The sequence below is a fragment of the Athene noctua genome, chromosome 2, assembly GCF_965140245.1.
Source record: "Athene noctua chromosome 2, bAthNoc1.hap1.1, whole genome shotgun sequence".
Taxonomy (NCBI): domain Eukaryota; kingdom Metazoa; phylum Chordata; class Aves; order Strigiformes; family Strigidae; genus Athene; species Athene noctua.
Window position 1 is genome coordinate 151323074 of NC_134038.1, and position 139680 is coordinate 151462753.

The following is a 139680-nucleotide window of genomic DNA, read 5'->3' on the forward strand; positions in this document are numbered from 1 at the left end:
ATCACTTGAAGCCTGGCAAAGGGAGGCGAGAGCCACAGAAAGTCACAAATCCCCTGCGTCGTGCGGAGGGACAGATCCATGAATATTATGGTTAAGGAAATATTAACCTTTGCCGTAAAGCGGAAAGCAAGTACCTGAATGATGCACAAAGAAGGTGCCCTTGAGAGCAAACTGGAAAGTTTTAAGAATGTGACTTTTCTCCCTTTTTTTGGGAAATAAATCTTGTCACAGTAGTTTTCAGTTTGGCATCCAAAAAAGTCCCTAGTTTATAATTATGTTTGTAATTATTTTTATAATTATCTTGTTATTTTTAGAATTATATTTATCTATTTTTATAACTGTATTATAATAATTGTATTTATGGTATTATTTTAAACCTAATTTTATCACTATTTCAATGGCTATTTTAGGACTATTTTGGCTCTTGATTTTCTGGGTTTCTTTATATTCTTTTGGGGTTTTTTATATTTTATTCCTCAGTTTTGCTCTCGTGTTTATCAATTCTTTGTTTCAGTCTGTAAGCACGGACTATGATCAATGCCACGTTTGACTTAGGATGACAAAGTGGCAGCAGGAAAGCAGGCTCTGAGGTAGTCCCTGTTTCCTGAAGAGGGAGCACCTGAAGGAGGAGGAGCAGGACCGATGCCACCCTTTTAAAAGAGGAGGAGCGAGCAGCAGGTGCGTGGTAATTTCCAAAGTATCTCACTTGCCAAGGCTGGTGAACTCTTTACACGTGAATTTTCATCTTGGCATCCAAAAAAACCCGAAACGTCCCTGCACCTGTTTTTGTAATTATTTCTGTAATTATGTTTATCATGTTATTTTAGAATGATATTTTTCTATTTTTATACTTATAATTTTAAAATTGTATATTTGGAATTATTTTATACCTATTTTTATAACTCGTTAAACGGCTCTTTTTAATATTTTTGCTTTTGATCTGATATTCTCTTTTTATATTCTTTTTCTCAATTTTTCTCTCTTGTTTCTCAATTTTTTGTTTCAGTCTGTAAGAAGGGACTATGATCAATGCCACGTTTGGCTTAGGATGACAAAGTGGCAGCAGGAAAGCAGGCCAGGTAGTCCCTGTTTCCTGAAGAGGGAGCACCTGGGGGAGGAGGAGCAGGACCGATGCCACCCTTTTAAAAGAGGAGGAGAGAGCAGCAGGTGCGTGGTAATTTCCAAAGTATCTCACTTGCCAAGGCTGGTGAACTCTTTGCACGTGAATTTTCAACTTGGCATCCAAAAAAACCCCAAACGTCCCTGTATCTTTTTTGTAATTATTTTTGTAATTATTTTTATAATTATTTTTATCATGTTCTTTTTAGAATTATATTTTTTGGTTTTTATCATTACAGTATTATAATTGTATTTTTTGAATTATTTTATACCTATTTTTATAACTATTTAAATGGCTATTTTTATGATTATTTTAGCTCTTGATTTGTTATTTTTTTTAAATTGGGTTTCTAATATTCAGCATAAGTTTTGCTCTCTTGTTTCTCAGTTCTTTGTTTCAGTCTGTAAGGATGGACTATGGTCAGTGCCACGTTTGGCTTAGGATGACAAAGTGGCAGCAGGAAAGCAGGCCAGGTAGTCCCTGTTTCCTGAAGAGGGAGCACCTGGGGGAGGAGGAGCAGGACCGATGCCACCCTTTTAAAAGAGGAGGAGCGAGCAGCAGGTGCGTGGTAATTTCCAAAGTATCTCACTTGCCAAGGCTGGTGAACTCTTTACACGTGAATTTTCATCTTGGCATCCAAAAAAACCCGAAACGTCCCTGCACCTGTTTTTGTAATTATTTCTGTAATTATGTTTATCATGTTATTTTAGAATGATATTTTTCTATTTTTATACTTATAATTTTAAAATTGTATATTTGGAATTATTTTATACCTATTTTTATAACTCGTTAAACGGCTCTTTTTAATATTTTTGCTTTTGATCTGATATTCTCTTTTTATATTCTTTTTCTCATTAATTTTTCTCTCTTGTTTCTCAATTTTTTGTTTCAGTCTGTAAGAAGGGACTATGATCAATGCCACGTTTGGCTTAGGATGACAAAGTGGCAGCAGGAAAGCAGGCCAGGTAGTCCCTGTTTCCTGAAGAGGGAGCACCTGGGGGAGGAGGAGCAGGACCGATGCCACCCTTTTAAAAGAGGAGGAGAGAGCAGCAGGTGCGTGGTAATTTCCAAAGTATCTCACTTGCCAAGGCTGGTGAACTCTTTGCACGTGAATTTTCAACTTGGCATCCAAAAAAACCCCAAACGTCCCTGTATCTTTTTTGTAATTATTTTTGTAATTATTTTTATAATTATTTTTATCATGTTCTTTTTAGAATTATATTTTTTGGTTTTTATCATTACAGTATTATAATTGTATTTTTTGAATTATTTTATACCTATTTTTATAACTATTTAAATGGCTATTTTTATGATTATTTTAGCTCTTGATTTGTTATTTTTTTTAATTGGGTTTCTAATATTCAGCATAAGTTTTGCTCTCTTGTTTCTCAGTTCTTTGTTTCAGTCTGTAAGGATGGACTATGGTCAGTGCCACGTTTGGCTTAGGATGACAAAGTGGCAGCAGGAAAGCAGGCCAGGTAGTCCCTGTTTCCTGAAGAGGGAGCACCTGGGGGAGGAGGAGCAGGACCGATGCCACCCTTTTAAAAGAGGAGGAGAGAGCAGCAGGTGCGTGGTAATTTCCAAAGTATCTCACTTGCCAAGGCTGGTGAACTCTTTACATGTGAATTTTCAACTTGGCATCCAAAAAAACCCCAAACGTCCCTGTATCTTTTTTGTAATTATTTTTGTAATTATTTTTATAATTATTTTTATCATGTTCTTCTTAGAATTATATTTTTTGTTTTTTATCATTACAGTATTATAATTGTATTTTTTGAATTATTTTATACCTATATTTATAACTATTTAAATGGCTATTTTTATGATTATTTTTGCTCTTGATTTGTTATTTTTTTTAATTGGGTTTCTTATATTCAGCATAAGTTTTGCTCTCTTGTTTCTCAGTTCTTTGTTTCAGTCTGTAAGGATGGACTATGGTCAGTGCCACGTTTGGCTTAGGATGACAAAGTGGCAGCAGGAAAGCAGGCCAGGTAGTCCCTGTTTCCTGAAGAGGGAGCACCTGGAGGAGGAGGAGCAGGACCGATGCCACCCTTTTAAAAGAGGAGGAGCGAGCAGGAGGTGCCTGGTATTTTCCAAGGTAATACACTTGCCAAGGCTGGTGAACACTTTTCACATGAATTTTCATCTTGGCATCCAAAAAAACCCCCAAATGTCCCTGTACCATTTTTGTAATTATTTTTGTAAATATTTTTGTAATTATTTTTATCATGTTATTTTTACTATTATATTTTTTGGTTTTTATCATTACAGTTTTATAATTGTATTTTTGGAATTATTTTATACCTATTTTTATAACTCTCTGAATATCTATTTTTATGATTATTTTTGCTCTTGTTTTTGTTTTTTTTTTTCTTGGGATTTTTATATTCAGCAGAAGTTTTTTCTCTCTTGTTTCTCAGTTCTTTGTTTCCGTCTGTAAGGATGGACTATGGTCAGTGCCACGTTTGACTTATGATGACAAAGTGGCAGCAGGAAAGCAGGCCAGGTAGTCCCTGTTTCCTGAAGAGGGAGCACCTGGAGGAGGAGGAGCAGGACCGATGCCACCCTTTTAAAAGAGGAGGAGCGAGCAGGAGGTGCCTGGTATTTTCCAAGGTAATACACTTGCCAAGGCTGGTGAACACTTTTCACATGAATTTTCATCTTGGCATCCAAAAAAACCCCCAAATGTCCCTGTACCATTTTTGTAATTATTTTTGTAAATATTTTTGTAATTATTTTTATCATGTTATTTTTACTATTATATTTTTTGGTTTTTATCATTACAGTTTTATAATTGTATTTTTGGAATTATTTTATACCTATTTTTATAACTCTCTGAATATCTATTTTTATGATTATTTTTGCTCTTGTTTTTGTTTTTTTTTTTCTTGGGATTTTTATATTCAGCAGAAGTTTTTTCTCTCTTGTTTCTCAGTTCTTTGTTTCCGTCTGTAAGGATGGACTATGGTCAGTGCCACGTTTGACTTATGATGACAAAGTGGCAGCAGGAAAGCAGGCCAGGTAGTCCCTGTTTCCTGAAGAGGGAGCACCTGGAGGAGGAGCAGGACCGATGCCACCCTTTTAAAAGAGGAGGAGCGAGCAGGAGGTGCGTGGTATTTTCCAAAGTATCTCACTTGCCAAGGCTTGTGAACTCTTTACACGTGAACTTTCATTCTGGCATCCAAAAAACCCCCAAACGTTACTGCACCTGTTTTTTTAATTATTTATCTAATTATTTTTACTATTTTCGTTGTATTTTAGAATTGTATTTTTCTATTTTTATACTTATAGTTTTAAAATTGTATATTTGGAATTATTTTATACCTATTTATATAATTCTTGAAATGGCTATTTTTAATATTTTTGCTTTTGATTTGATATTCTTGTGTTTTTATATTCTTTTTCCATTAGTTTTTCTCTCTTGTTTCTCAATTCTTTGTTTCAGTCTGTAAGAAGGGACTATGATCAATGCCACGTTTGATTTAGGATGACAAAGTGGCAGCAGGAAAGCAGGCCAGGTAGTCCCTGTTTCTTGAAGAGGGAGCACCTGGAGGAGGAGGAGGAGGACCGATGCCACCCTTTAAAAAGAGGAGGAGCGAGCAGCAGGTGCGTGGTATTTTCCAAAGTATCTCACTTGCCACGGATTGTGAACTCTTTTCACGTGAATTTTCTTCTTGTCATCCAAAAAACCCTCACATGTCCCTGCACCTAGTTTCAGAGGAGCCCTGACATGGGGCTGTGCTCAGTGCTACAGAGGAGAAGCAGCAACCCCCGGGGGGCACCCTAGGGCCCACCCTGGGAGTCCAGAAAGTTTCCTCCCCCCGGATGCGGGGCACGAGGGCCATCTTGGTGGAGCAGGAGCAGCAGGCACCTGGCCAGCATGGCCCAAAGGAGCCCTGGCCAGGGGCCGTGCTCAGCGCTGCAGAGGAAGGCAAAAAACCCCCGGGGACGCAGGCTAGCCCACCGTGGGGGAAAAAAAGCCTTCCTCCCCCCAGCTGCAGGGCACGAGAGGCCGCCTTCGTGGTGCACGAGCAGCAGGCAGTGACCCGGCCAAAAGGGACCGGAGGAGCCCTGACAAGTGGTCATGCTCAGTGCTGCAGAGGAAGGCAAAAAACCCCCGGGGGCCAGCGCCAATGTGCCCCGGGGGAAAATTCCTTCCTGACCCCAGCAATGGCGATCGGCTACTCCCTGAGCAGGTGAGCAAGACCTGCCTCCGCGTCCCACAGGCTGGTCACGCCTCCCAGGAGATGCCCAAGCCCTGTTCTCCCTCAGCCTGGAGCCATCTCAGGGGCTTCCAGGAGTGGCCAAATGCCCGCGGCCTGATCGACCCTGAGGGCAAGAATCTTTCCTCTGCCTGTCTAGCGGGTGCTCCAAAGCACTGGGAGCCCTGGCAACGTCCCTGCATCCATCCCATTTCTTACGGCTGCTGCCCCTGGCTCCGCAGGGGATGAGGCCGGCGCGCTCTGCAGTGCTCCTCACGGCGGCACTCCCTGGGGCTGGCCACGGCTCTCCAGCGGAAACGGCCTGAGAGCCTGGGGCACCTCCAGCGGCTGGTGGTTCTTCTCCTCTCCTGAGGGACTTGCGTCTGCTCCCGGAAGGCTTGAAGGTGGATTTCCATCCGTCCGATGAATTTGAATGTGGCCCTGCCAGCAGCTGGCCTTGCAGCAGAGAACCTCCACAGCCTCGACCAGGCTCCAGTCTTCCTCCCTCAGCCCCCTGCCAGTAATCCCCCGCTCTCCTCAAGGGCTTCCTCTCAGATGTCTTCGGGCTGCCCCCGGTCAGCTCTGGCAGCTGGACCCTGGCGGGTGCCCCCTTTTATACTGCCCCGGCGCACGGCAACGGCTGCGTTGCCATGGATGGCATTGTGACGTAGGGGTCGCATTGTGACGTAGGGGTGGCAGTGTGACCTGGGCGTGGCAGTGTGACCTGGGGGTGACTGACAGGGCCCCCCGTGCGCATCCCCGCCCAGCCCCCTTCAGAGGAAGCCCTTGGGGTGCCCGCCCCGAGGCAGTCGCTGTGCCCAGGAGGCCCAGGGGCTGTCCCTGCCCTTGGTGGCCATGCGCTGGGCACAGCTGTAACCACCTGCAACGGTGGGGGGGTGAAGATACTGATGAGGTTTTTCAGCTGCAAAGGAGCTACATTTTTGCTTTTCTTTAAAATTAAAAGTCACGATGGAAAACAATCGTCTGGTCATGAATCGTTCTGCAAAAGTAGTGAAATGAGGGCAGAAAGCTGCCAGGCCATGCCGACTCCATGAAAGAATCCCAACGTTTTGATGCCAGCCAGGTGTGAAGAGACAGGCCCTCGCCCCTGTGCAGACGTGGCTCTGCTGGAGCAGCAGGCAGAGGGAGGCTAGAGACGAGTTCCCTTGCCAGGAGTGCCCCCTCTCCAGAGGCTGTTAGGAAGAAGACAGCCTGTCAGGAGCCAGGACTTGCAACCCTGTCTACTCGGTCAGCTAAAACCTGCATCGTGAGTCACGCTTGGAAACGAAGCACTCCAAGGCAGTGCATCTTCAGAGCATGCCTTCCTCTTTGCGTGGCCCTGCAAGGCCAAGAGGTGCTGAAATAGCACACCCTGACAGAATGTAACTCTCTTGGTACTACTTGTATCCCCATACAGTGCTGGATCGATGGATCCCGGCACTGCCTGCCACATCAAAAATGACAGGTCATATCGTTTAGAACTGACTGGTATCGACTGTTTCGTGCGGAAGGGTCCTACAGCAAACATCCCGTCCATCTGCTTGATCAATTCAGGGCTGACCAAAAGTTAAAGCCTGTTCTTAAGGGCGTTGTCCAGATGTCTCTTCAACACTGACAGGCTTGGGGCATCAACTACCTCTGCAGGAATTTTGTTCCAGTGTGTGACCACCCTCTTGGCAAACAGATGCTTCCTAATCACGGGGCATCTTGGCTCAAGCGTTCCTCTCCGTCGAGGAGGCTGGTCCTAGCAGGGACGAAGGCCCCAGGTGGAGCTCGGTGCCTGCCAAACGCTCTTTCTGCTGGTGAGAAGCCCAGAGGTTGGCGAGGCGTACTTTGAATATGCCAAAGCGCTCTCCCTCAAATTTCAGATTCAAATTCAAGTTCAGATGAAACTTCAGACCTACCTGACTCCATGTTTTAAGCCATTTAAAAAAAAATATTTTTAGCACTTGTCTGTCATTCCTTCTTTCCATCTGTCCTGAGGACTGCGGATGATGCGGAGGGTGTAGCTGTCGCTGTATTCTTCCGCTTGGAGAACTCTTGCTTAGCACTGCTGCTGCAGAATGAGAATTCTGGCGGGCTGCTCTGGGTCCCGGCGTTGCGTGTGTGGGAATGATTTCTGGCAAGAGCGTTTTGAGCACGGGCGCAGCAGCAGCTTTCCTGGGGGGAAAGGTTTCTCGTGCCCATGCTGAGAGGCGAGCCGCGATTACCAGCGGGGGCTTGCGTCGGTTGGCGGGAGGCGTGTCGGTATCACTGAGTTGTCAGTCTTTGGAATGGAGAGGATGCCCATTCGATTGACGGCGATCGCACCACGCCCCCCCGGTAGGATTGACGCTGATCAAGCCACGCGACCAGAAGCCACCTGCGATGACACAGGCCTGACTCCCTGCCCGCTGTCACACAAGGTGGTCTCGGCAGACACAAGGTCAGATTCTGCTGCGGGGAGCCAGGCTGCCTTGGTCGCAAAGCCCCCTCTCTCTTTCTCTCTCTGACTTGGTATTTAGAGAAAGACATATCTGACCTTTTTAATTGTGCTGAAAACTGTGAATTACTAAACTCTTAGTTTTGAAGCATTAGGCATTCTTTTGGGGCTAGAATGGGGTTTTCTAGATGTGATGCTTTCTCATTTTCTCAAATTCTTGAAGAAGCATTTAGCCACGAGTTTTTCCAAATGAATTTTGCAGTTGTTGCAGGCCTTCCTTCACTCGAAAGAATGTATTTGTGCGTCACCTTTTAAAACTGCATCAGACCACCCTTAGTTAAACGTATGTTTTAATAACTTTATGTAGTGAAATGTTTTACAGGGTCCAGCCTAATTTCTCGTAAGGAGAATGAATGGGTTTCCTTCAGTGAGTGATGTCAGCAAGCACATCTTTATCAGTGTTTTTGAAGAAGGCACTGGTGCCGTGGTAATGTTAAATCACGCTTGTGGCAGCAGAAGCTGTGATTTCACAGGGGTGATGCCAGCATCATCCAGCAACTCGAGTCCCCTGAAAGGATCACATACAAGTCGTTTGGCAAATGTTCTCTAATTTAAGTGTATGGGTTAAAAATATGTTTTACTTTGAAATCCTTAGCGATCACGTTAAAACCCCCCTTGTATATGATCGGCTTCACTGTGTTGAACTGAACTCAGGAGGGCTGGGAAGAAAGCATATCACAAATAGACTAATGTGGATTCTTATCTGAGAATGTTTTTTGTATTTCCCTCTTAGATGTTTTTGACACTTCAGAAAGTTTCTAAGTTTTGACATTTCACCCACCTAGTGGTGAGGGGAAGGCAGTGAATGTAGTTTTTCTGGACTGTCGTAAAGGTTTTTGATGCTGTCCCTCACAGCATCCTTCTGGACAAGTTGTCCAACTGTGGGATGAGCAGGTGCACTGGGTGAAGAAGTGTCTGAAGGGCAGAGCTCAAAGCCTTGTAGTGAATGAGGCTCCATGTGGTTGGAGACAAGCCACCATCGGGGTTCCTCAGGACTCAGTCCTACGGCCAGCTCTGTGCAGTATTTTATGCACGATCTGGATGGAGGAGTTGAACGTCCCATTAGTAAGTTTGACAGTGGTAGCAAACTGGGAGGTGCCGGCGACTCTCCTGAAGGACAGGAGGCCTTGCAGAAGGATCTCGATAGGCTGGAGCATGGGGCAGTCATGAATGGGATGAAATTTCGCCAATAAAAATGCGGGATTCTGCACCTGTCACGGCGCTATGGCAGGCACAAGCATACCTGGGAGAGGAGTGGCTGGAGAGCATCCCTGCAGAAAGGGATGCAGGGGCGCTGGCTGACAGCAGGCTCAGCGCGAGCCAGCAGCGTGCGCCCTGGCAGCCAAGAGGGCAAACGGCACCCGGGGCTGCATCAAAGACGGCAGAAGCGGCCGGGCAAAAGAGGGGATTATCCCGCTGTATTCAGCGTTGGTGCGGCCTCACCTTGAGCGCTGTTGTCAGTTCTGGGCCCCACAATCTGAGAAGGATGTGAAGGTCCTTGAACGTGTCCAGAGGAGGGGCAACCAAGCTGGTGAAAGGGCTGGAAGGAATGTCCTGTGGGGAGAAGCTGGGGACTTGGCCTTTGTCTAGTCTGGTGAGGAGGAGGCTGAGGGGGGACCTCATTGCTCTCTACAGCTTCCTGAGGAGGGCAAGGGCAGGGGGAGGTGCTGAGCTCTTCTCCCTGGTGTCCAGGGAGAGGCTGTGTGGGAATGCTTCCAAGCTGCACCAGGGGAGCTTTAGGGTGGACATTAGGATGCATCTGTTTGCCAAGAGGGAGGTCAAACACTGGAACAAGATTCCTGCAGAGGTGGTTGATGCCCCAAGCCTGTCAGTGTTGAAGAGGCATCTGGACAACGCCCTTAAGAGCAGGCTTTAACTTTTGGTCAGCCCTGAAGTGGTCACACAGCGGGACTAGACAATCATTGTAGGTTTCTTCCAGCTGAACTCCACCTTCCCTTCCCCATTTCCCTTCCCCTTCCCCTTCCTCTCCCCATTTCCCTTCCCCTTCCCCTTCCCTCCCAGTGAGACGAGTGACACTGAGACGGTTACTTGCCTGAAATATCAGGGCTTTTTCAGCTCCAAAGCTGCGTTCAAGGACACCCATCACAAAGGTTCCAAGTGCTAACAGGATTTTATTGTATTTTTCTCAGTCTGTTTCAGAGCAGATGCTCACAAGCATTAACGTGGTGCACATGTGCAGCCAGGAGCAGGCTGATGCAGTCCTTGGTTTAGCTTGAAGAAACATCACTTGAAGCCTGGCAAAGGGAGGCGAGAGCCACAGAAAGTCACAAATCCCCTGCGTCGTGCGGAGGGACAGATCCATGAATATTATGGTTAAGGAAATATTAACCTTTGCCGTAAAGCGGAAAGCAAGTACCTGAATGATGCACAAAGAAGGTGCCCTTGAGAGCAAACTGGAAAGTTTTAAGAATGTGACTTTTCTCCCTTTTTTTGGGAAATAAATCTTGTCACAGTAGTTTTCAGTTTGGCATCCAAAAAAGTCCCTAGTTTATAATTACGTTTGGCTTAGGATGACAAAGTGGCAGCAGGAAAGCAGGCCAGGTAGTCCCTGTTTCCTGAAGAGGGAGCACCTGGAGGAGGAGGAGCAGGACCGATGCCACCCTTTTAAAAGAGGAGGAGCGAGCAGGAGGTGCGTGGTATTTTCCAAAGTATCTCACTTGCCAAGGCTTGTGAACTCTTTACACGTGAACTTTCATTCTGGCATCCAAAAAACCCCCAAACGTTACTGCACCTGTTTTTTTAATTATTTATCTAATTATTTTTACTATTTTCGTTGTATTTTAGAATTGTATTTTTCTATTTTTATACTTATAGTTTTAAAATTGTATATTTGGAATTATTTTATACCTATTTATATAATTCTTGAAATGGCTATTTTTAATATTTTTGCTTTTGATTTGATATTCTTGTGTTTTTATATTCTTTTTCCATTAGTTTTTCTCTCTTGTTTCTCAATTCTTTGTTTCAGTCTGTAAGAAGGGACTATGATCAATGCCACGTTTGATTTAGGATGACAAAGTGGCAGCAGGAAAGCAGGCCAGGTAGTCCCTGTTTCTTGAAGAGGGAGCACCTGGAGGAGGAGGAGGAGGACCGATGCCACCCTTTAAAAAGAGGAGGAGCGAGCAGCAGGTGCGTGGTATTTTCCAAAGTATCTCACTTGCCACGGATTGTGAACTCTTTTCACGTGAATTTTCTTCTTGTCATCCAAAAAACCCTCACATGTCCCTGCACCTAGTTTCAGAGGAGCCCTGACATGGGGCTGTGCTCAGTGCTACAGAGGAGAAGCAGCAACCCCCGGGGGGCACCCTAGGGCCCACCCTGGGAGTCCAGAAAGTTTCCTCCCCCCGGATGCGGGGCACGAGGGCCATCTTGGTGGAGCAGGAGCAGCAGGCACCTGGCCAGCATGGCCCAAAGGAGCCCTGGCCAGGGGCCGTGCTCAGCGCTGCAGAGGAAGGCAAAAAACCCCCGGGGACGCAGGCTAGCCCACCGTGGGGGAAAAAAAGCCTTCCTCCCCCCAGCTGCAGGGCACGAGAGGCCGCCTTCGTGGTGCACGAGCAGCAGGCAGTGACCCGGCCAAAAGGGACCGGAGGAGCCCTGACAAGTGGTCATGCTCAGTGCTGCAGAGGAAGGCAAAAAACCCCCGGGGGCCAGCGCCAATGTGCCCCGGGGGAAAATTCCTTCCTGACCCCAGCAATGGCGATCGGCTACTCCCTGAGCAGGTGAGCAAGACCTGCCTCCGCGTCCCACAGGCTGGTCACGCCTCCCAGGAGATGCCCAAGCCCTGTTCTCCCTCAGCCTGGAGCCATCTCAGGGGCTTCCAGGAGTGGCCAAATGCCCGCGGCCTGATCGACCCTGAGGGCAAGAATCTTTCCTCTGCCTGTCTAGCGGGTGCTCCAAAGCACTGGGAGCCCTGGCAACGTCCCTGCATCCATCCCATTTCTTACGGCTGCTGCCCCTGGCTCCGCAGGGGATGAGGCCGGCGCGCTCTGCAGTGCTCCTCACGGCGGCACTCCCTGGGGCTGGCCACGGCTCTCCAGCGGAAACGGCCTGAGAGCCTGGGGCACCTCCAGCGGCTGGTGGTTCTTCTCCTCTCCTGAGGGACTTGCGTCTGCTCCCGGAAGGCTTGAAGGTGGATTTCCATCCGTCCGATGAGATTTGAATGTGGTCCTGCCAGCAGCTGGCCTTGCAGCAGAGAACCTCCACAGCCTCGACCAGGCTCCAGTCTTCCTCCCTCAGCCCCCTGCCAGTAATCCCCCGCTCTCCTCAAGGGCTTCCTCTCAGATGTCTTCGGGCTGCCCCCGGTCAGCTCTGGCAGCTGGACCCTGGCGGGTGCCCCCTTTTATACTGCCCCGGCGCACGGCAACGGCTGCGTTGCCATGGATGGCATTGTGACGTAGGGGTCGCATTGTGACGTAGGGGTGGCAGTGTGACCTGGGCGTGGCAGTGTGACCTGGGGGTGACTGACAGGGCCCCCCGTGCGCATCCCCGCCCAGCCCCCTTCAGAGGAAGCCCTTGGGGTGCCCGCCCCGAGGCAGTCGCTGTGCCCAGGAGGCCCAGGGGCTGTCCCTGCCCTTGGTGGCCATGCGCTGGGCACAGCTGTAACCACCTGCAACGGTGGGGGGGTGAAGATACTGATGAGGTTTTTCAGCTGCAAAGGAGCTACATTTTTGCTTTTCTTTAAAATTAAAAGTCACGATGGAAAACAATCGTCTGGTCATGAATCGTTCTGCAAAAGTAGTGAAATGAGGGCAGAAAGCTGCCAGGCCATGCCGACTCCATGAAAGAATCCCAACGTTTTGATGCCAGCCAGGTGTGAAGAGACAGGCCCTCGCCCCTGTGCAGACGTGGCTCTGCTGGAGCAGCAGGCAGAGGGAGGCTAGAGACGAGTTCCCTTGCCAGGAGTGCCCCCTCTCCAGAGGCTGTTAGGAAGAAGACAGCCTGTCAGGAGCCAGGACTTGCAACCCTGTCTACTCGGTCAGCTAAAACCTGCATCGTGAGTCACGCTTGGAAACGAAGCACTCCAAGGCAGTGCATCTTCAGAGCATGCCTTCCTCTTTGCGTGGCCCTGCAAGGCCAAGAGGTGCTGAAATAGCACACCCTGACAGAATGTAACTCTCTTGGTACTACTTGTATCCCCATACAGTGCTGGATCGATGGATCCCGGCACTGCCTGCCACATCAAAAATGACAGGTCATATCGTTTAGAACTGACTGGTATCGACTGTTTCGTGCGGAAGGGTCCTACAGCAAACATCCCGTCCATCTGCTTGATCAATTCAGGGCTGACCAAAAGTTAAAGCCTGTTCTTAAGGGCGTTGTCCAGATGTCTCTTCAACACTGACAGGCTTGGGGCATCAACTACCTCTGCAGGAATTTTGTTCCAGTGTGTGACCACCCTCTTGGCAAACAGATGCTTCCTAATCACGGGGCATCTTGGCTCAAGCGTTCCTCTCCGTCGAGGAGGCTGGTCCTAGCAGGGACGAAGGCCCCAGGTGGAGCTCGGTGCCTGCCAAACGCTCTTTCTGCTGGTGAGAAGCCCAGAGGTTGGCGAGGCGTACTTTGAATATGCCAAAGCGCTCTCCCTCAAATTTCAGATTCAAATTCAAGTTCAGATGAAACTTCAGACCTACCTGACTCCATGTTTTAAGCCATTTAAAAAAAAATATTTTTAGCACTTGTCTGTCATTCCTTCTTTCCATCTGTCCTGAGGACTGCGGATGATGCGGAGGGTGTAGCTGTCGCTGTATTCTTCCGCTTGGAGAACTCTTGCTTAGCACTGCTGCTGCAGAATGAGAATTCTGGCGGGCTGCTCTGGGTCCCGGCGTTGCGTGTGTGGGAATGATTTCTGGCAAGAGCGTTTTGAGCACGGGCGCAGCAGCAGCTTTCCTGGGGGGAAAGGTTTCTCGTGCCCATGCTGAGAGGCGAGCCGCGATTACCAGCGGGGGCTTGCGTCGGTTGGCGGGAGGCGTGTCGGTATCACTGAGTTGTCAGTCTTTGGAATGGAGAGGATGCCCATTCGATTGACGGCGATCGCACCACGCCCCCCCGGTAGGATTGACGCTGATCAAGCCACGCGACCAGAAGCCACCTGCGATGACACAGGCCTGACTCCCTGCCCGCTGTCACACAAGGTGGTCTCGGCAGACACAAGGTCAGATTCTGCTGCGGGGAGCCAGGCTGCCTTGGTCGCAAAGCCCCCTCTCTCTTTCTCTCTCTGACTTGGTATTTAGAGAAAGACATATCTGACCTTTTTAATTGTGCTGAAAACTGTGAATTACTAAACTCTTAGTTTTGAAGCATTAGGCATTCTTTTGGGGCTAGAATGGGGTTTTCTAGATGTGATGCTTTCTCATTTTCTCAAATTCTTGAAGAAGCATTTAGCCACGAGTTTTTCCAAATGAATTTTGCAGTTGTTGCAGGCCTTCCTTCACTCGAAAGAATGTATTTGTGCGTCACCTTTTAAAACTGCATCAGACCACCCTTAGTTAAACGTATGTTTTAATAACTTTATGTAGTGAAATGTTTTACAGGGTCCAGCCTAATTTCTCGTAAGGAGAATGAATGGGTTTCCTTCAGTGAGTGATGTCAGCAAGCACATCTTTATCAGTGTTTTTGAAGAAGGCACTGGTGCCGTGGTAATGTTAAATCACGCTTGTGGCAGCAGAAGCTGTGATTTCACAGGGGTGATGCCAGCATCATCCAGCAACTCGAGTCCCCTGAAAGGATCACATACAAGTCGTTTGGCAAATGTTCTCTAATTTAAGTGTATGGGTTAAAAATATGTTTTACTTTGAAATCCTTAGCGATCACGTTAAAACCCCCCTTGTATATGATCGGCTTCACTGTGTTGAACTGAACTCAGGAGGGCTGGGAAGAAAGCATATCACAAATAGACTAATGTGGATTCTTATCTGAGAATGTTTTTTGTATTTCCCTCTTAGATGTTTTTGACACTTCAGAAAGTTTCTAAGTTTTGACATTTCACCCACCTAGTGGTGAGGGGAAGGCAGTGAATGTAGTTTTTCTGGACTGTCGTAAAGGTTTTTGATGCTGTCCCTCACAGCATCCTTCTGGACAAGTTGTCCAACTGTGGGATGAGCAGGTGCACTGGGTGAAGAAGTGTCTGAAGGGCAGAGCTCAAAGCCTTGTAGTGAATGAGGCTCCATGTGGTTGGAGACAAGCCACCATCGGGGTTCCTCAGGACTCAGTCCTACGGCCAGCTCTGTGCAGTATTTTATGCACGATCTGGATGGAGGAGTTGAACGTCCCATTAGTAAGTTTGACAGTGGTAGCAAACTGGGAGGTGCCGGCGACTCTCCTGAAGGACAGGAGGCCTTGCAGAAGGATCTCGATAGGCTGGAGCATGGGGCAGTCATGAATGGGATGAAATTTCGCCAATAAAAATGCGGGATTCTGCACCTGTCACGGCGCTATGGCAGGCACAAGCATACCTGGGAGAGGAGTGGCTGGAGAGCATCCCTGCAGAAAGGGATGCAGGGGCGCTGGCTGACAGCAGGCTCAGCGCGAGCCAGCAGCGTGCGCCCTGGCAGCCAAGAGGGCAAACGGCACCCGGGGCTGCATCAAAGACGGCAGAAGCGGCCGGGCAAAAGAGGGGATTATCCCGCTGTATTCAGCGTTGGTGCGGCCTCACCTTGAGCGCTGTTGTCAGTTCTGGGCCCCACAATCTGAGAAGGATGTGAAGGTCCTTGAACGTGTCCAGAGGAGGGGCAACCAAGCTGGTGAAAGGGCTGGAAGGAATGTCCTGTGGGGAGAAGCTGGGGACTTGGCCTTTGTCTAGTCTGGTGAGGAGGAGGCTGAGGGGGGACCTCATTGCTCTCTACAGCTTCCTGAGGAGGGCAAGGGCAGGGGGAGGTGCTGAGCTCTTCTCCCTGGTGTCCAGGGAGAGGCTGTGTGGGAATGCTTCCAAGCTGCACCAGGGGAGCTTTAGGGTGGACATTAGGATGCATCTGTTTGCCAAGAGGGAGGTCAAACACTGGAACAAGATTCCTGCAGAGGTGGTTGATGCCCCAAGCCTGTCAGTGTTGAAGAGGCATCTGGACAACGCCCTTAAGAGCAGGCTTTAACTTTTGGTCAGCCCTGAAGTGGTCACACAGCGGGACTAGACAATCATTGTAGGTTTCTTCCAGCTGAACTCCACCTTCCCTTCCCCATTTCCCTTCCCCTTCCCCTTCCTCTCCCCATTTCCCTTCCCCTTCCCCTTCCCTCCCAGTGAGACGAGTGACACTGAGACGGTTACTTGCCTGAAATATCAGGGCTTTTTCAGCTCCAAAGCTGCGTTCAAGGACACCCATCACAAAGGTTCCAAGTGCTAACAGGATTTTATTGTATTTTTCTCAGTCTGTTTCAGAGCAGATGCTCACAAGCATTAACGTGGTGCACATGTGCAGCCAGGAGCAGGCTGATGCAGTCCTTGGTTTAGCTTGAAGAAACATCACTTGAAGCCTGGCAAAGGGAGGCGAGAGCCACAGAAAGTCACAAATCCCCTGCGTCGTGCGGAGGGACAGATCCATGAATATTATGGTTAAGGAAATATTAACCTTTGCCGTAAAGCGGAAAGCAAGTACCTGAATGATGCACAAAGAAGGTGCCCTTGAGAGCAAACTGGAAAGTTTTAAGAATGTGACTTTTCTCCCTTTTTTTGGGAAATAAATCTTGTCACAGTAGTTTTCAGTTTGGCATCCAAAAAAGTCCCTAGTTTATAATTATGTTTGTAATTATTTTTATAATTATCTTGTTATTTTTAGAATTATATTTATCTATTTTTATAACTGTATTATAATAATTGTATTTATGGTATTATTTTAAACCTAATTTTATCACTATTTCAATGGCTATTTTAGGACTATTTTGGCTCTTGATTTTCTGGGTTTCTTTATATTCTTTTGGGGTTTTTTATATTTTATTCCTCAGTTTTGCTCTCGTGTTTATCAATTCTTTGTTTCAGTCTGTAAGCACGGACTATGATCAATGCCACGTTTGACTTAGGATGACAAAGTGGCAGCAGGAAAGCAGGCTCTGAGGTAGTCCCTGTTTCCTGAAGAGGGAGCACCTGAAGGAGGAGGAGCAGGACCGATGCCACCCTTTTAAAAGAGGAGGAGCGAGCAGCAGGTGCGTGGTAATTTCCAAAGTATCTCACTTGCCAAGGCTGGTGAACTCTTTACACGTGAATTTTCATCTTGGCATCCAAAAAAACCCGAAACGTCCCTGCACCTGTTTTTGTAATTATTTCTGTAATTATGTTTATCATGTTATTTTAGAATGATATTTTTCTATTTTTATACTTATAATTTTAAAATTGTATATTTGGAATTATTTTATACCTATTTTTATAACTCGTTAAACGGCTCTTTTTAATATTTTTGCTTTTGATCTGATATTCTCTTTTTATATTCTTTTTCTCATTAATTTTTCTCTCTTGTTTCTCAATTTTTTGTTTCAGTCTGTAAGAAGGGACTATGATCAATGCCACGTTTGGCTTAGGATGACAAAGTGGCAGCAGGAAAGCAGGCCAGGTAGTCCCTGTTTCCTGAAGAGGGAGCACCTGGGGGAGGAGGAGCAGGACCGATGCCACCCTTTTAAAAGAGGAGGAGAGAGCAGCAGGTGCGTGGTAATTTCCAAAGTATCTCACTTGCCAAGGCTGGTGAACTCTTTGCACGTGAATTTTCAACTTGGCATCCAAAAAAACCCCAAACGTCCCTGTATCTTTTTTGTAATTATTTTTGTAATTATTTTTATAATTATTTTTATCATGTTCTTTTTAGAATTATATTTTTTGGTTTTTATCATTACAGTATTATAATTGTATTTTTTGAATTATTTTATACCTATTTTTATAACTATTTAAATGGCTATTTTTATGATTATTTTAGCTCTTGATTTGTTATTTTTTTTAAATTGGGTTTCTAATATTCAGCATAAGTTTTGCTCTCTTGTTTCTCAGTTCTTTGTTTCAGTCTGTAAGGATGGACTATGGTCAGTGCCACGTTTGGCTTAGGATGACAAAGTGGCAGCAGGAAAGCAGGCCAGGTAGTCCCTGTTTCCTGAAGAGGGAGCACCTGGGGGAGGAGGAGCAGGACCGATGCCACCCTTTTAAAAGAGGAGGAGAGAGCAGCAGGTGCGTGGTAATTTCCAAAGTATCTCACTTGCCAAGGCTGGTGAACTCTTTACACGTGAATTTTCATCTTGGCATCCAAAAAAACCCGAAACGTCCCTGCACCTGTTTTTGTAATTATTTCTGTAATTATGTTTATCATGTTATTTTAGAATGATATTTTTCTATTTTTATACTTATAGTTTTAAAATTGTATATTTGGAATTATTTTATACCTATTTTTATAACTCGTTAAACGGCTCTTTTTAATATTTTTGCTTTTGATCTGATATTCTCTTTTTATATTCTTTTTCTCATTAATTTTTCTCTCTTGTTTCTCAATTTTTTGTTTCAGTCTGTAAGAAGGGACTATGGTCAGTGCCACGTTTGGCTTAGGATGACAAAGTGGCAGCAGGAAAGCAGGCCAGGTAGTCCCTGTTTCCTGAAGAGGGAGCACCTGGGGGAGGAGGAGCAGGACCGATGCCACCCTTTTAAAAGAGGAGGAGAGAGCAGCAGGTGCGTGGTAATTTCCAAAGTATCTCACTTGCCAAGGCTGGTGAACTCTTTGCACGTGAATTTTCAACTTGGCATCCAAAAAAACCCCAAACGTCCCTGTATCTTTTTTGTAATTATTTTTGTAATTATTTTTATAATTATTTTTATCATGTTCTTTTTAGAATTATATTTTTTGGTTTTTATCATTACAGTATTATAATTGTATTTTTTGAATTATTTTATACCTATTTTTATAACTATTTAAATGGCTATTTTTATGATTATTTTAGCTCTTGATTTGTTATTTTTTTTAATTGGGTTTCTAATATTCAGCATAAGTTTTGCTCTCTTGTTTCTCAGTTCTTTGTTTCAGTCTGTAAGGATGGACTATGGTCAGTGCCACGTTTGGCTTAGGATGACAAAGTGGCAGCAGGAAAGCAGGCCAGGTAGTCCCTGTTTCCTGAAGAGGGAGCACCTGGGGGAGGAGGAGCAGGACCGATGCCACCCTTTTAAAAGAGGAGGAGAGAGCAGCAGGTGCGTGGTAATTTCCAAAGTATCTCACTTGCCAAGGCTGGTGAACTCTTTACATGTGAATTTTCAACTTGGCATCCAAAAAAACCCCAAACGTCCCTGTATCTTTTTTGTAATTATTTTTGTAATTATTTTTATAATTATTTTTATCATGTTCTTCTTAGAATTATATTTTTTGGTTTTTATCATTACAGTATTATAATTGTATTTTTTGAATTATTTTATACCTATATTTATAACTATTTAAATGGCTATTTTTATGATTATTTTTGCTCTTGATTTGTTATTTTTTTTAATTGGGTTTCTTATATTCAGCATAAGTTTTGCTCTCTTGTTTCTCAGTTCTTTGTTTCAGTCTGTAAGGATGGACTATGGTCAGTGCCACGTTTGGCTTAGGATGACAAAGTGGCAGCAGGAAAGCAGGCCAGGTAGTCCCTGTTTCCTGAAGAGGGAGCACCTGGAGGAGGAGGAGCAGGACCGATGCCACCCTTTTAAAAGAGGAGGAGCGAGCAGGAGGTGCCTGGTATTTTCCAAGGTAATACACTTGCCAAGGCTGGTGAACACTTTTCACATGAATTTTCATCTTGGCATCCAAAAAAACCCCCAAATGTCCCTGTACCATTTTTGTAATTATTTTTGTAAATATTTTTGTAATTATTTTTATCATGTTATTTTTACTATTATATTTTTTGGTTTTTATCATTACAGTTTTATAATTGTATTTTTGGAATTATTTTATACCTATTTTTATAACTCTCTGAATATCTATTTTTATGATTATTTTTGCTCTTGTTTTTGTTTTTTTTTTTCTTGGGATTTTTATATTCAGCAGAAGTTTTTTCTCTCTTGTTTCTCAGTTCTTTGTTTCCGTCTGTAAGGATGGACTATGGTCAGTGCCACGTTTGACTTATGATGACAAAGTGGCAGCAGGAAAGCAGGCCAGGTAGTCCCTGTTTCCTGAAGAGGGAGCACCTGGAGGAGGAGGAGCAGGACCGATGCCACCCTTTAAAAAGAGGAGGAGCGAGCAGGAGGTGCGTGGTATTTTCCAAAGTATCTCACTTGCCAAGGCTTGTGAACTCTTTACACGTGAACTTTCATTCTGGCATCCAAAAAACCCCCAAACGTTACTGCACCTGTTTTTTTAATTATTTATCTAATTATTTTTACTATTTTCGTTGTATTTTAGAATTGTATTTTTCTATTTTTATACTTATAGTTTTAAAATTGTATATTTGGAATTATTTTATACCTATTTATATAATTCTTGAAATGGCTATTTTTAATATTTTTGCTTTTGATTTGATATTCTTGTGTTTTTATATTCTTTTTCCATTAGTTTTTCTCTCTTGTTTCTCAATTCTTTGTTTCAGTCTGTAAGAAGGGACTATGATCAATGCCACGTTTGATTTAGGATGACAAAGTGGCAGCAGGAAAGCAGGCCAGGTAGTCCCTGTTTCTTGAAGAGGGAGCACCTGGAGGAGGAGGAGGAGGACCGATGCCACCCTTTAAAAAGAGGAGGAGCGAGCAGCAGGTGCGTGGTATTTTCCAAAGTATCTCACTTGCCACGGATTGTGAACTCTTTTCACGTGAATTTTCTTCTTGTCATCCAAAAAACCCTCACATGTCCCTGCACCTAGTTTCAGAGGAGCCCTGACATGGGGCTGTGCTCAGTGCTACAGAGGAGAAGCAGCAACCCCCGGGGGGCACCCTAGGGCCCACCCTGGGAGTCCAGAAAGTTTCCTCCCCCCGGATGCGGGGCACGAGGGCCATCTTGGTGGAGCAGGAGCAGCAGGCACCTGGCCAGCATGGCCCAAAGGAGCCCTGGCCAGGGGCCGTGCTCAGCGCTGCAGAGGAAGGCAAAAAACCCCCGGGGACGCAGGCTAGCCCACCGTGGGGGAAAAAAAGCCTTCCTCCCCCCAGCTGCAGGGCACGAGAGGCCGCCTTCGTGGTGCACGAGCAGCAGGCAGTGACCCGGCCAAAAGGGACCGGAGGAGCCCTGACAAGTGGTCATGCTCAGTGCTGCAGAGGAAGGCAAAAAACCCCCGGGGGCCAGCGCCAATGTGCCCCGGGGGAAAATTCCTTCCTGACCCCAGCAATGGCGATCGGCTACTCCCTGAGCAGGTGAGCAAGACCTGCCTCCGCGTCCCACAGGCTGGTCACGCCTCCCAGGAGATGCCCAAGCCCTGTTCTCCCTCAGCCTGGAGCCATCTCAGGGGCTTCCAGGAGTGGCCAAATGCCCGCGGCCTGATCGACCCTGAGGGCAAGAATCTTTCCTCTGCCTGTCTAGCGGGTGCTCCAAAGCACTGGGAGCCCTGGCAACGTCCCTGCATCCATCCCATTTCTTACGGCTGCTGCCCCTGGCTCCGCAGGGGATGAGGCCGGCGCGCTCTGCAGTGCTCCTCACGGCGGCACTCCCTGGGGCTGGCCACGGCTCTCCAGCGGAAACGGCCTGAGAGCCTGGGGCACCTCCAGCGGCTGGTGGTTCTTCTCCTCTCCTGAGGGACTTGCGTCTGCTCCCGGAAGGCTTGAAGGTGGATTTCCATCCGTCCGATGAATTTGAATGTGGCCCTGCCAGCAGCTGGCCTTGCAGCAGAGAACCTCCACAGCCTCGACCAGGCTCCAGTCTTCCTCCCTCAGCCCCCTGCCAGTAATCCCCCGCTCTCCTCAAGGGCTTCCTCTCAGATGTCTTCGGGCTGCCCCCGGTCAGCTCTGGCAGCTGGACCCTGGCGGGTGCCCCCTTTTATACTGCCCCGGCGCACGGCAACGGCTGCGTTGCCATGGATGGCATTGTGACGTAGGGGTCGCATTGTGACGTAGGGGTGGCAGTGTGACCTGGGCGTGGCAGTGTGACCTGGGGGTGACTGACAGGGCCCCCCGTGCGCATCCCCGCCCAGCCCCCTTCAGAGGAAGCCCTTGGGGTGCCCGCCCCGAGGCAGTCGCTGTGCCCAGGAGGCCCAGGGGCTGTCCCTGCCCTTGGTGGCCATGCGCTGGGCACAGCTGTAACCACCTGCAACGGTGGGGGGGTGAAGATACTGATGAGGTTTTTCAGCTGCAAAGGAGCTACATTTTTGCTTTTCTTTAAAATTAAAAGTCACGATGGAAAACAATCGTCTGGTCATGAATCGTTCTGCAAAAGTAGTGAAATGAGGGCAGAAAGCTGCCAGGCCATGCCGACTCCATGAAAGAATCCCAACGTTTTGATGCCAGCCAGGTGTGAAGAGACAGGCCCTCGCCCCTGTGCAGACGTGGCTCTGCTGGAGCAGCAGGCAGAGGGAGGCTAGAGACGAGTTCCCTTGCCAGGAGTGCCCCCTCTCCAGAGGCTGTTAGGAAGAAGACAGCCTGTCAGGAGCCAGGACTTGCAACCCTGTCTACTCGGTCAGCTAAAACCTGCATCGTGAGTCACGCTTGGAAACGAAGCACTCCAAGGCAGTGCATCTTCAGAGCATGCCTTCCTCTTTGCGTGGCCCTGCAAGGCCAAGAGGTGCTGAAATAGCACACCCTGACAGAATGTAACTCTCTTGGTACTACTTGTATCCCCATACAGTGCTGGATCGATGGATCCCGGCACTGCCTGCCACATCAAAAATGACAGGTCATATCGTTTAGAACTGACTGGTATCGACTGTTTCGTGCGGAAGGGTCCTACAGCAAACATCCCGTCCATCTGCTTGATCAATTCAGGGCTGACCAAAAGTTAAAGCCTGTTCTTAAGGGCGTTGTCCAGATGTCTCTTCAACACTGACAGGCTTGGGGCATCAACTACCTCTGCAGGAATTTTGTTCCAGTGTGTGACCACCCTCTTGGCAAACAGATGCTTCCTAATCACGGGGCATCTTGGCTCAAGCGTTCCTCTCCGTCGAGGAGGCTGGTCCTAGCAGGGACGAAGGCCCCAGGTGGAGCTCGGTGCCTGCCAAACGCTCTTTCTGCTGGTGAGAAGCCCAGAGGTTGGCGAGGCGTACTTTGAATATGCCAAAGCGCTCTCCCTCAAATTTCAGATTCAAATTCAAGTTCAGATGAAACTTCAGACCTACCTGACTCCATGTTTTAAGCCATTTAAAAAAAAATATTTTTAGCACTTGTCTGTCATTCCTTCTTTCCATCTGTCCTGAGGACTGCGGATGATGCGGAGGGTGTAGCTGTCGCTGTATTCTTCCGCTTGGAGAACTCTTGCTTAGCACTGCTGCTGCAGAATGAGAATTCTGGCGGGCTGCTCTGGGTCCCGGCGTTGCGTGTGTGGGAATGATTTCTGGCAAGAGCGTTTTGAGCACGGGCGCAGCAGCAGCTTTCCTGGGGGGAAAGGTTTCTCGTGCCCATGCTGAGAGGCGAGCCGCGATTACCAGCGGGGGCTTGCGTCGGTTGGCGGGAGGCGTGTCGGTATCACTGAGTTGTCAGTCTTTGGAATGGAGAGGATGCCCATTCGATTGACGGCGATCGCACCACGCCCCCCCGGTAGGATTGACGCTGATCAAGCCACGCGACCAGAAGCCACCTGCGATGACACAGGCCTGACTCCCTGCCCGCTGTCACACAAGGTGGTCTCGGCAGACACAAGGTCAGATTCTGCTGCGGGGAGCCAGGCTGCCTTGGTCGCAAAGCCCCCTCTCTCTTTCTCTCTCTGACTTGGTATTTAGAGAAAGACATATCTGACCTTTTTAATTGTGCTGAAAACTGTGAATTACTAAACTCTTAGTTTTGAAGCATTAGGCATTCTTTTGGGGCTAGAATGGGGTTTTCTAGATGTGATGCTTTCTCATTTTCTCAAATTCTTGAAGAAGCATTTAGCCACGAGTTTTTCCAAATGAATTTTGCAGTTGTTGCAGGCCTTCCTTCACTCGAAAGAATGTATTTGTGCGTCACCTTTTAAAACTGCATCAGACCACCCTTAGTTAAACGTATGTTTTAATAACTTTATGTAGTGAAATGTTTTACAGGGTCCAGCCTAATTTCTCGTAAGGAGAATGAATGGGTTTCCTTCAGTGAGTGATGTCAGCAAGCACATCTTTATCAGTGTTTTTGAAGAAGGCACTGGTGCCGTGGTAATGTTAAATCACGCTTGTGGCAGCAGAAGCTGTGATTTCACAGGGGTGATGCCAGCATCATCCAGCAACTCGAGTCCCCTGAAAGGATCACATACAAGTCGTTTGGCAAATGTTCTCTAATTTAAGTGTATGGGTTAAAAATATGTTTTACTTTGAAATCCTTAGCGATCACGTTAAAACCCCCCTTGTATATGATCGGCTTCACTGTGTTGAACTGAACTCAGGAGGGCTGGGAAGAAAGCATATCACAAATAGACTAATGTGGATTCTTATCTGAGAATGTTTTTTGTATTTCCCTCTTAGATGTTTTTGACACTTCAGAAAGTTTCTAAGTTTTGACATTTCACCCACCTAGTGGTGAGGGGAAGGCAGTGAATGTAGTTTTTCTGGACTGTCGTAAAGGTTTTTGATGCTGTCCCTCACAGCATCCTTCTGGACAAGTTGTCCAACTGTGGGATGAGCAGGTGCACTGGTTGAAGAAGTGTCTGAAGGGCAGAGCTCAAAGCCTTGTAGTGAATGAGGCTCCATGTGGTTGGAGACAAGCCACCATCGGGGTTCCTCAGGACTCAGTCCTACGGCCAGCTCTGTGCAGTATTTTATGCACGATCTGGATGGAGGAGTTGAACGTCCCATTAGTAAGTTTGACAGTGGTAGCAAACTGGGAGGTGCCGGCGACTCTCCTGAAGGACAGGAGGCCTTGCAGAAGGATCTCGATAGGCTGGAGCATGGGGCAGTCATGAATGGGATGAAATTTCGCCAATAAAAATGCGGGATTCTGCACCTGTCACGGCGCTATGGCAGGCACAAGCATACCTGGGAGAGGAGTGGCTGGAGAGCATCCCTGCAGAAAGGGATGCAGGGGCGCTGGCTGACAGCAGGCTCAGCGCGAGCCAGCAGCGTGCGCCCTGGCAGCCAAGAGGGCAAACGGCACCCGGGGCTGCATCAAAGACGGCAGAAGCGGCCGGGCAAAAGAGGGGATTATCCCGCTGTATTCAGCGTTGGTGCGGCCTCACCTTGAGCGCTGTTGTCAGTTCTGGGCCCCACAATCTGAGAAGGATGTGAAGGTCCTTGAACGTGTCCAGAGGAGGGGCAACCAAGCTGGTGAAAGGGCTGGAAGGAATGTCCTGTGGGGAGAAGCTGGGGACTTGGCCTTTGTCTAGTCTGGTGAGGAGGAGGCTGAGGGGGGACCTCATTGCTCTCTACAGCTTCCTGAGGAGGGCAAGGGCAGGGGGAGGTGCTGAGCTCTTCTCCCTGGTGTCCAGGGAGAGGCTGTGTGGGAATGCTTCCAAGCTGCACCAGGGGAGCTTTAGGGTGGACATTAGGATGCATCTGTTTGCCAAGAGGGAGGTCAAACACTGGAACAAGATTCCTGCAGAGGTGGTTGATGCCCCAAGCCTGTCAGTGTTGAAGAGGCATCTGGACAACGCCCTTAAGAGCAGGCTTTAACTTTTGGTCAGCCCTGAAGTGGTCACACAGCGGGACTAGACAATCATTGTAGGTTTCTTCCAGCTGAACTCCACCTTCCCTTCCCCATTTCCCTTCCCCTTCCCCTTCCTCTCCCCATTTCCCTTCCCCTTCCCCTTCCCTCCCAGTGAGACGAGTGACACTGAGACGGTTACTTGCCTGAAATATCAGGGCTTTTTCAGCTCCAAAGCTGCGTTCAAGGACACCCATCACAAAGGTTCCAAGTGCTAACAGGATTTTATTGTATTTTTCTCAGTCTGTTTCAGAGCAGATGCTCACAAGCATTAACGTGGTGCACATGTGCAGCCAGGAGCAGGCTGATGCAGTCCTTGGTTTAGCTTGAAGAAACATCACTTGAAGCCTGGCAAAGGGAGGCGAGAGCCACAGAAAGTCACAAATCCCCTGCGTCGTGCGGAGGGACAGATCCATGAATATTATGGTTAAGGAAATATTAACCTTTGCCGTAAAGCGGAAAGCAAGTACCTGAATGATGCACAAAGAAGGTGCCCTTGAGAGCAAACTGGAAAGTTTTAAGAATGTGACTTTTCTCCCTTTTTTTGGGAAATAAATCTTGTCACAGTAGTTTTCAGTTTGGCATCCAAAAAAGTCCCTAGTTTATAATTATGTTTGTAATTATTTTTATAATTATCTTGTTATTTTTAGAATTATATTTATCTATTTTTATAACTGTATTATAATAATTGTATTTATGGTATTATTTTAAACCTAATTTTATCACTATTTCAATGGCTATTTTAGGACTATTTTGGCTCTTGATTTTCTGGGTTTCTTTATATTCTTTTGGGGTTTTTTATATTTTATTCCTCAGTTTTGCTCTCGTGTTTATCAATTCTTTGTTTCAGTCTGTAAGCACGGACTATGATCAATGCCACGTTTGACTTAGGATGACAAAGTGGCAGCAGGAAAGCAGGCTCTGAGGTAGTCCCTGTTTCCTGAAGAGGGAGCACCTGAAGGAGGAGGAGCAGGACCGATGCCACCCTTTTAAAAGAGGAGGAGCGAGCAGCAGGTGCGTGGTAATTTCCAAAGTATCTCACTTGCCAAGGCTGGTGAACTCTTTACACGTGAATTTTCATCTTGGCATCCAAAAAAACCCGAAACGTCCCTGCACCTGTTTTTGTAATTATTTCTGTAATTATGTTTATCATGTTATTTTAGAATGATATTTTTCTATTTTTATACTTATAATTTTAAAATTGTATATTTGGAATTATTTTATACCTATTTTTATAACTCGTTAAACGGCTCTTTTTAATATTTTTGCTTTTGATCTGATATTCTCTTTTTATATTCTTTTTCTCAATTTTTCTCTCTTGTTTCTCAATTTTTTGTTTCAGTCTGTAAGAAGGGACTATGATCAATGCCACGTTTGGCTTAGGATGACAAAGTGGCAGCAGGAAAGCAGGCCAGGTAGTCCCTGTTTCCTGAAGAGGGAGCACCTGGGGGAGGAGGAGCAGGACCGATGCCACCCTTTTAAAAGAGGAGGAGCGAGCAGCAGGTGCGTGGTAATTTCCAAAGTATCTCACTTGCCAAGGCTGGTGAACTCTTTACACGTGAATTTTCATCTTGGCATCCAAAAAAACCCGAAACGTCCCTGCACCTGTTTTTGTAATTATTTCTGTAATTATGTTTATCATGTTATTTTAGAATGATATTTTTCTATTTTTATACTTATAATTTTAAAATTGTATATTTGGAATTATTTTATACCTATTTTTATAACTCGTTAAACGGCTCTTTTTAATATTTTTGCTTTTGATCTGATATTCTCTTTTTATATTCTTTTTCTCATTAATTTTTCTCTCTTGTTTCTCAATTTTTTGTTTCAGTCTGTAAGAAGGGACTATGATCAATGCCACGTTTGGCTTAGGATGACAAAGTGGCAGCAGGAAAGCAGGCCAGGTAGTCCCTGTTTCCTGAAGAGGGAGCACCTGGGGGAGGAGGAGCAGGACCGATGCCACCCTTTTAAAAGAGGAGGAGAGAGCAGCAGGTGCGTGGTAATTTCCAAAGTATCTCACTTGCCAAGGCTGGTGAACTCTTTGCACGTGAATTTTCAACTTGGCATCCAAAAAAACCCCAAACGTCCCTGTATCTTTTTTGTAATTATTTTTGTAATTATTTTTATAATTATTTTTATCATGTTCTTTTTAGAATTATATTTTTTGGTTTTTATCATTACAGTATTATAATTGTATTTTTTGAATTATTTTATACCTATTTTTATAACTATTTAAATGGCTATTTTTATGATTATTTTAGCTCTTGATTTGTTATTTTTTTTAATTGGGTTTCTTATATTCAGCATAAGTTTTGCTCTCTTGTTTCTCAGTTCTTTGTTTCAGTCTGTAAGGATGGACTATGGTCAGTGCCACGTTTGGCTTAGGATGACAAAGTGGCAGCAGGAAAGCAGGCCAGGTAGTCCCTGTTTCCTGAAGAGGGAGCACCTGGAGGAGGAGGAGCAGGACCGATGCCACCCTTTTAAAAGAGGAGGAGAGAGCAGCAGGTGCGTGGTAATTTCCAAACTATCTCACTTGCCAAGGCTGGTGAACTCTTTACACGTGAATTTTCAGCATGGCATCCAAAAAACCCCCAAACGTCCCTGCACCTGTTTTTGTAATTATTTCTGTAATTATGTTTATCATGTTATTTTAGAATGATATTTTTCTATTTTTATACTTATAGTTTTAAAATTGTATATTTGAAATTATTTTAAACCTATTTTTATAACTCGTTAAACGGCTATTTTTAATATTTTTGCTTTTGATCTGATATTCTCTTTTTATATTCTTTTTCTCATTAATTTTTCTCTCTTGTTTCTCAATTGTTTGTTTCAGTCTGTAAGCACGGACTATGATCAATGCCACGTTTGGCTTAGGATGACAAAGTGGCAGCAGGAAAGCAGGCCAGGTAGTCCCTGTTTCCTGAAGAGGGAGCACCTGGGGGAGGAGGAGCAGGACCGATGCCACCCTTTTAAAAGAGGAGGAGCGAGCAGGAGGTGCCTGGTATTTTCCAAAGTATTACACTTCCCAAGGCTTGTGAACTCTTTACATGTGAATTTTCAACTTGGCATCCAAAAAAACCCCAAACGTCCCTGTATCTTTTTTGTAATTATTTTTATAATTATTTTTATCATGTTCTTTTTAGAATTATATTTTTTGGTTTTTATCATTACCGTTTTATAATTGTATTTTTGGAATTATTTTATACCTATTTTTATAACTCTCTGAATATCTATTTTTATGATTATTTTTGCTCTTGTTTTTGTTTTTTTTTTTTCTTGGGATTTTTATATTCAGCAGAAGTTTTTTCTCTCTTGTTTCTCAGTTCTTTGTTCAGTAAGCACGGACTATGATCAATGCCACGTTTGGCTTAGGATGACAAAGTGGCAGCAGGAAAGCAGGCCAGGTAGTCCCTGTTTCCTGAAGAGGGAGCACCTGGAGGAGGAGGAGCAGGACCGATGCCACCCTTTTAAAAGAGGAGGAGCGAGCAGGAGGTGCCTGGTATTTTCCAAGGTAATACACTTGCCAAGGCTGGTGAACACTTTTCACATGAATTTTCATCTTGGCATCCAAAAAAACCCCCAAATGTCCCTGTACCATTTTTGTAATTATTTTTGTAAATATTTTTGTAATTATTTTTATCATGTTATTTTTACTATTATATTTTTTGGTTTTTATCATTACAGTTTTATAATTGTATTTTTGGAATTATTTTATACCTATTTTTATAACTCTCTGAATATCTATTTTTATGATTATTTTTGCTCTTGTTTTTGTTTTTTTTTTTCTTGGGATTTTTATATTCAGCAGAAGTTTTTTCTCTCTTGTTTCTCAGTTCTTTGTTTCCGTCTGTAAGGATGGACTATGGTCAGTGCCACGTTTGACTTATGATGACAAAGTGGCAGCAGGAAAGCAGGCCAGGTAGTCCCTGTTTCCTGAAGAGGGAGCACCTGGAGGAGGAGGAGCAGGACCGATGCCACCCTTTTAAAAGAGGAGGAGCGAGCAGGAGGTGCGTGGTATTTTCCAAAGTATCTCACTTGCCAAGGCTTGTGAACTCTTTACACGTGAACTTTCATTCTGGCATCCAAAAAACCCCCAAACGTTACTGCACCTGTTTTTTTAATTATTTATCTAATTATTTTTACTATTTTCGTTGTATTTTAGAATTGTATTTTTCTATTTTTATACTTATAGTTTTAAAATTGTATATTTGGAATTATTTTATACCTATTTATATAATTCTTGAAATGGCTATTTTTAATATTTTTGCTTTTGATTTGATATTCTTGTGTTTTTATATTCTTTTTCCATTAGTTTTTCTCTCTTGTTTCTCAATTCTTTGTTTCAGTCTGTAAGAAGGGACTATGATCAATGCCACGTTTGATTTAGGATGACAAAGTGGCAGCAGGAAAGCAGGCCAGGTAGTCCCTGTTTCTTGAAGAGGGAGCACCTGGAGGAGGAGGAGGAGGACCGATGCCACCCTTTAAAAAGAGGAGGAGCGAGCAGCAGGTGCGTGGTATTTTCCAAAGTATCTCACTTGCCACGGATTGTGAACTCTTTTCACGTGAATTTTCTTCTTGTCATCCAAAAAACCCTCACATGTCCCTGCACCTAGTTTCAGAGGAGCCCTGACATGGGGCTGTGCTCAGTGCTACAGAGGAGAAGCAGCAACCCCCGGGGGGCACCCTAGGGCCCACCCTGGGAGTCCAGAAAGTTTCCTCCCCCCGGATGCGGGGCACGAGGGCCATCTTGGTGGAGCAGGAGCAGCAGGCACCTGGCCAGCATGGCCCAAAGGAGCCCTGGCCAGGGGCCGTGCTCAGCGCTGCAGAGGAAGGCAAAAAACCCCCGGGGACGCAGGCTAGCCCACCGTGGGGGAAAAAAAGCCTTCCTCCCCCCAGCTGCAGGGCACGAGAGGCCGCCTTCGTGGTGCACGAGCAGCAGGCAGTGACCCGGCCAAAAGGGACCGGAGGAGCCCTGACAAGTGGTCATGCTCAGTGCTGCAGAGGAAGGCAAAAAACCCCCGGGGGCCAGCGCCAATGTGCCCCGGGGGAAAATTCCTTCCTGACCCCAGCAATGGCGATCGGCTACTCCCTGAGCAGGTGAGCAAGACCTGCCTCCGCGTCCCACAGGCTGGTCACGCCTCCCAGGAGATGCCCAAGCCCTGTTCTCCCTCAGCCTGGAGCCATCTCAGGGGCTTCCAGGAGTGGCCAAATGCCCGCGGCCTGATCGACCCTGAGGGCAAGAATCTTTCCTCTGCCTGTCTAGCGGGTGCTCCAAAGCACTGGGAGCCCTGGCAACGTCCCTGCATCCATCCCATTTCTTACGGCTGCTGCCCCTGGCTCCGCAGGGGATGAGGCCGGCGCGCTCTGCAGTGCTCCTCACGGCGGCACTCCCTGGGGCTGGCCACGGCTCTCCAGCGGAAACGGCCTGAGAGCCTGGGGCACCTCCAGCGGCTGGTGGTTCTTCTCCTCTCCTGAGGGACTTGCGTCTGCTCCCGGAAGGCTTGAAGGTGGATTTCCATCCGTCCGATGAATTTGAATGTGGCCCTGCCAGCAGCTGGCCTTGCAGCAGAGAACCTCCACAGCCTCGACCAGGCTCCAGTCTTCCTCCCTCAGCCCCCTGCCAGTAATCCCCCGCTCTCCTCAAGGGCTTCCTCTCAGATGTCTTCGGGCTGCCCCCGGTCAGCTCTGGCAGCTGGACCCTGGCGGGTGCCCCCTTTTATACTGCCCCGGCGCACGGCAACGGCTGCGTTGCCATGGATGGCATTGTGACGTAGGGGTCGCATTGTGACGTAGGGGTGGCAGTGTGACCTGGGCGTGGCAGTGTGACCTGGGGGTGACTGACAGGGCCCCCCGTGCGCATCCCCGCCCAGCCCCCTTCAGAGGAAGCCCTTGGGGTGCCCGCCCCGAGGCAGTCGCTGTGCCCAGGAGGCCCAGGGGCTGTCCCTGCCCTTGGTGGCCATGCGCTGGGCACAGCTGTAACCACCTGCAACGGTGGGGGGGTGAAGATACTGATGAGGTTTTTCAGCTGCAAAGGAGCTACATTTTTGCTTTTCTTTAAAATTAAAAGTCACGATGGAAAACAATCGTCTGGTCATGAATCGTTCTGCAAAAGTAGTGAAATGAGGGCAGAAAGCTGCCAGGCCATGCCGACTCCATGAAAGAATCCCAACGTTTTGATGCCAGCCAGGTGTGAAGAGACAGGCCCTCGCCCCTGTGCAGACGTGGCTCTGCTGGAGCAGCAGGCAGAGGGAGGCTAGAGACGAGTTCCCTTGCCAGGAGTGCCCCCTCTCCAGAGGCTGTTAGGAAGAAGACAGCCTGTCAGGAGCCAGGACTTGCAACCCTGTCTACTCGGTCAGCTAAAACCTGCATCGTGAGTCACGCTTGGAAACGAAGCACTCCAAGGCAGTGCATCTTCAGAGCATGCCTTCCTCTTTGCGTGGCCCTGCAAGGCCAAGAGGTGCTGAAATAGCACACCCTGACAGAATGTAACTCTCTTGGTACTACTTGTATCCCCATACAGTGCTGGATCGATGGATCCCGGCACTGCCTGCCACATCAAAAATGACAGGTCATATCGTTTAGAACTGACTGGTATCGACTGTTTCGTGCGGAAGGGTCCTACAGCAAACATCCCGTCCATCTGCTTGATCAATTCAGGGCTGACCAAAAGTTAAAGCCTGTTCTTAAGGGCGTTGTCCAGATGTCTCTTCAACACTGACAGGCTTGGGGCATCAACTACCTCTGCAGGAATTTTGTTCCAGTGTGTGACCACCCTCTTGGCAAACAGATGCTTCCTAATCACGGGGCATCTTGGCTCAAGCGTTCCTCTCCGTCGAGGAGGCTGGTCCTAGCAGGGACGAAGGCCCCAGGTGGAGCTCGGTGCCTGCCAAACGCTCTTTCTGCTGGTGAGAAGCCCAGAGGTTGGCGAGGCGTACTTTGAATATGCCAAAGCGCTCTCCCTCAAATTTCAGATTCAAATTCAAGTTCAGATGAAACTTCAGACCTACCTGACTCCATGTTTTAAGCCATTTAAAAAAAAATATTTTTAGCACTTGTCTGTCATTCCTTCTTTCCATCTGTCCTGAGGACTGCGGATGATGCGGAGGGTGTAGCTGTCGCTGTATTCTTCCGCTTGGAGAACTCTTGCTTAGCACTGCTGCTGCAGAATGAGAATTCTGGCGGGCTGCTCTGGGTCCCGGCGTTGCGTGTGTGGGAATGATTTCTGGCAAGAGCGTTTTGAGCACGGGCGCAGCAGCAGCTTTCCTGGGGGGAAAGGTTTCTCGTGCCCATGCTGAGAGGCGAGCCGCGATTACCAGCGGGGGCTTGCGTCGGTTGGCGGGAGGCGTGTCGGTATCACTGAGTTGTCAGTCTTTGGAATGGAGAGGATGCCCATTCGATTGACGGCGATCGCACCACGCCCCCCCGGTAGGATTGACGCTGATCAAGCCACGCGACCAGAAGCCACCTGCGATGACACAGGCCTGACTCCCTGCCCGCTGTCACACAAGGTGGTCTCGGCAGACACAAGGTCAGATTCTGCTGCGGGGAGCCAGGCTGCCTTGGTCGCAAAGCCCCCTCTCTCTTTCTCTCTCTGACTTGGTATTTAGAGAAAGACATATCTGACCTTTTTAATTGTGCTGAAAACTGTGAATTACTAAACTCTTAGTTTTGAAGCATTAGGCATTCTTTTGGGGCTAGAATGGGGTTTTCTAGATGTGATGCTTTCTCATTTTCTCAAATTCTTGAAGAAGCATTTAGCCACGAGTTTTTCCAAATGAATTTTGCAGTTGTTGCAGGCCTTCCTTCACTCGAAAGAATGTATTTGTGCGTCACCTTTTAAAACTGCATCAGACCACCCTTAGTTAAACGTATGTTTTAATAACTTTATGTAGTGAAATGTTTTACAGGGTCCAGCCTAATTTCTCGTAAGGAGAATGAATGGGTTTCCTTCAGTGAGTGATGTCAGCAAGCACATCTTTATCAGTGTTTTTGAAGAAGGCACTGGTGCCGTGGTAATGTTAAATCACGCTTGTGGCAGCAGAAGCTGTGATTTCACAGGGGTGATGCCAGCATCATCCAGCAACTCGAGTCCCCTGAAAGGATCACATACAAGTCGTTTGGCAAATGTTCTCTAATTTAAGTGTATGGGTTAAAAATATGTTTTACTTTGAAATCCTTAGCGATCACGTTAAAACCCCCCTTGTATATGATCGGCTTCACTGTGTTGAACTGAACTCAGGAGGGCTGGGAAGAAAGCATATCACAAATAGACTAATGTGGATTCTTATCTGAGAATGTTTTTTGTATTTCCCTCTTAGATGTTTTTGACACTTCAGAAAGTTTCTAAGTTTTGACATTTCACCCACCTAGTGGTGAGGGGAAGGCAGTGAATGTAGTTTTTCTGGACTGTCGTAAAGGTTTTTGATGCTGTCCCTCACAGCATCCTTCTGGACAAGTTGTCCAACTGTGGGATGAGCAGGTGCACTGGGTGAAGAAGTGTCTGAAGGGCAGAGCTCAAAGCCTTGTAGTGAATGAGGCTCCATGTGGTTGGAGACAAGCCACCATCGGGGTTCCTCAGGACTCAGTCCTACGGCCAGCTCTGTGCAGTATTTTATGCACGATCTGGATGGAGGAGTTGAACGTCCCATTAGTAAGTTTGACAGTGGTAGCAAACTGGGAGGTGCCGGCGACTCTCCTGAAGGACAGGAGGCCTTGCAGAAGGATCTCGATAGGCTGGAGCATGGGGCAGTCATGAATGGGATGAAATTTCGCCAATAAAAATGCGGGATTCTGCACCTGTCACGGCGCTATGGCAGGCACAAGCATACCTGGGAGAGGAGTGGCTGGAGAGCATCCCTGCAGAAAGGGATGCAGGGGCGCTGGCTGACAGCAGGCTCAGCGCGAGCCAGCAGCGTGCGCCCTGGCAGCCAAGAGGGCAAACGGCACCCGGGGCTGCATCAAAGACGGCAGAAGCGGCCGGGCAAAAGAGGGGATTATCCCGCTGTATTCAGCGTTGGTGCGGCCTCACCTTGAGCGCTGTTGTCAGTTCTGGGCCCCACAATCTGAGAAGGATGTGAAGGTCCTTGAACGTGTCCAGAGGAGGGGCAACCAAGCTGGTGAAAGGGCTGGAAGGAATGTCCTGTGGGGAGAAGCTGGGGACTTGGCCTTTGTCTAGTCTGGTGAGGAGGAGGCTGAGGGGGGACCTCATTGCTCTCTACAGCTTCCTGAGGAGGGCAAGGGCAGGGGGAGGTGCTGAGCTCTTCTCCCTGGTGTCCAGGGAGAGGCTGTGTGGGAATGCTTCCAAGCTGCACCAGGGGAGCTTTAGGGTGGACATTAGGATGCATCTGTTTGCCAAGAGGGAGGTCAAACACTGGAACAAGATTCCTGCAGAGGTGGTTGATGCCCCAAGCCTGTCAGTGTTGAAGAGGCATCTGGACAACGCCCTTAAGAGCAGGCTTTAACTTTTGGTCAGCCCTGAAGTGGTCACACAGCGGGACTAGACAATCATTGTAGGTTTCTTCCAGCTGAACTCCACCTTCCCTTCCCCATTTCCCTTCCCCTTCCCCTTCCTCTCCCCATTTCCCTTCCCCTTCCCCTTCCCTCCCAGTGAGACGAGTGACACTGAGACGGTTACTTGCCTGAAATATCAGGGCTTTTTCAGCTCCAAAGCTGCGTTCAAGGACACCCATCACAAAGGTTCCAAGTGCTAACAGGATTTTATTGTATTTTTCTCAGTCTGTTTCAGAGCAGATGCTCACAAGCATTAACGTGGTGCACATGTGCAGCCAGGAGCAGGCTGATGCAGTCCTTGGTTTAGCTTGAAGAAACATCACTTGAAGCCTGGCAAAGGGAGGCGAGAGCCACAGAAAGTCACAAATCCCCTGCGTCGTGCGGAGGGACAGATCCATGAATATTATGGTTAAGGAAATATTAACCTTTGCCGTAAAGCGGAAAGCAAGTACCTGAATGATGCACAAAGAAGGTGCCCTTGAGAGCAAACTGGAAAGTTTTAAGAATGTGACTTTTCTCCCTTTTTTTGGGAAATAAATCTTGTCACAGTAGTTTTCAGTTTGGCATCCAAAAAAGTCCCTAGTTTATAATTATGTTTGTAATTATTTTTATAATTATCTTGTTATATTTAGAATTATATTTATCTATTTTTATAACTGTATTATAATAATTGTATTTATGGTATTATTTTAAACCTAATTTTATCACTATTTCAATGGCTATTTTAGGACTATTTTGGCTCTTGATTTTCTGGGTTTCTTTATATTCTTTTGGGGTTTTTTATATTTTATTCCTCAGTTTTGCTCTCGTGTTTATCAATTCTTTGTTTCAGTCTGTAAGCACGGACTATGATCAATGCCACGTTTGACTTAGGATGACAAAGTGGCAGCAGGAAAGCAGGCTCTGAGGTAGTCCCTGTTTCCTGAAGAGGGAGCACCTGAAGGAGGAGGAGCAGGACCGATGCCACCCTTTTAAAAGAGGAGGAGCGAGCAGCAGGTGCGTGGTAATTTCCAAAGTATCTCACTTGCCAAGGCTGGTGAACTCTTTACACGTGAATTTTCATCTTGGCATCCAAAAAAACCCGAAACGTCCCTGCACCTGTTTTTGTAATTATTTCTGTAATTATGTTTATCATGTTATTTTAGAATGATATTTTTCTATTTTTATACTTATAATTTTAAAATTGTATATTTGGAATTATTTTATACCTATTTTTATAACTCGTTAAACGGCTCTTTTTAATATTTTTGCTTTTGATCTGATATTCTCTTTTTATATTCTTTTTCTCATTAATTTTTCTCTCTTGTTTCTCAATTTTTTGTTTCAGTCTGTAAGAAGGGACTATGATCAATGCCACGTTTGGCTTAGGATGACAAAGTGGCAGCAGGAAAGCAGGCCAGGTAGTCCCTGTTTCCTGAAGAGGGAGCACCTGGGGGAGGAGGAGCAGGACCGATGCCACCCTTTTAAAAGAGGAGGAGAGAGCAGCAGGTGCGTGGTAATTTCCAAAGTATCTCACTTGCCAAGGCTGGTGAACTCTTTGCACGTGAATTTTCAACTTGGCATCCAAAAAAACCCCAAACGTCCCTGTATCTTTTTTGTAATTATTTTTGTAATTATTTTTATAATTATTTTTATCATGTTCTTTTTAGAATTATATTTTTTGGTTTTTATCATTACAGTATTATAATTGTATTTTTTGAATTATTTTATACCTATTTTTATAACTATTTAAATGGCTATTTTTATGATTATTTTAGCTCTTGATTTGTTATTTTTTTTAATTGGGTTTCTAATATTCAGCATAAGTTTTGCTCTCTTGTTTCTCAGTTCTTTGTTTCAGTCTGTAAGGATGGACTATGGTCAGTGCCACGTTTGGCTTAGGATGACAAAGTGGCAGCAGGAAAGCAGGCCAGGTAGTCCCTGTTTCCTGAAGAGGGAGCACCTGGGGGAGGAGGAGCAGGACCGATGCCACCCTTTTAAAAGAGGAGGAGAGAGCAGCAGGTGCGTGGTAATTTCCAAAGTATCTCACTTGCCAAGGCTGGTGAACTCTTTACATGTGAATTTTCAACTTGGCATCCAAAAAAACCCCAAACGTCCCTGTATCTTTTTTGTAATTATTTTTGTAATTATTTTTATAATTATTTTTATCATGTTCTTCTTAGAATTATATTTTTTGGTTTTTATCATTACAGTATTATAATTGTATTTTTTGAATTATTTTATACCTATTTTTATAACTATTTAAATGGCTATTTTTATGATTATTTTTGCTCTTGATTTGTTATTTTTTTTAATTGGGTTTCTTATATTCAGCATAAGTTTTGCTCTCTTGTTTCTCAGTTCTTTGTTTCAGTCTGTAAGGATGGACTATGGTCAGTGCCACGTTTGGCTTAGGATGACAAAGTGGCAGCAGGAAAGCAGGCCAGGTAGTCCCTGTTTCCTGAAGAGGGAGCACCTGGAGGAGGAGGAGCAGGACCGATGCCACCCTTTTAAAAGAGGAGGAGCGAGCAGGAGGTGCCTGGTATTTTCCAAACTATCTCACTTGCCAAGGCTGGTGAACTCTTTACACGTGAATTTTCAGCATGGCATCCAAAAAACCCCCAAACGTCCCTGCACCTGTTTTTGTAATTATTTCTGTAATTATGTTTATCATGTTATTTTAGAATGATATTTTTCTATTTTTATACTTATAGTTTTAAAATTGTATATTTGAAATTATTTTATACCTATTTTTATAACTCGTTAAACGGCTATTTTTAATATTTTTGCTTTTGATCTGATATTCTCTTTTTATATTCTTTTTCTCATTAATTTTTCTCTCTTGTTTCTCAATTGTTTGTTTCAGTCTGTAAGCACGGACTATGATCAATGCCACGTTTGGCTTAGGATGACAAAGTGGCAGCAGGAAAGCAGGCCAGGTAGTCCCTGTTTCCTGAAGAGGGAGCACCTGGGGGAGGAGGAGCAGGACCGATGCCACCCTTTTAAAAGAGGAGGAGCGAGCAGGAGATGCCTGGTATTTTCCAAAGTATTACACTTCCCAAGGCTTGTGAACTCTTTACATGTGAATTTTCAACTTGGCATCCAAAAAAACCCCAAACGTCCCTGTATCTTTTTTGTAATTATTTTTATAATTATTTTTATCATGTTCTTTTTAGAATTATATTTTTTGGTTTTTATCATTACCGTTTTATAATTGTATTTTTGGAATTATTTTATACCTATTTTTATAACTCTCTGAATATCTATTTTTATGATTATTTTTGCTCTTGTTTTTGTTTTTTTTTTTTCTTGGGATTTTTATATTCAGCAGAAGTTTTTTCTCTCTTGTTTCTCAGTTCTTTGTTCAGTAAGCACGGACTATGATCAATGCCACGTTTGGCTTAGGATGACAAAGTGGCAGCAGGAAAGCAGGCCAGGTAGTCCCTGTTTCCTGAAGAGGGAGCACCTGGAGGAGGAGGAGCAGGACCGATGCCACCCTTTTAAAAGAGGAGGAGCGAGCAGGAGGTGCCTGGTATTTTCCAAGGTAATACACTTGCCAAGGCTGGTGAACACTTTTCACATGAATTTTCATCTTGGCATCCAAAAAAACCCCCAAATGTCCCTGTACCATTTTTGTAATTATTTTTGTAAATATTTTTGTAATTATTTTTATCATGTTATTTTTACTATTATATTTTTTGGTTTTTATCATTACAGTTTTATAATTGTATTTTTGGAATTATTTTATACCTATTTTTATAACTCTCTGAATATCTATTTTTATGATTATTTTTGCTCTTGTTTTTGTTTTTTTTTTTCTTGGGATTTTTATATTCAGCAGAAGTTTTTTCTCTCTTGTTTCTCAGTTCTTTGTTTCCGTCTGTAAGGATGGACTATGGTCAGTGCCACGTTTGACTTATGATGACAAAGTGGCAGCAGGAAAGCAGGCCAGGTAGTCCCTGTTTCCTGAAGAGGGAGCACCTGGAGGAGGAGGAGCAGGACCGATGCCACCCTTTTAAAAGAGGAGGAGCGAGCAGGAGGTGCGTGGTATTTTCCAAAGTATCTCACTTGCCAAGGCTTGTGAACTCTTTACACGTGAACTTTCATTCTGGCATCCAAAAAACCCCCAAACGTTACTGCACCTGTTTTTTTAATTATTTATCTAATTATTTTTACTATTTTCGTTGTATTTTAGAATTGTATTTTTCTATTTTTATACTTATAGTTTTAAAATTGTATATTTGGAATTATTTTATACCTATTTATATAATTCTTGAAATGGCTATTTTTAATATTTTTGCTTTTGATTTGATATTCTTGTGTTTTTATATTCTTTTTCCATTAGTTTTTCTCTCTTGTTTCTCAATTCTTTGTTTCAGTCTGTAAGAAGGGACTATGATCAATGCCACGTTTGATTTAGGATGACAAAGTGGCAGCAGGAAAGCAGGCCAGGTAGTCCCTGTTTCTTGAAGAGGGAGCACCTGGAGGAGGAGGAGGAGGACCGATGCCACCCTTTAAAAAGAGGAGGAGCGAGCAGCAGGTGCGTGGTATTTTCCAAAGTATCTCACTTGCCACGGATTGTGAACTCTTTTCACGTGAATTTTCTTCTTGTCATCCAAAAAACCCTCACATGTCCCTGCACCTAGTTTCAGAGGAGCCCTGACATGGGGCTGTGCTCAGTGCTACAGAGGAGAAGCAGCAACCCCCGGGGGGCACCCTAGGGCCCACCCTGGGAGTCCAGAAAGTTTCCTCCCCCCGGATGCGGGGCACGAGGGCCATCTTGGTGGAGCAGGAGCAGCAGGCACCTGGCCAGCATGGCCCAAAGGAGCCCTGGCCAGGGGCCGTGCTCAGCGCTGCAGAGGAAGGCAAAAAACCCCCGGGGACGCAGGCTAGCCCACCGTGGGGGAAAAAAAGCCTTCCTCCCCCCAGCTGCAGGGCACGAGAGGCCGCCTTCGTGGTGCACGAGCAGCAGGCAGTGACCCGGCCAAAAGGGACCGGAGGAGCCCTGACAAGTGGTCATGCTCAGTGCTGCAGAGGAAGGCAAAAAACCCCCGGGGGCCAGCGCCAATGTGCCCCGGGGGAAAATTCCTTCCTGACCCCAGCAATGGCGATCGGCTACTCCCTGAGCAGGTGAGCAAGACCTGCCTCCGCGTCCCACAGGCTGGTCACGCCTCCCAGGAGATGCCCAAGCCCTGTTCTCCCTCAGCCTGGAGCCATCTCAGGGGCTTCCAGGAGTGGCCAAATGCCCGCGGCCTGATCGACCCTGAGGGCAAGAATCTTTCCTCTGCCTGTCTAGCGGGTGCTCCAAAGCACTGGGAGCCCTGGCAACGTCCCTGCATCCATCCCATTTCTTACGGCTGCTGCCCCTGGCTCCGCAGGGGATGAGGCCGGCGCGCTCTGCAGTGCTCCTCACGGCGGCACTCCCTGGGGCTGGCCACGGCTCTCCAGCGGAAACGGCCTGAGAGCCTGGGGCACCTCCAGCGGCTGGTGGTTCTTCTCCTCTCCTGAGGGACTTGCGTCTGCTCCCGGAAGGCTTGAAGGTGGATTTCCATCCGTCCGATGAATTTGAATGTGGCCCTGCCAGCAGCTGGCCTTGCAGCAGAGAACCTCCACAGCCTCGACCAGGCTCCAGTCTTCCTCCCTCAGCCCCCTGCCAGTAATCCCCCGCTCTCCTCAAGGGCTTCCTCTCAGATGTCTTCGGGCTGCCCCCGGTCAGCTCTGGCAGCTGGACCCTGGCGGGTGCCCCCTTTTATACTGCCCCGGCGCACGGCAACGGCTGCGTTGCCATGGATGGCATTGTGACGTAGGGGTCGCATTGTGACGTAGGGGTGGCAGTGTGACCTGGGCGTGGCAGTGTGACCTGGGGGTGACTGACAGGGCCCCCCGTGCGCATCCCCGCCCAGCCCCCTTCAGAGGAAGCCCTTGGGGTGCCCGCCCCGAGGCAGTCGCTGTGCCCAGGAGGCCCAGGGGCTGTCCCTGCCCTTGGTGGCCATGCGCTGGGCACAGCTGTAACCACCTGCAACGGTGGGGGGGTGAAGATACTGATGAGGTTTTTCAGCTGCAAAGGAGCTACATTTTTGCTTTTCTTTAAAATTAAAAGTCACGATGGAAAACAATCGTCTGGTCATGAATCGTTCTGCAAAAGTAGTGAAATGAGGGCAGAAAGCTGCCAGGCCATGCCGACTCCATGAAAGAATCCCAACGTTTTGATGCCAGCCAGGTGTGAAGAGACAGGCCCTCGCCCCTGTGCAGACGTGGCTCTGCTGGAGCAGCAGGCAGAGGGAGGCTAGAGACGAGTTCCCTTGCCAGGAGTGCCCCCTCTCCAGAGGCTGTTAGGAAGAAGACAGCCTGTCAGGAGCCAGGACTTGCAACCCTGTCTACTCGGTCAGCTAAAACCTGCATCGTGAGTCACGCTTGGAAACGAAGCACTCCAAGGCAGTGCATCTTCAGAGCATGCCTTCCTCTTTGCGTGGCCCTGCAAGGCCAAGAGGTGCTGAAATAGCACACCCTGACAGAATGTAACTCTCTTGGTACTACTTGTATCCCCATACAGTGCTGGATCGATGGATCCCGGCACTGCCTGCCACATCAAAAATGACAGGTCATATCGTTTAGAACTGACTGGTATCGACTGTTTCGTGCGGAAGGGTCCTACAGCAAACATCCCGTCCATCTGCTTGATCAATTCAGGGCTGACCAAAAGTTAAAGCCTGTTCTTAAGGGCGTTGTCCAGATGTCTCTTCAACACTGACAGGCTTGGGGCATCAACTACCTCTGCAGGAATTTTGTTCCAGTGTGTGACCACCCTCTTGGCAAACAGATGCTTCCTAATCACGGGGCATCTTGGCTCAAGCGTTCCTCTCCGTCGAGGAGGCTGGTCCTAGCAGGGACGAAGGCCCCAGGTGGAGCTCGGTGCCTGCCAAACGCTCTTTCTGCTGGTGAGAAGCCCAGAGGTTGGCGAGGCGTACTTTGAATATGCCAAAGCGCTCTCCCTCAAATTTCAGATTCAAATTCAAGTTCAGATGAAACTTCAGACCTACCTGACTCCATGTTTTAAGCCATTTAAAAAAAAATATTTTTAGCACTTGTCTGTCATTCCTTCTTTCCATCTGTCCTGAGGACTGCGGATGATGCGGAGGGTGTAGCTGTCGCTGTATTCTTCCGCTTGGAGAACTCTTGCTTAGCACTGCTGCTGCAGAATGAGAATTCTGGCGGGCTGCTCTGGGTCCCGGCGTTGCGTGTGTGGGAATGATTTCTGGCAAGAGCGTTTTGAGCACGGGCGCAGCAGCAGCTTTCCTGGGGGGAAAGGTTTCTCGTGCCCATGCTGAGAGGCGAGCCGCGATTACCAGCGGGGGCTTGCGTCGGTTGGCGGGAGGCGTGTCGGTATCACTGAGTTGTCAGTCTTTGGAATGGAGAGGATGCCCATTCGATTGACGGCGATCGCACCACGCCCCCCCGGTAGGATTGACGCTGATCAAGCCACGCGACCAGAAGCCACCTGCGATGACACAGGCCTGACTCCCTGCCCGCTGTCACACAAGGTGGTCTCGGCAGACACAAGGTCAGATTCTGCTGCGGGGAGCCAGGCTGCCTTGGTCGCAAAGCCCCCTCTCTCTTTCTCTCTCTGACTTGGTATTTAGAGAAAGACATATCTGACCTTTTTAATTGTGCTGAAAACTGTGAATTACTAAACTCTTAGTTTTGAAGCATTAGGCATTCTTTTGGGGCTAGAATGGGGTTTTCTAGATGTGATGCTTTCTCATTTTCTCAAATTCTTGAAGAAGCATTTAGCCACGAGTTTTTCCAAATGAATTTTGCAGTTGTTGCAGGCCTTCCTTCACTCGAAAGAATGTATTTGTGCGTCACCTTTTAAAACTGCATCAGACCACCCTTAGTTAAACGTATGTTTTAATAACTTTATGTAGTGAAATGTTTTACAGGGTCCAGCCTAATTTCTCGTAAGGAGAATGAATGGGTTTCCTTCAGTGAGTGATGTCAGCAAGCACATCTTTATCAGTGTTTTTGAAGAAGGCACTGGTGCCGTGGTAATGTTAAATCACGCTTGTGGCAGCAGAAGCTGTGATTTCACAGGGGTGATGCCAGCATCATCCAGCAACTCGAGTCCCCTGAAAGGATCACATACAAGTCGTTTGGCAAATGTTCTCTAATTTAAGTGTATGGGTTAAAAATATGTTTTACTTTGAAATCCTTAGCGATCACGTTAAAACCCCCCTTGTATATGATCGGCTTCACTGTGTTGAACTGAACTCAGGAGGGCTGGGAAGAAAGCATATCACAAATAGACTAATGTGGATTCTTATCTGAGAATGTTTTTTGTATTTCCCTCTTAGATGTTTTTGACACTTCAGAAAGTTTCTAAGTTTTGACATTTCACCCACCTAGTGGTGAGGGGAAGGCAGTGAATGTAGTTTTTCTGGACTGTCGTAAAGGTTTTTGATGCTGTCCCTCACAGCATCCTTCTGGACAAGTTGTCCAACTGTGGGATGAGCAGGTGCACTGGGTGAAGAAGTGTCTGAAGGGCAGAGCTCAAAGCCTTGTAGTGAATGAGGCTCCATGTGGTTGGAGACAAGCCACCATCGGGGTTCCTCAGGACTCAGTCCTACGGCCAGCTCTGTGCAGTATTTTATGCACGATCTGGATGGAGGAGTTGAACGTCCCATTAGTAAGTTTGACAGTGGTAGCAAACTGGGAGGTGCCGGCGACTCTCCTGAAGGACAGGAGGCCTTGCAGAAGGATCTCGATAGGCTGGAGCATGGGGCAGTCATGAATGGGATGAAATTTCGCCAATAAAAATGCGGGATTCTGCACCTGTCACGGCGCTATGGCAGGCACAAGCATACCTGGGAGAGGAGTGGCTGGAGAGCATCCCTGCAGAAAGGGATGCAGGGGCGCTGGCTGACAGCAGGCTCAGCGCGAGCCAGCAGCGTGCGCCCTGGCAGCCAAGAGGGCAAACGGCACCCGGGGCTGCATCAAAGACGGCAGAAGCGGCCGGGCAAAAGAGGGGATTATCCCGCTGTATTCAGCGTTGGTGCGGCCTCACCTTGAGCGCTGTTGTCAGTTCTGGGCCCCACAATCTGAGAAGGATGTGAAGGTCCTTGAACGTGTCCAGAGGAGGGGCAACCAAGCTGGTGAAAGGGCTGGAAGGAATGTCCTGTGGGGAGAAGCTGGGGACTTGGCCTTTGTCTAGTCTGGTGAGGAGGAGGCTGAGGGGGGACCTCATTGCTCTCTACAGCTTCCTGAGGAGGGCAAGGGCAGGGGGAGGTGCTGAGCTCTTCTCCCTGGTGTCCAGGGAGAGGCTGTGTGGGAATGCTTCCAAGCTGCACCAGGGGAGCTTTAGGGTGGACATTAGGATGCATCTGTTTGCCAAGAGGGAGGTCAAACACTGGAACAAGATTCCTGCAGAGGTGGTTGATGCCCCAAGCCTGTCAGTGTTGAAGAGGCATCTGGACAACGCCCTTAAGAGCAGGCTTTAACTTTTGGTCAGCCCTGAAGTGGTCACACAGCGGGACTAGACAATCATTGTAGGTTTCTTCCAGCTGAACTCCACCTTCCCTTCCCCATTTCCCTTCCCCTTCCCCTTCCTCTCCCCATTTCCCTTCCCCTTCCCCTTCCCTCCCAGTGAGACGAGTGACACTGAGACGGTTACTTGCCTGAAATATCAGGGCTTTTTCAGCTCCAAAGCTGCGTTCAAGGACACCCATCACAAAGGTTCCAAGTGCTAACAGGATTTTATTGTATTTTTCTCAGTCTGTTTCAGAGCAGATGCTCACAAGCATTAACGTGGTGCACATGTGCAGCCAGGAGCAGGCTGATGCAGTCCTTGGTTTAGCTTGAAGAAACATCACTTGAAGCCTGGCAAAGGGAGGCGAGAGCCACAGAAAGTCACAAATCCCCTGCGTCGTGCGGAGGGACAGATCCATGAATATTATGGTTAAGGAAATATTAACCTTTGCCGTAAAGCGGAAAGCAAGTACCTGAATGATGCACAAAGAAGGTGCCCTTGAGAGCAAACTGGAAAGTTTTAAGAATGTGACTTTTCTCCCTTTTTTTGGGAAATAAATCTTGTCACAGTAGTTTTCAGTTTGGCATCCAAAAAAGTCCCTAGTTTATAATTATGTTTGTAATTATTTTTATAATTATCTTGTTATTTTTAGAATTATATTTATCTATTTTTATAACTGTATTATAATAATTGTATTTATGGTATTATTTTAAACCTAATTTTATCACTATTTCAATGGCTATTTTAGGACTATTTTGGCTCTTGATTTTCTGGGTTTCTTTATATTCTTTTGGGGTTTTTTATATTTTATTCCTCAGTTTTGCTCTCGTGTTTATCAATTCTTTGTTTCAGTCTGTAAGCACGGACTATGATCAATGCCACGTTTGACTTAGGATGACAAAGTGGCAGCAGGAAAGCAGGCTCTGAGGTAGTCCCTGTTTCCTGAAGAGGGAGCACCTGAAGGAGGAGGAGCAGGACCGATGCCACCCTTTTAAAAGAGGAGGAGCGAGCAGCAGGTGCGTGGTAATTTCCAAAGTATCTCACTTGCCAAGGCTGGTGAACTCTTTACACGTGAATTTTCATCTTGGCATCCAAAAAAACCCGAAACGTCCCTGCACCTGTTTTTGTAATTATTTCTGTAATTATGTTTATCATGTTATTTTAGAATGATATTTTTCTATTTTTATACTTATAATTTTAAAATTGTATATTTGGAATTATTTTATACCTATTTTTATAACTCGTTAAACGGCTCTTTTTAATATTTTTGCTTTTGATCTGATATTCTCTTTTTATATTCTTTTTCTCAATTTTTCTCTCTTGTTTCTCAATTTTTTGTTTCAGTCTGTAAGAAGGGACTATGATCAATGCCACGTTTGGCTTAGGATGACAAAGTGGCAGCAGGAAAGCAGGCCAGGTAGTCCCTGTTTCCTGAAGAGGGAGCACCTGGGGGAGGAGGAGCAGGACCGATGCCACCCTTTTAAAAGAGGAGGAGAGAGCAGCAGGTGCGTGGTAATTTCCAAAGTATCTCACTTGCCAAGGCTGGTGAACTCTTTGCACGTGAATTTTCAACTTGGCATCCAAAAAAACCCCAAACGTCCCTGTATCTTTTTTGTAATTATTTTTGTAATTATTTTTATAATTATTTTTATCATGTTCTTTTTAGAATTATATTTTTTGGTTTTTATCATTACAGTATTATAATTGTATTTTTTGAATTATTTTATACCTATTTTTATAACTATTTAAATGGCTATTTTTATGATTATTTTAGCTCTTGATTTGTTATTTTTTTTAAATTGGGTTTCTAATATTCAGCATAAGTTTTGCTCTCTTGTTTCTCAGTTCTTTGTTTCAGTCTGTAAGGATGGACTATGGTCAGTGCCACGTTTGGCTTAGGATGACAAAGTGGCAGCAGGAAAGCAGGCCAGGTAGTCCCTGTTTCCTGAAGAGGGAGCACCTGGGGGAGGAGGAGCAGGACCGATGCCACCCTTTTAAAAGAGGAGGAGCGAGCAGCAGGTGCGTGGTAATTTCCAAAGTATCTCACTTGCCAAGGCTGGTGAACTCTTTACACGTGAATTTTCATCTTGGCATCCAAAAAAACCCGAAACGTCCCTGCACCTGTTTTTGTAATTATTTCTGTAATTATGTTTATCATGTTATTTTAGAATGATATTTTTCTATTTTTATACTTATAATTTTAAAATTGTATATTTGGAATTATTTTATACCTATTTTTATAACTCGTTAAACGGCTCTTTTTAATATTTTTGCTTTTGATCTGATATTCTCTTTTTATATTCTTTTTCTCATTAATTTTTCTCTCTTGTTTCTCAATTTTTTGTTTCAGTCTGTAAGAAGGGACTATGATCAATGCCACGTTTGGCTTAGGATGACAAAGTGGCAGCAGGAAAGCAGGCCAGGTAGTCCCTGTTTCCTGAAGAGGGAGCACCTGGGGGAGGAGGAGCAGGACCGATGCCACCCTTTTAAAAGAGGAGGAGAGAGCAGCAGGTGCGTGGTAATTTCCAAAGTATCTCACTTGCCAAGGCTGGTGAACTCTTTGCACGTGAATTTTCAACTTGGCATCCAAAAAAACCCCAAACGTCCCTGTATCTTTTTTGTAATTATTTTTGTAATTATTTTTATAATTATTTTTATCATGTTCTTTTTAGAATTATATTTTTTGGTTTTTATCATTACAGTATTATAATTGTATTTTTTGAATTATTTTATACCTATTTTTATAACTATTTAAATGGCTATTTTTATGATTATTTTAGCTCTTGATTTGTTATTTTTTTTAATTGGGTTTCTAATATTCAGCATAAGTTTTGCTCTCTTGTTTCTCAGTTCTTTGTTTCAGTCTGTAAGGATGGACTATGGTCAGTGCCACGTTTGGCTTAGGGTGACAAAGTGGCAGCAGGAAAGCAGGCCAGGTAGTCCCTGTTTCCTGAAGAGGGAGCACCTGGGGGAGGAGGAGCAGGACCGATGCCACCCTTTTAAAAGAGGAGGAGAGAGCAGCAGGTGCGTGGTAATTTCCAAAGTATCTCACTTGCCAAGGCTGGTGAACTCTTTACATGTGAATTTTCAACTTGGCATCCAAAAAAACCCCAAACGTCCCTGTATCTTTTTTGTAATTATTTTTGTAATTATTTTTATAATTATTTTTATCATGTTCTTCTTAGAATTATATTTTTTGGTTTTTATCATTACAGTATTATAATTGTATTTTTTGAATTATTTTATACCTATATTTATAACTATTTAAATGGCTATTTTTATGATTATTTTTGCTCTTGATTTGTTATTTTTTTTAATTGGGTTTCTTATATTCAGCATAAGTTTTGCTCTCTTGTTTCTCAGTTCTTTGTTTCAGTCTGTAAGGATGGACTATGGTCAGTGCCACGTTTGGCTTAGGATGACAAAGTGGCAGCAGGAAAGCAGGCCAGGTAGTCCCTGTTTCCTGAAGAGGGAGCACCTGGAGGAGGAGGAGCAGGACCGATGCCACCCTTTTAAAAGAGGAGGAGCGAGCAGGAGGTGCCTGGTATTTTCCAAGGTAATACACTTGCCAAGGCTGGTGAACACTTTTCACATGAATTTTCATCTTGGCATCCAAAAAAACCCCCAAATGTCCCTGTACCATTTTTGTAATTATTTTTGTAAATATTTTTGTAATTATTTTTATCATGTTATTTTTACTATTATATTTTTTGGTTTTTATCATTACAGTTTTATAATTGTATTTTTGGAATTATTTTATACCTATTTTTATAACTCTCTGAATATCTATTTTTATGATTATTTTTGCTCTTGTTTTTGTTTTTTTTTTTCTTGGGATTTTTATATTCAGCAGAAGTTTTTTCTCTCTTGTTTCTCAGTTCTTTGTTTCCGTCTGTAAGGATGGACTATGGTCAGTGCCACGTTTGACTTATGATGACAAAGTGGCAGCAGGAAAGCAGGCCAGGTAGTCCCTGTTTCCTGAAGAGGGAGCACCTGGAGGAGGAGGAGCAGGACCGATGCCACCCTTTTAAAAGAGGAGGAGCGAGCAGGAGGTGCGTGGTATTTTCCAAAGTATCTCACTTGCCAAGGCTTGTGAACTCTTTACACGTGAACTTTCATTCTGGCATCCAAAAAACCCCCAAACGTTACTGCACCTGTTTTTTTAATTATTTATCTAATTATTTTTACTATTTTCGTTGTATTTTAGAATTGTATTTTTCTATTTTTATACTTATAGTTTTAAAATTGTATATTTGGAATTATTTTATACCTATTTATATAATTCTTGAAATGGCTATTTTTAATATTTTTGCTTTTGATTTGATATTCTTGTGTTTTTATATTCTTTTTCCATTAGTTTTTCTCTCTTGTTTCTCAATTCTTTGTTTCAGTCTGTAAGAAGGGACTATGATCAATGCCACGTTTGATTTAGGATGACAAAGTGGCAGCAGGAAAGCAGGCCAGGTAGTCCCTGTTTCTTGAAGAGGGAGCACCTGGAGGAGGAGGAGGAGGACCGATGCCACCCTTTAAAAAGAGGAGGAGCGAGCAGCAGGTGCGTGGTATTTTCCAAAGTATCTCACTTGCCACGGATTGTGAACTCTTTTCACGTGAATTTTCTTCTTGTCATCCAAAAAACCCTCACATGTCCCTGCACCTAGTTTCAGAGGAGCCCTGACATGGGGCTGTGCTCAGTGCTACAGAGGAGAAGCAGCAACCCCCGGGGGGCACCCTAGGGCCCACCCTGGGAGTCCAGAAAGTTTCCTCCCCCCGGATGCGGGGCACGAGGGCCATCTTGGTGGAGCAGGAGCAGCAGGCACCTGGCCAGCATGGCCCAAAGGAGCCCTGGCCAGGGGCCGTGCTCAGCGCTGCAGAGGAAGGCAAAAAACCCCCGGGGACGCAGGCTAGCCCACCGTGGGGGAAAAAAAGCCTTCCTCCCCCCAGCTGCAGGGCACGAGAGGCCGCCTTCGTGGTGCACGAGCAGCAGGCAGTGACCCGGCCAAAAGGGACCGGAGGAGCCCTGACAAGTGGTCATGCTCAGTGCTGCAGAGGAAGGCAAAAAACCCCCGGGGGCCAGCGCCAATGTGCCCCGGGGGAAAATTCCTTCCTGACCCCAGCAATGGCGATCGGCTACTCCCTGAGCAGGTGAGCAAGACCTGCCTCCGCGTCCCACAGGCTGGTCACGCCTCCCAGGAGATGCCCAAGCCCTGTTCTCCCTCAGCCTGGAGCCATCTCAGGGGCTTCCAGGAGTGGCCAAATGCCCGCGGCCTGATCGACCCTGAGGGCAAGAATCTTTCCTCTGCCTGTCTAGCGGGTGCTCCAAAGCACTGGGAGCCCTGGCAACGTCCCTGCATCCATCCCATTTCTTACGGCTGCTGCCCCTGGCTCCGCAGGGGATGAGGCCGGCGCGCTCTGCAGTGCTCCTCACGGCGGCACTCCCTGGGGCTGGCCACGGCTCTCCAGCGGAAACGGCCTGAGAGCCTGGGGCACCTCCAGCGGCTGGTGGTTCTTCTCCTCTCCTGAGGGACTTGCGTCTGCTCCCGGAAGGCTTGAAGGTGGATTTCCATCCGTCCGATGAATTTGAATGTGGCCCTGCCAGCAGCTGGCCTTGCAGCAGAGAACCTCCACAGCCTCGACCAGGCTCCAGTCTTCCTCCCTCAGCCCCCTGCCAGTAATCCCCCGCTCTCCTCAAGGGCTTCCTCTCAGATGTCTTCGGGCTGCCCCCGGTCAGCTCTGGCAGCTGGACCCTGGCGGGTGCCCCCTTTTATACTGCCCCGGCGCACGGCAACGGCTGCGTTGCCATGGATGGCATTGTGACGTAGGGGTCGCATTGTGACGTAGGGGTGGCAGTGTGACCTGGGCGTGGCAGTGTGACCTGGGGGTGACTGACAGGGCCCCCCGTGCGCATCCCCGCCCAGCCCCCTTCAGAGGAAGCCCTTGGGGTGCCCGCCCCGAGGCAGTCGCTGTGCCCAGGAGGCCCAGGGGCTGTCCCTGCCCTTGGTGGCCATGCGCTGGGCACAGCTGTAACCACCTGCAACGGTGGGGGGGTGAAGATACTGATGAGGTTTTTCAGCTGCAAAGGAGCTACATTTTTGCTTTTCTTTAAAATTAAAAGTCACGATGGAAAACAATCGTCTGGTCATGAATCGTTCTGCAAAAGTAGTGAAATGAGGGCAGAAAGCTGCCAGGCCATGCCGACTCCATGAAAGAATCCCAACGTTTTGATGCCAGCCAGGTGTGAAGAGACAGGCCCTCGCCCCTGTGCAGACGTGGCTCTGCTGGAGCAGCAGGCAGAGGGAGGCTAGAGACGAGTTCCCTTGCCAGGAGTGCCCCCTCTCCAGAGGCTGTTAGGAAGAAGACAGCCTGTCAGGAGCCAGGACTTGCAACCCTGTCTACTCGGTCAGCTAAAACCTGCATCGTGAGTCACGCTTGGAAACGAAGCACTCCAAGGCAGTGCATCTTCAGAGCATGCCTTCCTCTTTGCGTGGCCCTGCAAGGCCAAGAGGTGCTGAAATAGCACACCCTGACAGAATGTAACTCTCTTGGTACTACTTGTATCCCCATACAGTGCTGGATCGATGGATCCCGGCACTGCCTGCCACATCAAAAATGACAGGTCATATCGTTTAGAACTGACTGGTATCGACTGTTTCGTGCGGAAGGGTCCTACAGCAAACATCCCGTCCATCTGCTTGATCAATTCAGGGCTGACCAAAAGTTAAAGCCTGTTCTTAAGGGCGTTGTCCAGATGTCTCTTCAACACTGACAGGCTTGGGGCATCAACTACCTCTGCAGGAATTTTGTTCCAGTGTGTGACCACCCTCTTGGCAAACAGATGCTTCCTAATCACGGGGCATCTTGGCTCAAGCGTTCCTCTCCGTCGAGGAGGCTGGTCCTAGCAGGGACGAAGGCCCCAGGTGGAGCTCGGTGCCTGCCAAACGCTCTTTCTGCTGGTGAGAAGCCCAGAGGTTGGCGAGGCGTACTTTGAATATGCCAAAGCGCTCTCCCTCAAATTTCAGATTCAAATTCAAGTTCAGATGAAACTTCAGACCTACCTGACTCCATGTTTTAAGCCATTTAAAAAAAAATATTTTTAGCACTTGTCTGTCATTCCTTCTTTCCATCTGTCCTGAGGACTGCGGATGATGCGGAGGGTGTAGCTGTCGCTGTATTCTTCCGCTTGGAGAACTCTTGCTTAGCACTGCTGCTGCAGAATGAGAATTCTGGCGGGCTGCTCTGGGTCCCGGCGTTGCGTGTGTGGGAATGATTTCTGGCAAGAGCGTTTTGAGCACGGGCGCAGCAGCAGCTTTCCTGGGGGGAAAGGTTTCTCGTGCCCATGCTGAGAGGCGAGCCGCGATTACCAGCGGGGGCTTGCGTCGGTTGGCGGGAGGCGTGTCGGTATCACTGAGTTGTCAGTCTTTGGAATGGAGAGGATGCCCATTCGATTGACGGCGATCGCACCACGCCCCCCCGGTAGGATTGACGCTGATCAAGCCACGCGACCAGAAGCCACCTGCGATGACACAGGCCTGACTCCCTGCCCGCTGTCACACAAGGTGGTCTCGGCAGACACAAGGTCAGATTCTGCTGCGGGGAGCCAGGCTGCCTTGGTCGCAAAGCCCCCTCTCTCTTTCTCTCTCTGACTTGGTATTTAGAGAAAGACATATCTGACCTTTTTAATTGTGCTGAAAACTGTGAATTACTAAACTCTTAGTTTTGAAGCATTAGGCATTCTTTTGGGGCTAGAATGGGGTTTTCTAGATGTGATGCTTTCTCATTTTCTCAAATTCTTGAAGAAGCATTTAGCCACGAGTTTTTCCAAATGAATTTTGCAGTTGTTGCAGGCCTTCCTTCACTCGAAAGAATGTATTTGTGCGTCACCTTTTAAAACTGCATCAGACCACCCTTAGTTAAACGTATGTTTTAATAACTTTATGTAGTGAAATGTTTTACAGGGTCCAGCCTAATTTCTCGTAAGGAGAATGAATGGGTTTCCTTCAGTGAGTGATGTCAGCAAGCACATCTTTATCAGTGTTTTTGAAGAAGGCACTGGTGCCGTGGTAATGTTAAATCACGCTTGTGGCAGCAGAAGCTGTGATTTCACAGGGGTGATGCCAGCATCATCCAGCAACTCGAGTCCCCTGAAAGGATCACATACAAGTCGTTTGGCAAATGTTCTCTAATTTAAGTGTATGGGTTAAAAATATGTTTTACTTTGAAATCCTTAGCGATCACGTTAAAACCCCCCTTGTATATGATCGGCTTCACTGTGTTGAACTGAACTCAGGAGGGCTGGGAAGAAAGCATATCACAAATAGACTAATGTGGATTCTTATCTGAGAATGTTTTTTGTATTTCCCTCTTAGATGTTTTTGACACTTCAGAAAGTTTCTAAGTTTTGACATTTCACCCACCTAGTGGTGAGGGGAAGGCAGTGAATGTAGTTTTTCTGGACTGTCGTAAAGGTTTTTGATGCTGTCCCTCACAGCATCCTTCTGGACAAGTTGTCCAACTGTGGGATGAGCAGGTGCACTGGGTGAAGAAGTGTCTGAAGGGCAGAGCTCAAAGCCTTGTAGTGAATGAGGCTCCATGTGGTTGGAGACAAGCCACCATCGGGGTTCCTCAGGACTCAGTCCTACGGCCAGCTCTGTGCAGTATTTTATGCACGATCTGGATGGAGGAGTTGAACGTCCCATTAGTAAGTTTGACAGTGGTAGCAAACTGGGAGGTGCCGGCGACTCTCCTGAAGGACAGGAGGCCTTGCAGAAGGATCTCGATAGGCTGGAGCATGGGGCAGTCATGAATGGGATGAAATTTCGCCAATAAAAATGCGGGATTCTGCACCTGTCACGGCGCTATGGCAGGCACAAGCATACCTGGGAGAGGAGTGGCTGGAGAGCATCCCTGCAGAAAGGGATGCAGGGGCGCTGGCTGACAGCAGGCTCAGCGCGAGCCAGCAGCGTGCGCCCTGGCAGCCAAGAGGGCAAACGGCACCCGGGGCTGCATCAAAGACGGCAGAAGCGGCCGGGCAAAAGAGGGGATTATCCCGCTGTATTCAGCGTTGGTGCGGCCTCACCTTGAGCGCTGTTGTCAGTTCTGGGCCCCACAATCTGAGAAGGATGTGAAGGTCCTTGAACGTGTCCAGAGGAGGGGCAACCAAGCTGGTGAAAGGGCTGGAAGGAATGTCCTGTGGGGAGAAGCTGGGGACTTGGCCTTTGTCTAGTCTGGTGAGGAGGAGGCTGAGGGGGGACCTCATTGCTCTCTACAGCTTCCTGAGGAGGGCAAGGGCAGGGGGAGGTGCTGAGCTCTTCTCCCTGGTGTCCAGGGAGAGGCTGTGTGGGAATGCTTCCAAGCTGCACCAGGGGAGCTTTAGGGTGGACATTAGGATGCATCTGTTTGCCAAGAGGGAGGTCAAACACTGGAACAAGATTCCTGCAGAGGTGGTTGATGCCCCAAGCCTGTCAGTGTTGAAGAGGCATCTGGACAACGCCCTTAAGAGCAGGCTTTAACTTTTGGTCAGCCCTGAAGTGGTCACACAGCGGGACTAGACAATCATTGTAGGTTTCTTCCAGCTGAACTCCACCTTCCCTTCCCCATTTCCCTTCCCCTTCCCCTTCCTCTCCCCATTTCCCTTCCCCTTCCCCTTCCCTCCCAGTGAGACGAGTGACACTGAGACGGTTACTTGCCTGAAATATCAGGGCTTTTTCAGCTCCAAAGCCGCGTTCAAGGACACCCATCACAAAGGTTCCAAGTGCTAACAGGATTTTATTGTATTTTTCTCAGTCTGTTTCAGAGCAGATGCTCACAAGCATTAACGTGGTGCACATGTGCAGCCAGGAGCAGGCTGATGCAATCCTTGGTTTAGCTTGAAGAAACATCACTTGAAGCCTGGCAAAGGGAGGCGAGAGCCACAGAAAGTCACAAATCCCCTGCGTCGTGCGGAGGGACAGATCCATGAATATTATGGTTAAGGAAATATTAACCTTTGCCATAAAGCGGAAAGCAAGTACCTGAATGATGCACAAAGAAGGTGCCCTTGAGAGCAAACTGGAAAGTTTTAAGAATGTGACTTTTCTCCCTTTTTTTGGGAAATAAATCTTGTCACAGTAGTTTTCAGTTTGGCATCCAAAAAAGTCCCTAGTTTATAATTATGTTTGTAATTATTTTTATAATTATCTTGTTATTTTTAGAATTATATTTATCTATTTTTATAACTGTATTATAATAATTGTATTTATGGAATTATTTTAAACCTAATTTTATCACTATTTCAATGGCTATTTTAGGACTATTTTGGCTCTTGATTTTCTGGGTTTCTTTATATTCTTTTGGGGTTTTTTATATTTTATTCCTCAGTTTTGCTCTCGTGTTTATCAATTCTTTGTTTCAGTCTGTAAGCACGGACTATGATCAATGCCACGTTTGGCTTAGGATGACAAAGTGGCAGCAGGAAAGCAGGCTCTGAGGTAGTCCCTGTTTCCTGAAGAGGGAGCACCTGAAGGAGGAGGAGCAGGACCGATGCCACCCTTTTAAAAGAGGAGGAGCGAGCAGCAGGTGCATGGTAATTTCCAAAGTATCTCACTTGCCAAGGCTGGTGAACTCTTTACACGTGAATTTTCAACTTGGCATCCAAAAAAACCCCAAACGTCCCTGTATCTTTTTTGTAATTATTTTTGTAACTATTTTTATAATTATTTTTATCATGTTCTTTTTAGAATTATATTTTTTGGTTTTTATCATTACAGTATTATAATTGTATTTTTGGAATTATTTTATACCTATTTTTATAACTATTTAAATGGCTATTTTTATGATTATTTTTGCTCTTGATTTGTTATTTTTTTTAATTGGGTTTCTTATATTCAGCATAAGTTTTGCTCTCTTGTATCTCAGATCTTTTTTTTCAGTCTGTAAGGACGGAGTATGATCAATGCCACTTTTCATTTAGGATGGCAAAGTGGCAGCAGGAAAGCAGGCCAGGTAGTCCCTGTTTCCTGAAGAGGGAGCACCTGGAGGAGGAGGAGCAGGACCGATGCCACCCTTTTAAAAGAGGAGGAGCGAGCAAGAGGTGCCTGGTATTTTCCAAACTATCTCACTTGCCAAGGCTGGTGAACTCTTTACACGTGAATTTTCAGCATGGCATCCAAAAAACCCCCAAACGTCCCTGCACCTGTTTTTGTAATTATTTCTGTAATTATGTTTATCATGTTATTTTAGAATGATATTTTTCTATTTTTATACTTATAGTTTTAAAATTGTATATTTGGAATTATTTTATACCTATTTTTATAACTCGTTAAACGGCTATTTTTAATATTTTTGCTTTTGATCTGATATTCTCTTTTTATATTCTCTTTCTCATTAATTTTTCTCTCTTGTTTCTCAATTTTTTGTTTCAGTCTGTAAGAAGGGACTATGATCAATGCGACGTTTGGCTTAGGATGACAAAGTGGCAGCAGGAAAGCAGGCCAGGTAGTCCCTGTTTCCTGAAGAGGGAGCACCTGGGGGAGGAGGAGCAGGACCGATGCCACCCTTTTAAAAGAGGAGGAGTGAGCAGCAGGTGCGTGGTAATTTCCAAAGTATTACACTTCCCAAGGCTTGTGAACTCTTTGCACGTGAATTTTCAACTTGGCATCCAAAAAAACCCCAAACGTCCCTGTATCTTTTTTGTAATTATTTTTGTAATTATTTGTATAATTATTTTTATCATGTTCTTTTTAGAATTATATTTTTTGGTTTTTATAATTACCGTTTTATAATTGTATATTGGGAGTTATTTTATAACTCTTTTTATAACTCTTTGAATGTTTATTTTTAGGATTCTTTTGGCTCTTGATTTGTTATTCTTTTTCTTGGGTTTTTTATATTCTATTCCCATTAGTTTTGCTCTCGTGTTTCTCAATTCTTTGTTTCAGTCTGTAAGCACGGACTATGATCAATGCCACGTTTGGCTTAGGATGACAAAGTGGCAGCAGGAAAGCAGGCCAGGTAGTCCCTGTTTCCTGTAGAGGGAGCACCTGGAGGAGGAGGAGCAGGACCGATGCCACCCTTTTTAAAAGAGGAGCGAGCAGAAGGTGCGTGGTATTTTCCAAAGTATTACACTTGCCGAGGCTTGTGAACTCTTTACATATGAACTTTTATTTGGAATCGAAAAAAAACCCCAAACGTCCCTGCACCTGTTTTTGTAATTATTTCTGTAATTATTTTTATAATTATTTTTATATTGTAATTTTTAATGATATTTTTGATATTTTTATAACATTATTTTTGAATTATTTTATACCTGTTTTAATAACTCTGGTTATTTTTAGGATTATTTTTGCTCTTGTTATTTTTTTCCTTGGGTATTTTATATTTAGCATAAGTTTTGCTCTCTTGTTTCTCAGTTCTTTGTTTCCGTCTGTAAGGATGGACTATGGTCAGTGCCACGTTTGACTTATGATGACAAAGTGGCAGCAGGAAAGCAGGCCAGGTAGTCCCTGTTTCCTGAAGAGGGAGCACCTGGAGGAGGAGGAGCAGGACCGATGCCACCCTTTTAAAAGAGGAGGAGCGAGCAGGAGGTGCGTGGTATTTTCCAAAGTATCTCACTTGCCAAGGCTTGTGAACTCTTTACACGTGAACTTTCATTCTGGCATCCAAAAAACCCCCAAACGTTACTGCACCTGTTTTTTTAATTATTTATCTAATTATTTTTACTATTTTCGTTGTATTTTAGAATTGTATTTTTCTATTTTTATACTTATAGTTTTAAAATTGTATATTTGGAATTATTTTATACCTATTTATATAATTCTTGAAATGGCTATTTTTAATATTTTTGCTTTTGATTTGATATTCTTGTGTTTTTATATTCTTTTTCCATTAGTTTTTCTCTCTTGTTTCTCAATTCTTTGTTTCAGTCTGTAAGAAGGGACTATGATCAATGCCACGTTTGATTTAGGATGACAAAGTGGCAGCAGGAAAGCAGGCCAGGTAGTCCCTGTTTCTTGAAGAGGGAGCACCTGGAGGAGGAGGAGGAGGACCGATGCCACCCTTTAAAAAGAGGAGGAGCGAGCAGCAGGTGCGTGGTATTTTCCAAAGTATCTCACTTGCCACGGATTGTGAACTCTTTTCACGTGAATTTTCTTCTTGTCATCCAAAAAACCCTCACATGTCCCTGCACCTAGTTTCAGAGGAGCCCTGACATGGGGCTGTGCTCAGTGCTACAGAGGAGAAGCAGCAACCCCCGGGGGGCACCCTAGGGCCCACCCTGGGAGTCCAGAAAGTTTCCTCCCCCCGGATGCGGGGCACGAGGGCCATCTTGGTGGAGCAGGAGCAGCAGGCACCTGGCCAGCATGGCCCAAAGGAGCCCTGGCCAGGGGCCGTGCTCAGCGCTGCAGAGGAAGGCAAAAAACCCCCGGGGACGCAGGCTAGCCCACCGTGGGGGAAAAAAAGCCTTCCTCCCCCCAGCTGCAGGGCACGAGAGGCCGCCTTCGTGGTGCACGAGCAGCAGGCAGTGACCCGGCCAAAAGGGACCGGAGGAGCCCTGACAAGTGGTCATGCTCAGTGCTGCAGAGGAAGGCAAAAAACCCCCGGGGGCCAGCGCCAATGTGCCCCGGGGGAAAATTCCTTCCTGACCCCAGCAATGGCGATCGGCTACTCCCTGAGCAGGTGAGCAAGACCTGCCTCCGCGTCCCACAGGCTGGTCACGCCTCCCAGGAGATGCCCAAGCCCTGTTCTCCCTCAGCCTGGAGCCATCTCAGGGGCTTCCAGGAGTGGCCAAATGCCCGCGGCCTGATCGACCCTGAGGGCAAGAATCTTTCCTCTGCCTGTCTAGCGGGTGCTCCAAAGCACTGGGAGCCCTGGCAACGTCCCTGCATCCATCCCATTTCTTACGGCTGCTGCCCCTGGCTCCGCAGGGGATGAGGCCGGCGCGCTCTGCAGTGCTCCTCACGGCGGCACTCCCTGGGGCTGGCCACGGCTCTCCAGCGGAAACGGCCTGAGAGCCTGGGGCACCTCCAGCGGCTGGTGGTTCTTCTCCTCTCCTGAGGGACTTGCGTCTGCTCCCGGAAGGCTTGAAGGTGGATTTCCATCCGTCCGATGAGATTTGAATGTGGCCCTGCCAGCAGCTGGCCTTGCAGCAGAGAACCTCCACAGCCTCGACCAGGCTCCAGTCTTCCTCCCTCAGCCCCCTGCCAGTAATCCCCCGCTCTCCTCAAGGGCTTCCTCTCAGATGTCTTCGGGCTGCCCCCGGTCAGCTCTGGCAGCTGGACCCTGGCGGGTGCCCCCTTTTATACTGCCCCGGCGCACGGCAATGGCTGCGTTGCCATGGATGGCATTGTGACGTAGGGGTGGCATTGTGACGTAGGGGTGGCAGTGTGACCTGGGGGTGACTGACAGGGCCCCCCGTGCGCATCCCCGCCCAGCCCCCTTCAGAGGAAGCCCCTGGGGTGCCCGCCCCGAGGCAGTCGCTGTGCCCAGGAGGCCCAGGGGCTGTCCCTGCCCTTGGTGGCCATGCGCTGGGCACAGCTGTAACCACCTGCAACGGTGGGGGGGTGAAGATACTGATGAGGTTTTTCAGCTGCAAAGGAGCTACATTTTTGCTTTTCTTTAAAATTAAAAGTCACGATGGAAAACAATCGTCTGGTCATGAATCGTTCTGCAAAAGTAGTGAAATGAGGGCAGAAAGCTGCCAGGCCATGCCGACTCCATGAAAGAATCCCAACGTTTTGATGCCAGCCAGGTGTGAAGAGACAGGCCCTCGCCCCTGTGCAGACGTGGCTCTGCTGGAGCAGCAGGCAGAGGGAGGCTAGAGACGAGTTCCCTTGCCAGGAGTGCCCCCTCTCCAGAGGCTGTTAGGAAGAAGACAGCCTGTCAGGAGCCAGGACTTGCAACCCTGTCTACTCGGTCAGCTAAAACCTGCATCGTGAGTCACGCTTGGAAACGAAGCACTCCAAGGCAGTGCATCTTCAGAGCATGCCTTCCTCTTTGCGTGGCCCTGCAAGGCCAAGAGGTGCTGAAATAGCACACCCTGACAGAATGTAACTCTCTTGGTACTACTTGTATCCCCATACAGTGCTGGATCGATGGATCCCGGCACTGCCTGCCACATCAAAAATGACAGGTCATATCGTTTAGAACTGACTGGTATCGACTGTTTCGTGCGGAAGGGTCCTACAGCAAACATCCCGTCCATCTGCTTGATCAATTCAGGGCTGACCAAAAGTTAAAGCCTGTTCTTAAGGGCGTTGTCCAGATGTCTCTTCAACACTGACAGGCTTGGGGCATCAACTACCTCTGCAGGAATTTTGTTCCAGTGTGTGACCACCCTCTTGGCAAACAGATGCTTCCTAATCACGGGGCATCTTGGCTCAAGCGTTCCTCTCCGTCGAGGAGGCTGGTCCTAGCAGGGACGAAGGCCCCAGGTGGAGCTCGGTGCCTGCCAAACGCTCTTTCTGCTGGTGAGAAGCCCAGAGGTTGGCGAGGCGTACTTTGAATATGCCAAAGCGCTCTCCCTCAAATTTCAGATTCAAATTCAAGTTCAGATGAAACTTCAGACCTACCTGACTCCATGTTTTAAGCCATTTAAAAAAAAATATTTTTAGCACTTGTCTGTCATTCCTTCTTTCCATCTGTCCTGAGGACTGCGGATGATGCGGAGGGTGTAGCTGTCGCTGTATTCTTCCGCTTGGAGAACTCTTGCTTAGCACTGCTGCTGCAGAATGAGAATTCTGGCGGGCTGCTCTGGGTCCCGGCGTTGCGTGTGTGGGAATGATTTCTGGCAAGAGCGTTTTGAGCACGGGCGCAGCAGCAGCTTTCCTGGGGGGAAAGGTTTCTCGTGCCCATGCTGAGAGGCGAGCCGCGATTACCAGCGGGGGCTTGCGTCGGTTGGCGGGAGGCGTGTCGGTATCACTGAGTTGTCAGTCTTTGGAATGGAGAGGATGCCCATTCGATTGACGGCGATCGCACCACGCCCCCCCGGTAGGATTGACGCTGATCAAGCCACGCGACCAGAAGCCACCTGCGATGACACAGGCCTGACTCCCTGCCCGCTGTCACACAAGGTGGTCTCGGCAGACACAAGGTCAGATTCTGCTGCGGGGAGCCAGGCTGCCTTGGTCGCAAAGCCCCCTCTCTCTTTCTCTCTCTGACTTGGTATTTAGAGAAAGACATATCTGACCTTTTTAATTGTGCTGAAAACTGTGAATTACTAAACTCTTAGTTTTGAAGCATTAGGCATTCTTTTGGGGCTAGAATGGGGTTTTCTAGATGTGATGCTTTCTCATTTTCTCAAATTCTTGAAGAAGCATTTAGCCACGAGTTTTTCCAAATGAATTTTGCAGTTGTTGCAGGCCTTCCTTCACTCGAAAGAATGTATTTGTGCGTCACCTTTTAAAACTGCATCAGACCACCCTTAGTTAAACGTATGTTTTAATAACTTTATGTAGTGAAATGTTTTACAGGGTCCAGCCTAATTTCTCGTAAGGAGAATGAATGGGTTTCCTTCAGTGAGTGATGTCAGCAAGCACATCTTTATCAGTGTTTTTGAAGAAGGCACTGGTGCCGTGGTAATGTTAAATCACGCTTGTGGCAGCAGAAGCTGTGATTTCACAGGGGTGATGCCAGCATCATCCAGCAACTCGAGTCCCCTGAAAGGATCACATACAAGTCGTTTGGCAAATGTTCTCTAATTTAAGTGTATGGGTTAAAAATATGTTTTACTTTGAAATCCTTAGCGATCACGTTAAAACCCCCCTTGTATATGATCGGCTTCACTGTGTTGAACTGAACTCAGGAGGGCTGGGAAGAAAGCATATCACAAATAGACTAATGTGGATTCTTATCTGAGAATGTTTTTTGTATTTCCCTCTTAGATGTTTTTGACACTTCAGAAAGTTTCTAAGTTTTGACATTTCACCCACCTAGTGGTGAGGGGAAGGCAGTGAATGTAGTTTTTCTGGACTGTCGTAAAGGTTTTTGATGCTGTCCCTCACAGCATCCTTCTGGACAAGTTGTCCAACTGTGGGATGAGCAGGTGCACTGGGTGAAGAAGTGTCTGAAGGGCAGAGCTCAAAGCCTTGTAGTGAATGAGGCTCCATGTGGTTGGAGACAAGCCACCATCGGGGTTCCTCAGGACTCAGTCCTACGGCCAGCTCTGTGCAGTATTTTATGCACGATCTGGATGGAGGAGTTGAACGTCCCATTAGTAAGTTTGACAGTGGTAGCAAACTGGGAGGTGCCGGCGACTCTCCTGAAGGACAGGAGGCCTTGCAGAAGGATCTCGATAGGCTGGAGCATGGGGCAGTCATGAATGGGATGAAATTTCGCCAATAAAAATGCGGGATTCTGCACCTGTCACGGCGCTATGGCAGGCACAAGCATACCTGGGAGAGGAGTGGCTGGAGAGCATCCCTGCAGAAAGGGATGCAGGGGCGCTGGCTGACAGCAGGCTCAGCGCGAGCCAGCAGCGTGCGCCCTGGCAGCCAAGAGGGCAAACGGCACCCGGGGCTGCATCAAAGACGGCAGAAGCGGCCGGGCAAAAGAGGGGATTATCCCGCTGTATTCAGCGTTGGTGCGGCCTCACCTTGAGCGCTGTTGTCAGTTCTGGGCCCCACAATCTGAGAAGGATGAGAAGGTCCTTGAACGTGTCCAGAGGAGGGGCAACCAAGCTGGTGAAAGGGCTGGAAGGAATGTCCTGTGGGGAGAAGCTGGGGACTTGGCCTTTGTCTAGTCTGGTGAGGAGGAGGCTGAGGGGGGACCTCATTGCTCTCTACAGCTTCCTGAGGAGGGCAAGGGCAGGGGGAGGTGCTGAGCTCTTCTCCCTGGTGTCCAGGGAGAGGCTGTGTGGGAATGCTTCCAAGCTGCACCAGGGGAGCTTTAGGGTGGACATTAGGATGCATCTGTTTGCCAAGAGGGAGGTCAAACACTGGAACAAGATTCCTGCAGAGGTGGTTGATGCCCCAAGCCTGTCAGTGTTGAAGAGGCATCTGGACAACGTCCTTAAGAGCAGGCTTTAACTTTTGGTCAGCCCTGAAGTGGTCACACAGCGGGACTAGACAATCATTGTAGGTTTCTTCCAGCTGAACTCCACCTTCCCTTCCCCATTTCCCTTCCCCTTCCCCTTCCTCTCCCCATTTCCCTTCCCCTTCCCCTTCCCTCCCAGTGAGACGAGTGACACTGAGACGGTTACTTGCCTGAAATATCAGGGCTTTTTCAGCTCCAAAGCTGCGTTCAAGGACACCCATCACAAAGGTTCCAAGTGCTAACAGGATTTTATTGTATTTTTCTCAGTCTGTTTCAGAGCAGATGCTCACAAGCATTAACGTGGTGCACATGTGCAGCCAGGAGCAGGCTGATGCAGTCCTTGGTTTAGCTTGAAGAAACATCACTTGAAGCCTGGCAAAGGGAGGCGAGAGCCACAGAAAGTCACAAATCCCCTGCGTCGTGCGGAGGGACAGATCCATGAATATTATGGTTAAGGAAATATTAACCTTTGCCGTAAAGCGGAAAGCAAGTACCTGAATGATGCACAAAGAAGGTGCCCTTGAGAGCAAACTGGAAAGTTTTAAGAATGTGACTTTTCTCCCTTTTTTTGGGAAATAAATCTTGTCACAGTAGTTTTCAGTTTGGCATCCAAAAAAGTCCCTAGTTTATAATTATGTTTGTAATTATTTTTATAATTATCTTGTTATTTTTAGAATTATATTTATCTATTTTTATAACTGTATTATAATAATTGTATTTATGGTATTATTTTAAACCTAATTTTATCACTATTTCAATGGCTATTTTAGGACTATTTTGGCTCTTGATTTTCTGGGTTTCTTTATATTCTTTTGGGGTTTTTTATATTTTATTCCTCAGTTTTGCTCTCGTGTTTATCAATTCTTTGTTTCAGTCTGTAAGCACGGACTATGATCAATGCCACGTTTGACTTAGGATGACAAAGTGGCAGCAGGAAAGCAGGCTCTGAGGTAGTCCCTGTTTCCTGAAGAGGGAGCACCTGAAGGAGGAGGAGCAGGACCGATGCCACCCTTTTAAAAGAGGAGGAGCGAGCAGCAGGTGCGTGGTAATTTCCAAAGTATCTCACTTGCCAAGGCTGGTGAACTCTTTACACGTGAATTTTCATCTTGGCATCCAAAAAAACCCGAAACGTCCCTGCACCTGTTTTTGTAATTATTTCTGTAATTATGTTTATCATGTTATTTTAGAATGATATTTTTCTATTTTTATACTTATAATTTTAAAATTGTATATTTGGAATTATTTTATACCTATTTTTATAACTCGTTAAACGGCTCTTTTTAATATTTTTGCTTTTGATCTGATATTCTCTTTTTATATTCTTTTTCTCATTAATTTTTCTCTCTTGTTTCTCAATTTTTTGTTTCAGTCTGTAAGAAGGGACTATGATCAATGCCACGTTTGGCTTAGGATGACAAAGTGGCAGCAGGAAAGCAGGCCAGGTAGTCCCTGTTTCCTGAAGAGGGAGCACCTGGGGGAGGAGGAGCAGGACCGATGCCACCCTTTTAAAAGAGGAGGAGAGAGCAGCAGGTGCGTGGTAATTTCCAAAGTATCTCACTTGCCAAGGCTGGTGAACTCTTTGCACGTGAATTTTCAACTTGGCATCCAAAAAAACCCCAAACGTCCCTGTATCTTTTTTGTAATTATTTTTGTAATTATTTTTATAATTATTTTTATCATGTTCTTTTTAGAATTATATTTTTTGGTTTTTATCATTACAGTATTATAATTGTATTTTTTGAATTATTTTATACCTATTTTTATAACTATTTAAATGGCTATTTTTATGATTATTTTAGCTCTTGATTTGTTATTTTTTTTAATTGGGTTTCTAATATTCAGCATAAGTTTTGCTCTCTTGTTTCTCAGTTCTTTGTTTCAGTCTGTAAGGATGGACTATGGTCAGTGCCACGTTTGGCTTAGGATGACAAAGTGGCAGCAGGAAAGCAGGCCAGGTAGTCCCTGTTTCCTGAAGAGGGAGCACCTGGGGGAGGAGGAGCAGGACCGATGCCACCCTTTTAAAAGAGGAGGAGAGAGCAGCAGGTGCGTGGTAATTTCCAAAGTATCTCACTTGCCAAGGCTGGTGAACTCTTTACATGTGAATTTTCAACTTGGCATCCAAAAAAACCCCAAACGTCCCTGTATCTTTTTTGTAATTATTTTTGTAATTATTTTTATAATTATTTTTATCATGTTCTTCTTAGAATTATATTTTTTGGTTTTTATCATTACAGTATTATAATTGTATTTTTTGAATTATTTTATACCTATATTTATAACTATTTAAATGGCTATTTTTATGATTATTTTTGCTCTTGATTTGTTATTTTTTTTAATTGGGTTTCTTATATTCAGCATAAGTTTTGCTCTCTTGTTTCTCAGTTCTTTGTTTCAGTCTGTAAGGATGGACTATGGTCAGTGCCACGTTTGGCTTAGGATGACAAAGTGGCAGCAGGAAAGCAGGCCAGGTAGTCCCTGTTTCCTGAAGAGGGAGCACCTGGAGGAGGAGGAGCAGGACCGATGCCACCCTTTTAAAAGAGGAGGAGCGAGCAGGAGGTGCCTGGTATTTTCCAAACTATCTCACTTGCCAAGGCTGGTGAACTCTTTACACGTGAATTTTCAGCATGGCATCCAAAAAACCCCCAAACGTCCCTGCACCTGTTTTTGTAATTATTTCTGTAATTATGTTTATCATGTTATTTTAGAATGATATTTTTCTATTTTTATACTTATAGTTTTAAAATTGTATATTTGAAATTATTTTATACCTATTTTTATAACTCGTTAAACGGCTATTTTTAATATTTTTGCTTTTGATCTGATATTCTCTTTTTATATTCTTTTTCTCATTAATTTTTCTCTCTTGTTTCTCAATTGTTTGTTTCAGTCTGTAAGCACGGACTATGATCAATGCCACGTTTGGCTTAGGATGACAAAGTGGCAGCAGGAAAGCAGGCCAGGTAGTCCCTGTTTCCTGAAGAGGGAGCACCTGGGGGAGGAGGAGCAGGACCGATGCCACCCTTTTAAAAGAGGAGGAGCGAGCAGGAGGTGCCTGGTATTTTCCAAAGTATTACACTTCCCAAGGCTTGTGAACTCTTTACATGTGAATTTTCAACTTGGCATCCAAAAAAACCCCAAACGTCCCTGTATCTTTTTTGTAATTATTTTTATAATTATTTTTATCATGTTCTTTTTAGAATTATATTTTTTGGTTTTTATCATTACCGTTTTATAATTGTATTTTTGGAATTATTTTATACCTATTTTTATAACTCTCTGAATATCTATTTTTATGATTATTTTTGCTCTTGTTTTTGTTTTTTTTTTTTCTTGGGATTTTTATATTCAGCAGAAGTTTTTTCTCTCTTGTTTCTCAGTTCTTTGTTCAGTAAGCACGGACTATGATCAATGCCACGTTTGGCTTAGGATGACAAAGTGGCAGCAGGAAAGCAGGCCAGGTAGTCCCTGTTTCCTGAAGAGGGAGCACCTGGAGGAGGAGGAGCAGGACCGATGCCACCCTTTTAAAAGAGGAGGAGCGAGCAGGAGGTGCCTGGTATTTTCCAAGGTAATACACTTGCCAAGGCTGGTGAACACTTTTCACATGAATTTTCATCTTGGCATCCAAAAAAACCCCCAAATGTCCCTGTACCATTTTTGTAATTATTTTTGTAAATATTTTTGTAATTATTTTTATCATGATATTTTTACTATTATATTTTTTGGTTTTTATCATTACAGTTTTATAATTGTATTTTTGGAATTATTTTATACCTATTTTTATAACTCTCTGAATATCTATTTTTATGATTATTTTTGCTCTTGTTTTTGTTTTTTTTTTTCTTGGGATTTTTATATTCAGCAGAAGTTTTTTCTCTCTTGTTTCTCAGTTCTTTGTTTCCGTCTGTAAGGATGGACTATGGTCAGTGCCACGTTTGACTTATGATGACAAAGTGGCAGCAGGAAAGCAGGCCAGGTAGTCCCTGTTTCCTGAAGAGGGAGCACCTGGAGGAGGAGGAGCAGGACCGATGCCACCCTTTTAAAAGAGGAGGAGCGAGCAGGAGGTGCGTGGTATTTTCCAAAGTATCTCACTTGCCAAGGCTTGTGAACTCTTTACACGTGAACTTTCATTCTGGCATCCAAAAAACCCCCAAACGTTACTGCACCTGTTTTTTTAATTATTTATCTAATTATTTTTACTATTTTCGTTGTATTTTAGAATTGTATTTTTCTATTTTTATACTTATAGTTTTAAAATTGTATATTTGGAATTATTTTATACCTATTTATATAATTCTTGAAATGGCTATTTTTAATATTTTTGCTTTTGATTTGATATTCTTGTGTTTTTATATTCTTTTTCCATTAGTTTTCTCTCTTGTTTCTCAATTCTTTGTTTCAGTCTGTAAGAAGGGACTATGATCAATGCCACGTTTGATTTAGGATGACAAAGTGGCAGCAGGAAAGCAGGCCAGGTAGTCCCTGTTTCTTGAAGAGGGAGCACCTGGAGGAGGAGGAGGAGGACCGATGCCACCCTTTAAAAAGAGGAGGAGCGAGCAGCAGGTGCGTGGTATTTTCCAAAGTATCTCACTTGCCACGGATTGTGAACTCTTTTCACGTGAATTTTCTTCTTGTCATCCAAAAAACCCTCACATGTCCCTGCACCTAGTTTCAGAGGAGCCCTGACATGGGGCTGTGCTCAGTGCTACAGAGGAGAAGCAGCAACCCCCGGGGGGCACCCTAGGGCCCACCCTGGGAGTCCAGAAAGTTTCCTCCCCCCGGATGCGGGGCACGAGGGCCATCTTGGTGGAGCAGGAGCAGCAGGCACCTGGCCAGCATGGCCCAAAGGAGCCCTGGCCAGGGGCCGTGCTCAGCGCTGCAGAGGAAGGCAAAAAACCCCCGGGGACGCAGGCTAGCCCACCGTGGGGGAAAAAAAGCCTTCCTCCCCCCAGCTGCAGGGCACGAGAGGCCGCCTTCGTGGTGCACGAGCAGCAGGCAGTGACCCGGCCAAAAGGGACCGGAGGAGCCCTGACAAGTGGTCATGCTCAGTGCTGCAGAGGAAGGCAAAAAACCCCCGGGGGCCAGCGCCAATGTGCCCCGGGGGAAAATTCCTTCCTGACCCCAGCAATGGCGATCGGCTACTCCCTGAGCAGGTGAGCAAGACCTGCCTCCGCGTCCCACAGGCTGGTCACGCCTCCCAGGAGATGCCCAAGCCCTGTTCTCCCTCAGCCTGGAGCCATCTCAGGGGCTTCCAGGAGTGGCCAAATGCCCGCGGCCTGATCGACCCTGAGGGCAAGAATCTTTCCTCTGCCTGTCTAGCGGGTGCTCCAAAGCACTGGGAGCCCTGGCAACGTCCCTGCATCCATCCCATTTCTTACGGCTGCTGCCCCTGGCTCCGCAGGGGATGAGGCCGGCGCGCTCTGCAGTGCTCCTCACGGCGACACTCCCTGGGGCTGGCCACGGCTCTCCAGCGGAAACGGCCTGAGAGCCTGGGGCACCTCCAGCGGCTGGTGGTTCTTCTCCTCTCCTGAGGGACTTGCGTCTGCTCCCGGAAGGCTTGAAGGTGGATTTCCATCCGTCCGATGAATTTGAATGTGGCCCTGCCAGCAGCTGGCCTTGCAGCAGAGAACCTCCACAGCCTCGACCAGGCTCCAGTCTTCCTCCCTCAGCCCCCTGCCAGTAATCCCCCGCTCTCCTCAAGGGCTTCCTCTCAGATGTCTTCGGGCTGCCCCCGGTCAGCTCTGGCAGCTGGACCCTGGCGGGTGCCCCCTTTTATACTGCCCCGGCGCACGGCAACGGCTGCGTTGCCATGGATGGCATTGTGACGTAGGGGTCGCATTGTGACGTAGGGGTGGCAGTGTGACCTGGGCGTGGCAGTGTGACCTGGGGGTGACTGACAGGGCCCCCCGTGCGCATCCCCGCCCAGCCCCCTTCAGAGGAAGCCCCTGGGGTGCCCGCCCCGAGGCAGTCGCTGTGCCCAGGAGGCCCAGGGGCTGTCCCTGCCCTTGGTGGCCATGCGCTGGGCACAGCTGTAACCACCTGCAACGGTGGGGGGGTGAAGATACTGATGAGGTTTTTCAGCTGCAAAGGAGCTACATTTTTGCTTTTCTTTAAAATTAAAAGTCACGATGGAAAACAATCGTCTGGTCATGAATCGTTCTGCAAAAGTAGTGAAATGAGGGCAGAAAGCTGCCAGGCCATGCCGACTCCATGAAAGAATCCCAACGTTTTGATGCCAGCCAGGTGTGAAGAGACAGGCCCTCGCCCCTGTGCAGACGTGGCTCTGCTGGAGCAGCAGGCAGAGGGAGGCTAGAGACGAGTTCCCTTGCCAGGAGTGCCCCCTCTCCAGAGGCTGTTAGGAAGAAGACAGCCTGTCAGGAGCCAGGACTTGCAACCCTGTCTACTCGGTCAGCTAAAACCTGCATCGTGAGTCACGCTTGGAAACGAAGCACTCCAAGGCAGTGCATCTTCAGAGCATGCCTTCCTCTTTGCGTGGCCCTGCAAGGCCAAGAGGTGCTGAAATAGCACACCCTGACAGAATGTAACTCTCTTGGTACTACTTGTATCCCCATACAGTGCTGGATCGATGGATCCCGGCACTGCCTGCCACATCAAAAATGACAGGTCATATCGTTTAGAACTGACTGGTATCGACTGTTTCGTGCGGAAGGGTCCTACAGCAAACATCCCGTCCATCTGCTTGATCAATTCAGGGCTGACCAAAAGTTAAAGCCTGTTCTTAAGGGCGTTGTCCAGATGTCTCTTCAACACTGACAGGCTTGGGGCATCAACTACCTCTGCAGGAATTTTGTTCCAGTGTGTGACCACCCTCTTGGCAAACAGATGCTTCCTAATCACGGGGCATCTTGGCTCAAGCGTTCCTCTCCGTCGAGGAGGCTGGTCCTAGCAGGGACGAAGGCCCCAGGTGGAGCTCGGTGCCTGCCAAACGCTCTTTCTGCTGGTGAGAAGCCCAGAGGTTGGCGAGGCGTACTTTGAATATGCCAAAGCGCTCTCCCTCAAATTTCAGATTCAAATTCAAGTTCAGATGAAACTTCAGACCTACCTGACTCCATGTTTTAAGCCATTTAAAAAAAAATATTTTTAGCACTTGTCTGTCATTCCTTCTTTCCATCTGTCCTGAGGACTGCGGATGATGCGGAGGGTGTAGCTGTCGCTGTATTCTTCCGCTTGGAGAACTCTTGCTTAGCACTGCTGCTGCAGAATGAGAATTCTGGCGGGCTGCTCTGGGTCCCGGCGTTGCGTGTGTGGGAATGATTTCTGGCAAGAGCGTTTTGAGCACGGGCGCAGCAGCAGCTTTCCTGGGGGGAAAGGTTTCTCGTGCCCATGCTGAGAGGCGAGCCGCGATTACCAGCGGGGGCTTGCGTCGGTTGGCGGGAGGCGCGGATAGGAACACGTAGGTAGGCAGGAGCAGGCAGCAGGGGGGCGGAAGCAGTACCGGCGTTCTGCGGCAGGGGGTTTCGGGTGCCGGGAAGCAGAGGGGTCCGGTGCGGCGGGGCGGGCCCGCTGTGCTTAGGCCCGGCCCCTGGCAGCAGTCAGCTGACGCCGCGAGTCACGAGGCGGCCGGCTGCGGAGCGCCCGTTCCGCTGCCGTTCCCGCGGGTCCCGTCATGCTGCGGCTTCTGCTCCCCCTGGCCGGTTTGGCGGCGCTCCTCCGGGCGGCGGTGAGTTCCCCCCTCCCTCTCCCGCAGCGGCGCCGGGGGGCCGCGCCGAGCGGCCTTTTGGCTGTTGGGGGCGGCCTCGAGCGCTGAGGGGGGCCGGGGGCCGCCGGGCGCGCACGGCTGCCAGCTGCTGGGGCCTGCTCCCGGCCCCGGGGTCGGACGGCGCTTAACTCCGGTGCGTTGTTAATTCCTGAGCGGTGCGTGGTGCGCGGGGGGGGGGCACGACGACTCTGAGCGCGCAGGGGCCGCGCTGGTGGGGGGTGTCGGGTCAGGAGCGGGTGCCGTCTCCTTCTCCGAAGCAGGCCCGCCCTCTCCTTGCCTGCCGGCCGCCGGGTCTCGCCCTCGCCGCGTTATGCCGAGGCGGGGCTGGCCCTGCCCGTCCTTGCCCCCCGGGCGCTGAGCTGTGCCCCGGCCTCGGGGCCGGTCACCGGGGTCCCTGCCGGGCGGGCGGGCTGGTGCGGCGGTGCCGGCTCTGCACCTTCCAACGCTCAGACCCCGCTCGGGTAATCTATGGCAAAGCCTCCTGAAGTAACCCCTGCGGGGAGGATGGGAATCGAGTGGCAGCTACCGGATCCCGCCGCCCCATTAGCAGCTCCCATGGGAAAAGTTGCTCCTCCTGTAGGGTGGGAGAGAAGTTTTTCCTGTTCTGCCAGGTTCAGCATCGACTCTCGTTGCTGCTTTGTCCGGCAGCACGCAGTACCACTGCCCAACCAGGCACATCCTTCGCCTTTACAATTGCTGGGAGCCAGGCCTTGTCGCTTATGCCTTGAGTTTGAAACCGTGTCAGTATTACGTGACAGGTGGTGCAGTGTAATGATGTGCAGGTGGTTGGAGCTATGTGAACAGGAGAACAGGCTTACGGGAAACCTTTGTCAAAGGGAAGATGGGATGGCAGTACGGATAGTCTCGGAGCGTGGGCTTGTGGCCCAGACAAAATTCTGGAGGTGGTGGATTAGAGGAATTAAGAACCAATACTCACCAAATTTGCTAGTATTAGAAGAGGGGCACTTGGTGAATTTGGTAGATTAGTTTAAAGCAGATGATAAAACCCTAAAAAAATACAGTGAATTTCAGGAATCTGCTGCTACGGGAAGTTGTAGAAGTGCTCAGTATTTAACCAATTCCAAAAAAGGATTAGCCAGATTAAAATACATCAGGTTTATAAACAGTATCCTAAAATGACTAGGCAAGGATTTGCTTTCTAACATTCCCAGTGTAGCAGCTCTGTGAGCTGGAGGAGTATGAGGGAAGTAGATCACAGACAGTGGCCAGGGTCATGTCGTTTGTTTAAACTGCATTTCTTATTGCTGTTGTCCAGACAGAATATTACTTGGTGTCTAGAGGAACTGTGGACTCGAACCAGTAGGGCATTTCTTATGCTCTTACCTTCCCAGTTTATTTTTTGTAGGGGCACGTGTGTGAAATAGCATTGTTTTTTTTAACTAAGATAAATTCTGTTAACAGCTGAGAGGGCTTGAGGAGCTGAGGCTGGCAGGCATGATTTCTCTATCAACCCACAGTTTCCTCACCAAGCAGTGAGGGAAGGGCTCTTTTTAAAACTTAGTCTAGTTGACAAAATGCAGCAGGCTGCTATCACCACATTGTTTTAAATTAGCTTGGGAAAGTATATGCTGCAGATAAGCAACCTGTCAAACTTGTGTTTGTAGACTTCTGGGCTCAAGCTCACTGTAGAGCCCTGCAAGGCTGCTTTTGTGTCCTAGTTCTGAGATATTTTTGGCTGTAAAGATTGCTTTTTTTCTAGTTAAGTGTGGACTGAGATGCAGGAAATGTTTTGAAAGTAAGCATATCATCAAAACTTTTTACATCTATGGTTAAAATAACGCAGTAGTTTTATTTTAAGTAGAAATGTGCCAACTGGGCATTAGTAGGAACACTGTGACCTCTGAGCAAAATACAGAGCAAAACAGGGAATTCTGGTACGATTCAAACATAACTGATGCTTTCTTTTACATCTGGGAGCAGAGATACATTAAACTTACATCTTCCTTTACTTCTAAAGGAGCACAGTGTGTGATGTTTTAATCCCTTTTCAATTTAGTTGCATCCTATTAGACCAGGATATGCTGAAATAGGTGTCGAGTCTTGGGAACTGTACATGTAGTGGAAATGAGCAGGAAGCAAGTAGCAAAACCAGTAGATTTCACTGGTCCTGCTGATCTTGAGGGCTTTGGGGAAGTCTTATTCACAACTGGAGGCAAACATGTCTGCCGATACATCATCTGCAATTTCTGGGTCCACAGTTGCATCTGGTAGCTATTCCAGTGGGGATTTCACTGCTGCTGTTGCGTGTGTTAGTAGAACTTGCTTCCATTTGGTAAGAATGATACCTGCTTTGAAGAGGGAGCCAACTGCTTGGGAGGAAGAACAGAAGACACAGGTACTAAGTTAACAGCAGAAGCAGCTTAGTCCCAGAACGTGTATGGGGTTTACAGATACTATAATGATTGTTTGCAAATACTGTGATAATCATTTCCAGGAATCATTGCATCACTGTTGTGATTTATTGCCATCTACTATAAGGAAGTCTTAATGAAGAAAGAGCATATAAAAAAAAGGGGGGGAGGAATCACTGAGGGAGGCAAGCAGGGAGCTTAGAAGGGGACTGCCAGAATCCAGTGTTTTCAGTTGTCTGATTTATTCCATATTAGGAAATCTCCTCCCTGCCTTTATGATAGTGTTTATTCATGACCCAGTGTCTTGGGTAGTATGTGCAGAGTAGCAGTCCTTTACTGCAGTCTGGGAAAAAGGGAATGTATGTAATATTTTGAAACGGCTGATACTGGTTCCTGGTTGCAGGCTTTGTTGACCCAAGGCATCCCTTCATAACCACATTATTGTCTGCTGGAGACTTCTGTAGAACAGAAGGGAACGGTCAGGAAGCAAAGATGATCTTCAAGCAACTGCCCCTTGAAGCAAAGGCTGCAGTGGCTGCAGGAATGGTTTTCTTCTCCATGATGCTATCGCGGAGTTACCTGGCAGAAAAACTTGATCTCAGGACACGGCGCTGGCTTCTGAGGTTGCAGATGGCACTATTTGCTAATGCGCTCATGTTGATAGGATCTCTTCATGTTTGGAGAAGCACAGTCACCACGTTCTCCAGGTCTTCGGCAGCCAGCTCCTTCTGTTTCATGCCGTGGAAAATAGCTGTGTTCATGTTTCTAGCTTTGGCTCATTCAAGCTTCTTCACGTTGCTATTTCTTGTTGCAGAAGAGCCCTATTTCTTTTCTTTAGCTGCCTACACTTGCCTGGGGGCCTATATCATTCTTATCTTCTTCCTCTTCACTCTAGGCTCTGTAGAACAGGCTTACAAGTTCTTGGCTGGGAGAGGCACTAAGGCAGGTCCTGTCAACAAGAACAGAACAGTGATGAAACCAGTTTTGGCAGTCATGCTGACTGCTGTGCTGACTGTTGTGGGGTTGTTAAATGCTTCCCAGCCTCCTACTGTGAATTCAGTGGAGGTTCCAGTTCACAAGTTACCCTCAGCAATGAATAATCTGAAAGTGGTGTTGCTTTCAGATATCCATCTGGGGCCTACAGTTGGCAAGACCAAGCTTGCCATGATTGTGAGAATGGTTAAGGCTTTAAAACCAGATATCACTGTGATTGTTGGGGACCTGACTGACTCTGAGGCAGAGATCATACGACCTGCTGTTGAGCCTCTTGGAGAACTTAACTCCCCTTTGGGGACTTACTTTGTGACAGGAAACCATGAGTACTACACATCAGATGTTAGTAACTGGTTTGAGCTGCTAAAATCGTTTAATATTCGGCCACTCCATAATGAGAATGTGAAGATTGTTTCACCAAAGAGCACTGATGACTGGTTCTGCCTGGCTGGTGTTGATGATATTGAAGCAGATGTATTACGCTACTCGGGACATGGCATGGATTTAAAAAAAGCTCTTGCAGGTTGTAGCAGTGAGCATGCAATAGTGCTGTTAGCTCATCAACCAGTTGCTGCAAAGTGGGCCCTTCAGGAGAGACCAGACATAAATTTAATTCTCTCTGGCCATACTCACGGAGGTCAGATGTTTCCACTAAATGCTGGAGCTTATTTTCTGAACCCATTCTTTGTTGGCTTGTACAAAGTTGGGCAGAACACCTTTGTCTACGTCAGCCCTGGGACAATGTACTTTGGAATACCTATGAGGCTGGGCAGCAGAGCTGAAATAACAGAGATAATTCTACATTCTCCTTGAGGAGTTTTCCACTTGACAGACTTCTGCCATCCATTTTGGTCAGTATATTGGCTCTTTCTGCTCTGAAAGCTGATCCTTTTTCAGGGAAGACAGGGAAAATGTTTTGGGGTGGACTACAGCAGGTTCTGTAAAGTTTGAGCAGAAAACATTAACATATCTTGGGCCTATGAAACAAATTGGGAGCATGTTAAAATATTGAAGAAATTAATACTTTGAGTTCATTATTATTGAGGTTCTGCATTTAAAGATAACACCGATGTCATGGACATAATATGTCCTGTGCATGTTTAGTAACACCTGTGTCCTGTGGCTACTTCATGTTTCCACTGTTTATTATCCGTCAGGCAGCTGCCTTATCAAATATCAGACAGGTGAAGTCGCTTGTGCATGTTTTGCAGATGAGACTACAGAGTGTCCACTGTGTATTTTAAACTCTAGAAGCCTTATGCTAGAAATGTTATGGGAAGGGTGTAGTTGTTTTTTTTTTTTTTATTGAGGCTGGATACCTTTATCCTGCCAGCTGTCTGCAGCATGCACTAGAGCTTCCAGTCTGTGCTGCTTACCAGTACAGTAAGTCGTCAAGTATCAGTTCCTGAAATTATTTTTTTTTCCGTTTAAAAAGCTGAGGAGACTGATATTAAAGGGTGAAAGTAGCTGTCTTTCTGCAGGCATTTTTCCCAGAATAACCAGACATCTAGTAATTGCTTCCCAAAATTAGCTCTAATAACAACAAATGAGAAATGTTACTTACAAGTTTTCTAACTTCTGATGCTGTCTGAGCATACAGTACCTCCTGATGAAAAGCACAAAATCCAAAGCTGAAATACACAGTCTCTTTTCATTCTGTTTTTTGTGGTTTATACTTAATTTCTCTTCTGTGATTTTTTTTGGTTTTTTCTCTTACAAGAGTAAGGAGATGCTATTTGAAAACAATGCAAATAGGTTAATGCTTGAATTTTGTTTAAAGTTTTAACATTTCATGTAAATGGTGTCCTTTTTAAGAAGACTAAACTCTGCAGCAGGTGAATTTTCTTAATAGCAATTGTGTGTCAGCGTCCTGGCTGTCAATAGGCACATAGCAGAAGAACTGCTACAGGATAATGAGGGTGAAGAACTTCTGTCTTTCCTAGAAGCGTTTAACACAAATTAATATCATTCTGGAAAATTTGAGAGATTAGAAAATATTAAAAACATTCTTACTTCCATATCTCTGTGTTCATATAAGAAAACCAGGATGTAAATTAATGTGTGGGTATACTGTCTGTTGTCTGGGCTGATGAAACAGTTTACTTCTGTACGTCTTCCTCTCTCAACCCCTTCCACCTCTATGTTGCTGTATGAAATGCCACAAACAACACAAGCCTGGGAATGCTGCCTCTGAAATCTGCAGCTGTAGCCACAGGATTTCCCTTGCTCTGCCTTTCTGCCCACCAGTACCTGGGTTCCTCTCAGTCAGACCCATGTAGCACAAGGCAAAAGAGATCAGTGCTTATATAGGAGACTGAAGATGGCAAGACCAGAACAGTGGTGTTCAAGTCTTTTCCTGCCTTCCTGTGTGATCCTGAACCAGATACACTTCTGTTTTATTCTTCAGCTTCTGTTCTCATTTTGCAGGAGGTGTGTGTTTGGGGGGTGTTTGAAGGGTACCATAGGCTTTGAAAAGCTGAGTTTTTCTGTAAGTGAAATTTTGAAGTTTCATTTCATCCACTCTGTTCAGTCCCACAGGCAGAGTTTCCAGCTGCTAAGCTGGTTTTGTATCCTGTTCCTCTGTACAAATATCTTGAATTTTTACTCACAGGAATATTGAGAAATACTGTAAAAACAGCACCTGACCAGCCAGGCTGTCTACTTGCTGGACTAGATAATTTCTGTTTCCCAGCACCTATAATTTTGTAAACTTTCTAATACTTGTGCAATAATATCTGCTTAAGTATCCTAAAGTTTTCACGTGTATTTAACACTGCTCACATGGGGTCCTTCTGAGGTTCTTTCCCATCGGTGGCATAGTGTCAGATGGTTTTATGTAGAGAGAATCTTGATAGCCTGTGACCCTCTGTTTACTTATTGACATGCCTTGGGTGAAAAGCTGTGTTCTGGGCTTAAGTAGTGCAGAGTATTCCCTATAGGCCAGTGGTTCAGAAGGACAGCTTTCCATGTGTTATGCTGAGGGTTATTACTGTGTTATGACTAACTGTTGAGCACGTTTCCTTATCAGGAGGCTTTTGTGGGACTGGTTTTAGATGGTGTTAGTATTACTTTTTATTTTTCCTCCTACCCTTGTTATTTCTCTTTTCATTCTGTCCAAATGTATGGATAAACCTAGCTGAAGTGGTCCTTCCATCCCAGGGCTGCACAGAGGACTTCTTGATTACTTTGTATGTGCCCCTCTTGGAAGATCTTTTTGTATCCTTTCAGGAGCAGATATGTATGCTTTTAGGAGTGGTCATATTATAATTTCATAAATTTATTGAGTTCTCCCAACATAATTTAGTTCTTAATTATTTTCTTTAAGTCTCTCCTTCTGAAAGCTTGATAACTTAATGATTAGTTATCACTTAAAGTGTTTTCTTTCTGTGCCAAAAGACTTCAAAGCCTTTTCCTATTTTGCTTTTTTTTTTAAAAAAAAAAAAAGTATGAAGGGAAAGCATCCTAGATCAACTTTCTTCTTTACCGTAAGAGGAATTAACCTTTTCTAGAATCTAAGATGGCAATCCCTAGTTGTCATTCAAGGCTTTTTCTATACTTTTTTCAATTTGACTTGAATGTGTATGGTGTAGACCCATGTTCCGTATTCCAGATGAAAAAAAAACCTGATGTGCTGCTTATTTTGTAAATTCAAAAATTTTTTGTAAATCTTTTTTTTTTTTTTGGTGTGTGTGGAATGTGTTTGATCCAGAGAACTTCAGTAAATGAATATATATTTCTTCCTATAAAAGGCCAGTTCATTGATTGGGACAGTGGGGTGGGCAGGGAAGAATTAATCGCTGTCAGAATAATACCAGGATAGAATAGAATCATCACTTTGTGAAAGTTATATTTATTACATTATATAATCAGTATAGAGTGGATTTGAAAATATGTAAATTGTGGTATGACAAATGCTTTAAATGTTGGGATTTAATAAAACATTTTGCTTATCAAGAAAGATGCCTCTAATGACCTTTTATTTCATACCAGTATTCATTGTAGCAGTTTGTGCTGAATAGTTTTAATACACTAATTCTATTTACCATCATGAAGCTACTGACAATAAATCTGACTAGTTCTGGAAAATCATACACCGCCGTTAGTGCTAAGTAAGGCATGGTGGAAAGTGGGAAAGCTAAGGCCACTGTTAAACTTGCCTAATGCCTACTAGGGAGAAGAAGTCTAGGCTGAAGAGATGAGGAAGTGATGCAGAAAAAAGATCACTGCAAGGGCAAAGAGAGGACACTAAAGAGGATTTTTTGGAAGGAGCAAAAGAAAATAAGTGGTTTGTGGTTCTCAGTTTTGGTACTTAATTTTTGGGGTAGAGAGATGTTCTGTGTTTGAATTTCTAGAGAATTCAAACAATTTTAAGAGATGCTAGAAATCTTCACAGGTGGGAGGGGTTCATTGAGGATTTGTATCCACATTTGTTTGCTTTCCAAATTAAAAAAAACCCAAACAACTCTTTTGTAAATTTGGAGAATGAGAGCTTCTAGCCACTGTCAAAATAGTTTTGTGTGCTGAAACTCTACATTTTTTCCCTGTGTTGAGAGACATACACATTATAAAATGTTTAAAGAGTGTTAAGGTTGCAAAAATAAAGTCTTACTTGACTTAAAGGACAAATTCTTTAGTTCTACCCTTTTCCATGTGAGTATGTTCTGAGCAGGTAAGATGCAACTTTATACCATTGCCTTTAAGGGTATGAATTTTCAATTGCACATTAATATGCTACGGTATGAATGAACTGGCATCCTAAGCAGTCTGTGTCTGCTGAATCTTCTTACTGAACTAGCAGACCCACTACCCCATCTTCTAGGGAGATGCAGGGAGTTCATTCCTGCTGTATGTTCACAGCCATGACTGTACAATATTGAGAGAACCAGACATAAATTCATGAGGAGAACTGCTTGTTTTTGTTGCAGGCCTTGGTCTGCAGGCAATAGGTAAGGTCATGCACTGAGTAATCGATCATGAAGGGAAGTCTGTTTATAATGGGCCATAAATGAAGTGAATCAGAACAAGTACTCTGGAAGCTGCCTCCCTCACCTTGACCCCATAATAATGCTGTATCAGGCACTGTATGCGTAAGGAAGGTGATTTACAATTATGGTCACAGCTTTAAAAGCATGGCTTATAAATGTTAACTGGTACAATGATAATCACTTTCATAGTTAATACCTTCTCATTGTTTTATTTTAAGGAAGTCTTGTTTCTCTGCCAGAGGTGTCCGTCCCCTGAGGGTGGAGCTATGTAAGCAGTTGTTTCAGTGTTAGTTTCTCAACATTTATCTGCCATAAATGGAACAACTGTCTTCCACAGGCCTCTTGATGTGGTTGGTCTAAACGAGGGGTCTGAAATTCTCTTTCAGAGGGAAACAACAGCTGTTTATTTTGACTCCTTTATTTCCAGGGATAATGTGTGCTTTTTTCCCTAATGCATCTCTATTTTTAAAATTTTTTTTTATAGTATTGCAGAATTGTGTTGCTCACCTGGGTTCTGAGTTTCATTTAATCATGATCATTTTGAAGCACTCAGCTCTGTTAATGCTGCAAATTGTCACAATGCCCTAGAGTTAAAAATAAACCACCTGAAGAATGAGAAACATCTGCTTGGTGTTGATAAGGGTGAATGAATGGCTTCCTTTGGGGATACACGCCGTACAATTCCATCCTAGTTCAGCATGCCTGGGAATCAAGATGCAGGTTATAAATTTAAGATGAGCAAAAAGTCACTTACATTTGAACTGAAAGGGGGGTAAGCAGATGATACATACCTGTGCATTCTCTGCAGTGGTAATTTGCTTGAGGTTTAACAGCCTGGAGTTACTACAACAATAATTTCCCAGGAAGAATCCCAACATTTGAGTTACTTTTGTTCCAGAGCAGTTCATTTGTATTTCTCCGCTCTGTAAAGTCCTGATTTTGTGGAGACACATCCATACCTTTGTTGAGTCCGGATTTATTTAAACTTTCATGGAGCTCTTTGTTAAGTAATGTTAAGAATGGGGGCAAGTTTGTGGGATCAGGGCTTAAAAAGTTTCCCCTATACAATACTTGGCAGTCCCTTGCAGTTCTTGTTTCCCTGCCAGCCCTGCCAGGACTGTATCTTCTCATGTCTGGTTGTTACATGTCCCTCACACAGACCATTTCATTGTTTGCTGTTGGCAGAATGTTTTGGATTGCTATGTACATTTATGACATTTTCCACAACTTTATTTTAGGTTTTCTGTGAAGAAATGCCTTTATCACAGTTGCAACATGCTGTAGTCTTCCTTCTCCTTGGATTTTTGAAGTCTTCAATTTGTAGAGTGTTTCATTGCTCAGTTTCTCAGTTTAATGATAGTCTATCGATAGGCATGTTTACTCTGAAATTCATCCTCCAGTTTTCAGGAGAGTGTTTTTTCTTTGTACTCTGCCTGGTAGTTTGTACTCCTGTTCTTTTGGTCTGTGACACATTGTACTGGCTTCTTCTTGCTGTCTTGTTGCTCCAAGAGTATGCTTTTGGTTGGCAGTTGTGTCCAGTTGTTGGCCAGGAGTCTCAGTGCTTGCAGCTTTATGGTATACATGCCTGCTGTATTTCACTTTTTCCATTCCTTTCTCTTTACTCTTCCCATAGTTGTACTACAGAAAGAAGTGGTTTCATGGGAAGGTTCTTAAAAGCTCTGGTCTGTTGGTCCCTAAGTAACCTTTGGGCAGATCTCCTCTCATAATGAATTGGCTCTCGTGTAGCGGGGGTCACCTGGGGTTATATGATGGTCTACATCTCTCTTGCTTTTCTAATTTAATTGCTTTTGTTTCATGTAATCAATGTCCTTATTGCTAAGCCTCATTCTCCATATGGGACAGGTCAAGGCTCATCTTTTCAAGAACAAGGCCAGTGTCCTTCAACGGCCTTTAATTTACACTGTTGAAAGGTGTATTTCATTTGGGCTAGTATAATGTCCAGTGATTCATGAGGTTGGTGTGGTTGACTTCTGACTTATTTTCTGATAGGTATGGAGAACTATAATAACTGATTACATTTGCTGCCTTGTGATTTTACTTCGTAAATCCCTACTGATCTGTCATTGAAGCAAATTTTTTTTTGGAAGTGCACAGTAATGGATCTGATAAAACACAAATGCAAAGTCACGGAACTTGAAGACAACCAACCAACTGTTCAGTGGTGTGTAGAGGACAAAAGTAGTACTGGTGACAGGGATACCAAAGATACATGAGAGAAATAGGATGTGAGATGTTAAAGTTTGGTTTAATTTTTTTAATTCTTTTTTTTTTAAAGTTAAATGTTCTTAAAGACATAGGGACAGGCACTTAAAACATCTTCTGTTTTTCCTTGTTTTTAACAAGCAAAAGAACTACTGCTGTTGGTTGTAGTAGTTGAAATCTTACTAAGATCATAGCCTCACTTGAGGAGTAGTCCCATGCTCTTGAAGTTAAGGTATGTTTCTTATTCTTAATTTATCTACTTCTTTAAGTTCACTGGTTTGGGTGTACTTAGCTGGAAAAGTATTGAAAGTAGGACTTTCTGCAAAAATGACTGATTTTTAGTGACTTACATAAATGTATGTAGTTTGCCAGACTGATCTAACAGTTTTATTCGTACTGGAAACTAAGCTTTCAAGCAGGTATGTATTAGTGCCCTGGAGCATTTAGAATGTGGTATTTATTCCTCAAAAGCTCCCAGCTGGATTTTGCTTTTAGACTTGAGTGTGACATTAAATTGGAATTAGGGTTGTGTTTTCCAACAGTTTAGTTAAGTTGAAGCATTGAGTGCAAAGTGTTGGCATTCACCAAATCTCCCTTTAATTAATTCCTCATCGTTTGCACTGGTGTAAGCAACTGCAAAATGTATCACTGTGGGAAGATGGTACTATATATTAATTAAAAGTGGAGAATGCATGTGGCATATTTTGGTGTAGGAGTGAATCCTGTCCTTGCTGAGTGGTTGGCAGATCCATTGTAGTCCTTCGGTGTGTTAGGCTCAGGTGGGCTATATGAAGCTAGTGGAGAGCTATTCACCATCAGTTATTTTAACACCACTGCACCTTCTATTGTGGGCAAGTCACAGATGTGTAGATCATTCTCTGTGCCTTTCAAGGGAGAAAAAGATTATATTGTGGTGTTGGTTTTCTTTTTCTTTTTTTGTACACAGAATATACCCCAGAGAAGTTTTGGGATTGATTATGACTGTAACTGCTTTGTCAAGGATGGGAGACCTTTCCGTTACATCTCAGGTAGCATTCACTACTCACGGGTGCCCCGGTATTACTGGAAAGACCGCCTGTTGAAGATGAAGATGGCAGGACTTGATGCCATTCAAACGTAAGTATCTGGTGACTTTCAAAGTGCTTTGTAGTCCTGGGAGATGTAGGAGAAACAGAATGCCACCATTGGTACTTTGTTTATTCATTTTTAATAGGTGAGAAAGCTCTAGAGAAGTGAAGGGTGGCACAGGATGACCTCTAACAGCATAGACTGGGACAGCAGGGCAGGTTATAGCTAACAGTCCCCTTCCCTGCTGATAGGCCATGCCTCTTGCTTTATAACCAAGGGTGCAAATGTGACCTGAAATAAATTGCGAAATGTGCTCTGCTTCTGCCAAGGGCATTGTAATCTCTGGTCAAAAGACAGACAAGTTGAGAGGGAACAATAACCTCTTAATACAGCCTAGACTGTATTGCCCTGAAGCCTTGAAAATATTGGAAAAAGCTGCAGTAATATTTGAAACTATTTCACCAGGAATGTTTTAACTTAGAAAAATGGTTGGGAACTAGGTGCACTTTTTCTAAAAAAAAAAACCAACCCCCACCGCCCCAAACCAGTTTAAATAGTTTTCAGTTATGTGTACTAAAACTTTAGTCCATCTTTCTTGACTTTTCTACCTGGTTGTGTACTTATTACAACAGGTGAGGCACAGATTGGCAAAAATAAGAGTAAGCTGCTTTTTTTTTTTTTTTTTTTTTAAAAAGCTTCCTTGACCAGTGGAGTGGTAGAAAAGTGTAAGGCACAGTCTTTTCAAGCAATGGTTGTACTTCCCAAACATGTTTGTTTTTCTTTCCTATATCATTACATGGCTTAGAGCTTCTCTTTCAAACAGCCTGTTTTTGTGCTATGTACTGCCAGACAGTGTTGTTTCTGGCAGTGCAGTGTCTGTAGGCCAGGGCACTTTGCTCAGTGTGAGTGTTGCACCATCTCTCCTTTCTCTTCCTTGAAATCTGTATTTTGTTTGACCTGCAAGTTGCAGGGTTGTCTTGTACACTTTGGAGGTGTGATTAGTAAGGGTTGGTATGTGAAGAACAGATGGCAGGGAAAGAAAAGAAGTTGCTTTTTTCAAATTCAGGGTTGTCTTTTTTTTTTTTTGTCTTGAAATTCTTCCTCGTGTTGTGATGACGTAGTGACCTGTTGGTGGGTGTTTTCTGGGATGTTTTTTGTTGTTTTCTAATACAGCAAGAAAGTTCTGTCTTCCCTCTCATCACATAAGAACGATGGTGTTAAGTACCACTTGCTCAGGACAGGACATGTAACAATTTTGCTGCAATAAAAGTAATCTGAAATGGTCCTGAAAATTATACCTTTTGATGTCTGGCTTGAAGATCAGCCTGGGTCTTGACAGCTGCTCTGTGTCTCCAGTGATCTGTAGTGTCTCATACTTCCCTTATGTCTCTGGTTTTATTTTCCTCCTCCTTCCATCACCTGTGTATTTTCAATGCCTGGTTCACTTCCAGCTTTTTTTTTAACTGGTCCCTTCCTTTTTTTGTTTGAATTTGCCTGTTCATGTCTCTGCTGCATCACTGGTCTTTTGGGATAAGAATCTTTTCTTTCCTGTTCCCCCATCACTGTTTAATGTCAGAATTGCTGCAGGACTGTTTTGGTTTTTTCCTTTCACTTCCTACTTCCTTTGTAATCTGCTAACAAGGGTTGTGTGTTTTTTCCTTTTTTTTTTTCTTCCACTTGTGGAGATCTCTTACTCTGTGCTTTACTGTTTTGCATTAGTGTCCTTCCCTGTGCAGGAAGGAGTGGAGATTGTCATGTGTTGCCCATGTCAACTGGTTTCTGTTGGTCTTGGAAGAGCCAAGTTGTTTCTGTTTTGGCACAGAAGGTACACTACAGCTAGCAATTGTTGCCCTGTGGATATGTGACCCATGGCCTTAGGTGTTGTTGCTGAATCACCGATGACAGATAACAGGTTTCTTACAACTTCCTTCTCTTTTTGTAGGGCAGACTGGGATTCCTTGACGTTCTCCCCCATTGTTGCTTACCTCTGGATTTTTTTCTACTGTAGTGAAAGATAGCTCCTAAATATGTATCTTAGAAGCAGAAAGCACCCCTGTGTCTTGCATTTTCTACAAGAACCAAATCCATATATTTTTCCATTTGATGCTGATCTCTCTCTCTTAATGTTAATCCCCCCCCCAACAAACCAACCACCACCCCACCAAAACCCTGTTGTTTTTGTTTTTTAATTTGCAGATAATCAAGCCTTACTGCTCTTGATAATTTGACATAAAGCAATAAATTTTCATGTTATGACAAACAACTCTGCAGTGATTTTGTGTAGTTTTGGTGAAAATGGAAATTTGTCTAGATGATTACTTAGCTGTGGTTTTGTTTTCTCTTCTTCTGCCTACTTTTTTCTGGATCAGTAAAACTATTAGCAAGGGACTGAGATGCCAGATGTGTGAAGTTGTTCTGGAATGGGCAGCAGCACTGCCAGACCTTCTGGTGGAATGTGGTAGTTGGAATCCCAGCCTTGAGGCTACCTCTGAAGACTGATTTTGCTGCTTGGGATTTTCCCCATGAGACAGGACAGGATCTTGCTATAATTTGAAGTATGGGAGCCTTCCTTGTTCTTATCAAAGTGCTCCCCAAGGAGCCTTACCACTTCAAGGGAAACAGGATCCTTTTATTACGAGATTGTCCTTGTAAATACCTTGTGGTCAGAGCAAGCTAGACCTGCTCTCCTTCCTGTTCTCTGCAGCCTCATTTCCGAAAGAGTTGCTATGCCTTGATACATGGTTCAGCTAATGACTGAGTCAGCAGCTCACCTGGGACTCCTGAATGGGTGAAGTCAGTATATGTGTATAATCATCTGTACCTGGAAACATCTTAAGCAACAACAGAATATGAGCAAACAGGTGACAGGAAGCTTGATCTTACATTAAAGCTTAAAATATCAAGGCCTAAGCCTGCCAAATAGCAGGTTGAAATTTGATGTTGCTGTTGGTATGACATCCAAGAGGCTGATGGAGGTGTGCTTAGGGACTCCACTCCCTTCCTCAGCGGGCAGCATGCAGGTCACACAAAGGTAACTGTCACTTGTTTTCAGTTCCTGGACTGTGTCTGCCAACTAGAAACTAATGCTATCGAAGACCTCTGAAAAGAACTGATAGTGGTTTGTTTGGGTCGGGGGGGGGGGGGTTTGCATGGAGGAGATATATAATTAACCACTAGATGGGGCTAACTATTCACAGGATTTACAGATCAGCGAAGAAGCTTCCTGGAAGACTCAGCAGTTACCTTACAGGCTCATAGAAAATTAAAGAATATTGAATATTTTATTTGTTTTACTGTATTTGTCCACTAATGAGCAGAAAACTATAAACCTGTAGAAACTCCTTCTAAGAAAGAGCTGCTCTTTAGCATACTAATTAAAAAACAAGCCAAATTTACTTTTTCTAAAGACTTACAAATGTGTAATTTAACTAGCATGTTGCTCTATTATTTATGAAATTAGCACAAGCTATTTAATTTCATACTATTAAATAATAACCCAACCCTGGTATTACAGAGAATTATCCTGTATGTTAAGATAGGTAAAGTGGGGTTTTTGCCTCTTGACATCACTCTGAAACGGGAGAGGAAAACTGTGACTTTTAAAGAAAAGCTTATAGGAAAAAACTTAGGAATTGTATGTGAATGAAGAGTAAGTGCTGTTACTCAAATACAGAAGAAATACCACATTTTGAGTTTGAAAAAGGAATGTGGCATTCCTTTATAAATTAATTATTCTGTAGCTAAAGCAGTACAGCATTAACAACTGACTACATATTACTACAATGGTATCCAGGAATTTTACTTGCTAATAATAATAATTTCAAAGGCAAAAGATTTAATTTGAGGCCATTGCTAGTTGTAGAAAATATACTGGGGGATTAAAGTCTATTAGTAACAATTTTCAAACCAGCATTTAAAATACATTTGTATCATGATTTATTTGATAAGAAAGCATTTCACATAATTTTTTTAATTCACTTTCTTCCCTTTTTCTCCACTAAAGTCTACTTTCTTTCCAGCCTTCTGGGGAACCATGGGACATAAATCAAAACTGTTCCTGGAAGAATTTTTCTGTCTTCCTCTACCTTGAGCATAAGGGAGCTGAAGAAATCCTTTTGTCCTCCTCTCAGACACTATTAAGAATATTTAGACCTTCAGACTTGTGTCTAGAACAGGTTAATGAAACTCTCCCATGAGTATATTTTCATAACTAACAGGTTACAAGGTGTAGTTAAATTTCAGCTAGAATGCTTTTCTCATATTAACCTGTAATTTACTTACCAGTCATAAATAACTTGTGAGATAGCCTAAAGAGAAAGGAGTATAAGTAGTTACTGTCTTTCTGTGGTAGTATTTTAGGCAGTTGGAAACTGTTATGAAGTTAAGGTCTAGTCATCTTTATTTAGCTCAAACAGGTGCAGCTCTGATAGAAATATTTTTCAGTGAATGAGTTGCTGCATCAACATGCCTGTTAATTCCTCCCAGAAAGAGCTTTGTCTCTTAACTGCAGTGTCATGTTGGTGATTCATAGTCAGATGATACTTTTCAGAGGAACCTGCAGACCCTTTTCCTATTAATACCACTTCCGTATGCCTTTCTTCTCGTTTTGTATTTTGCCTTTTTCTATGCAAGAGAATTAAAGAGTGGTAACTCTTAATTCATTATTGATACCAGACCACATTGCTCATTAGTTAAGAGCATCTCGAATCCTGATTGTGTTCACCGATGGATTTGCAATCACTCCCCATTTCCAAAAGCGTGCTGTGCGTTACCTCACCCAGATGTCAATAAAAGCTTTGGATATAGTTAGACCTACCAAAGACACTTGGATACTCCTCAAAATATACCATTGCTTTTCCAGAAAATTGTGGGTTGTTCTTCTGTAGCTAATTTTAATTCCATATTAATGTTATACCAACTAGCCTCTTTTTTTTTTTTTTTTTTTTTTTTCCTTGTGCACCAAAATACCAAAAGCCTTGCTAAGTTGAGACATCACCTTCTTTTCCTTTTCTCTAACTCTTTAGGCAAATTTTCCTGTGAACAAATGGAGTTAGGGTTATCTGTCCTTGACAGATCCATAGTGATATATACATAATTTAAAAGAATTCTGTATTTCTAAGCAATAGTTATGAAAATAACATGGCTGTTATGGCTTAGAGCAAACTAAAATTATTCTGCGGTGATAACCAGGATAACAGTATATGGAACAGGGAAAGCAAGCACAATATGATACTCTTGTATTGGCTTCTTTGAGAAAGGTGGGTCATTTGTTTGTTTTAAATAGTTTTCTACTTTATCTACTTTAATCTTAAATTTCAGGAATCAGCTTGCTCCTCTCCTTGAAATTTAGACAAAGTGCACAAAACTAAATTAACATTGAATGTATTTTCACATGGTTCATATATTCATTAAATGCACATTTAGTTTGTTCTAAAAGTGAGTTAGTCATGTGTTTCAGAAATAATTCGAGCAGGTTAACAAAGAAATAAAATTATAGAGGAGAAAATTCTGCATTTTGATGCCTGAGTGCATTGCTTTAACTCTGTCGTGGCATACAAATTTTAAGTTTTATCTCTTCAAACAGAGGCTTAAGATTTTGACATTTGTGAGGCTATAATATTAAATAATGTTGCTGAAAGATTATAATTTTTGTATTTGACGTTCATGTGCATGTTGATGTGCATGTACGTCTGGCTGTGGTTGTTTCGGTAGTGTGCTCATGTTCCAAAACGGTGTTCCTGTTTTTCTTGCTTATTTAAAGTGGTGTTTTCTGCACTTTCTTTCCATCTTGGGTAGTTCTTGCAAAATTAACTCTGGAACATATGAACAAACCCAAACAGCAAGAAAAGTGTTGCCTGAGAGGATCTTTGCTTGGCTAACCACAGTTTTGGTTTTACGAATTTTTCTCAAATTTGTTTCCCTGGAACAGTGGCAACAGTTCTCTCAGAGGGATTACAAACCTATGTGCAAGAAAGTAAATGCATGGAGAATGAATTTTCCCATTCTCTTAAATCCTTGCTCAGCCTGTACTCATCCCTAATTTGAATGCGTGTCTGTTCTACAACTGCCACTTAATACTATCCCAAGCCAAAACACTCATGGTTGTCAAGCATGGGCCATAAGCTACAACGTAGCAGTTGGTAGATAACATGTTTCTTCATTGTCTTGCAACAAGTATATTTTTTTTATCTGCTGTGAGCTGTTCTGTGGTGGGTTTGTGGTTTCCGAAGTCCTGGAAGTAGGAGAAAGGTGTTCTCTCAAATGGTTATCTTCGTGTTTGGCAGCTTTATTACTTGGTTGAAAGGAAGTTTTACTTCTTCCAGGATCTTGGGCACCTTAGCATCATCCTCAAATTTGTCTGTTCTTCCCATGCTGGTTTTTCAGAACCTGTGTTGCTCCTGGTCAATGAAAACTTTCAGGACCTAGATGCAATATCGTTTGAGGCTTAGTTCTTTGTAGTGGCAGCAGCATGGACCTGTCAACCTAGTTGGTTTCCCTGTGCAAACTGGGTGATCCCTTTGGGAAGGGTCATGCAGTGTTTTAGGCAAGCTCGTTCCTGACCACATCCTTTGTGAGTGTTTTACAGGATTCATCTCTTCACAAACCTCCCGCCACTGTCAGCTGACTGTCAGCTGACACCAAAACTGTTAGCTAGTTAAATTTTGGAATAATGTCATGGTTTCAAAATGGCACTACCCAAACCTGTTCTTGCATTGATATGGACTCCTGCAGACTTACTGCAAAGTACTAAGCCTTATTTCACCATTAATTTTAACACCACCTGTCATATGAAGTACCTCACAGAGGAAAGGCCCTACGGTTATGTGTTCTACTGATCTGAAGACCAGTTCAACATTACAGATCTCTGGGGCATGTGGTGCGAATAGTTGGAGTTCTGGTTTAGTCTCAGTTTCCTAATGGAAGGTGATCTTCTCTTCATAGGTATGTGCCATGGAACTACCACGAACCCCAGCTGGGCATGTATGATTTTTCTGGTGACAAAGACCTAGAGTATTTCCTGCAGCTTGCTAACGACACTGGTTTGCTGGTTATCCTGAGAGCTGGACCTTACATCTGTGCAGAATGGGACATGGTACAGCCTTTTGTAACAGTTACCTTATTTCTAGCATAAATTTAATGCAAGTATTTCTGTCTTAAAGTAGACAAACATACTTGGTGTATCTTTGGACAAGGCTCTTGGTTTAGTATATTAAAATCCATGCATCTTAAGTGACATCTTACAAACTTACTTTCTATTTGTTTTTTCATTGAGAATTATTGCTTACAAAAAATCAATCTTCAGGTCTTGGTGTATGTTTTGATAAAAGACTAAATTCTTCTTACATTTCCTAAAAATGGCCACTGACGTGATTCCCTTTCTTTTCCTAGGGAGGTCTTCCTGCATGGCTGTTGGAGAAGAAAACTATTGTTCTCAGGTCTTCTGATTCAGGTAGAGGCATCAAAAGAGACTAGCAAAAGTACACTTTAGCAGCAAGGCAACTTGCTGTTTGAGGCCATTACTAGGAAATTCATATTTCAGCTTAAGTTATCTTGTGTGTAAAATCTTCAGTACTTTTAATTAGAAGTGTGCATTCAAGAAGTATATAGAACAAACAAATCAGGGTAGAAAGCTTCCAAGGTATTGACAAGTTTCAGGAAAATTGGTGCCAAGAGAGAAATCACTGTCATCATTGAGGAAAAGAAAATAGGTAGCTCTCGGCTTTGAGTTTTTCAGTTTTGCAACCCACTCATCATGGAGATCCTTCCTGGTGTGCATGTAATTCCAGAACTAGTTACAGCATTCTTTAGTGCTGCCTGGTCATGGACCAAAGATGGAGGGATGAGATGAGACACGAGATTAATGTGGTTATTGGAGTGCATATTAAGGGCAGATATATAATGTTTGACTCTAGTTCTGACTCAGTGTGGGATGAATTATCTATTTAAAAATAGTACACATAGCAATATTTGAACTTGTTTTCCTGTTGAAATGTGTTAGGACAACCTGTGTGAGACATTGAAGTCTCTCTGTTGATTTTCAAAGTTTACCTATATTTAAATGTTTAATTTTTAGTAAACTGTGCTGGAAGCTGCCATTTATGGACAGGTAAAAGAGCACATCAGTTCATTAAATGCTGTTTTGTTATACTTTACATACTTAGAACACTAGGTAAAAACAACCCATACATAGTTTAAAATAAAATCTGGAAAAAAACAGAAAAGTTGTGAAATGTTTATACTTTGTGTATCACAGATTACCTGGCAGCAGTAGAGACATGGATGGGTGTCCTTTTGCCAAAGATGAGGCCTCACCTCTATGAGAATGGAGGTCCAATCATCATGGTCCAGGTAACTTCCTGAAAATCAAATGAACACAAGCAGCATGGATGCTTATATTGCTCCTGCAGACACTCTGTGGGTGTTGGGTGGTAATGTCACAGATGTTTCTTCACAGTTTCAGGTAGCTGAAAGGTTCTGATTCAATTCCTTATCCTAAAGAACCAAGTAAGTTGTTTCCAGAATTCAGAGAGCACTTGTCTCCTCTATTAAAGTTGTTTTTCACATCTATAGAAGGCAGTAGAGGAAACTTGTGAAGCTTTTTAGATTTGAGTTTCGTGCCAGTTCTCATATAAAGTCAAAATACAGTACAATTGCCTGAAACCCTCTGACAGGAAAAAGGGGAATAGAAACAAAACCGATATGAACTAAGCCTAAAACTTGTGACAACAATGGCCTCAAAAAATTCAGTCTTTTTAATTCTTAGCACCTAGCAAGCTGTAAATGTTTCAGCACACCATATTGTGCTGAAGTATAAGCATAAGTAGCTTCTCTCTTAAATTCCTTCTATATGTGCTCTGGCAATTGTTCCATATTCTTAGTATTTGACCATAACAAAAGCTTTGTTTTAATTTTTTTTTTTTAAACTCCCTGTTTGGCACAGGATGGGATAGGATAATTTTCTTTTAATATGCCCAAGATCATTGTTCTTGAACAATGTATTCTATTGAGCAAAAACACTCAGCAAAATTCCTTGGTAGAAAGAAGTTTATAACAGGGTTTACAGCAATAACCTTCAGGTGTGCATGACATTGGATCTGGAGCTTGAAAGTCCATTCCCTTGGGCAAGGGGCAGGATGTGTACCTCTCAGTAGTAGCTGGGTTGTTCTTCTCCCCTCAGTCCTTTGAGTCCACTCCAGGGCTTTGCTGTTCATGTGAGCCCCTTGTAGGTATGTCTCTTCTGGAAGTCCAGTTTTGCTGCAGTTTTGATCATGTCACAACCTGTTCTATGGTTTTATTGTTCTGCTTGGGAGGTGAGTCATAGCTCTCTAGTTTTAATAGAGACTGTGTTTTGATCACTGTTGTTAAATAGCTAGGGTAGATATTTTTATGTGGAGGGTGATTTTGTAGGAAAATGACTTACCTCCTCACAATGATTGCTCCACTCTAAGATACAGGTGAGAGGAATGAGTGCCTAGAAGCATTGTCTTCTCTTACTTCAAGTCTGGGCTTAAAATTACATTTTTAGCATTGCCATCAAAGGAAGAGGAGGGTTGAATCTGGGCTTCCCATTTTTGGTATAAGGTGCAGACTGAAATTGGCTATTGCAGCACTGACTTGCTTTTACTGTGCAGGTGGAGAATGAGTATGGAAGTTACTTTGCTTGTGACTATGACTATCTGCGTTCCCTTCTGAAGATCTTTCGCCAGCATCTTGGGGATGAGGTGGTGCTGTTCACAACTGATGGTGCAAGCCAGTTCCACTTGAAATGTGGAGCTCTTCAGGGTCTTTATGCAACAGTAGACTTTGCCCCAGGTTGGAGACTGCTGTTTGTTACCAAAAAAAATTCTGGTGTGTGTGTGTGTTTGTGGCAGGACAAACTGAGCTGACTGCTTGACAACCCGACTGCTTTGTTTAAATGGGGTAATAGACATTTATGTGTATTTGATGTACTCTTAAATGTACAAGAATCACCCAGAAGTAGCCAGTTAGAGTCCTAATCACTTCCTTGCATCATGAAATCATGAATAAACAATTTATGCTGTTCATGGTGTATATTTCCTAAAAATTAGCGGTAATAGTTGGCATTGATTCCATTGATTTTAAAATTTTATGTTTTTTTTTTTAACTGTTGTTTTAATGTCCTCTGTCCCAGAATCCGGCAATTACTGCTGAAGATCATCTTTAGAAATGTTCACAGTGCTACAGTTTGCTGTGATATAGGCCTGAAGAATGGCTAAGCAACCACAGTGTGTTCAGAAAGGGCCCTTTTGATAGGAGAGTTAATGATGTAAATGTTCATATACTGCACAGACTTGGCAAAAGAGGCTTAAGGCACAAGAAACAAACTCCAAGATAGATATTTCCCTAATCTTTTAATGTGTGGTTTTGTACGATATTCTCTCTATAATCGAAGATGTGTGCTTAGCAGGGATCTGTTTTCTTACAAGTAGGTTGAAATTATGAACTCCTTTTTGTGTATCACTTAGGAGATGGTGAGTTACTCACTGAAGTAGTTATTTCCAGTCCTTATGGCTTGAGCCACTAAGCGTGATCAGAAGTGAAACTCGCCTTTAGAGGTTGCCTGCTTCTGTTTTTCCCTATAGTCTTGGTACCACAATCCCAGGCTTTCCAATCTGACACTTCGCAGGCTTTTTGGTGCCAGGATGTTATTCCTGAGAAAAGCTGGGTTTTCAGAAGGCGTATCTCAAAAACAAGGACATACGTGCCTACATACATATGTGTATGTATATACTTTAAATAATTTCTGCAACTTAAACACTGGAATCAAAGGTACCGATTCCTGTGTTTTCTGAAGTAACTTCTAAGTAACTTGTCTGCATTTTGCTAGGTCTTGGAAGAGACAAGGCAACTATTTCACTGAAATAAAGGACTGAAAGTCATGGATGTCGCAACTCAATTTTGTTTCTATCTGCTTACAGGTGGCAATGTCACAGCAGCATTCTTAGCTCAAAGGGGTAGTGAACCTACGGGCCCTTTGGTATGTCTTTTCACCTTAACTTTTTGTATCAGTCTTAATCTTGCAGTGATTAATGAGAGGAGTTGGGAACAGTGTGTTGGACAGTTTTAGGGACATGTTTAAAAAGACATAATTTCCAAGTCAGTCAGAAAAACTGAATAGAGGAGCTTCTGTGTGTGATTGGCAAATCCACATTAATTGCTGTTCTGCGAATACTATTTTATCTTAAAAGGTATTGATTTTGTTTCAGTATTTTTCCTTGTTAAGACAAATGTTTACAAAGCAGTGGAAACAGTAAGTATGATTAGATGAGTTAGTGAGGTACATGTGTGGGTGGAAGTTAAAAGCAAAAATTAAAAGGGCAGGTTAGAAGTTGCTTCCTGTTTTCAGCTACCCTAGAGGTTTCACACAAGCTATAATGGGATGTGAGATCACTGGAAGGCATTTTGACAAAAGGAAAAGGCCCGCTGTGTGTACAAGATTATCTCTGTGCTATGAAATCGTTTAAAATGCAATTTGAGTATTTGAAATATTTATTTTATTGTTAAATCTAGTCTATGTATGCTATTCTGCAAACAATATATGGGTTCTGTCATTTATTTGAATGCCAAGCATCTGAAATGCGTTCCTGTTGACAGATTCCAAGGAAATCCACACCTTTTGGTACTTAAGCATTATTTTCAAAGTGTCCATATAAAATTATTGAAAGAATCCTTTAATTTCTTTGACCAGTAATCTGCTGAAAAGGACTGATTTAGTGTATACTTGGCTGTATTTTATAGTAGTTTAAAAATGGCTGAAATGAGTCAAGGTGCCTTTTTTCCTTCCCCTTCAGTTAGTAACCTTAAATTACATTGCATTCTGTTCTTGTTCCCTCTTCATGTTTTCCCTTCCTCTTTTGCCCTTTCTCCTTTCAGGTTAATTCTGAGTTTTATACTGGATGGTTGGATCACTGGGGACACCGTCATTCTGTTGTCCCCACACAAACTATAGCTAAAACACTTAATGAAATCCTGGCACGTGGTGCTAACGTTAACCTGTAAGTGTGTGTTCAGTAAAGGTTAATTTGGGGGGATTAATTTTTCCCAATTTCAGCAAAACCTGATTTAAGTGGATGGCTTTTTTTGCTTTTTAGGTACATGTTTATAGGTGGGACTAACTTTGCCTATTGGAATGGTAAGAAATTATTTAAATGATACTAATGATGTAGGGGAGCTGTTTATGAATTAGGTAGTAATTATTTTGTGAAAGAATAAACTATGCCTGCTTTCACATGACAAAAGATGACTGCATTAGCTATTCTGTCTATTGCCAGCATGTTGTACTAAACCCACGTGGTATTTATCTTTGCAAAGGCTGCTTCTGCTTCACTCAGTCCTGTGAAACAGTTGGAACATGGATAAATTTGTTTCTCTTCAGAGTATTTCTGAAGACTGTATGACAGAGCAGTGTGAGCTAGAAGGATGTTGTCCTCATCAGGAATAGTTTCTCTATGCCACATACCAAGGCCTATGTTGAATCTAAAAATGTAGCAGAGTCTGGCTGTGATTGGAAAGAATGCTGAAAGTTGATGCCTTCAGAAAAAACAACAGGTCTTTCATATTCTCATTGCTTCCCCCCCCCCCCCCCCCCCCCCCCTTAGGTGCCAATATGCCCTACATGCCACAGCCCACTAGTTACGACTATGATGCTCCACTGAGTGAAGCAGGTGATCTGACAGAAAAATATTTTGCCTTGAGGGAAGTCATTGGTATGGTGAGTGTCCTCAGGACATATTTAGAATGTTGTTTTGAAACATCCCTGGTGTACTGCAAACTCTCTAACTCTTCTGTTGGTATCAGTTATTTCTGAATTTACAGTTTTCTGCAGGTAAGGAAAGTGAAGTAGAACAGGTGATTAAGCCAGCTTAACTGCTTGTTGTTAGAAAAGGGGAAAGATTTCACAGCTTACTGCCTTGGATATCTGTATCCCAGGCTTCATGATATGGTTTTGGGTCTCTGTGAGGAGTGTGCTTATCCAAATGAACACATCTTGTGTTTGTGATGCTACAAACTGTAGCTAGTGGGTGGAACCAGCTTAGCCTTCCTATAAAAATGCACAGTATCTCTACAGACTGGAGACTGAAGTGAAACATGGAACCTGTATCTGGATTTTGAATAGCTTTGCATTGGAGAAAACAGATTCCATGGGAATTCCAAGGCTCAGGCTTGTATACACTGTCCTGTTGCATGACAGCAACATTCCTATTCACTAGAAGGCTCTTTTTTTGATGGGAGTAGATCTCCCAAAAGTGTATTAGACTTTCTCTAGGGTTGAGCACGCCTTTATCTCTGTACCTGTGGAGGGCCTGCTGTGGATTACTTTCTTCAATTTCTTCTTTATCCCTAAGCTTTCTCTTGATGGATAAATTTGATAGCCTTTCAAGGGGAATCTTCTGTCTTGATACAGTTTTTCTCACCAGAAAAATTCCAAAACTTCCTGTTTTTGAAATGTTTTCTTCAAGGTGAGATCCCTATCTGAAATGTAAGTAGAGTTCTAGTGCAGTGAGAGAGCCTTGATAAGATCTGAAGGGTTCAGTATAACCTAAGGTGTGTTGGGTCACGGTACAGCTTTTTTTGGTGTGGTTTATCTCTGACCTTCCATATCCATAGGATCTCAGCAAAGTTTTCCTGTCTCTGCTGTGGGTTCTAAAGCCATAACAGTCTATCTACGCAGTTGCAGTTTGAGGTGGAGCTGATGAAAGAAAACTAAATTGTCTGTAACTAATGACTGCATTCAAAATGTTAGCTATGCTACAGGGCTAACACATTATAGTCTTCCTTTACTGCTTTATTCAGTTAAAAAACATAATAAAGAAGAATGGTTTCAGTCTATAGCTTCTTTCAATTGCTGACAGCATTTTCTAATTTTTACTTTATGGGCTGGAATTTCCTACTTTCAACTTCTTCTCTTAGGTTAATATAGTGTTTCTTTTCTTTAAGCCTGAATATCTTGATTATTTTCAAATAAAGGGGAAAAAGGGAACTTGTTACCAGAAATACAAAGCAGCCATTCATCAGTCCATAGTTGACATTTGACAAGGAGGGATTGGGAATTGTACTGCTGTGGTCTGTTTAAAAAAAAAAAAAGATAAATAGACAAACAAAAAAAAACCTCCTCGTCTTGGAGCAGAGGCAAGCTTTCGAGCATGAGTTTTATGCTGAATGTGTAAACCCAGCAAATAATGCCTTGTGCTAAAACTTTCAAGCTGAAATCAAAGTAAAGTCTCTTAAGAGAAATGCCCTTTCAGCCACTCACCATATTTATTAAAGAGAAAAAAACAAACAACCTAGGAGCTGCCAGAGTAAACACTCAGAAGTCACTGAATGTGCAGATTAAGACAGCCTTCACAAGGATGACCATTTGTGCATGTGTATTAAAATGTAGGCTTAGGTTGCTTGATCACATGAGTATCTCACCCACAGACGTTTTTTCTCTATAACGTGCAGACAGGGCCATGTTCAGTAAATGAAAGAACAGATGGACATTACAGGACATTACAGGAGACAAGTAATGGCAGGAAAGGGAGAAGGGGAAGGAATGGCAAGGAAAGAAGAGGATTGTAGGCTTAGAAAGGAGGAGGCTAGGATATGGGGCAGAAAGCCACTGTCTAGACTTGCCACTCCTCAAAGGTATCCAATAAAGTGGTGGACACTCCTTCACCCCTTCTCTCTGCCGATCTCAGGTGGTTTGTCCTAGAGATACAGGGCAAGAAGTAAACAGAAACAGCCTGGCAGTCAGAGTGTTTCCTCACCGTGTTTCCCAATGGTTGACTGGGCAGCTGTCTAGACCAGGACCAGATGGAAGCTAATGATGGGACCTCAAGGGTTCACGGAGCTGTAGAGGAGGCTGTGGTCTCAAAGCCTGCTTCTCAAAGAAACCAGCCCAGGCAGTAATGGATTAGCAGGTGGTGGTGGTGGTGGACTATAGTAACACTGAAAGGAAAGGCACAAGAGGCTAATAATTCTCATATGGAAGTGCTGCCCTTGACTTGAAAAGGTTAACTCAAGCTCCCATGGACTGGAGAGATGACTGCAGTTGTAGAAGACTGTAATGCAAGCTCTAGCCACAGGAGGGCTCCAAGGACACTGATTCTTTGGCAGCTCATTTGTTCGCTATGCTTTTACTCTTACCTCGAGTTGAATAGTTATTAAAAATCGTTTACCATATGTGATCAAGTCAGATATGGGTTGTTGATTTTTTTTTTATCCATCTTAGACTAGATGCATTTAGGACAGAGAGATTATCTACTTCTTGCTACAGTTCTACCTCTGTAAGTTGTGAAGTAGAAAATGAGAATTCAGTTAAAGCGTGTTTGTATTTAAGTTTCATATGTTGTTTTTTTTCCTCTTTCCCTTTCTAGTATAAGCAGTTACCAGAAGGTCTTATCCCTCCGACAACACCCAAATTTGCATATGGGAAGGTTCGCTTGCAGAAGGTAAGTTAACATCTGTAATATGTTGTGTATCTTTCCGTAATGTTGTAGCGTGCTTTTTGCAAAAAGTGTTTATGAGGGTGTCCTGGAAGTCTCTAGATATCATACAAAATAAAGAGGAAAACCTTGAAAGCAAACTTTCAGGAAGGAGGGAGTGGAGCTTGGGAGTTAGGAATCATGCCCATGGTAGAAAATGAGAAAATGTATGTTGTCTGGATATAAAAATATAATTTTTACAATATGCAGTATGTGCCTGAAGTTTTACTAAACAGAAATTAATATATTATTAACACAACAGAATCATAGTTGTCTAAGGTAACTCATGTACGAGTAATGTAGCTGGGGGACTGTTAGCATGAGATCTATGAGCAAAGGGTGTTTTTGTAGTTGGTGATGCCTATAAAGTAGAAACAGTGGGTAGGTTATACGTTTCTTTGAAATACGTTTAGTTGTTTAAATTTTGAATAGGGAACATTTTGAATAAATTTGAAAGCCTTGTTGATAAAGTTTCTTACAAGATTTGTGAAAATCTGTAGCTGATGAGAGAAATTAAGTTGGTTTCCTGCTGAGGGAAGAGCATGAAGAACATAGCACGCTGAACTTGGCCATTCTGTATCCTGTCTGACAACAGTGGTTTAACAGGTCAGCACATGAGTAGCTGGGGTTTGTCCATAGCACCATCATTTTAGGACCAGGGACATTTTTTTGTGAAATATGATTGAGAACTACATTCCTGCAGTGGGTGTAGAGGATGGTTTAAGGGGGAATGAAAGAGACAACAGGTATGAATTTGGCTATATCCATTCTGCTGGGCACAGACAAGTTGTTTTGAGGTGGAGGATTACTGCAGTTGGAGTACTGGATACTGTAATTCATAATGCTTTGGTTTTATGCTTTGTGATTTTAATTTGACAGCCACCTTTCCAATCAGCAGTGTATCTGATCTGTTATGCACTGCAGCTGAAGCATTGCAAAATTTGGTAGTGATAAGGTCTTGCAGGTGTTTTCAAGTCATCCCACTCAAGTGGTGGGCAGAAATACTTTTTGTATGAAAGTGATTCACCAGTGAAGTTGACACAGATCTATATCATTTTCAACAACCTCTGAGTATCTTCAGACATTTTAGGGTTGCAATATGAGGTTTCACTGAACTGCCTTACATTTGGTAGTGACTAATTATATACCGTTATCAGTACACCCACCACTGCTGCTCTCATAGGTTTCCAACATCTGGGAGCCTCACCATCAGATTTTGACTCTCCAATCATCTTATGGTTCATGGCTCTCGAATAGGGCTGTCCATTTCACTAGAATCATGAACTTTCTCTTTCATGCCTTCACGAAATGAAGGCTGCAGGGTGCCTGGCCCAGATACCTGTCTTACAAAGGACGAGTCAGATGACTAAACTTGCTCAAATATTGCAGCTTTGACCTGGCTATCACACTGCGAGCCCTGTTCCAGCCCCTTCTCACTTTCTACATTTCCTGGGTTTTGAGAGGAGGTGTTTTACTCTCCACCCAGCATTTTCAGGAATCCAGATGTCATGTCTAAACTGCCAGGTGTGAGATTCCTGTCGTTGCCTGTACGTATACAGCCATCCGCACTGAAAGCTTCTAGAATTGTTTTCTGGGAAGAAGTTTGTTTTTATCTCTGTGAACCCACAGCCTAACTTCAGCAGCAGTTTAGTCCTTTGCTTGGTTACCTTGCAACACAGGGTGAGTCTTAAATCACAGAGGGTTTGTACTGTCCCAGCCAAAGCCATCCTCCCAACTCCGTGATGTGTTCTAACCCCGGCTGGGACTGGGTCCCCAGTGTACCTTGTTGTATGGAGAAGCCTGAATGTGTTTGGGTGAATATTGGAGAGGGAATATTCTAAATGGTAGGACTTAGCTTTGGTGATAGTAAACTTCCCAGCTATATTGTGTGCAGTGACAGTGCTAAAACAGGTACTGTGTGAAGCTTCACTGTGCAGTCGAGGTCCAGCAGCCAGTCTGCTATGCAGAGCATTATATCTACCAGGTAGTGAACCAACTCCCTTGACACCTTTGCAGAAAGGAAGAGGGAAAGGAGACTTTAGAGTATTTTCAGGAGTCATGTGATATACTTTAAAGAGGTACATGTAACCACCCACCCCCCAAGATACTCTGTTACAATTCAGTCCTTAAGTACCTCTTCAGCTACTCAGGACCTAAACTCGAGGAAAAGAGATCTTAGCAATGCTGCCTGTCATATTTGCTGGGTTTTGGAGGTTTTTAAATAAATTGCCCCAGATGAAAATAATTGGGGAACCCAGGGTAGTTGGGAAGGGAAAAGAAACAAAAAAAGAGAAAAAAAAGGAAAAGAAAAGTAAAAGCTCCTATGCTGTTCCCTGATCAGGCAGTTGTTTATTTTGAGCTATTGAATTATTTAAATAATTCTGAGTGGGAAAAATGTAGTTTATTAAAAGATGCTGGGGACACCTGACATTGCTACAGAGAAGCAGTAGACAGGAAAGCAGAGATAAGGAAAAAAATCTTTTTGCATAGATGCAAAAGAGAACTGTTGAAAATGAGGAGTGAGTGCAGGCAAAGGCAGAACAGCAATAGCTGTGCTCAAGAGCTGTGAGCAGGATGACAGGGTTTAGGGGTTTAAGACCCAGAATGTGGGGAGCATCCTTTCAAGAGGGAAATGAGTAAGTCTTAGTGTTTGTGATGTGTCTGTGCAGACTTGTGAGCGGGTGGTAGTTTCTGTTCACCACTTGGAAGGCCCTGAGGAGTGCTTGGTCACAAGGAAATGCCTGCCCCAGCACTGCAACCTGCACACTCTTAGGTTCTGGAGATGTATTCCATTCTTGGGATGTGGAGACCTCAAGCAATAGCAAGTAGCAGGCAACATTGATATGAGTTAGGGGTAGAAAGGGGTTAAGCAAACAGGATGATGCCAGTAGTTGATATGATTCCTGATGGAGCTACTTTGCTTCTTTTCTTTATGCTTGATTTTACACTTTATTTTTGAAGACCTCGCTCTGGAGGAGGAAAAAGTATTGCTATTTTTTATTAGTCATCTGTTGTTTTACAGGTTGAGTTTTTAAAAATTCTTGACAGTATTTGTAATTTTAAAATTTACTCTTAAGTTTCTGTTGTGGTACTGGTTGTCCACTAAGTAGCAGTCAACAGAACTTGCAGCAGGAGCAGATCATGTTTTGTGTTTGTTTGTTTGGGTTTTTTTTGTATGTACTACTTAAAGATGAAAAGCTGAACGAAAACAATCCATTGAAGTTTCAAAGAAACAAGCTTCTACCAGCCCAGCCCATAAATGAATCGTACGTGGTCAACCTGTAGTCAGAACAGAAGTCTCCTTGGTAGCAGGAGCTTAAAGTTGAACAGGCACACGTACAAACTGGTAATATTCAGTTCAGCAAGGCACAGTGCAGCACTTGTTGCCAATTAGTAGCTCATTCAAGTGACCATGTGTGTCTTAATACTGCTTACATTCATTTCTAATTTCATTGTCCACCTGGGGCCAAGACTGTTAATGCTCAAAGGATTGTTGTTTAGTTCCATAAATCAACTCTGTCAGTGTCTGTGCAAAGATATTCATCTATTGCTTCACAGCTGTTGTACAAGATCTGCCAGTTCAGTCTCTTGTGTGGCCTGCCAAGTCCTGCATATTGCTTTAACATTACTGTCTCTCTTGGAGGGGCACAAAATAAGGAATGGAGCACATACACAGTCCAGAGCATTCCAGGGGAATTTTACTCTATGAAAGCTGATTGTTATTTTAGGTACAATCCTTAAACTGAAAATGTAAGAGCAAACTACTTCTATTAAAATTTTGCAAGCCATCATTTAACTGACAGTCGTCTTGTTAGGGTGAACGTGCTCAGCTATGGACTAGTGAGGCGGACCCAACCTCCAGGTAGTGATGGCATTACCTTTTGTATATTTATGGCCTCCTTTTGCTTTCGTGTTCCTAGCTAAAGGGTTGAGATAAGCTCATTTCAAAAGTCCATTCAGATCTATGTCTACATGCATGTTGTGGTTTAACCCTGGTAGGCAGCTAATCACCACACAGGTGCTTTCTCAGTCTCCCCCAGAGGGATGGGGCAGAGAATCGGAAAGATAGAGGTGCAGAAACTTGTGGGTTGAGATAAAGAGACAGTTTAACAGGTAAAGCAAAAACTGTGTGCACAAGTAAAGCAAAATAAGGAGTTCATTCACTACTACTCATCAGCAGGCAGGTGTTCAGCCATCTCCAGGAAAGCAGGGCGCCATCACATGCAACAGTTACTTAGGAAGACAAACGCCATCACTCTGAACATGTCCACCCCTTCCTCCTTTCCCCAGCTTTATACTGGTGAGCATGATGCATATGATATGGAATATCCCTTTGGTCAGATGGGATCAGCTCTCCCAGCCATGTCCCCTACCATCTTCTTGTGCACCTCCAGCCTGCCTGCTGGTAAGGCAGGCTGAGAAGCAGAAAAGACCTTGATTGTGTAAGCACTGCTCAGCAGTAACTAAAACATTCTTGTGTTATCAAAACTGTTTTCAGCACAGATCCAAAACATAGCCCCATACTAGCTACTATGAAAAAATCTAACTCTATCCCAGCCAAAACCAGTACTATACTAAAGAAATAGTTGTGTCTACATAGGTGATTCATGCTGACGTTTGTCACATACAGCATTTTGCGCAGTGATGTAATTTTAATATATAATATTTCGGCACTGCTGACTTTCATGTAGCCTCAGAAGTTTGTATTGCTGTGAGTTCACTTACAGTATACAATTCTACATGATTTTAAATGCCCGGGGTTTTTTACTGTTTTTTTTTCTCAAGCTTTTGAAAGTAGATCTGCATTTGAGAAATATTTTGAATGTCTGATATGTAATTACCACTGAACAGTGACAGTACTTCTGGTTAAACAAACTAACATCTTGCATGAAAAATATGAATGCAATTGATTTATTTTTTTTTAGCTTAAGACATTAGGCATATTGTGTGCATCTTGATTAACATAAAAGTGATATGGACTTAGAATTGTAGATGAGTAGAAAACTACATAACTGCAAAAGGAAATTTCAGATGGCAACAAAACACAATTTAAATGTAGACATGTAAGTACCTTATTCAGGTACTTATGCATGTGACTAGCCTAAACCTTGCTCCCAGTCTCACTAAAATCTGTCCAGCTACTCATATGTGACACTGAATTACAGCCTTAGGGTTTCTAAAATTATTTTAAGACTAAATAGGGTAAATTTGTTTTGGATAACTCTTGGCAGAACCAAATTGCATCTCTTACTTAGATACTTACTTAGATACATACTTACATCTACTTAGCTCAGAATGATTCCAGAGTAACTCACTGGAAATCAGTGGCATTTTCCCTAGCTTGATTATAAGTATAATTGAGCAACATTTAGATAATATAGTTGTGTTTTATTAATTGTTCAGAGCAGTTGCGTCTGGGGTAGTTCTCACTGAATAATCAAGGGCCACTTTTATGAATGCATATCAAATTTAGAACATCTGGATTTTTAAAACATTTCTCCACGTGTAGCATATTTCTTTCAGAGTTCTTTGTACTGTAATGTATTATTAATGTATATGTAAGGATGATGTAAAGGTTTAAGTTTTCTTTGCTTTCTGGACAGATGCAGTTAACTGGCTAGGTGGCTGGGTATTTAGGCTGTTATATTTGTTCTGAAATTCCTGACCTTATATCTGCTTTTTCTATGCTACAGGCAGGCACTGTGGTGGAGGTTCTTGACAGGCTGTCACCTGATGGACCAGTGAAAAGCACTTACCCATTAACCTTTGTTCAGCTAAAGCAGGTGAGGGTTCCTTCAGTAGGCACTTTGCAGTAAAGTTTACTTGTAAAGTTATTGGAACAACCCTCTGTGCTGTTACTCTTCTCATGTCCAGTGTCTTGCACCTTATCTCAGCACAGAAGTAATAGTATTCTAAAGGTGTCCAGGATTTTTGCATTGGAGACCTTCCCATAGTCTACAGTGCTACTGTTTAGCACCTGAGATTTTCCTCTTTCTATGAATGTAGGTATCTCTGCTGTCCAGGCTTTCAACTTTTATCTCTCTCCTCTCTGGAGCATTGATTTTCAGGTTCTTAAGAGACTTTTTTTTTAACCATCTTTCTTCACTATTTTCCTTATTCTGTCTTTTCTTTTTGCCTCTCCCTATCCTCTATCAGAGTGGGCACAGTGGATGAGACAGTGCTTCATCATACAAGTTGAGGGGTCTGGAGATTGGGAAATGCAATCCGTTTGACGCTTCTGTGGGCCTCCTACTTATTTGTAGTCCTTCTGCTACATGTATGGTGAGGCAAGAGAATGCAGTGAGAGAAACCGTTGGGAGCAACCTCTTGGAGTTGTTGCAACCCACTGTCGAGGTCATTCACCCCACTGGTTAAGATAGGAAAACCACCTTTCTCTGCATTTTTCTGTGCTTTCTGCTGCCCACTCTCCCCTATGTTCCCTGTCTGTCAGTCTCTGCATCGGTTTCCCTGTCAATTTTGGTGACTTTCCATATCTTCCCTCACAGTCAAAGATCTTTCCCTTGCTGCTGCAGTACTCTGTCTTTCCATTGAGGTTATGTAGCTCCTTGATCACTTCTGTGCTGAATTTAGCAGAAACTGGAGCATGGGTACTAATTGTTTGCAGCTAAAATAAACTACTCAGAATGTGATGCTGGTAGTAGCTGTGGGAGGGAGAAGAGGGGGGAGCAATTCAGCAGATGCCTGGGATATAACACTAGTCAAGTAGAGGTTCGAAGCTCAGATTTTTCTTTCCCAAGCCACTAACACAGACCTGTGAGAGAAGTTGCAGGTAGTATGTTTTGGCTGGATGTAGTTTCTAATGGCCTCCTGAGAGAAGAGGGCAGACAGTGGAGCTTCCTAGCATATTTTAATTTTATTTCTTTCCTTCCCTTTCTGCCCACCCACTTTTTCTGGTCACCTTATTGCAAATGTAATAATTATAGCAGAATGGAAATGGTTTACTCTCACTTCTTCCTGCCAGGGTTATGTTCTAATCCAAGTCTAGAATATAAATGGGTTTGTGGCTACTGAGTCAAAGAGACGATGCATTTTTTGACTTGTTTCTGATTTGTGTTTCACTTTGTGATGAGAACAAATCTAATGAGTATGACTTTCATTTTTTCTTTCCTGATGGGGAACTTAGTGAAAAATTTTCCGAAATGTTTCTGATGTAAACCAGATAGTTTTCAAAATATATGATAATACTGACTTGATGAATATGTCAATTTATGGGCACTGGGTGACAAGTGCACTTTCAAGTTTGTTAAATGAACGATTTCCAGCTATTTTTCATTTATTTTAATGAGGAAATAATAGTGTTGGTCATTTACTGCTTTGTTTTTATTGAGGAAATACCATCATAACCAAGACCCTCATCTTTTAAAGTTATGTAAATGTTTTGATGAAACATTTTAAAATGGAAGCTCTGTGGAATTTACACCCGTTACTTAAAGGTCAGAGTGAACACTAATCTGAAGCTGGTATCTGCGATAGATGCTATCTGAAGTAAATGAAAGTTAACGTTTCAATCCAAACACATAGGCGGGAACGTGGGATATTTCTAATTTATGACCCGAATTGAAGCTACAGAATGGCTTGATTCATTAATCTGGGTTTTTTCTTTCTTTTCTTAGTATTTTGGGTTTGTACTATACAGAACTACGCTTCCAAAAAACTGTACGGAGCCCACACAGCTGTCTTCACCTTTAAATGGAGTCCATGATCGTGCCTATGTCTCTGTCAATGGGGTAAATGGTGTTTGCTGGTATTCGTTTCTGCCATGAGCAACCTTAACAAGTCATGGATACAGTCCATCTTTTTTCTCCTTTCCTCAGCAGATTTTATTAGATAATCTTATTTAATCAGATGAAGGAAGTAAGGAAGCATACAGTTGATTCATACTAAAGGTTCATATTTGTATTTCAGAATTACACACACAGAATTACACACAGAGAATCATCTAGGAAAGGACCCTGGAGATCATCTAGTCCAACCGTTCGCCTAGCACAGTTCCCACCTACAGCATATCCTTAAGCTCCAAATCGACCCTACTCTCGAACACCTCCAGGGATGGGGACTCCACCACCTCCCTGGGCAGCCCATTCCAACGCCTAACAACCCCTTCTGGAAAGAAATGCTTCCTAATATCTAGTCTGAACCTTCCCTGGCACAACTTGAGGCCATTCCCTCTTGTCCTATCGCTTTCTACTAGGCTAAAGATGCTCATCCCCAGCTCTCTGCACCCTCCTTTCAGGGAGCTGTAGAGGGCCATGAGGTCTCCCCTCAGCCTCCTCTTCTCCAGACTAAACACCCCCAGTTCTCTCAGCCGCTCCTCGTACGACCTGTGCTCCAGACCCTGCACCAGCTCCGTTGCCCTTCTCTGGACACGCTCGAGTCATTCAATGTCCTTTTTGTAGTGAGGGGCCCAAAACTGAACACAGGAATCGAGGGGCAGCCTCACCGGTGCTGTGTACAGGGGTCAGATCCCTTCCCTGTCCCTGCTGGCCACGCTATTGCTGACACAAGCCAGGATGCCATTGGCCTTCTTGGCCACCTGGGCACACTGCTGGCTCCTGTTCAGCCGGCTGTCAATCAGCACCCCCAGGTCCCTCTCTGACTGGCAGCTCTCCAGCCACTCCTCCCCAAGCCTGTAGCGCTGCTGGGGGTTGTTGTGGCCCAGCCATGAAAATATAGCTGTCTGTTATGTCTAAAGAAAATGTAATTGTTTCCATTTTTGAGATACTTTAATGTTGATAGAGTCACGACTTAAGTAAAAAAAAAGAAACAACATAGAAGAAGGGTTTACTTGCCGGTTCATGAAGTATGTTAATGATATATATGGTTGGTGGCTTTCTACAGTGTTTCCACAGATTTTTATTTTTTTAATTTTTCTTCCGTGGGTTTTTTTTTTCCTTTTGAGGATGGGGGGAAGTGGAAGCCTGAACCTATGTCTTACCTTATGAATCTGGCTTCTGACCGCAAGTTTTAAAAAAAAAAAAAGCCAGCTTATTGTACAGGGTATGAACTTTTCTCTGTCTTCTCTTAAGCAGGGTTTTGTTCCTGCTTAATGAGAATTAATATCAATTCATGGACTTTGATAGCCTAGTTTTTAATTAATCTTTGACCTGTGCTGACTCTCATCACCTTTATGTCCAGGTCAAGCTCTTCTTATGTTGTGGGAATGGAAATAAATAAAACTAAATATTGATGCAAGCTTAATTAGAAGATGAAGCCCCTTTTAATCACTGATACTGCCAGAATCTTTTCAGTGACAAGACTAAATTTGAGAACTTGCTTTTTGTGAATCAGGGGCATCAAAACCCAATAGTATTCTAACAGATGAGTTAGTTGAAATCAGCTAAGGAAAGAGGTGGTGTCAGAAGAATGCTGCCTAGTAGCACATCCAGTTGATATAGTGAAATGTGAATATTGACATAGCAGCTTTTGTGTGTGTGGAAATTTTTTTAACTTTTTTGTTTGCTTCCTTTGTCCTCTTTCTTTTTTTTATGCAAGTTGAAGAGACAAGTAACAGGGTTTTGTTTGTTTTCAATAGTCATTTTCTTCCTCTTGGTGTAATTCATATAGGTTCCTCAAGGTGTCCTTGAAAGGGACAAATCACTTATGATAAATATAACTGGAAAGGCTGGAGCAATTCTGGACATCTTGGTAGAGAATATGGGCCGAGTCAACTTTGGTAGATACAATAATGATTTTAAGGTAAGTAAAATCAATTGAGTTACTGGATTGTGGTGGCTTTTCCTCTTTTCCACAGGTTAAAAAGAAGATAGTGTGTTACAGCGAAAAGATAAGGCTTACACAGCTGTAATTTTACCTCAAAATATAGCTAGTCACTAGTTTTCATTTGAGTTTTTCCAGTCACCAAAATCAATGTGGAATTAAAAGCTGACAGATATCTTTTTAAATCTTTTTGTTTGTTCACTTGTGTTAGTCAGAGTGCCGCCCACAAGACTTTCAGGTTGACTTAATCTGCAGCTAACATTTTAAAATGTGCAGAGCTGTTTGGATCAATTCCAAGAATGGGTTGGAAATCATTCTAGATCTTGGTTGTACTTCGAGACGTGTGAATCCCAGGGTTGTATTTGTGTGTGTATCTTTTGATATGATGAGACACTTTTGTATCTCTCTCCATGTCCCATTTAATTTTTCAGCGGCATACCCTTGCAATATTTTCAGTGTGGCTAGGAAAGGCTGTTTCATGAGCACTTTACCATGCAAAAGTGCCAATTCAGGTTTGGAGTGATCAGGTGTTAGAGATAATTATTAGAAAGCTTCTGAATGTTTCTGGGTTCATGCTGTACTTTGTGACTGTCACGTCCCTGCCTGAGTGGCTGTGGTGGGTTGACCTTGGCTGGCCACCAGGTGCCCACTAAGCCACTTTATCACTCCTACTCTATCATAGGTCAGGGGGAGGAAATGCAATGAAGGGTTCATGGGTTGAGATAAGGACAGGGTGATCACTCAGCAATTACTGTCATGGCCAAAACAGACTCGACTTGGGGAAATCAATTTATTGCCAATTAAACAGAGTAGGATAATGAGAACTAAGAACAAATTTTAAAAACACCTTCCCCCCCCAGCCCTTCCTTCTTCCCAGGCTCAACCTCACTCCTGATTCTTCTACCTCCTCCCCCTGAGCAGCACAAGGGCATGGGGAATGGGGATGTGGTCAGTTGATAACATTTCATCTCAGCTGCTCCTTCCTCCTTGCACTCTTCCCCTGCTCCAGCGTGGGGTCCCACCCAAGGGCTGCAGTTCTTCACCAGCTGCTCCATCTTTGTTCCCTCCCATGGGGTGCAGTCCTTCAGGAGCAGACTGCTCCAGCGTGGGTCCCCCACAGGGTCACAAGTCCTGCCAGCAAACCTGCCCCAGTGTGGGCTCCTCTCTCCACGGGGCCACAGGTCCTGCCAGGAGCCTGCTCCGGCACAGGCTTTCCACAGGCTACAGGTTTGTTCAGGGCACATCCACTCGCTCTAGCGTGGGGTCATCCACAAACTGCAGGTGGAGATCTGCTCCACCATGGACCTCCATGGGCTGTGGGAGGTCAACCTGTGTCATCACCATGGGTTGCAGGAGAACCTCTGCTCTGATGCCTGGAGCACCTCCTCCCCCTCCTTCACTGACCTTGGTGTCTGCAGGGCTGTTTTCTCTCACATTTTTATTACTCCTCTCTCATAGTTGCTACACAGTTTGGGGGTTTTTTACCCTTTCTTAAATGCATTATCACAGAGGCAGTACCAGCGTCACTAATGGGCTCAGCTTTGGCCAGCTATGGGTCTGTTTTGGAGCTGACTGGAACTGGTTTGTCCAACATGGGGGCAGCTTCTTGCATCTTCTCACAGAAGCCACCCCTGCAGACCCCCTGCTACTGAAACATCACCATGTAAACCCAACACAGTGGAGGTGCCACTAATGTAACACTAGGAAGGGCAGGGGCAAAAAAGGAAATTTTCCTGGTTTTAGATTTAATGGGATTCCCAGTGGTTTGTGATATTTGCTAGAGAACTGCTGTAGAAGCCAGTTTTGGGTTGTGTTCGTGCTGTGTCAGTGTCACAGCGTGCTATTTTTTCAGTTTTCTATATTACAAAGGCACAAGTAATAATGAAGTAATTACAAAGGTTTACAATTAAGAAGATATTTGCAGCCCCCTAACTGCTAGATTTGACTTGGCCTAGATAGATTTGGCGGTGTTCTTTCAGAAAGCTTGTCAAATGTTTAATGACTGCCCAGATTAATAGTTGTCTGGTGCCTTTTCGTGCTAGGGTAATGCCAGGTATATTAGAAGCTCCTGTTTCCTCTCAATCTAAATTGTGTCTGTGATGGGTGTCTCAAAGCAGAATTGATATTTGTCCAGAGTGTTTATTGATTAGTTTGGATGAAAGAGCAAGAGAAAGATAAACGTCACAGGAAAGATGTGCCGGAACAGTACCATTTAGTTACCAAGCAGAGGCATGTGTGTGAGGAAGTAGAATTTTTTTAAGATTATAAGTAGGGAAAAAAGTAAACTCAAGTGTGGATGCATCTTGACTAGCCTTGTTGATGAGACCACAAACTCTGGTCAAGTTTGGGCCTGTTAGAGAATCTAGTTCAGTCATAAGTCATAGACTGGGAAGAGACTTGCAAGATCACCAGTAGGCAGAAACTCCCATTCTCACACTTGTGTTTTTGCTGCCATGAGTAGGATGGGCCTGTTTGCATTGCTGAAGGAGGGTTTATTGATTATGATTAAGCAGCATAGAAGAACTGAAGCTGAGACTTTGTTTAAAGGAGTCTAGCTGACCAGTTATCTTAACTGTGTTGTGGTGAGGATTTCTAGGTATATCTCCAAGTATGCTAAGACTCTAGTTAAGGCAAAAGAATATAATACTCAGCATTTTCTAAGATGGTAGCCTACAGGCTTTCACCATATCGAAAAAGCAGTTTTCCCTGCATTACATTTTGTAAAGCATGCAGTTCTTCAGATCCTAATTAGAACAAACTAAATACATGTGGGAACTTTTAGGATATATGAAAACATCTGAATTTAAAAGCATCAGCAGCTGAGGCTTTTCTGTGCTTGTGGCGTACAAATTCAGTGGGTAGCAATAGTGCCAACTCTGTTTATACTGTCTTTTCAAGGTACCTTGATTTTATCTGGGTAGCAGGAGAGGGCAACTAGTTCATGTCTTTTGCTTTCATGTTGAGGCAGCAGAAATGTGGTGTGTATTTATTTAATAACTGTCCAGGTGATATCAGGAAACCTGTGTACTTAGTGGTAAATAAAGGTAACAGAATAGTGAGTTAGAGATTGGATTAGGGAGGTGTTCAGTGTTGTGGTTGAGCTGAAATTCACACTTATACCAGGGTTTCAATCTTTAAAAGATTTAAGAGTGAAAGCAAGTTTAATAGACATATGTTGTGAGAATAATCCTCTAAAAGCAGGATCCTTCCATGTAGACAAGGCAACCTTTCTTGGGTGCCTTTGGAATATGTAGGTTGCTTCTTCTCATAAAATCCCTCATGCATGCTGTTCTTTGTGTTGATTTTGAAAACTGAGAATAATTATACCTTGGGTTTTAAATATTTTGTGCTTTCAGAAATAACTTTAGGGGAAGAGATTACTACTTCATGAAACCTCACATTTTTAAGCAAATAGAATAGCTTTTCTGTGTTTTGTTTGACTGGTCTTTTAATCACTTTTTTTGAGTTTGAAATAGAACTAAGCATCTAGCTTTTGGGAAGGAATCTTGAAAGGATTTTGGTTTTAAAACATCCTGCTGATCTAAGTCTTGTTGTTTAAAGACACAAAGGAAGGAAGAGTGTGGTTTCTGTTTTTTCTATACTTTTTCATATGCTCACTGTCACTTATAACTTTGTTTCACTTGGAAGATTTATATCCTTATCTGGACTGTTGAATATGCATTCTTATGCAAACCAAAGTAAGAATGCTTAGGCATTTCATGTCACTTGAAAACTCACACTGTTTGTAGTGCCTAAAGATGGGCTTAGGGAGGCAGGTTAGAAAGTTTGGGCTAAAGTTATGTTGCATTACTTCAGTTCATTGCTGCACAGAGTAAAGTCTAGGTTGTATAGAAAAATTTTGCCACTTAACTCTGCAGATATTTTATTTTGATATAAGAAGAATAAGTTCCTGTTTTGTGAAGTGAACATCTAGGTAAAGGAAGAGAAAACCAATTAGTGCTCGTACTGATGATGAGGCTTGTAAAGTCAGTGCAATGCTTATTAGACATCAGAACGGGCACATGATATAGTATCAGCCTTCTGAGGCCATCGAAAATGTGGTTTTGCTTGTTCCTGTTTGACATATGGTGTTTGCAAGAGAAATTGCACTGAAAAACAGCTTCTATACAGGGTCTGTTCAAGTGATTATGTGGCTGTAGCAGTGTTGGTTTAAAATCAACCCCTTGCATTGCACTGAAACATCGCTTGAGAAACTATTACTATAACACAATCAGGATGTGTGCAGGAGTAACTTAATATTCCTTTTGTTCTTCTTAAATCATGACCTGACCTTGTTTTTGCATTTGTTGTGCGAGTACCCTGGTGTGCTGCACGCGTGGTTCCATAGAAATGAAACAGGACTCTCTGGGCTTGAAGCTGACTGTAAGCTTAAAGTATTTCACTGAATCAGGGTCACAAAGCATGTGCCTTGATTTTGTGATACTGTATGTTAGCTGTAGAGGATTTGTAGGAAGTAAATACTGCTTTTTCTGCTATTGTTCAGGTTAATGTCTTGGGTTAGTGACTCAGTGTTACCAGATTTCTTGATGGTATCTCAGACTTATGATATTGCATGCTTTTTCCCCTTTTTGTTAAGCCCCAGGTTTTGGAATCATGTTCACATTAAAGCAAAACAGAAATTTTCACAGTTACAGGAAGAAAGTTTGAAAAAATCATGGGCATCAGTGAAAGCTCAAAACTTTGAAGAGGAACAGGTCTTTCAAAGAGAATAAATGAAACCCTTTATTCTTCATAAAATCTTATAACTTGAAGACCAGATGCTCGGGTTTTTCATACACAGATTGGCAGCTGTTGCAAGTACTTTGATTGATTCAGTTTTTATTCCTGATTGTTTCATAGTTCCAGCCAAGTAACTTCAATAACATGAAGCTAATTATGTTGGGTTTTTGTTTGTTTTGTTTTTTTTTTTCTTCCTCCTAGGGTCTAGTTTCAAATTTAACTCTTGATCAAGATACACTTGTTGAATGGGAAATCTATCCTCTAGACATAGATGGAGCAGCGAACCATGACATTAATGGCCACCTTGATCAACCAAAGAGATCTGTTGGCAATCCACAGAGTTATGAAGTACCTACTTTTTACACTGGTAGACTTTCAATTCCTGGAGGGATTCCAGACTTACCTCAAGACACTTATGTCAAGTTTCCTGGCTGGACAAAGGTACAACTTTTTGCTGCAAAATCTTGAAGTCCACTCAGAAAGCTACTGAAACTTCCACGGACAGTCAAAGTACACTTCTCTTGGATATGTAGAAATTGGTTGTAGTGGTGAGGTGTCTCAAATATATTCAAATGACTAGGAAATGAATTCCTTGTTTAAAGTAAATCTGGAAGTAAAACATTAAGAGAAGGGAAACATATATTCAAAAGATACATGGTATTGGTCTAGAGAGGGGAGCATTACAAAAAACTCAAACCCCTTAGTTTTTCAACAGTGAGAAAGATGAACTGTCAGGCTGTTTAGAAATGCTGCATTTCTTTGTGGGGTTTTTTGTCTTGAGATGTAGAGCAGAAACAGCTTTTTGGAGGGAGACAGTGAGTGTATGTCTTGAGATAAAACAGGTTTTTATTCTGAAAAAAGTGAGATGTCACAGGACACTTTCCTGATTATATTAATGGATTAAAAGTAACTAAGAACATACTTACAGTGTTGTGTGAGGAACTGTGGATCGTGTTACAAAGCATAGAGAGAGTTGGACATGACTGCTGGTTCTGTACCCATAGATACTGGTTCAGTGAATGGAAGATGTTACAACTTGTCTCCTGGAGGTTACATGTAACTGGACTGAATGGATCAGAGAGCACTGCCATGAGAAGCTTGTGGGCAAATCTCCGTTAATGGGAACTTCTCAGAGGGCTGGAGCATAGCTAGAGCTGCAGAGAGTGTGTTTTTACTGTGTCATGTTTGAAACAGCCAGCATGCAGAATGAATAAGGACCAGCTCAACTAGCTGGTGGGAAGCCCAGAGAGAGGAATGTATGCACTGAAGTGCTACTCCTCTTGGAGGCCTCAGCATTTAAGTCCAGGCTTCAGGGAAGTGCCTGTGATAGAGTTAGGGAGCAAAATTATTCCTTTCCAAAACAATTAATTTACTACTATTAAAATAGAGTAGGAGAAGGAGTTGCTGGTTAAAGCACTTCCCAATATGCAGAAGACTGTGATTCATTGTAAGCACTTAGTGTTGCTGGCACTGAGCTTGGATGAGGAAGCCTGACTTAGTCCCTGTTCCTGTATATGTGCATGTCTTACACAATCACCAAATAAAATCCAAAAATAGCTCTTTGCACAGGAACTGGAATCTGAGACTTTTACAGTAAATTCTGTAAATGACATGAAAACATGTAGTTCTGATGATGGTCCTGCCTTTGCATATTAAGGTAAGGTATATGGCTTTCTAGACAGCCTGGAAGGAAGAGTGCAGCTTTAACAGTCACGATCTATGTTGTAGCTTGCTTTTCTTTAGTGGTTTTTTAAACCCTTAACCATTAATAAAACCTCCTCCACCCTCACTTGAGGAAGCATGATGCCCTTCAGCATGCATGCACCTGGTTGTATGGTTAGATTTGTCAGACTTTTTTCTTCAACAGAAAAGAGGATTTGGAGTTAGGACTATTTATGATTTCTGTGGAATCATGAGCTGTAGTTGCTGACACTGTCAGAGGAAGTCTTGTTACTGAAGATAGAGATCCCCCTCTCCTTTATTTTGTCTAGGGCATATTTATTGGTAGCGTGTATAGTTGCTGGTTTAGGGCATACAAATTCCTGACTCTGCAGTCTTTAGAAACTGGAGCATTACTAAGGACAGTTTGGAATTGAGATATTCATTTCATAGCTTTACTGGAAAAATGAGTTACAACAAGTGACTAAGATCAGAAACAGAGACCTGTCTGATTGTATCTTCTGCATTAGAACACTAATGCAGTTGATTCCTACAGTAAACTCCTACTTTTCACAGAGTTACAGTTACTCTCTATAGTAGGTAGGGTACTCTTGAGTGGGTACACTTCCTAATTCATCTTGCATGTGGGAAGATTGCATTAATGCTATGTTTTCTACTAAAACTGCTACAGAAGCAAAATAGTGAGCTTGAATAAATAGCTCTTTTCTTGCCTTTTAATACAGCAAAACAAGCCACAAGGCAAGATAAAGTTGATTAAAAAAAAAAAAAAAAGAAAAAAGAAAAATAAAGTTTGAGGTCAAAGTTTATTAACACCTTGGCAGAGCTGTGCAAGATAGGATCTTGTACCACGGAAGTGGATACAGAGCTGAAATAACTCACCTGCATTTGCAAATGTACCAAGTCCTTATAAAATTTCTTTTGTGAGTTTCATAAAATTTGTTTCCATAAGTACTTGAAAACATGAGAAAAATACCCCAAACCAGCTTGAGCAGCAATACTCACTATATTACAATTGTGCTTCTTAAATTCTTTAAAGTATTATTCTAATTTCAACTGTCCCAGAAAATTTTAGAAAGTACTGAGTGCAGTAAAAGTCCTTACTTTCCAGTGATTCAGACTATTTTATTATTCTTATCAGTGTACATCAGTACCATGAGTCAGTTTGTTTTTTTCCTCTATATTCCAATTACCAAAGGTCAAAGCAAGAAGGAAAACACAGATGCAGTTATCTATTCCCATCACTTTTCTTGTCCACTGAACTCTTGTCTGACATGGTGAAAGGACACTTAGGAGGAGTAAAAGCAGATTATTTGTCCAAATCAGCTGTATATCTTCCCTTCTGTCTTGCTTAATGAACGAAGATTCAGCTCAGCTTAGTAGGAGCCTGTTTGCAGTTTTACTAAACGTTCTGCACCTCATCAGTTTATAGACTTTTCGAAAAATCCACATTTGTGTCACTTCAATTTGTCTATTTTGTGGTGCATAAATAACTTCTGACTTTTTTCTTTTTCCCCTTGCCCAATTTTGCTTTATGTTTTAAACTTAAGGTATTTATAATGTTAGAACCGCATTTTGAACTAGGGTGTTTGGCCACCTCCATGATAAAAAGTTTAAAGATTTCGTATGCCAAGTTAACGACAATTAAATTGACATTAAATTAATGCTAGCAGACCCTCAAAGATTTTAATGGTTGTAGGTAACTACAACAAAATACGATACTCTCGTGCAGTGTGATTTCATAAGTTCTTTTGTTGGCTAAGCTATCATAAGTATAATAGACATCTGAATTTCATATGTCTAGACAAGCTGTATCTTTCTCATGAAATCATGCAACAGGAAGGGACTACCGAGATAGTATAGTCTTACAGTTGTGCAGAGATACGCAACAGAATTAAGATCTGCTTTTTTCTTTTGTGAGTTCTTTCTCCTTTTAACATTCAGCTTCAAGCAAATACAATTTTCAGGTTTTTTGGTCTTAAACTTGGTGCAAAATTCAGCGCCAGGAACCTGCAATTCTGAGCATTGTCGTATTTGGAATTACTGCAGTATTTGACCACTTTCTTTTTAAATGATGACTTTAACTCATCAGGAAATTTAGGTTCTTTGGACTGTCATTAGCATTTTCTTGAACAGATTTTCTATCCTTGTGTTCTATCAAACTTAAAGATAGAGGAAATTCAGTTACTGTGTGAAGAGCATTATGCTTAAAACTATTTTGTCATTTGATCACGGTCAAATTAATAAAATTTAATTATTTTTTTTCTTTCTCTCTTAACAGGGGCAGATTTGGATCAATGGCTTTAATCTTGGTCGCTACTGGCCGGCTCGTGGTCCTCAGTTGACCCTTTTTGTTCCAGGGAATGTACTTGTTTCATCAGTGCCAAACAATATAACAGTGTTGGAGCTGGAGCATTCTCCTTGCAGCACCCAGACCTGCGAGATAGAGTTTGTAGACAAACCTAATATCAATGCAACCACACAATATGAAAATTATGCCCCCCAACTCTTTGTTAGAGACACATGGCTGAACCATCTATAACGATTTGAGTATTTCCTTATTTCTCCTGCACTGTTTCCCTTTCCCTCAAACTATACTTTACTTTTTTAAAGACTCAAGGTTAATCAGTAAGTTGTTTAGCTGAGGCAACTTTTTAAACTCTTCAAAGACCTCTTAAGACCTTTTTTTTTTTTTTTTTTAAATCTGCCAGAGTTAAATACTGAAATTCTCTTAAAAAAATAAAAGCTGTACCTTTAGAATTTGCCTTGGACTGTGAAATTGAACGCAACTGGAAGATGTTTGTATCAGTCTGGTAAAATTGTCATCCTTGTAGGCTACTTACATTACAGAAACCCTCTTACAGTTTCAGTTTTTTACCATGTTTTGCAACTGGAGTGGAGCCTGCAAAAGAGTTGCACAGTCTTGCTAGCTTGCTCATTTTACTCATGTGAACTGGTAGGTCAGAGCTGCCAATAGACTAGACACTTTCATCTGACTGTATCACCTGGTTAGTGTCAATGTCATTTTAGTCTGAATGGACTCACTGCCAATGTGGAGTGGACCTCATTTTTTTTTCATCTCCGTGCAAGTGACCTTAGAAAATTTTCCATTGATTTCTTACGGGAGCAGTGAGAAGAGCTGTGGAAGAGAGCACTCAAATGCAAGCTGGTCCAAACAGCAGTAACGTGGAGAGGGACCTTGTAGTCTGCATCTGTCCCATCTTGGAAAGTTAATTTACTGCTTCCCTTCTGCTATCTCTGAAGACTTTAAGTAAATTGATAAGTACAAGGACAAAGGTAAAATTTAGGCTGTTTTGGTTGGGCCATAGCCTCTGATTAACCTGCCTGCAGAATGTAGTCTTAAAACAAGCCATTTTTCCTTTAATGGATCCTTTTTGGGTTTGTGTGGTTTATTTTTTAAAGGACCTGGAGTACCTGGTTTCATAGATCTTGGAAGTGGAAGACTTTAATTCAAATAATTTTAATTCTTTTTTAGTCATTAATTCACATCATCTTCTGTTTTGTTCCAGTAAACTGATTATCTTTGTAAGTGCCTGATACTTGCGAAGATGCACAATCTCTGTCAGTAAAGCTGACGTTCAACAGCAAACAGAATCTTCTTTTGATTCTTATGGTTTTCATGTCAGTCATGCAGACTCCTTGGTGAGATTTAAACAACAAAAGATTAAGATGACAGAATCAAGTATTTTCATAATCTGTGGTTTCTTCCTTTGATTTTTGTCTGACACTATTAAAATGGTTCTTTAAAGATTAAATCTTTCCTGTATGTGTTTCAGAAGGAAAAAGGGGAGGAGGAAGAGTTATGAGCAGTTACAGTATTAAGGGAGAAATGAGGCTGTAAAGTCTTTATGGATATGGAGTTATTCTTGTTGGTGTCTCATTTGTTTACAATGTTATGAAGATGTGTGCAAAGTAGCTGTCATGGGCTGTATGGACCCTGGAGGTGCCACCCTTTTCTGAGACGGCCAGTGTAAAAATCTGACTCTCTCTTCTCAGCTGACGAGGGCTGATACTGTCACCAGAGGAGGGTGTGAAAAGGAGAACCTACATCTCTGCTGCGTGTTTGACATGTGTCTGATGGGCTTTCAAACCAGACAAGTGCAGTTCATCTGAGCCAGAGAGGTTCAACTCTTAAATTCTCACCTCAAGTGCAAAGTCTAATGGCTGGAGGCTATGTGTTCAGTACCAGACACACTTCTTTCTTGGAACAAAATGGTCTGCTCTGACCCCAGAATTTGTTTTTCTTGGCGTCGTCCCTATGCAGACCCCAGAAAATGCTCCGCAAGAAGTTTATTTGTTCCAGTAAACTGATGATCTTTGAAGTTTATTGAAGTATTCATTACCTCAGACAGGCCTTGAAAAGAGGGAATGGAACAGAATTAGTTTCATACCATTTGTGGGATTTGTGGCTTGAAGTGTGCAGAATGACAGTACTATTTATGTATTATTCCTACAACAGTTCAGTTCTTTAAACAGCCAGGAGTATTTTTATTTTTCTGGCAGTTAGTGCTGTGAGGGGAGTGGAACCCCTGGCTCTCACTCTTAACTTCACCTCCTTTTACATTTTACTTGTGAAAATGTAGTGTAATCCATGAGACTTCACCTTTTGTCACAACTGTGTAATATTACAAGCAGAAAGGCTTTGCATCAAGGATTACAAATGTGTATCTGATTAGATAAAAGAATAACAAGAACAACATGGAAAGAACGGGCTTAAAGCTTTTCAAGTAGTGCTCTAGATAACACACACCTGTCTATTTACTGCTTTCAATGAAGTGATCTCTTGCCTACAGTAAGGAACTGAAAGTTGGGCCCCTGATTCCTATTCCTGGTTTGCTTATGTGAAAACACTGCTAGAGGTGGCCAAGTGGTGCGGTATGTATTTGAGTATGCAGAAGGGAGGTCTCTGTGACAAGGGGCCTTTAGAGTACAGCACTACCAAGAAGAACCTGTTGTCACTTGCTGCTGCTTTACCCAAGGATGCACCTGTAGGTGCTGTGGCAGGGTGTTGTGCCCTGCCCATGCCACACACCAGGTCACTGTGCCCACATCGCTGCTGCTACTACATGGCAGGGACTTGCCCTAGGTTTCCTAGCCTTGGCATGCAGTTCTCCTGGGACTGAGCATGTGATACAAAATGAGACAGCTTGGCATTTACTTCTTTGTAGTCTTGAGCAGGTTAGTTATTTTAACCTATCCTCAAATGTAGTTCTGTAGCCGTGTCCGGGGGTGGAAATGAAATCAGAGTGAAACCTTCTGACAGAGGGCAAATGCACAGGAGAAGAGGGACTGTGGGGAGATAGCTGGCTCACCTTGATCCAGTGATGAAGGTACTGGTGGGTCTAGTTTCAATTTGTTTTTGAAGGGCATGGTGTGAAAACACTGCCAGAGCCCTGTCAAATATCTGTGGTGTGGCTGTGTGATCTGTTCCAGATGCTGAAGCTCAGTGGGGTGGTTGTCATGTGGAGCTTGCTGCCTTCTGAAGTCATGGCAAGAAGGAATATTCCTAATGTTAAAATTGTGGTTCCTCAGATCCTGCTGTCTGTCCTTAGGAATTTGCAAGCACTTTGCTGACACAGCAGCTGAATAGTGGGCACAGTATTCTGATTTTGGCAGGCCAGTGCAATCCTGATATTTAATCAAAATCAGTCTGTAAGAAGTGGAGATTTTACATGGTCCCATCTGGAAGGTAAGTGTGATCTTTGCAATTCTGTAGGGGAGTACTGTTTGAAATCTGCCTGTGAAGTGTGCTGTAGGGGTCAATTTAGCACAGATATTTTTATTTTTTTTTTTTTTTTTTTTCCAGCCCTGGAGTGGGGTTTGTAAGCTTAGACTGTAATCCTGCCTATGCAGGAATGAAGGCCTTTAAATGGGATTACTTGGGATGAACGAGCAAGTAGGTGAACATGAACTGGTAAACAGTGTACACTTTATGGTTGAATTCTCTTTCTTAACCTATGCATGGGACTACCCTTTCCCTTATAGTCACAATGTAACTATCTTCCTTAAGTCTTGATCAAAATTTCATAATACCAAATCACAGGGTTGAGACTTGACCTTGTCTATACCCCTTTAGACTCCATGCCCTTTGAAGTTCCCCTGTCTCCAGGCTCTCCCATCTCTTTGGGGGCTTTACAGTCCTTGTGGTTTTCTTCTGCAGTTTTTTGATGAAACACTCATGTATTTGCACAGTTTAAATGTTTACAGGAGTCTAAGTCTAGAAATAAACCTCCTGACTGGACAGCAAACACTATCCACATGACAAATACATGTCAGGTGTTCAGAAATGGCAATTACAGAAGAAGAATCCAGTTTTTAAGAGTGTGCTCTGAAGGAGGTGGTACTGCATTGTCCAGGCTGAGAAGGTGAGCTGTTAACAACACCCTAAGTTTGGACTGTGAGGGGAAGAAATCTACTCTCTTTGAGTGGACTTGGTCACTTTGATATAATTACATGGTTGACTAGGCTACTGCAGTCCTCTTGTATTCTCGTTTTGGATATATTGAAATCACTGGGGACAACAGCATCTCTGTGTAAAATGAATATTATGACACTTTTCCTAGGAGGCTGTTTCTGGAAATCCATCCATATTTGAGCAAAGAGCTCGCAGTGCTTACAGATACTAACCTGAGCCTCTGACAGAAGCTTGGTTATTTACTGGTCATTGTCTCTCTCTCAGCAGGAAACTATTTGAGAATGTTTTTCTGTTACTTGCCTTTGCAATCATGCATCTTCTTCCCATTTTTGCTTGCAAATGCTCTAACATAACTTCCCAAAGGAACTGCTATTTGATGTGTAGTCCCCACATTTTCTCTTTAATCTGTCCTTTTGTGTATCTTTCCAGATGGCAGGCACCATTTTAACAGATAATACAAGATAAAAGGGTCGTGAGATGGTCCTAGCCCTGTGCCTCTCTACCCTAAGCCAATGTCATCTGTATCTAAAGTATTCCCAGTGCGTTTCACCTGTTCTTCAAAATTTCTCATGATGGGGACTCCAGGCTTCCCTAGGCAAGCTATTCTAGAATTTACTGTTAGGAAAGTTGTCAACCACTAACCGAAGTTAAACTGAACTGCTAACATACTGCTGTATGTAAGCCAATTATCACTTTGTCCACAGCTGATGCAAAGTATATCCTTGTGCTCTGAGACTGTTTTGTGCCCTCTCTGTTATCGTCTTACCTCACTGATGGACTGGATTTACAGACATTTTAAGAGGTGCAGAGCAACATAGAGAAGACTCAGCAAGGATTTGAAAGGGTGAGCAGGTCCTGAATGGCCTGGTCCAGGTGCTGCAGCAGTTGGATTTTTTTGAAAGAAATTACTGAGTTGCAAGAAAGCTGTCTTGCAGGCCAGGGTTTTAAAGTGCAGCCAAACTCAAGGCCCTGGCTGGAAGATCATGTGACAAAAGGAACTGGAAGCTACAGAAGAATGGGGTCTGCTTTAATGGTTCTCCTTCAATAAGAAGGCAAAACCAGGCAGGAAGAGATGATCTTGGGACTTTATGCAAAGGGCTGAATAGGAAAATGTTGGGAAAAGATGCCACAGGGATCTTTGTCATGCTTTTGCTGAATAAAGTGTGTATGTTTAAAAATCCCTTTTCACAGGATATTTTCTGTTGCTTGCTATGTTATCAAAGATGTGACTAGTGAACCAGAGTCCCCAGCTTTGGGGAAGTCTTGAAAGTGTATGTTAACTACAGGAGGTTTCAGAGAACCAGAAACCTTGTTTGAGGCCCTTGGTAATGCAATCAGTAACCCCTTCAGTAGGATATACGGGCTTTGTGGCCAAGGAATTGGGACTGTATTTAAAAATTCCTGTTTTGGGCTTTAGCACCTACACCTGTCCTTCAGGATTCAAGTATATATAGGACTCCAGGGTCTTAGGAAGGTCCCTCTTTTAATTCTGTAGTGATGTAATGGGAAGCACAGTCTTGCTCATGAAACTCCCCAGCGCACATTCACAGCAGACTCCATGCAAGCATCATGATAAGATTGCTATCTTGCACGTTAGTGATATACTTGCAACTGCATGACCATAATTTAGCCTTTTTAAAATTTTTTGGCAGACATGGAGGGGAAAAAAAAAGACTCCTTAATGGAACTGGAAGTTGAATTTGAAACTCCAGTAGAAGGGGCCTTTGTTAAGTACAGTGGATCTGTTGAACACCAGTGCAAATCCAGTATCTACGGTTTGAAAGGATTTTTCTGTTAAATTTCCTTATTCATCATAAGTGTATGCACTATTTTCTTTGAACTTTGTGCTTCTGTAGGGCTCATGCTTTTATACTAATATTAACTGAGAATTTTCAGCGTTACCTGTGGTTGTGGGTCAGAATACAAATCTGAGCACAGCGTGGGGAAATGCCTAACAATTGAGGGTTATCCCTCTGATGCTACAGCTAAGAAATTATTATTCTCTGTTCCTGTTTCATTCTTCCTTAAGTCTTGCTGCTTCTTCCTCTCATACTAGGGAAGTCTTATGTGTTGAGAAACTCAAAAAATTTCCTTTCTCTGTCTCTGGTTGTCTGAAGTGGAGTCAATCTCCACCCCGTCCACCTATCAGTCATTAGTTTGTAAGCGGGATGAAGATGCTTTTGCTTCCAGCTTGCTTATGCCTTTCTCCTTTCTTTCAAACCCCATTTAGAGGTTCCTTTTTGCAAGTCCCACAAATTTTGGTCAGCTGCACACTTTTTATGGATTTTTAGTCTAAATTTAGCCAGAAGTCTCTCCTGGTTGTGGGCTTCTGCCATAGCACTCCCCAAACCACTTGCCTTGGGAGGTGAATGGCTGTGTATTGTGTGTGGTGGCTGCAGAATCTGGATGTGTTCCTGTGCTATGGGTGAAGGGGCCTTCTGAAGCATAGGTAGAATTGTTGAGGAGAAGGAGGAAAAGAAACAGATAGCTTACTCTTAACCTTCCTCATGCCCTGTCTGTTGCTGAGCTTTAGACTGTAACCTTTCTCCTGTTTATTGAAAATGTTAGTTGCTGTTTTCACAGCAGGCACATATAGGATAAGAAAGAAGCTGCACACAAGGAGAATTGGCACTCCTTTCTTGCCTCCTCCAGGTTAGATTTTATTTCTGGATGTTTAAACACCTCGCTGTACCAGGAAGGCTTCCCAGAAGACTTGAGGCTCTGAGAGGTGGATCTGGATCCTTCACACACTCTACATACTTTATCTCAAGCTTTCTGACATTTTCCCCCCTCAGTTTTAGGATGTGGTTTGTATTATTCATGAATAGCTAGATCCGGTGCACTGAAGAACCTGAGAACCTAATACTGAACTCATGAGGGGTTAGCATGATTTCCTGCAAAGTTGTGTCAAAGCTGTGACTTCTGCTACTGTGCATTCCTATGTTGCTCTTTTGGTCCTTTGATCCAGAGCAGACTTCAAAAGCTGAAGTTAAAATAATGTGAGGTTTTTTTACTACAGCCAAACATAGACACTTGCAGACGTGAGTTTATTTAGAGCACTGAGTCCACCTAGCTTGTGTTGAAATAGAAGAAAATTGCTGCTGGTTGGTATCTGCTATAGCAGGTCTTTTTTTACTTTTTCAAGTCTAATCTCTCAGGGTTGTTTGGTTTGACTCAAAGGCTTCAGAGTTGTTGAAGAAAATCTAGAGCTTCTATGGATCCTTTCTAATTTTAACTGTCTGACACTAAGAAAGTTGATGTTTTAGTGTTAGACAAATTTTGAACTCCTCTTAATGTCCATTATTGGAAAAAAGGGGACACACTATACATGCCCACCACCCCAAAATTAAGCTTGTTCACCCATCCTAGGAAATAGAGAACTTGGACAAAAGGTGCCGTAATTCAGATCTAAGAGTCGAAGTAGCTATGCTGAAATTGCCCAAAGGCTTTTTTTTCAATTCTGAAAAAAACAGACTGTGTGAAGATACTGAAATGAGATTACAGTAGTAGCATACTTGACTTGCATGAAGTTTGTTTCTTCTGTTCCTGTAGGTACAGTACAAAGTGCTGAAACAGGGGATGTTTAAGCACTATGGAGATACAAGCGAACAAGAATATTTACTGTTACAAAACATGATCGGGGTGAGAAGCCTAGTGAAGACAGCGGGAAAAGCATAATAATGTGTCGGGTAAATAGTGGGTTGTTTGTTGGGTATTTTTTTGATTTATTTATTCTTTTTTCAAGCACAAGGAGGTTGGCAGTGGAGTGGTGGAAGAAAATAATTTCCCTTTTGGTGCCTCCAGCCACCACCAGCCAGGCTGTGGCCTTCCATCTCACTGAACTGGCAACAGTGAATGATGCTGAGATCTGTAGTTTTCAGGTTTTTCATAGTTACAAAGGGAAAATTTTACATGATAGAAGGGGAGTGAACTGAGGTGAAGATTCAGCTCTCCTGGCTGGATGTGTGCAGGGTGGGGAAAATATATCCAAATACTAACAAAAAATCAATATAACTTCAAGGTTGTGAATACGCAGAGCTTTGCTGGTACTTGCTCCCCAGTTGCTTATCACTGTCTTGTCTTCCAATTTATCCTTGCAGTTCAAGTTAGAAACCATACTTTTTCTGACAGTCCTTGATATGCATCATGTGTTTTCAGTTGTTCACAAAATAGTAAGGCTAGATGATGCCTGGTTCAGTTTCACTGTCGTTTCTGGTGAGCAAGTACCTTCTTCAGAAATACAAACATGCTGTTGTACTTGTCCTGCAAGGTGGGTGAAAGAGCATTCAGGGATTCCCACAGTTTCTTCTCTCTCTGTGTAATGAGTTTGTCAAGGGTCTGTCCCACTGGCGCAACACACAACGGTGCTTTCTTTGAGGCTGAGGGCTTCAAAAATACACGGGAGATCAGCTCATATTATTTGTTGTCCTTGTTTTAATTTTCTCATTTAATAGGCATGTATTTTTACATATAAGAATAACGGTACTGTGTTTGACTAAGGTCTTTTTAGCTCTGTATACTCTCTTGAAGGTGAGCATATCTGATCATCTTTCTGAGTTTCAGCGCCTGAAACTTTCAGGTGAAGTCTTCTGTTTTCTTACTAACTTGAGCTGGAATTTCAGTGCTTTTAAACTCTTTTCAGTAGAAGAGACTGAGCTATGACTGCTGATTCAGCTGCTCTCCTGCCATGACTTGTTTTGCAAAATAACCCCCCTGAAATCTAAAGCTCACGCTCCATGATGCAAACTGGTGTACAGCAATTGAGACTGGTGTACAGCTCTTTCAGCGTCTTTGGTCTGTGCTCCATAGTGTAGTTTGATTTGGGGGCATTACTAACTTATTGTCAGGCTTTATGCCTTTTGCTGTGAAGATTTGATAGTTTGACCTGGAAAGAATGTTGCTGTTCTTACGAAGTACTTAGTTTTTTCCTGCTACCTGTTTTAGTAAGTTCATGCAAATTGGTGAAACCCCCTGCTTGATTACAAATGTCAAAATGTGTAGGAAATTGCACAAGCAAGACTACAAGGGGTAGGGGTTTTGTCTGCAAACCTTCATGATTCAGGACAACAGTCACCCATTGACTGAAAAATGTTGGGAAGAAATTGCTCAAAACCAAAGGCTTTTTTTAGAATAATGCATTATGAAATTGTTTGCATCTTCTGTGGAAGAAGTTGAAACTCTATGGGCTATGAGTGAAGGAGTGTGCATAGTTCTTGATGTCTTGAGATAAGGCAAGAAATCTAGCAATGAATACCCAGATTTTTGTGTCTATAATAAATACTTAGTTTCGTTGTAGTACTTTTCATCTGCAAAATGCTTTGTTTTACAGAGGAGGGCAGAGTCTTGATTTCTGAGTAGCAGACGTAAGATGCTTGGGGGCGGGTGGTGGTGGTGGTGTCTTTTTTGGGCCTATCGACTCTCGATAGGTAGTGCTGGACATGGTCGGGCTACTTCTGCCTTGTTTAAGTCTGCAGCCCAATATGATAAGGAAGTCAGTGCAGACAGTGGAAGCCATCTAGTAAGCTGCCGGTACTAAAACATGGTTTTTTTCTGAACAGGACCATTGTCTGCACAAACATGACTGGAGCCAGTTGTGTTCTGCCCCGTGCACTGCAGTCTGTCTGCATGGGATGCTGCATTTGCTGTCACAAAGGAGAAATGCCCTTTTGTTCAAAGGGCACCTCTAGCTGATGAGTGTCTACAAGGTCTCAAGTACCAGGTCCTCAGCTGCTGCACTTGTTGGTGTACGCTCACCTAGCTTGTGCCATTCACCAGCCACAAAGATGTGGCTTTTGCTCACAGATTTTGTTTGGTTTAAACTGTGTTTTGTTTTGCTTTTGCAAAAACAGTAACTTTGTGGGATTTTGTGGCCTCAGGTCTAGAAAACATGGCAGATTTTTTTTTTAGGAGATATCACTAAAATTAACATTGATACTAGCTACCTATTTGCTCTGTTGTTAGGCAGTATCAGCTTTTCCACAGCTATTTCTGTACAAGTAGTTGACACTTTCTAGAGCTTTTACATTTTTCTAGGAACCTGGAAGCCTAGACATACTCAGTGGTTTATGTTGGCATGATGGTTCATGAGTTGACCGCGTGACCTCCTGAAAATCCAGGCCACGTTCAGTCATATCATATGATGACTGAGGTCTTTATTATGAATTACCTTACAGAAAAGATAGGCTATTTTTTCTTCTTATGACACAATTAGTACTTGCCCTGCATCTGTACAAACGCATTCTTGGAATTAAAAAAAAAAAAAAAAATCATGCAAAGAAAAATTCTGCAGAATCTTGGGTATCTAGTGCTGACCTTGCTTTCTCAGTCTCTGACACAAATTGTTAAATAATAATCACTTAAGAGTTGACCTTTCATAAATGCTAATTTGATGTTTGATCATTTACATTTTATTGACATAGTCCCACTTTGATAGAGTCTATAAAACACTGGGGTTTTTTACACTAGAGAAGCAACAAAAGTTCATTTGCTAAGCAAAGTTTCATGAACAGTCAGATTTAAAAAAAAAAAAAAAAAAAAAAACAAACACCAAAAAAATTCCTTTTCTGTCTGGTAGTCTTCTACAGTAACATTCATCGCTTTACTGAAATTTTGCTTCTAATGCTAGCTTTTTTCTAAATTCTGGCATGTTTCCTGTGGGTATGTGGAATAAGCTACTGATTGAGCAGTGTGGTGGATCTATTGTATTAAGGTTGTTAACAAAAAATAGTGTGTTAGGTAAGGCAAATCCATGAGTTTTCTACAATTTTTGGTTACATGATGAATTTTCCAGTATTTCCCCATCAGAATCAGATTTCAATAAGAATTCAGAGTTGAAATAATGAAATGTTTTATTTCAATAATGTTGAAAAATAGGCTGTGCTTACTCTAAAATAGTTTTAATCTGAAGCTGAAACAAAATGCAAACTAGGGTTGGATTAAAAGGTGTTGATCGTTAGCCAGTGCAACTGCTGCCAAAAATCTGTTCTTTCCAGTGTTCAGACTTTCATGAAACTGCCTTTTCAAATGAAAAATGTTTTGCCAGTGTAGTGTGTAATCACAAGACAGGCATCCTACTTGTGTGACTGCTGTGTGCAGAGAACGCGAGCTTCAACTGGTGAGGAAATTAATGGATTTACTCCATGTGACTGTGGGAGAGGAGGTTACAGCATACATATTTGTGCAAAAAGTCAGAGCAGAAGCAGATGGGAGCCAGCCTCCCCATGGGAGATTTTGGGTGTTCCTTAATATTTCTGAGGAAAGGAAGTGAGTAATGATCTGCATCATGCAAGGATGGGTTGGTGAAGCAGAACCAAGGAGAAAACAGTCTGAATCCAAACTCCCTTTTTCTTTCCTTTGTAAACTATTCCGCTCCTTCTCTGTAGCATTGCAGGTTTTTGTGTGACACCTCGTGCTATGGGTTTCGCTCTTCTAGAAAGCATAAACAAGATTTGTGTTAGGAAGAGCAGACCCATGCTCTGCAGCTTTTCAGCACTGTTTGTCTGCACGGCCTGCAGACAACATCATTGTTCCTTGCAATCATCCAGACATATTTTCTTTTCATTCCTGGTTCTTGTGAATGAGCAACATGGGCATAGGCAACAGGAAAAAAAATCCTTCTCTTTGCTCTCTATGTGTTTTTTTATACCTTTTGCACCTACTTTTGTAGTGGAAAAGGTAAGTCACTCTGTCTGCGGTCATGGTCTTACATGTGGTCAAATTTCAGTTTACCAGTTATGAGCAAGTACAGAGATCCATTGTGGTCTTTTTTCACTTTGATTAAGATAACTTTGTGTTACTACTAGCAGGTACTGCTCTGTGTGTGTGTGTGATGGTGACAGATTAAGTCAGGGATGGACCATTTCTTCAGTCTACCTGCTCAAACTACAGTACTTCTATGGAGATATTTTAAGGAGTGCAAAGTCCCTGTGCAGAAGAGACAAATACACTTTTCATGCAGGAATGTCCACTTGTCGTTCCAGACACTCCAAGGTCCAATCTTCATTCAGTCTTTGTTTTCTTACAGGCTGCTAACAGCACTGAGAGTACCTTTTATGAGGGTTTCATATCTCTGGAAACAGATCAGGTTCTTGCAGATGAGGTTCTTGGTTACTTGCTATAGTTGTTAAAAGCAAAAGCAAGAAAATAAACATATTTTTGGAGTTTAAAAAAATCTTAGTGCCTTAGTAGCTTTTATTTTGCAACAGCTGAAATCACAAAAAGCTTTCAGTGTGCACTTACTGAGGTACATATACTGAATGCATGCTGTTAGACTTTTGCATCAAGAAACTAAAACCCAAAGAAAAGTCAATCCTTCTAAGATGACTTGAAATAATAAAAAAAAAGAAAGCAGCACAAAAACCAAAGCTATATGATGCATTGATCAGTCATGTATTTGGGCTGCATTTACACAGGGATTAATTCTTTTTTTTTTTTTCTTTTGGTCACCTGCAAACAGGAATCCTTGCTTTCTGGTGTTTTAAGACCTACAACACCCTCTGTGCCAGCAAAGAACATATTTTATTGGATGATGGCTTTGGCTGGTCATCTTTGTCCACTTACCTGCAGATACCCTTCACATTAACCTGTGGTCCTCTTCACAGAACTGGGATTCAGATGGGATCTTTCTTGGCTGGGCCATCTCAGATTTGGCTACCAGAAAGGGCACAGTATGGGCAGCTCTTACCTGGAGTTCCCCCAGGCTGAAATGTGAATCTTCTCTAAAGAGAGCTGGGAAGGCTCTGAGATTCTGTCCAAAACGTGCATTGTGCTCATAATGTCTGAGCTCTTGCTCTGTGCCTCAGATCCCCTAGCTGTAAGACAGCAACTTATTAAAAATGTCAAGTGACCAGTGATGCAGAAGACATGAATTACTCTTCTCCAGTACAGCCAATGATACGCGTGCTACCATTTCTGCGAGTTCAAAAGGAGGGTCAAAAATAAATTAAGATAAAAGCCTAAGTGTGGCCTGTGAGCACTCTTCTTTTGAGGCGAGCATGTGAAGGACCTGTGGAGGAATATGCTCTGCCAAGGGAAAGAACAGCAGCATTGGTCAGTCATGCCAGTGCTTCATGAAGGAGCTGGCAGAGGACTTGGGTTTTGCTGGTTTGGAATAGACAAAGTGCTTTTCCACTTTTGAGCCTCATTTCTGAGAAGTGTCTTTGATTCAATGACTGTCCCATAAAATGGGAGTTTGTCGATTTTTCTGATGGATGTTGCTGCCGAATGTCTGTGAAAAAGAAAATAATCCTGGAAGCATCTAACTTGGAGTCTCCTCATTGATAGTTCCTGCTCCACAAGGAGTGATTTCTTCATGGCTGCCAGTGTCACCTGCATACATCGTTGCCGTGTTACAGTAAGATGACTGTAGGTACAACCAGCACTACATCACCTTCGAATGGTCTTACCAGTTACGCAAATACTAGAAATCTCACCACAGTTATATTCACGATTCGTTTCCAGTCTCCTACTTAAAAGCTTCTTTCATGCCTGGAGTAACAAACTCCTGTTGAGCTCTCTGTAGGCATTGCCTTAAGCACCATTGTAATGATCATTTTGATTGACATTACTAAATGGCCTTTGATTTCTAACTGTAAATCAAGTCAAATGGAGATATCTGCATGAGAGATGGGAGTGGATGAGGTTGGTCTCTGGCTGTGTTGAGAGATAAAACTGGAAACCATTAAGAGCTCCTGGAGGAAAATGTGTGAGTGTAGATCTCTGCTGGCAGCTTTAGACTGGAAGCATCCTGGTAACAGAGGAGCACCGTAGTGCCTGTTGAATTGTACTCTTTCAGGCCACGTGTGCAGAGCTAGTGCTGGGACAGTGGCAAGCAATAATAGTATAGGAAGGAAAAGAGCAGTTCCTCACTGGCTCTCACACTGAGAGGAGTAGATTGGGAGGAGGCTGCTGACCATGATGCTGCTTCTGCACAACTGAAAGGGATGAAGCCATCTTCCAAGGTAAAAGGTAAGTGTATAATTAATCTTTATGTTTAGGGAGTGACTGTGGTGGCCCAAGTGCTGTATGAAAACAAACCAACCAACTTTTTTTTAACCTTTTCATTATTATTTGTATTTAATATAGTTAAGCTGATTTTCCCTCATCTGTCTTTCTGTGATGGCTTAGCACAACTGAAGAGAGAACACAGGCTGGCCTTCTGAGGAACCCTGATGTAAAAATGAGGGTTTAAGAATGAGTCAGCTTTGCTTCACTCAAATGTCTATCCATTTTCTTTCATGGTTCAGTAGGTCTGTACATGCCATCATTCATTGCTTGGAAACTCTTGTTCAGCTAAAATGACACCTTTTGGTCAACTGACATTTTGAAAATCCCTGATTTATTTTTGTCTGTATTAGTACTATTATCCTGTCCTTTCTCATCAGCAGATTTCAGAGCCCTCTCTCAAAAGAGGAGTGGCATTATCCACTGTAGCTCAGTGCATGGGGGAGGAGGGTTTGTTCCCAGAGACAGCAGAGAAAGCCAGCCGGGTTTGTTGAGCTCCAGTCCCAGGACCTGGATTCCTGAGCCCACCACTTAAAGGTGAGCTCCCCCTTGCACCCAATTCAACAAACCAGCTCAGCGCACAGCTTTCAGCTTGGTTGCTTGGTCATCCAGCACATACACTGAGTAGCTGTGAGTATTACTGGGAGGACTAGAAGAGGTTATTTAGGCAGAGAAACAAGGACAATGTTCATCTGGAGGGAGCTCTGGCTGTACCAGGCACCCTCTGCACCGAAGGCACATGTGCACAGGCTGTGGGGCACAAAGCTGAGCAGCAGTGTGAAGCACTTTCGAGTTTTGTGTGGAAAAGGGGCTTTACACTAGCTCCATTTGTGGCAGTGCTGCACAGCCGCTGGGTGCGGCCCGTTAATTCCACACATGAGCAGATTTGGCGTCCTCCCCCACCACAGGGTGTGTGCCCGGAGCCAGGCCAACTTGTGAGCTGCTGGCCATCTCGGTGCCGTTCCCAACACTGCTCTTAGCACTGGACCTCTCTTGTCTCTAGAGAGCCTCTCTTGTCTAAGAGCCTAAGGCTTGCTTTTGCTTGTAAACCATAATTTTTGCCAGGCCAGCACAGGAAGCCCTTCCCCTGGTCTGGAAAGCAAGGTTTCTCAAAAGGACCCATGTATTCTTACTGTCTAGAAGGATCACGGAGTAAGACCAAGAAGAAGTAACTGAAGTGTGCTGTCTGGCTTCCAGGTTAGTCTGTGCACTTGACTGATGAATAGCTCAGCAGTTCACAGTGACTGTGCCACCTGTATCACATCTGTGAGGACAATGTGCCATGCCAACTTGGGAGTGACATGTTTGGTTCAGTGACATCTGTGAGACTTTGAAGCACCTGATGGTTGCAATTTGTCTTCCTTTTCCCTTTCAAAATAGGTAATAGATGGCTTCACCACCACCCCTTGCAACAGTTTTTCCCAGTTGATTTGCTCAGTGTCTTGTAAGGTTTTGAGTAGTAAGAATTTAGTCTTTTTCTTGGGAAGGAAGACACTTTCTTACTGCGAGTAATGTCTTCCACAGCTATTCTTATCTGCATCAATGCAGATCCTTGCTTGTCAGCCTCAGCAAACTGCTAATGGTAATGCATTCCCAAAATTTATTATGATAGATATATGTGTGCATGAGTATTTAAGTGGGCTGCTTTTTATTTTCAGTCATGTATCATGAGAGAGGTCACATGAAGGTGAGCTTCCACTTACCTTTCTTATTTAGGGTGATGAGAATAATGGTGCTACAATGTTCTTACATTTCTTCTTCAGCCCTTTCCTGATGCATTTTAATGTCTTGTCTGTTCTTTGCAGCCATGCCTGGATGCTGAGAAAGCACTCTGTTATTGACACCCTAAGAAAAATAAAAGTATTCCTGCTGAATGGTTGTCATCCAGAAATATCTTCCGATATGTATTTTTCAACTCTTACTTTATCTGCTGCCACATTACCAATTTTTGCCCCTTTTTAAAATTGTTTTTCTGCCAAAATCTAAACATTGCTGTGTGAGTTTCCTTCCTGTTCCAGATCTCTGATTAACATCATGTAGATCTGTGAGTGGCTATTGGGGCACCATGCTTTTTGCAATTTGGTGTTTCCAGATGCTAGGATTCTTTGTGTGGTTTCTAAGTTATGACAGACTGTTTCTACACAATCTCCATTTTTACTTTCTTTTATTTTGCCAGATATATCTGCAGTAAATGAAAATTGAGTCTTGAGGTTAAGTACTTTTGGCACAAAGAACATTCACTTTAAAAGATATCCTTTTAACCAAGATGCTTCATATTTATTCCCACATGCTGGAAAATCAGTTTTTAAAAACACTTTTATTCAAAAATATTTTAAACATTTTCTATGCTAATTAAAATACAGAACTGCTATCCTGAATTACAGTGATAAAGTAATTCAGAATGCTTATATATACACCTACACATAGGCACATGTGGCAATTTATATACCTAAGAGAAAACATGTCTATAACACAAGGTAATGCATTTGCTTTGCGTCTTTACATAAAGAACATATTTTGTGTCCTTTTTCTTAACGATAAGGGGTGTATCCTCTCCCTGAGATGAAACACTTAACAGTAACAGGCACTGTTAATAGCGTGCTAAGAGTCAGAGTGAACAAGTCCTACAGCGAACAACTGTAGATTTAAAAAATACGGTAATAACCATCCTTCTTGAATAAATGAATATGGTTTCCAAATGCATGTGTTGGTGACAAGCAGCTGTCTCTCCTCTGCTCCTCCACGCAGGCCAACCTCTGTCTTGATGGTGGTGAAAAAGCAGCAGCACAGCACAATGCTTTGCGGAGATCTGCTGTTATATCTGAGCAGTGATTTGTAATCAGAGGAGATAGAACTTGCATGTCCATTTTCCACATTTCACATCTAGGACACCTGTCATAATATTCAGAAACTCTAGAGTCAGAAATCAAAGCTGAAGTAATTATCCGGCACTAGCTTATTGTTAAATGTATGTGCATTTGCTTAGCTTTTCAAAGTTCCTGCTTTTGTCAGTTTAACTTGCTGGTGAGTTCAGTGGCTGGTCTGAAACACATTACAGACCGTCTTGATCCCCTGTAGATTGTGTGTGGAATGAACTGGTAGATTCAGTGTGGTAAGTGATGTGAACTCCACACCACTTACAAATATCTCCAGGTAACTGCCAGCTCTTAAAAAGGATCTTCAGGTACTTCTTAAATTTTTCCCCCATGAAGAAGTAGATGACTGGATTGAGGCAACAGTGTAAAAGGCCGAGGATCTCTGTTACCTGAAGAGCATAGTCCAGATTCCTGCTTGTTTGACAGTCTCTAATGACTCCTGTAACTTCCAGCAGTTGTAAGAAAATAACCATGTTGTAAGGAGTCCAAAAGAAGAAAAACACGATCATGACAGCAAAGATCATCCTCACAGCCTTATTTTTTTTCTCATTTCTACAGTGAACTAATGTTTTGATGATCATGGAGTAGCAAAATGTCATAACTATAAAAGGGATTAGAAGCCCTAAAATGTTGATTTCCAAAGTGGAAAAAATTTTCCATGTTGTAAAATTGCCTGGATATCTCGGCTTGCAGGTAGTATAATTATGTTCGTTAAAAGATTCTCTAAATACAAGTTCTGGAACTGAGGCTGAAAGAGCTACTAGCCATACAACAAGGCTAGTAATCAAGCCATGGAAGGCAGTCCTTGCTTTCAAGGAAAACACTGCACGAACAATTGCCAGGTATCTGTCTATGCTCATAAGCATAATAAAAAATATCCCACTGTAAAACCCAACCAAGTAGATCCACGAAATGATTTTACACAAGGGAGTTCCAAAAACCCATTGGTCTATTGTGAAATAAGACCAGAAGGGCAAGGATAAAACAAAGAGCAAATCTGAGATGGCGAGGTTTAGCAGGTACACATCAGTCATGCTCTTCAGCCTCTTGTATTTGAGGAGGACCACAATGACCAGAGTGTTTCCCATGAGCCCGACCAGGAATACAAGGGTATACAGAACAGGTAGGAAGGAGGCTGCAAACCTCTTGACACTTTCCTTACTGCATGGTTTTGGAGCATCATTATAATTATCATAATACTCATATAGGGTTGAGATCTCGGCTTCGGAGGACTCTGTACTTGAAGAACTCATTTTTTTTTCTCCAGTTCCTGAGAAGGAAAGAATATAAAAATGTCAGTGAGTTCCAGCATGTGAAGATCGTGTGGTTACTCCACAAGCCTGACTCACTAGCAGTGACACTTCTCAGTCCAAGTCCTCCAACGCTATTTAAGCACTGTGGGATGCATGCTTGCAAAATGTACTGTCCCTGACATTCATGTGCATAGTCCGGGCAAAACTGTGCAACTTGGATGTTAAGCACACAGAACACTGGTCAAATGGCAGAGAGGAAAGCAAATAGGAATGAAGGATACGGACCACAGATGTCATCAGACAGAGATAAATCTTGTGGAGAATAAAGTAAAAAGCAAAGCCGCTATTCATAGCAGTTCAGGATTTCACCCACCTTTCCAACCAGGCAAACCTCACCATAAGAAAACACCTTCTGATGAAATTACACCTACTGAAAGCTGACATGAGTTTTCAGTAAGAGCTGTCTTCAGTGGCTAAATTAATAATAGGAATTTGTCATTTTCATCTGTATGTTCTTTTCTAATAGAGTTTTAAGTGATGTTACTTCAAGGTAAGTAACTTGGACACAGCGCAAATATATTGCTGATGTATTACTGTGTGTGTTATTCGCATGACAGCTTGTCTTTTTTTTTTTTTTTTTTTAGCCTAACATACCAGAATTTTTATAAGCCTGAGTTATGTCTTTCCATTTTTGTCTTTATTTTTACGAATGGAAAGGAGAAGTGAGTATCATTGTGTTATTTGTCTTTGCACTGTATGTTGCTGCTACATAACAACAAACATTGACTATCATTAACCTGATCCCTACTGTGTGACGTCCCAGGCCTGACACCTCTCCAGCCTACGACTGTGTTCTGTTATACACAGAGAGGAATTTAATCTGAATTACAAGTCACAGGAACAAAACTGTTGGATGCCAATGGTCTAGAGATGACAGCTTTGCAACAACTGTACCTAGACATGCCTGAATCTAATCTAGGTTAGCATAATATACCTAAATATTTAAAACTCAAAACATGCTCACAGAACACATATATAGCCCCTTCTGATGCAGGAGTTATTAAAGCTATTTAAAATTACTGAAGCAGCAACAAAAGGTAAATGAAAAAGCATTACAATCACACCCATGATGAGCATACATGGTACACAACTGTTTCAGCAACTGTATTTTGTTGTTTTTACCTTTTTTCTCCTTTTCTCAGATGATGTGAAGAATCTTCTTTGCTTTAAGGGTGCAGAATCATTTGCTTCTCACCAGGTAGCTCTGTCAGGAGGTGCTGCCTACACAGTGATATCCAGCAGCTGCAAAAAGCAGACATCACAAGGTAGCTGTGTCTCTTAACGGAAACTTCGTACTTCCTTACAGATTGTATCACAAGTGCTTCTCTCCTCAACCAGAAATGGTCCCTTAAACTCAGAAATAAAATTAAACATGTCTTATAATGTGTAAGGAAACACAAAGTTTCCACTGAGACCCTGATTGGTGAATTAAAGCAGGTTTATCTTATCCAATAATCATTAAAATAGATGTCACTAAAGCAGCTCTCATTCAGCAGAAACCTTGTTCTTTCTTATGGGTTATAAAACGCATCTCAATCTCAGAAAAAAAATAATCAAAGGATCATCTTCAGTGAGCAGAGAGGAGGAAGGCATTCGATGAGTGTGTGGGAGTCCCTCTCTGCCAAATAACTAATTTTGCAAGTTACACTATGTAATTGTAGAAGAAAAGAGCTGTATAGGTTTAGTGTAGGGAAGGCTCCTTTTATTCATTGTTTGATCTTCCTAACTGCTGCTTATCTTACTAAGAAAAGACATGAAGGTGTGTTAATTCACACTACCTTTTTTCCTTGATGTCTCCCGTAGTAGGTTTTATATACAGCAAATCTACCTCCTACCCCTGACCTGCCACAAATGGTAACAGTGGTAAAAATACCAAATAAGAAGTAGGATGGATGCACGTGTGTGTGGTGTAAAGGCAGAGGGTGCTGAGGTTTATCGTGGTTTTTGTCGCACCCGGGAGCTTCACAGCTTCTATGAATTTCTTCTGAGACTGCGGTGGACCCTATCTGTCTTTTGGGAGATCCTAGGAAGGGAGAGAGAGCACAGAGGACATGCTAGTCAAATGGGATGGCTTTGGGTCCCACCAACAGAACAGCTGTGCTAGCAGCTGGCAAGTGCTACTCTCTGTGTCCCAGAAAAGGCCAGCCAAGCAGAAGTAAAACCAATTTCTGGACAGGGGAGGCTGCTTGCTTGTTGGCAGGAGAAACTGAAGAGGACAATGAGAAGCAGAAAAAAGAAAGCTACAGGAGGTGGTTCAGAGGGTAGGAAGAATCATAGATCTCGGTCTAGGAGAGATGGTATGTCTTCTAGTTCAACCTCCAGTGTTATTCCAGACACAAGTGTAGCTATTGTTCAGTTATGCTGTTTGCTGCTATACCATATACCTCTGACATTGTTACTCTGCCCAATAACTTACATCTGGCTGAAGTGGTTTCTTCCAGAAAAGCTTGATGTGAAAACAGCATGAGATGTGGCATCTATTGGTTTCATACTTCACCAGAATAAAACCATTATATGGGAAATAGCTTCTCAGTCATCTTTCATGTGCTGCATCTGTGGAGATTTTTAAATCTGTCACTGGGAAATGTTCTTCCAGGGCAGGTTATTGCTCTGCAGTTCAGGTACATCTTCAGTTTACTAGCAGTCCTTCAAAGATGTGAACGTCAAATGAGCAGGCAACACTGTGGCACTAGTTTCATCAGCTCTGCTCACAGAAACTAGAAGCTGTTGCTCTTGCTGCTCTTTTGTCTGTGTAAGGGCCTCGTTAATCTCTTCTTTGACATGCTGTTGCACGAGGGGCACAAGTTCAACTCTTTCCCCACAACAGCAATGACATAAAATCTTTCTTTAAGCACTTGCTTTTCAGGCAAAAAAAACACATCTTGCTCCTTAGGCATTGTTCTTTCTTAGTTGCTGTAATGTTTTTGCCTCAGTAAACCACCACCATGCATCTGTGTGCCTATCTTGTCCTACTCATTATTTTCTACTCCATCAAACTAAGTATCTCCTTTGAATTTCATCAGTGGTGATTTTTCTTGATTTCCAGATGTAGTAGTGAATAGAATTGAATCCAGATACAATCTCTACCCTGTAAGAACCCTTCTTGGTTAAGGGATGATTTCCCATCATCCGCAACCTTTTGAAGTCTGTTGACCTGTCCTTAGCACACATGCCACACTTCAGGTATGCTTCTGATCTTTCAATCATACTGTTGGCAGGGACCATGACTGCATCTGTATGAATGCCAGTTCTGCCCAATTCGTATGGCACTGGCCTGAAGAATGGCCCTATCTGGCATATTGCCTATTGCCCAGTCCTTCCTTGGAAGACTTTCAATTAGCAAATGCTTCCTAAGAAGCTTTTTGTATCTGCTCACTGCCTTGGGTGGAAAGCTGGGCTGTTACCCCTGGAGGAGTAGGGCAGCAAAGGCTTCTTGTCAGGGCACATGTGTGCGGCTGTGGTGGGTTGGAGAGGAATGGCTGGATCACTGTCTTTCAAAGCAGCAGTTGTATTTCAGAAGCCTGCCATACCAGTGCATTTCATGCTGCATCAGCCAGTGGGAACATCTGTCTTTGACAGGAGACTGAGCAAGAGCGTGTCTGCAGAAAGAGGAATGCTCAGCCACAGAAAGAGAAGAATGTGGCTACAGATGGAAAACTTAGGATGTACGAATTCCAGAAAATGAAGCTTAAAAAATATTTGCCAGTTCATGAAAATCAAGAGGATAAAAATGAACCCTGAAACACCTTCTGAGGGCCTACCAATGAAGAGTCCATGGGAGAGCTTGTGAGAAAAACTGCAGAGAAGACAAAAAAAAAAAAAAAGAAATCTCTGAGCAAATGAGACAATGCAGAAAACGGATGAAAGGTGTTGCAAGTGAAGGTCCTGCCATGGCTTGAAGAGAAAGAAGAGTGAAAGGGACTAAGTATAACTTAGTCCATAGTAGGGGAGCTCTGAGATCTACTTCTAACATGGGAGTGTCTTTTTTCAGCTCCTTCTTAGAGAATAAGAACCTGGCAGAGACTAACAAAAGGGGGATGGCAGGAGATGGTGAAGTTAAGAGGGAGGGGTTCTCAGTGAGATGTAGAGAATGTTGCTGTAAAGCTAACAGGTTGGCAGGGGAAAGGGAAAAGAAAAAAGTTGTCTTACCTCTTTATTAGATGTATCTGGTATGTAGCCAAATAAATAATGAGAGTGCAGAGAGGTGGACCAAACCTGATTAGCCTAACTGGGAGGAGATTAACCTTTTATATGGGACTGGGGGAGGGCACATTAAAACCAACAGAAGGGAACTTAATAAAAGTAAAAAGCAGAACAACCCAAATCATGAAAACTTTGCTTCTCACCGAAAGATGATTTCAGCCGCTCCCACCTTTTACGGAAAGTCTTATCGTTAACTTGCCATTTTACAGGATATGCAAGAGTCTTGCCCAAGGAAGGACTGCAGATGGATGTCTATCTAACCCACCAGCTAGGCTGTGACATACTCACTACTGATAGGCCAGTGTGCCATCCATTCCCTCTGAGATCAGTGTTGGCCATGGATAGATAATACAGGAGTGTTTATTAGAGAAGTCCTCATCTAGAAGAGACTGCCTCAGGACAGACTCAGATGATGGTAACTAAAGATGGCCAACAATTGCAAAAATCAGTATTTTGACTGACTGTGTGGATCAGCGCAGGATCCAGGCTGCCAACGTTACAGCTCGGCAAATGATTACCTTTCTCAACAAACTGTCCTGTCCATCAAGTGGCCAACTCCTTCTTGCATGGTCAGGCCTTGTGCAGTTCTTCTTTTGAAATTCAAGTGAATTTGAATCACAGTTTGCACATCTGTGGTTCCCATCCTTGCTCGTTAGCAAAGTATTTGTGCCACCTATCGTGCAGTTCCTTTCCTTGTAATTTTCAATTTATTCCAAATTTCCTGTGCTTGACTAAAACTGCAGCAATCTGACAGAGAACAAAAAAGGAAAGTTAATTTCCTAGTTTTAGAGACAGCCACTATCTACACTGTTATCCCAGGTGATTCACTTACAATTTACCTCACTTTTTTTCAACATATGAATTTTCTTTGGCTAAGACAGCTGTTTGTGCGGACAAGCAAAAGATTTAAGCTCAAAACATGTTTTCTTTGCTCAACACTGTTAAGTTGCAAGTCCCCGCATCTTTTTTTTTTTCTTTTCCAGTGGTCCAGTCCTACACATTCTGCTGTTAGTATCCATGGGCGATTCTGTGAATGGTATTGGCCATTGTTTTCCTCAGCCTAATTTGCTTTCTTTTCATGTGCTGTGCTTGCAAAGCGGCTATATTCAGAACTCCTCGTAAAAAAAGAACTGAAACTTCAAACCTCAAACATGACAGAAACAGTCCTTTTGTATGCGGAATTTTGCTTAAAATAAAAATCACTGATGCAAAAACCATGAATTGTGTTCTTCTTAAATGTGAAATGACACTGTGAGGAGCTTTCTTTGTGTTGTTCAGTGATCTATCAAATGTTCCCAAGCTGTTTCTACAGGAAAATGATAAATTTGGGCTGTCTCCTATGAGGAGCAGTTG

At 43.6% G+C, this 139680-nt stretch overlaps 3 protein-coding genes across 3 annotated transcripts; 2 read left to right on the top strand and 1 right to left on the bottom strand.

Annotated features, from left to right (window-relative positions):
* The first annotated feature begins 70064 nt into the window (after positions 1 to 70064).
* GLB1 (galactosidase beta 1) lies at positions 70065 to 121046 on the top strand. Its single transcript, XM_074900662.1, has 16 exons — positions 70065 to 70174; positions 81733 to 81902; positions 88797 to 88947; positions 89244 to 89304; positions 90109 to 90203; positions 91487 to 91667; positions 92795 to 92853; positions 93750 to 93871; positions 93968 to 94008; positions 94475 to 94587; positions 97235 to 97309; positions 103036 to 103125; positions 104977 to 105090; positions 106928 to 107059; positions 112022 to 112261; positions 115779 to 121046. Exons 1-16 carry the CDS (start codon positions 70121 to 70123, stop codon positions 116037 to 116039), a joined length of 1959 nt encoding a protein of 652 aa, XP_074756763.1. The 5' UTR covers positions 70065 to 70120; the 3' UTR covers positions 116040 to 121046.
* On the top strand, positions 70073 to 77514 carry TMPPE (transmembrane protein with metallophosphoesterase domain). Its single transcript, XM_074900663.1, has 2 exons — positions 70073 to 70174; positions 72989 to 77514. Exon 2 carries the CDS (start codon positions 73078 to 73080, stop codon positions 74389 to 74391), a length of 1314 nt encoding a protein of 437 aa, XP_074756764.1. The 5' UTR covers positions 70073 to 70174; positions 72989 to 73077; the 3' UTR covers positions 74392 to 77514.
* An 11941-nt stretch (positions 121047 to 132987) lies between the features above and the next one.
* LOC141957137 (C-C chemokine receptor type 4-like) lies at positions 132988 to 134064 on the bottom strand. The gene has a single exon (XM_074898127.1). The coding sequence runs from the start codon at positions 134062 to 134064 to the stop codon at positions 132988 to 132990; it is 1077 nt and encodes a 358-aa protein (XP_074754228.1).
* Between the last annotated feature and the right edge of the window lie 5616 nt (positions 134065 to 139680).

What these genes read in the sequence shown, in the direction of transcription:
- GLB1 (XM_074900662.1), top strand. Translation starts at nt 70,121, where the DNA reads ATGCTGCGGCTTCTGCTCCCCCTGGCCGGTTTGGCGGCGCTCCTCCGG. An exon ending in TAACTTTGCCTATTGGAATG is followed by an intron (nt 94,009 to 94,474) that starts GTAAGAAATTAT and finishes CCCCCCCCTTAG; the next exon opens with GTGCCAATATGCCCTACATG. An exon ending in GATACAATAATGATTTTAAG is followed by an intron (nt 107,060 to 112,021) that starts GTAAGTAAAATC and finishes TCTTCCTCCTAG; the next exon opens with GGTCTAGTTTCAAATTTAAC.
- TMPPE (XM_074900663.1), top strand. Translation starts at nt 73,078, where the DNA reads ATGATCTTCAAGCAACTGCCCCTTGAAGCAAAGGCTGCAGTGGCTGCA.
- LOC141957137 (XM_074898127.1), bottom strand. Translation starts at nt 134,064, where the DNA reads ATGAGTTCTTCAAGTACAGAGTCCTCCGAAGCCGAGATCTCAACCCTA.